The following is a 144179-nucleotide window of genomic DNA, read 5'->3' as shown; positions in this document are numbered from 1 at the left end:
TTTTGGAGAAAATTCAAAACATTCATTATTCAATATGGCCCAAACTATCAAAAACCAGCGGTTTCAATGAACACACATTTCTTGGTAGAATCATGCAGGACTGAAATTTTTGATGTTTTTCTACTCCTCTCATGAGACCAAACAAGTCTCTAAAAGCATGAGTTTGCAACTACTTTACTTTTGGAGAAAATTCAAAACATTCATTATTCAATAGAGCCCAATAGCAAAAATCAGGTTTTGAATGAAGAATCACATTTCTTGGTAGAATCATGCAGGATTGAAATTTTTGATGGTTTTTTACTCCTCTCAACAGCCCAAACAAGTTTCTAAAAGGATGAGTTTGCAAATACTTTACTTTTGGAGAAAATTCAAAACATTCATTATTCAATAGGGCCCAAACTATCAAAAACCAGCGGTTTCAATGAACACACATTTCTTGGTAGAATCATGCAGGACTGAAATTTTTGATGTTTTTCTACTCCTCTCATGAGACCAAACAAGTCTCTAAAAGCATGAGTTTGCAACTACTTTACTTTTGGAGAAAATTCAAAACATTCATTATTCAATAGAGCCCAATAGCAAAAATCAGGTTTTGAATGAAGAATCACATTTCTTGGTAAAATCATGCAGGATTGAAACTTTTGATGGTTTTTTACTCCTCTCAACAGCCCAAACAAGTTTCTAAAAGGATGAGTTTGCAACTACTTTACTTTTGGAGAAAATTCAAAACATTCATTATTCAATAGGGCCCAAACTATCAAAAACCAGCGGTTTCAATGAACACACATTTCTTGGTAGAATCATGCAGGACTGAAATTTTTGATGTTTTTCTACTCCTCTCATGAGCCCAAACAAGTTTCTAAAAGCATGAGTTTGCAACTACTTTACTTTTGGAGAAAATTCAAAACATTCACTATTCAATAGAGCCCAATAGCAAAAATTAGGTTTTGAATGAAGAATCACATTTCTTGGTAAAATCATGCAGGATTGAAATTTTTGATGGTTTTTTACTCCTCTCAACAGCCCAAACAAGTTTCTAAAAGGATGAGTTTGCAACTACTTTACTTTTGGAGAAAATTCAAAACATTCATTATTCAATAGGGCCCAAACTATCAAAAACCAGCGGTTTCAATGAACACACATTTCTTGGTAGAATCATGCAGGACTGAAATTTTTGATGTTTTTCGACTCCTCTCATGAGCCCAAACAAGTCTCTAAAAGCATGAGTTTGCAACTACTTTACTTTTGGAGAAAATTCAAAACATTCATTATTCAATAGAGCCCAATAGCAAAAATCAGGTTTTGAATGAAGAATCACATTTCTTGGTAGAATCATGCAGGATTGAAATTTTTGATGGTTTTTTACTCCTCTCAACAGCCCAAACAAGTTTCTAAAAGGATGAGTTTGCAAATACTTTACTTTTGGAGAAAATTCAAAACATTCATTATTCAATAGGGCCCAAACTATCAAAAACCAGCGGTTTCAATGAACACACATTTCTTGGTAGAATCGTGCAGGACTGAAATTTTTGATGTTTTTCTACTCCTCTCATGAGCCCAAACAAGTCTCTAAAAGCATGAGTTTGCAACTACTTTACTTTTGGAGAAAATTCAAAACATTCATTATTCAATAGCGCCCAATAGCAAAAATCAGGTTTTGAATGAAGAATCACATTTCTTGGTAGAATCATGCAGGATTGAAATTTTTGATGGTTTTTTACTCCTCTCAACAGCCCAAACAAGTTTCTAAAAGGATGAGTTTGCAACTACTTTACTTTTGGAGAAAATTCAAAACATTCATTATTCAATAGGGCCCAAACTATCAAAAACCAGCGGTTTCAATGAACACACATTTCTTGGTAGAATCATGCAGGACTGAAATTTTTGATGTTTTTCTACTCCTCTCATAAGCCCAAACAAGTCTCTAAAAGCATGAGTTTGCAACTACTTTACTTTTGGAGAAAATTCAAAACATTCATTATTCAATAGAGCCCAATAGCAAAAATCAGGTTTTGAATGAGGAATCACATTTCTTGGTAGAATCATGCAGGATTGAAATTTTTGATGGTTTTTTACTCCTCTCAACAGCCCAAACAAGTTTCTAAAAGGATGAGTTTGCAACTACTTTACTTTTGGAGAAAATTCAAAACATTAGGGCCCAAAATATCAAAAACCAGCGGTTTGAATGAACACACATTTCTTGGTAGAATCGTGCAGGACTGAAATTTTTGATGTTTTTCTACTCCTCTCATGAGCCCAAACAAGTCTCTAAAAGGATGAGTTTGCAACTACTTTACTTTTGGAGAAAATTCAAAACATTCATTATTCAATAGAGCCCAATAGCAAAAACCAGCGTTTTGAATGAAGAATCACATTTCTTGGTAGAATCATGCAGGATTGAAATTTTTGATGGTTTTTTACTCCTCTCAACAGCCCAAACAAGTTTCTAAAAGGATGAGTTTGCAACTACTTTACTTTTGGAGAAAATTCAAAACATTCATTATTCTATAAGGCCCAAAATATCAAAAACCAGCGGTTTGAATGGACACACATTTCTTGGTAGAATCGTGCAGGACTGAAATTTTTGATGTTTTTCTACTCCTCTCATGAGCCCAAACAAGTCTCTAAAAGGATGAGTTTGCAACTACTTTACTTTTGGAGAAAATTCAAAACATTCATTATTCAATAGAGCCCAATAGCAAAAACCAGCGTTTTGAATGAAGAATCACATTTCTTGGTAGAATCATGCAGGATTGAAATTTTTGATGGTTTTTTACTCCTCTCAACAGCCCAAACAAGTTTCTAAAAGGATGAGTTTGCAAATACTTTACTTTTGGAGAAAATTCAAAACATTCATTATTCAATAGGGCCCAAACTATCAAAAACCACCGGTTTCAATGAACACAAATTTCTTGGTAGAATCGTGCAGGACTGAAATTTTTGATGTTTTTCTACTCCTCTCATGAGCCCAAACAAGTCTCTAAAAGCATGAGTTTGCAACTACTTTACTTTTGGAGAAAATTCAAAACATTCATTATTCAATAGCGCCCAATAGCAAAAATCAGGTTTTGAATGAAGAATCACATTTCTTGGTAGAATCATGCAGGATTGAAATTTTTGATGGTTTTTTACTCCTCTCAACAGCCCAAACAAGTTTCTAAAAGGATGAGTTTGCAACTACTTTACTTTTGGAGAAAATTCAAAACATTCATTATTCAATAGGGCCCAAAATATCAAAAACCAGCGGTTTCAATGAACACACATTTCTTGGTAGAATCATGCAGGACTGAAATTTTTGATGTTTTTCTACTCCTCTAATGAGCCCAAACAAGTCTCTAAAAGCATGAGTTTGCAACTACTTTACTTTTGGAGAAAATTCAAAACATTCTTTATTCAATAGGGCACAAACTATCAAAAACCAGCGGTTTGAATGAACACACATTTCTTGGTAGAATCATGCAGGACTGAAATTTTTTATGTTTTTCTACTCCTCTCATGAGCCCAAACAAGTCTCTAAAAGCATGAGTTTGCAACTACTTTACTTTTGGAGAAAATTCAAAACATTCATTATTCAATAGAGCCCAATAGCAAAAATCAGGTTTTGAATGAAGAATCACATTTCTTGGTGAATCATGCAGGATTGAAATTTTTGATGGTTTTTTACTCCTCTCAACAGCCCAAACAAGTTTCTAAAAGGATGAGTTTGCAACTGCTTTACTTTTGGAGAAAATTCAAAACATTCATTATTCAATAGGGCCCAAACTATCAAAAACCAGCGGTTTGAACGAACACACATTTCTTGGTAGAATCATGCAGGACTGAAATTTTTGATGTTTTTCTACTCCTCTCATGAGCCCAAACAAGTCTCTAAAAGCATGAGTTTGCAACTACTTTACTTTTGGAGAAAATTCAAAACATTCATTATTCAATAGAGCCCAATAGGAAAAATCAGGTTTTGAATGAAGAATCACATTTCTTGGTAGAATCATGCAGGATTGAAATTTTTGATGGTTTTTTACTCCTCTCAACAGCCCAAACAAGTTTCTAAAAGGATGAGTTTGCAACTACTTTACTTTTGGAGAAAATTCAAACATTCATTATTCAATAGTGCCCAAAATATCAAAAACCAGCGGTTTGAATGAACACACATTTCTTGGTAGAATCGTGCAGGACTGACATTTTTGATGTTTTTCTACTCCTCTCATGAGCCCAAACAAGTCTCTAAAAGGATGAGTTTGCAACTACTTTACTTTTGGAGAAAATTCAAAACATTCATTATTCAATAGAGCCCAATAGCAAAAACCAGCGTTTTGAATGAAGAATCACATTTCTTGGTAGAATCATGCAGGATTGAAATTTTTGATGGTTTTTTACTCCTCTCAACAGCCCAAACAAGTTTCTAAAAGGATGAGTTTGCAACTACTTTACTTTTGGAGAAAATTCAAAACATTCATTATTCAATAGGGCCCAAACTATCAAAAAACAGCGGTTTCAATGAACACACATTTCTTGGTAGAATCATGCAGGACTGAAATTTTTGATGTTTTTCTACTCCTCTCATGAGACCAAACAAGTCTCTAAAAGCATGAGTTTGCAACTACTTTACTTTTGGAGAAAATTCAAAACATTCATTATTCAATAGAGCCCAATAGCAAAAATCAGGTTTTGAATGAAGAATCACATTTCTTGGTAAAATCATGCAGGATTGAAATTTTTGATGGTTTTTTACTCCTCTCAACAGCCCAAACAAGTTTCTAAAAGGATGAGTTTGCAACTACTTTACTTTTGGAGAAAATTCAAAACATTCATTATTCAATAGGGCCCAAACTATCAAAAACCAGCGGTTTGAATGAACACACATTTCTTGGTAGAATCATGCAGGACTGAAATTTTTGATGTTTTTCTACTCCTCTCATGAGCCCAAACAAGTCTCTAAAAGCATGAGTTTGCAACTACTTTACTTTTGGAGAAAATTCAAAACATTCACTTTTCACTAGAGCCCAATAGCAAAAATCAGGTTTTGAATGAAGAATCACATTTCTTGGTAGAATCATGCTGCATTGAAATTTTTGATGGTTTTTTACTCCTCTCAACAGCCCAAACAAGTTTCTAAAAGGATGAGTTTGCAACTACTTTACTTTTGGAGAAAATTCAAAACATTCATTATTCAATAGGGCCCAAACTATCAAAAACCAGCGGTTTCAATGAACACACATTTCTTGGTAGAATCATGCAGGACTGAAATTTTTGATGTTTTTCTACTCCTCTCATGAGCCCAAACAAGTCTCTAAAAGCATGAGTTTGCAACTACTTTACTTTTGGAGAAAATTCAAAACATTCATTATTCAATAGAGCCCAATAGCAAAAATCAGGTTTTGAATGAAGAATCACATTTCTTGGTGAATCATGCAGGATTGAAATTTTTGATGGTTTTTTACTCCTCTCAACAGCCCAAACAAGTTTCTAAAAGGATGAGTTTGCAACTACTTTACTTTTGGAGAAAATTCAAAACATTCATTATTCAATAGGGCCCAAAATATCAAAAACCAGCGGTTTGAATGAACACACATTTCTTGGTAGAATCGTGCAGGACTGAAATTTTTGATGTTTTTCTACTCCTCTCATGAGCCCAAACAAGTCTCTAAAAGGATGAGTTTGCAACTACTTTACTTTTGGAGAAAATTCAAAACATTCATTATTCAATAGAGCCCAATAGCAAAAACCAGCGTTTTGAATGAAGAATCACATTTCTTGGTAGAATCATGCAGGATTGAAATTTTTGATGGTTTTTTACTCCTCTCAACAGCCCAAACAAGTTTCTAAAAGGATGAGTTTGCAACTACTTTACTTTTGGAGAAAATTCAAAACATTCATTATTCTATAAGGCCCAAAATATCAAAAACCAGCGGTTTGAATGAACACACATTTCTTGGTAGAATCGTGCAGGACTGAAATTTTTGATGTTTTTCTACTCCTCTCATGAGCCCAAACAAGTCTCTAAAAGGATGAGTTTGCAACTACTTTACTTTTGGAGAAAATTCAAAACATTCATTATTCAATAGAGCCCAATAGCAAAAACCAGCGTTTTGAATGAAGAATCACATTTCTTGGTAGAATCATGCAGGATTGAAATTTTTGATGGTTTTTTACTCCTCTCAACAGCCCAAACAAGTTTCTAAAAGGATGAGTTTGCAAATACTTTACTTTTGGAGAAAATTCAAAACATTCATTATTCAATAGGGCCCAAACTATCAAAAACCACCGTTTTCAATGAACACACATTTCTTGGTAGAATCGTGCAGGACTGAAATTTTTGATGTTTTTCTACTCCTCTCATGAGCCCAAACAAGTCTTTAAAAGCATGAGTTTGCAACTACTTTACTTTTGGAGAAAATTCAAAACATTCATTATTCAATAGCGCCCAATAGCAAAAATCAGGTTTTAAATGAAGAATCACATTTCTTGGTAGAATCATGCAGGATTGAAATTTTTGATGGTTTTTTACTCCTCTCAACAGCCCAAACAAGTTTCTAAAAGGATGAGTTTGCAACTACTTTACTTTTGGAGAAAATTCAAAACATTCATTATTCAATAGGGCCCAAAATATCAAAAACCAGCGGTTTCAATGAACACACATTTCTTGGTAGAATCATGCAGGACTGAAATTTTTGATGTTTTTCTACTCCTCTCATGAGCCCAAACAAGTCTCTAAAAGTATGAGTTTGCAACTACTTTACTTTTGGAGAAAATTCAAAACATTCATTATTCAATAGAGCCCAATAGCAAAAATCAGGTTTTGAATGAAGAATCACATTTCTTGGTAGAATCATGCAGGATTGAAATTTTTGATGGTTTTTTACTCCTCTCAACAGCCCAAACAAGTTTCTAAAAGGATGAGTTTGCAACTACTTTACTTTTGGAGAAAATTCAAAACATTCATTATTCAATAGGGCCCAAAATATCAAAAACCAGCGGTTTGAATGAACACACATTTCTTGGTAGAATCGTGCAGGACTGAAATTTTTGATGTTTTTCTACTCCTCTCATGAGCCCAAACAAGTCTCTAAAAGGATGAGTTTGCAACTACTTTACTTTTGGAGAAAATTCAAAACATTCATTATTCAATAGAGCCCAATAGCAAAAACCAGCGTTTTGAATGAAGAATCACATTTCTTGGTAGAATCATGCAGGATTGAAATTTTTGATGGTTTTTTACTCCTCTCAACAGCCCAAACAAGTTTCTAAAAGGATGAGTTTGCCACTACTTTACTTTTGGAGAAAATTCAAAACATTCATTATTCAATAGGGCCCAAACTATCAAAAACCAGCGGTTTCAATGAACACACATTTCTTGGTAGAATCATGCAGGACTGAAATTTTTGATGTTTTTCTACTCCTCTCATGAGCCCAAAAAAGTCTCTAAAAGCATGAGTTTGCAACTACTTTACTTTTGGAGAAAATTCAAAACATTCATTATTCAATAGAGCCCAATAGCAAAAATCAGGTTTTGAATGAAGAATCACATTTCTTGGTAAAATCATGCAGGATTGAAATTTTTGATGGTTTTTTACTCCTCTCAACAGCCCAAACAAGTTTCTAAAAGGATGAGTTTGCAACTACTTTACTTTTGGAGAAAATTCAAAACATTCATTATTCAATAGGGCCCAAACTATCAAAAACCAGCGGTTTCAATGAACACACATTTCTTGGTAGAATCATGCAGGACTGAAATTTTTGATGTTTTTCTACTCCTCTCATGAGCCCAAAAAAGTCTCTAAAAGCATGAGTTTGCAACTACTTTACTTTGGGAGAAAATTCAAAACATTCATTATTCAATAGACCCCAATAGCAAAAATCAGGTTTTGAATGAAGAATCACATTTCTTGGTAGAATCATGCAGGATTGAAATTTTTGATGGTTTTTTACTCCTCTCACCAGCCCAAACAAGTTTCTAAAAGGATGAGTTTGCAACTACTTTACTTTTGGAGAAAATTCAAACATTCATTATTCAATAGGGCCCAAACTATCAAAAACCAGCGGTTTGAATGAACACACATTTCTTGGTAGAATCGTGCAGGACTGAAATTTTTGATGTTTTTCTACTCCTCTCATGAGCCCAAACAAGTCTCTAAAAGGATGAGTTTGCAACTACTTTACTTTTGGAGAAAATTCAAAACATTCATTATTCAATAGAGCCCAATAGCAAAAACCAGCGTTTTGAATGAAGAATCACATTTCTTGGTAGAATCATGCAGGATTGAAATTTTTGATGGTTTTTTACTCCTCTCAACAGCCCAAACAAGTTTCTAAAAGGATGAGTTTGCAACTACTTTACTTTTGGAGAAAATTCAAAACATTCATTATTCAATAGGGCCCAAACTATCAAAAAACAGCGGTTTCAATGAACACACATTTCTTGGTAGAATCATGCAGGACTGAAATTTTTGATGTTTTTCTACTCCTCTCATGAGACCAAACAAGTCTCTAAAAGCATGAGTTTGCAACTACTTTACTTTTGGAGAAAATTCAAAACATTCATTATTCAATAGAGCCCAATAGCAAAAATCAGGTTTTGAATGAAGAATCACATTTCTTGGTAAAATCATGCAGGATTGAAATTTTTGATGGTTTTTTACTCCTCTCAACAGCCCAAACAAGTTTCTAAAAGGATGAGTTTGCAACTACTTTACTTTTGGAGAAAATTCAAAACATTCATTATTCAATAGGGCCCAAACTATCAAAAACCAGCGGTTTGAATGAACACACATTTCTTGGTAGAATCATGCAGGACTGAAATTTTTGATGTTTTTCTACTCCTCTCATGAGCCCAAACAAGTCTCTAAAAGCATGAGTTTGCAACTACTTTACTTTTGGAGAAAATTCAAAACATTCACTTTTCACTAGAGCCCAATAGCAAAAATCAGGTTTTGAATGAAGAATCACATTTCTTGGTAGAATCATGCTGCATTGAAATTTTTGATGGTTTTTTACTCCTCTCAACAGCCCAAACAAGTTTCTAAAAGGATGAGTTTGCAACTACTTTACTTTTGGAGAAAATTCAAAACATTCATTATTCAATAGGGCCCAAACTATCAAAAACCAGCGGTTTCAATGAACACACATTTCTTGGTAGAATCATGCAGGACTGAAATTTTTGATGTTTTTCTACTCCTCTCATGAGCCCAAACAAGTCTCTAAAAGCATGAGTTTGCAACTACTTTACTTTTGGAGAAAATTCAAAACATTCATTATTCAATAGAGCCCAATAGCAAAAATCAGGTTTTGAATGAAGAATCACATTTCTTGGTAGAATCATGCAGGATTGAAATTTTTGATGGTTTTTTACTCCTCTCAACAGCCCAAACAAGTTTCTAAAAGGATGAGTTTGCAACTACTTTACTTTTGGAGAAAATTCAAAACATTCATTATTCAATAGGGCCCAAACTATCAAAAACCAGCGGTTTGAATGAACACACATTTCTTGGTAGAATCATGCAGGACTGAAATTTTTGATGTTTTTCTACTCCTCTCATGAGCCCAAACAAGTCTCTAAAAGCATGAGTTTGCAACTACTTTACTTTTGGAGAAAATTCAAAACATTCATTATTCAATAGAGCCCAATAGCAAAAATCAGGTTTTGAATGAAGAATCACATTTCTTGGTGAATCATGCAGGATTGAAATTTTTGATGGTTTTTTACTCCTCTCAACAGCCCAAACAAGTTTCTAAAAGGATGAGTTTGCAACTACTTTACTTTTGGAGAAAATTCAAAACATTCATTATTCAATAGGGCCCAAAATATCAAAAACCAGCGGTTTGAATGAACACACATTTCTTGGTAGAATCGTGCAGGACTGAAATTTTTGATGTTTTTCTACTCCTCTCATGAGCCCAAACAAGTCTCTAAAAGGATGAGTTTGCAACTACTTTACTTTTGGAGAAAATTCAAAACATTCATTATTCAATAGAGCCCAATAGCAAAAACCAGCGTTTTGAATGAAGAATCACATTTCTTGGTAGAATCATGCAGGATTGAAATTTTTGATGGTTTTTTACTCCTCTCAACAGCCCAAACAAGTTTCTAAAAGGATGAGTTTGCAACTACTTTACTTTTGGAGAAAATTCAAAACATTCATTATTCTATAAGGCCCAAAATATCAAAAACCAGCGGTTTGAATGAACACACATTTCTTGGTAGAATCGTGCAGGACTGAAATTTTTGATGTTTTTCTACTCCTCTCATGAGCCCAAACAAGTCTCTAAAAGGATGAGTTTGCAACTACTTTACTTTTGGAGAAAATTCAAAACATTCATTATTCAATAGAGCCCAATAGCAAAAACCAGCGTTTTGAATGAAGAATCACATTTCTTGGTAGAATCATGCAGGATTGAAATTTTTGATGGTTTTTTACTCCTCTCAACAGCCCAAACAAGTTTCTAAAAGGATGAGTTTGCAAATACTTTACTTTTGGAGAAAATTCAAAACATTCATTATTCAATAGGGCCCAAACTATCAAAAACCACCGTTTTCAATGAACACACATTTCTTGGTAGAATCGTGCAGGACTGAAATTTTTGATGTTTTTCTACTCCTCTCATGAGCCCAAACAAGTCTTTAAAAGCATGAGTTTGCAACTACTTTACTTTTGGAGAAAATTCAAAACATTCATTATTCAATAGCGCCCAATAGCAAAAATCAGGTTTTAAATGAAGAATCACATTTCTTGGTAGAATCATGCAGGATTGAAATTTTTGATGGTTTTTTACTCCTCTCAACAGCCCAAACAAGTTTCTAAAAGGATGAGTTTGCAACTACTTTACTTTTGGAGAAAATTCAAAACATTCATTATTCAATAGGGCCCAAAATATCAAAAACCAGCGGTTTCAATGAACACACATTTCTTGGTAGAATCATGCAGGACTCAAATTTTTGATGTTTTTCTACTCCTCTCATGAGCCCAAACAAGTCTCTAAAAGTATGAGTTTGCAACTACTTTACTTTTGGAGAAAATTCAAAACATTCATTATTCAATAGAGCCCAATAGCAAAAATCAGGTTTTGAATGAAGAATCACATTTCTTGGTAGAATCATGCAGGATTGAAATTTTTGATGGTTTTTTACTCCTCTCAACAGCCCAAACAAGTTTCTAAAAGGATGAGTTTGCAACTACTTTACTTTTGGAGAAAATTCAAAACATTCATTATTCAATAGGGCCCAAAATATCAAAAACCAGCGGTTTGAATGAACACACATTTCTTGGTAGAATCGTGTAGGACTGAAATTTTTGATGTTTTTCTACTCCTCTCATGAGCCCAAACAAGTCTCTAAAAGGATGAGTTTGCAACTACTTTACTTTTGGAGAAAATTCAAAACATTCATTATTCAATAGAGCCCAATAGCAAAAACCAGCGTTTTGAATGAAGAATCACATTTCTTGGTAGAATCATGCAGGATTGAAATTTTTGATGGTTTTTTACTCCTCTCAACAGCCCAAACAAGTTTCTAAAAGGATGAGTTTGCCACTACTTTACTTTTGGAGAAAATTCAAAACATTCATTATTCAATAGGGCCCAAACTATCAAAAACCAGCGGTTTCAATGAACACACATTTCTTGGTAGAATCATGCAGGACTGAAATTTTTGATGTTTTTCTACTCCTCTCATGAGCCCAAACAAGTCTCTAAAAGCATGAGTTTGCAACTACTTTACTTTTGGAGAAAATTCAAAACATTCATTATTCAATAGAGCCCAATAGCAAAAATCAGGTTTTGAATGAAGAATCACATTTCTTGGTAAAATCATGCAGGATTGAAATTTTTGATGGTTTTTTACTCCTCTCAACAGCCCAAACAAGTTTCTAAAAGGATGAGTTTGCAATTACTTTACTTTTGGAGAAAATTCAAAACATTCATTATTCAATAGGGCCCAAACTATCAAAAACCAGCGGTTTCAATGAACACACATTTCTTGGTAGAATCATGCAGGACTGAAATTTTTGATGTTTTTCTACTCCTCTCATGAGCCCAAAAAAGTCTCTAAAAGCATGAGTTTGCAACTACTTTACTTTTGGAGAAAATTCAAAACATTCATTATTCAATAGACCCCAATAGCAAAAATCAGGTTTTGAATGAAGAATCACATTTCTTGGTAGAATCATGCAGGATTGAAATTTTTGATGGTTTTTTACTCCTCTCACCAGCCCAAACAAGTTTCTAAAAGGATGAGTTTGCAACTACTTTACTTTTGGAGAAAATTCAAACATTCATTATTCAATAGGGCCCAAACTATCAAAAACCAGCGGTTTGAATGAACACACATTTCTTGGTAGAATCGTGCAGGACTGAAATTTTTGATGTTTTTCTACTCCTCTCATGAGCCCAAACAAGTCTCTAAAAGGATGAGTTTGCAACTACTTTACTTTTGGAGAAAATTCAAAACATTCATTATTCAATAGAGCCCAATAGCAAAAACCAGCGTTTTGAATGAAGAATCACATTTCTTGGTAGAATCATGCAGGATTGAAATTTTCGATGGTTTTTTACTCCTCTCAACAGCCCAAACAAGTTTCTAAAAGGATGAGTTTGCAACTACTTTACTTTTGGAGAAAATTCAAAACATTCATTATTCAATAGGGCCCAAATTATCAAAAACCAGCGGTTTCAATGAACACACATTTCTTGGTAGAATCATGCAGGACTGAAATTTTTGATGTTTCTCTACTCCTCTCATGAGACCAAACAAGTTTCTAAAAGCATGAGTTTGCAACTACTTTACTTTTGGAGAAAATTCAAAACATTCACTATTCAATAGAGCCCAATAGCAAAAATTAGGTTTTGAATGAAGAATCACATTTCTTGGTAAAATCATGCAGGATTGAAATTTTTGATGGTTTTTTACTCCTCTCAACAGCCCAAACAAGTTTCTAAAAGGATGAGTTTGCAACTACTTTACTTTTGGAGAAAATTCAAAACATTCATTATTCAATAGGGCCCAAACTATCAAAAACCAGCGGTTTCAATGAACACACATTTCTTGGTAGAATCATGCAGGACTGAAATTTTTGATGTTTTTCGACTCTTCTCATGAGCCCAAACAAGTCTCTAAAAGCATGAGTTTGCAACTACTTTACTTTTGGAGAAAATTCAAAACATTCATTATTCAATAGAGCCCAATAGCAAAAATCAGGTTTTGAATGAAGAATCACATTTCTTGGTAGAATCATGCAGGATTGAAATTTTTGATGGTTTTTTACTCCTCTCAACAGCCCAAACAAGTTTCTAAAAGGATGAGTTTGCAACTACTTTACTTTTGGAGAAAATTCAAAACATTCATTATTCAATAGGGCCCAAACTATCAAAAACCAGCGGTTTCAATGAACACACATTTCTTGGTAGAATCATGCAGGACTGAAATTTTTGATGTTTCTCTACTCCTCTCATGAGACCAAACAAGTTTCTAAAAGCATGAGTTTGCAACTACTTTACTTTTGGAGAAAATTCAAAACATTCACTATTCAATAGAGCCCAATAGCAAAAATTAGGTTTTGAATGAAGAATCACATTTCTTGGTAAAATCATGCAGGATTGAAATTTTTGATGGTTTTTTACTCCTCTCAACAGCCCAAACAAGTTTCTAAAAGGATGAGTTTGCAACTACTTTACTTTTGGAGAAAATTCAAAACATTCATTATTCAATAGGGCCCAAACTATCAAAAACCAGCGGTTTCAATGAACACACATTTCTTGGTAGAATCATGCAGGACTGAAATTTTTGATGTTTTTCGACTCCTCTCATGAGCCCAAACAAGTCTCTAAAAGCATGAGTTTGCAACTACTTTACTTTTGGAGAAAATTCAAAACATTCATTATTCAATAGAGCCCAATAGCAAAAATCAGGTTTTGAATGAAGAATCACATTTCTTGGTAGAATCATGCAGGATTGAAATTTTTGATGGTTTTTTACTCCTCTCAACAGCCCAAACAAGTTTCTAAAAGGATGAGTTTGCAACTACTTTACTTTTGGAGAAAATTCAAAACATTCATTATTCAATAGGGCCCAAAATATCAAAAACCAGCCGTTTCAATGAACACACATTTCTTGGTAGAATCATGCAGGACTGAAATTTTTGATGTTTTTCTACTCCTCTCCTGAGCCCAAACAAGTCTCTAAAAGCATGAGTTTGCAACTACTTTACTTTTGGAGAAAATTCAAAACATTCATTATTCAATAGAGCCCAATAGCAAAAATCAGGTTTTGAATGAAGAATCACATTTCTTGGTAGAATCATGCAGGATTGAAATTTTTGATGGTTTTTTACTCCTCTCAACAGCCCAAACAAGTTTCTAAAAGGATGAGTTTGCAACTACTTTACTTTTGGAGAAAATTCAAAACATTCATTATTCAATAGGGCCCAAACTATCAAAAACCAGCGGTTTGAATGAACTCACATTTCTTGGTAGAATCATGCAGGACTGAAATTTTTGATGTTTTTCTACTCCTCTCATGAGCCCAAACAAGTCTCTAAAAGCATGAGTTTGCAACTACTTTACTTTTGGAGAAAATTCAAAACATTCACTTTTCACTAGAGCCCAATAGCAAAAATCAGGTTTTGAATGAAGAATCACATTTCTTGGTAGAATCATGCTGCATTGAAATTTTTGATGGTTTTTTACTCCTCTCAACAGCCCAAACAAGTTTCTAAAAGGATGAGTTTGCAACTAATTTACTTTTGGAGAAAATTCAAAACATTCATTATTCAATAGGGCCCAAACTATCAAAAACCAGCGGTTTCAATGAACACACATTTCTTGGTAGAATCATGCAAGACTGAAATTTTTGATGTTTTTCTACTCCTCTCATGAGCCCAAACAAGTCTCTAAAAGCATGAGTTTGCAACTACTTTACTTTTGGAGAAAATTCAAAACATTCATTATTCAATAGAGCCCAGTAGCAAAAATCAGGTTTTGAATGAAGATTCACATTTCTTGGTAGAATCATGCAGGATTGAAATTTTTGATGGTTTTTTACTCCTCTCAACAGCCCAAACAAGTTTCTAAAAGGATGAGTTTGCAACTAATTTACTTTTGGAGAAAATTCAAAACATTCATTATTCAATAGGGCCCAAACTATCAAAAACCAGCGGTTTCAATGAACACACTTTTCTTGGTAGAATCATGCAGGACTGAAATTTTTGATGTTTTTCTACTCCTCTCATGAGCCCAAACAAGTCTTTAAAAGCATGAGTTTGCAACTACTTTACTTTTGGAGAAAATTCAAAACATTCATTATTCAATAGAGCCCAATAGCAAAAATCAGGTTTTGAATGAAGAATCACATTTCTTGGTAAAATCATGCAGGATTGAAATTTTTGATGGTTTTTTACTCCTCTCAACAGCCCAAACAAGTTTCTAAAAGGATGAGTTTGCAACTACTTTACTTTTGGAGAAAATTCAAAACATTCATTATTCAATAGGGCCCAAACTATCAAAAACCAGCGGTTTCAATGAACACACATTTCTTGGTAGAATCATGCAGGATTGAAATTTTTGATGTTTTTCTACTCCTCTCATGAGCCCAAACAAGTCTCTAAAAGCATGAGTTTGCAACTACTTTACTTTTGGAGAAAATTCAAAACATTCATTATTCAATAGACCCCAATAGCAAAAATCAGGTTTTGAATGAAGAATCACATTTCTTGGTAGAATCATGCAGGATTGAAATTTTTGATGGTTTTTTACTCCTCTCAACAGCCCAAACAAGTTTCTAAAAGGATGAGTTTGCAACTACTTTACTTTTGGAGAAAATTCAAAACATTTATTATTCAATAGGGCCCAAACTATCAAAAACCAGCGGTTTCAATGAACACACATTTCTTGGTAGAATCATGCTGGACTGAAATTTTTGATGTTTTTCTACTCCTCTCATGAGCCCAAACAAGTCTCTAAAAGCATGAGTTTGCAACTACTTTACTTTTGGAGAAAATTCAAAACATTCATTATTCAATAGAGCCCAATAGCAAAAATCAGGTTTTGAATGAAGATTCACATTTCTTGGTAGAATCATGCAGGATTGAAATTTTTGATGGTTTTTTACTCCTCTCAACAGCCCAAACAAGTTTCTAAAAGGATGAGTTTGCAACTACTTTACTTTTGGAGAAAATTCAAAACATTCATTATTCAATAGGGCCCAAACTATCAAAAACCAGCGGTTTCAATGAACACACATTTCTTGGTAGAATCATGCAGGACTGAAATTTTTGATGTTTTTCTACTCCTCTCATGAGCCCAAACAAGTCTCTAAAAGCATGAGTTTGCAACTACTTTACTTTTGGAGAAAATTCAAAACATTCATTATTCAATAGAGCCCAATAGCAAAAATCAGGATTTGAATGAAGAATCACATTTCTTGGTAGAATCATGCAGGATTGAAATTTTTGATGGTTTTTTACTCCTCTCAACAGCCCAAATAAGTTTCTAAAAGGATGAGTTTGCAACTACTTTACTTTTGGAGAAAATTCAAAACATTCATTATTCAATAGGGCCCAAAATATCAAAAAACAGCGGTTTGAATGAACACACATTTCTTGGTAGAATCGTGCAGGACTGAAATTTTTGATTTTTTTCTACTCCTCTCATGAGCCCAAACAAGTCTCTAAAAGGATGAGTTTGCAACTACTTTACTTTTGGAGAAAATTCAAAACATTCATTATTCAATAGAGCCCAATAGGAAAAATCAGGTTTTGAATGGAGAATCACATTTCTTGGTAGAATCATGCAGGATTGAAATTTTTGATGGTTTTTTACTCCTCTCAACAGCCCAAACAAGTTTCTAAAAGGATGAGTTTGCAACTACTTTACTTTTGGAGAAAATTCAAAACATTCATTATTCAATAGGGCCCAAAATATCAAAAACCAGCGGTTTGAATGAACACACATTTCTTGGTAGAATCGTGCAGGACTGAAATTTTTGATGTTTTTCTACTCCTCTCATGAGCCCAAACAAGTCTCTAAAAGGATGAGTTTGCAACTACTTTACTTTTGGAGAAAATTCAAAACATTCATTATTCAATAGAGCCCAATAGCAAAAACCAGCGTTTTGAATGAAGAATCACATTTCTTGGTAGAATCATGCAGGATTGAAATTTTTGATGGTTTTTTACTCCTCTCAACAGCCCAAACAAGTTTCTAAAAGGATGAGTTTGCAACTACTTTACTTTTGGAGAAAATTCAAAACATTCATTATTCAATAGGGCCCAAACTATCAAAAACCAGCGGTTTCAATGAACACACATTTCTTGGTAGAATCATGCAGGACTGAAATTTTTGATGTTTCTCTACTCCTCTCATGAGACCAAACAAGTTTCTAAAAGCATGAGTTTGCAACTACTTTACTTTTGGAGAAAATTCAAAACATTCACTATTCAATAGAGCCCAATAGCAAAAATTAGGTTTTGAATGAAGAATCACATTTCTTGGTAAAATCATGCAGGATTGAAATTTTTGATGGTTTTTTACTCCTCTCAACAGCCCAAACAAGTTTCTAAAAGGATGAGTTTGCAAATACTTTACTTTTGGAGAAAATTCAAAACATTCATTATTCAATAGGGCCCAAACTATCAAAAACCAGCGGTTTCAATGAACACACATTTCTTGGTAGAATCGTGCAGGACTGAAATTTTTGATGTTTTTCTACTCCTCTCATGAGCCCAAACAAGTCTCTAAAAGCATGAGTTTGCAACTACTTTACTTTTGGAGAAAATTCAAAACATTCATTATTCAATAGCGCCCAATAGCAAAAATCAGGTTTTGAATGAAGAATCACATTTCTTGGTAGAATCATGCAGGATTGAAATTTTTGATGTTTTTTTACTCCTCTCAACAGCCCAAACAAGTTTCTAAAAGGATGAGTTTGCAACTACTTTACTTTTGGAGAAAATTCAAAACATTCATTATTCAATAGGGCCCAAAATATCAAAAACCAGCCGTTTCAATGAACACACATTTCTTGGTAGAATCATGCAGGACTGAAATTTTTGATGTTTTTCTACTCCTCTCCTGAGCCCAAACAAGTCTCTAAAAGCATGAGTTTGCAACTACTTTACTTTTGGAGAAAATTCAAAACATTCATTATTCAATAGAGCCCAATAGCAAAAATCAGGTTTTGAATGAAGAATCACATTTCTTGGTAGAATCATGCAGGATTGAAATTTTTGATGGTTTTTTACTCCTCTCAACAGCCCAAACAAGTTTCTAAAAGGATGAGTTTGCAACTACTTTACTTTTGGAGAAAATTCAAAACATTCATTATTCAATAGGGCCCAAACTATCAAAAACCAGCGGTTTGAATGAACTCACATTTCTTGGTAGAATCATGCAGGACTGAAATTTTTGATGTTTTTCTACTCCTCTCATGAGCCCAAACAAGTCTCTAAAAGCATGAGTTTGCAACTACTTTACTTTTGGAGAAAATTCAAAACATTCACTTTTCACTAGAGCCCAATAGCAAAAATCAGGTTTTGAATGAAGAATCACATTTCTTGGTAGAATCATGCTGCATTGAAATTTTTGATGGTTTTTTACTCCTCTCAACAGCCCAAACAAGTTTCTAAAAGGATGAGTTTGCAACTAATTTACTTTTGGAGAAAATTCAAAACATTCATTATTCAATAGGGCCCAAACTATCAAAAACCAGCGGTTTCAATGAACACACATTTCTTGGTAGAATCATGCAAGACTGAAATTTTTGATGTTTTTCTACTCCTCTCATGAGCCCAAACAAGTCTCTAAAAGCATGAGTTTGCAACTACTTTACTTTTGGAGAAAATTCAAAACATTCATTATTCAATAGAGCCCAATAGCAAAAATCAGGTTTTGAATGAAGATTCACATTTCTTGGTAGAATCATGCAGGATTGAAATTTTTGATGGTTTTTTACTCCTCTCAACAGCCCAAACAAGTTTCTAAAAGGATGAGTTTGCAACTAATTTACTTTTGGAGAAAATTCAAAACATTCATTATTCAATAGGGCCCAAACTATCAAAAACCAGCGGTTTCAATGAACACACTTTTCTTGGTAGAATCATGCAGGACTGAAATTTTTGATGTTTTTCTACTCCTCTCATGAGCCCAAACAAGTCTTTAAAAGCATGAGTTTGCAACTACTTTACTTTTGGAGAAAATTCAAAACATTCATTATTCAATAGAGCCCAATAGCAAAAATCAGGTTTTGAATGAAGAATCACATTTCTTGGTAAAATCATGCAGGATTGAAATTTTTGATGGTTTTTTACTCCTCTCAACAGCCCAAACAAGTTTCTAAAAGGATGAGTTTGCAACTACTTTACTTTTGGAGAAAATTCAAAACATTCATTATTCAATAGGGCCCAAACTATCAAAAACCAGCGGTTTCAATGAACACACATTTCTTGGTAGAATCATGCAGGATTGAAATTTTTGATGTTTTTCTACTCCTCTCATGAGCCCAAACAAGTCTCTAAAAGCATGAGTTTGCAACTACTTTACTTTTGGAGAAAATTCAAAACATTCATTATTCAATAGACCCCAATAGCAAAAATCAGGTTTTGAATGAAGAATCACATTTCTTGGTAGAATCATGCAGGATTGAAATTTTTGATGGTTTTTTACTCCTCTCAACAGCCCAAACAAGTTTCTAAAAGGATGAGTTTGCAACTACTTTACTTTTGGAGAAAATTCAAAACATTCATTATTCAATAGGGCCCAAACTATCAAAAACCAGCGGTTTCAATGAACACACATTTCTTGGTAGAATCATGCAGGACTGAAATTTTTGATGTTTTTCTACTCCTCTCATGAGCCCAAACAAGTCTCTAAAAGCATGAGTTTGCAACTACTTTACTTTTGGAGAAAATTCAAAACATTCATTATTCAATAGAGCCCAATAGCAAAAATCAGGTTTTGAATGAAGATTCACATTTCTTGGTAGAATCATGCAGGATTGAAATTTTTGATGGTTTTTTACTCCTCTCAACAGCCCAAACAAGTTTCTAAAAGGATGAGTTTGCAACTACTTTACTTTTGGAGAAAATTCAAAACATTCATTATTCAATAGGGCCCAAACTATCAAAAAACAGCGGTTTCAATGAACACACATTTCTTGGTAGAATCATGCAGGACTGAAATTTTTGATGTTTTTCTACTCCTCTCATGAGCCCAAACAAGTCTCTAAAAGCATGAGTTTGCAACTACTTTACTTTTGGAGAAAATTCAAAACATTCATTATTCAATAGAGCCCAATAGCAAAAATCAGGATTTGAATGAAGAATCACATTTCTTGGTAGAATCATGCAGGATTGAAATTTTTGATGGTTTTTTACTCCTCTCAACAGCCCAAATAAGTTTCTAAAAGGATGAGTTTGCAACTACTTTACTTTTGGAGAAAATTCAAAACATTCATTATTCAATAGGGCCCAAAATATCAAAAAACAGCGGTTTGAATGAACACACATTTCTTGGTAGAATCGTGCAGGACTGAAATTTTTGATTTTTTTCTACTCCTCTCATGAGCCCAAACAAGTCTCTAAAAGGATGAGTTTGCAACTACTTTACTTTTGGAGAAAATTCAAAACATTCATTATTCAATAGAGCCCAATAGGAAAAATCAGGTTTTGAATGGAGAATCACATTTCTTGGTAGAATCATGCAGGATTGAAATTTTTGATGGTTTTTTACTCCTCTCAACAGCCCAAACAAGTTTCTAAAAGGATGAGTTTGCAACTACTTTACTTTTGGAGAAAATTCAAAACATTCATTATTCAATAGGGCCCAAAATATCAAAAACCAGCGGTTTGAATGAACACACATTTCTTGGTAGAATCGTGCAGGACTGAAATTTTTGATGTTTTTCTACTCCTCTCATGAGCCCAAACAAGTCTCTAAAAGGATGAGTTTGCAACTACTTTACTTTTGGAGAAAATTCAAAACATTCATTATTCAATAGAGCCCAATAGCAAAAACCAGCGTTTTGAATGAAGAATCACATTTCTTGGTAGAATCATGCAGGATTGAAATTTTTGATGGTTTTTTACTCCTCTCAACAGCCCAAACAAGTTTCTAAAAGGATGAGTTTGCAACTACTTTACTTTTGGAGAAAATTCAAAACATTCATTATTCAATAGGGCCCAAACTATCAAAAACCAGCGGTTTCAATGAACACACATTTCTTGGTAGAATCATGCAGGACTGAAATTTTTGATGTTTCTCTACTCCTCTCATGAGACCAAACAAGTTTCTAAAAGCATGAGTTTGCAACTACTTTACTTTTGGAGAAAATTCAAAACATTCACTATTCAATAGAGCCCAATAGCAAAAATTAGGTTTTGAATGAAGAATCACATTTCTTGGTAAAATCATGCAGGATTGAAATTTTTGATGGTTTTTTACTCCTCTCAACAGCCCAAACAAGTTTCTAAAAGGATGAGTTTGCAAATACTTTACTTTTGGAGAAAATTCAAAACATTCATTATTCAATAGGGCCCAAACTATCAAAAACCAGCGGTTTCAATGAACACACATTTCTTGGTAGAATCGTGCAGGACTGAAATTTTTGATGTTTTTCTACTCCTCTCATGAGCCCAAACAAGTCTCTAAAAGCATGAGTTTGCAACTACTTTACTTTTGGAGAAAATTCAAAACATTCATTATTCAATAGAGCCCAATAGCAAAAATCAGGTTTTGAATGAAGAATCACATTTCTTGGTAGAATCATGCTGCATTGAAATTTTTGATGGTTTTTTACTCCTCTCAACAGCCCAAACAAGTTTCTAAAAGGATGAGTTTGCAACTACTTTACTTTTGGAGAAAATTCAAAACATTCATTATTCAATAGGGCCCAAACTATCAAAAACCAGCGGTTTGAATGAACTCACATTTCTTGGTAGAATCATGCAGGACTGAAATTTTTGATGTTTTTCTACTCCTCTCATGAGCCCAAACAAGTCTCTAAAAGCATGAGTTTGCAACTACTTTACTTTTGGAGAAAATTCAAAACATTCACTTTTCACTAGAGCCCAATAGCAAAAATCAGGTTTTGAATGAAGAATCACATTTCTTGGTAGAATCATGCTGCATTGAAATTTTTGATGGTTTTTTACTCCTCTCAACAGCCCAAACAAGTTTCTAAAAGGATGAGTTTGCAACTAATTTACTTTTGGAGAAAATTCAAAACATTCATTATTCAATAGGGCCCAAACTATCAAAAACCAGCGGTTTCAATGAACACACATTTCTTGGTAGAATCATGCAAGACTGAAATTTTTGATGTTTTTCTACTCCTCTCATGAGCCCAAACAAGTCTCTAAAAGCATGAGTTTGCAACTACTTTACTTTTGGAGAAAATTCAAAACATTCATTATTCAATAGAGCCCAATAGCAAAAATCAGGTTTTGAATGAAGATTCACATTTCTTGGTAGAATCATGCAGGATTGAAATTTTTGATGGTTTTTTACTCCTCTCAACAGCCCAAACAAGTTTCTAAAAGGATGAGTTTGCAACTACTTTACTTTTGGAGAAAATTCAAAACATTCATTATTCAATAGGGCCCAAACTATCAAAAACCAGCGGTTTCAATGAACACACATTTCTTGGTAGAATCATGCAGGACTGAAATTTTTGATGTTTTTCTACTCCTCTCATGAGCCCAAACAAGTCTTTAAAAGCATGAGTTTGCAACTACTTTACTTTTGGAGAAAATTCAAAACATTCATTATTCAATAGAGCCCAATAGCAAAAATCAGGTTTTGAATGAAGAATCACATTTCTTGGTAAAATCATGCAGGATTGAAATTTTTGATGGTTTTTTACTCCTCTCAACAGCCCAAACAAGTTTCTAAAAGGATGAGTTTGCAACTACTTTACTTTTGGAGAAAATTCAAAACATTCATTATTCAATAGGGCCCAAACTATCAAAAACCAGCGGTTTCAATGAACACACATTTCTTGGTAGAATCATGCAGGACTGAAATTTTTTATGTTTTTCTACTCCTCTCATGAGCCCAAACAAGTCTCTAAAAGCATGAGTTTGCAACTACTTTACTTTTGGAGAAAATTCAAAACATTCATTATTCAATAGACCCCAATAGCAAAAATCAGGTTTTGAATGAAGAATCACATTTCTTGGTAGAATCATGCAGGATTGAAATTTTTGATGGTTTTTTACTCCTCTCAACAGCCCAAACAAGTTTATAAAAGGATGAGTTTGCAACTACTTTACTTTTGGAGAAAATTCAAAACATTCATTATTCAATAGGGCCCAAACTATCAAAAACCAGCGGTTTCAATGAACACACATTTCTTGGTAGAATCATGCAGGACTGAAATTTTTGATGTTTTTCTACTCCTCTCATGAGCCCAAACAAGTCTCTAAAAGCATGAGTTTGCAACTACTTTACTTTTGGAGAAAATTCAAAACATTCATTATTCAATAGAGCCCAATAGCAAAAATCAGGTTTTGAATGAAGAATCACATTTCTTGGTAGAATCATGCAGGATTGAAATTTTTGATGGTTTTTTACTCCTCTCTACAGCCCAAACAAGTTTCTAAAAGGATGAGTTTGCAACTGCTTTACTTTTGGAGAAAATTCAAAACATTCATTATTCAATAGGGCCCAAACTGTCAAAAACCAGCGGTTTCAATGAACACACATTTCTTGGTAGAATCATGCAGGACTGAAATTTTTGATGTTTTTCTACTCCTCTCATGAGCCCAAACAAGTCTCTAAAAGGATGAGTTTGCAACTACTTTACTTTTGGAGAAAATTCAAAACATTCATTATTCAATAGAGCCCAATAGCAAAAATCAGGTTTTGAATGAAGAATCACATTTCTTGGTAGAATCATGCAGGATTGAAATTTTTGATGGTTTTTTACTCCTCTCAACAGCCCAAACAAGTTTCTAAAAGGATGAGTTTGCAACTACTTTACTTTTGGAGAAAATTCAAAACATTCATTATTCAATAGGGCCCAAACTATCAAAAACCAGCGGTTTCAATGAACACACATTTCTTGGTAGAATCATGCAGGACTGAAATTTTTGATGTTTTTCTACTCTCATGAGCCCAAACAAGTCTCTAAAAGCATGAGTTTGCAACTACTTTACTTTTGGAGAAAATTCAAAACATTCATTATTCAATAGAGCCCAATAGCAAAAATCAGGTTTTGAATGAAGAATCACATTTCTTGGTAGAATCATGCAGGATTGAAATTTTTGATGGTTTTTTACTCCTCTCAACAGCCCAAACAAGTTTCTAAAAGGATGAGTTTGTAACTGCTTTACTTTTGGAGAAAATTCAAAACATTCATTATTCAATAGGGCCCAAACTATCAAAAACCAGCGGTTTGAATGAACACACATTTCTTGGTAGAATCATGCAGGACTGAAATTTTTGATGTTTTTCTACTCCTCTCATGAGCCCAAACAAGTCTCTAAAAGCATGAGTTTGCAACTACTTTACTTTTGGAGAAAATTCAAAACATTCATTATTCAATAGAGCCCAATAGGAAAAATCAGGTTTTGAATGAAGAATCACATTTCTTGGTAGAATCATGCAGGATTGAAATTTTTGATGGTTTTTTACTCCTCTCAACAGCCCAAACAAGTTTCTAAAAGGATGAGTTTGCAACTACTTTACTTTTGGAGAAAATTCAAAACATTCATTATTCAATAGTGCCCAAAATATCAAAAACCAGCGGTTTGAATGAACACACATTTCTTGGTAGAATCGTGCAGGACTGAAATTTTTGATGTTTTTCTACTCCTCTCATGAGCCCAAACAAGTCTCTAAAAGGATGAGTTTGCAACTACTTTACTTTTGGAGAAAATTCAAAACATTCATTATTCAATAGAGCCCAATAGCAAAAACCAGCGTTTTGAATGAAGAATCACATTTCTTGGTAGAATCATGCAGGATTGAAATTTTTGATGGTTTTTTACTCCTCTCAACAGCCCAAACAAGTTTCTAAAAGGATGAGTTTGCAACTACTTTACTTTTGGAGAAAATTCAAAACATTCATTATTCAATAGGGCCCAAACTATCAAAAAACAGCGGTTTCAATGAACACACATTTCTTGGTAGAATCATGCAGGACTGAAATTTTTGATGTTTTTCTACTCCTCTCATGAGACCAAACAAGTCTCTAAAAGCATGAGTTTGCAACTACTTTACTTTTGGAGAAAATTCAAAACATTCATTATTCAATAGAGCCCAATAGCAAAAATCAGGTTTTGAATGAAGAATCACATTTCTTGGTAAAATCATGCAGGATTGAAATTTTTGATGGTTTTTTATTCCTCTCAACAGCCCAAACAAGTTTCTAAAAGGATGAGTTTGCAACTACTTTACTTTTGGAGAAAATTCAAAACATTCATTATTCAATAGGGCCCAAACTATCAAAAACCAGCGGTTTCAATGAACACACATTTCTTGGTAGAATCATGCAGGACTGAACTTTTTGATGTTTTTCTACTCCTTTCATGAGCCCAAACAAGTCTTTAAAAGCATGAGTTTGCAACTACTTTACATTTGGAGAAAATTCAAAACATTCATTATTCAATAGAGCCCAATAGCAAAAATCAGGTTTTGAATGAAGAATCACATTTCTTGGTAAAATCATGCAGGATTGAAATTTTTGATGGTTTTTTACTCCTCTCAACAGCCCAAACAAGTTTCTAAAAGGATGAGTTTGCAACTACTTTACTTTTGGAGAAAATTCAAAACATTCATTATTCTATAAGGCCCAAAATATCAAAAACCAGCGGTTTGAATGAACACACATTTCTTGGTAGAATCGTGCAGGACTGAAATTTTTGATGTTTTTCTACTCCTCTCATGAGCCCAAACAAGTCTCTAAAAGGATGAGTTTGCAACTACTTTACTTTTGGAGAAAATTCAAAACATTCATTATTCAATAGAGCCCAATAGCAAAAACCAGCGTTTTGAATGAAGAATCACATTTCTTGGTAGAATCATGCAGGATTGAAATTTTTGATGGTTTTTTACTCCTCTCAACAGCCCAAACAAGTTTCTAAAAGGATGAGTTTGCAAATACTTTACTTTTGGAGAAAATTCAAAACATTCATTATTCAATAGGGCCCAAACTATCAAAAACCAGCGGTTTCAATGAACACACATTTCTTGGTAGAATCGTGCAGGACTGAAATTTTTGATGTTTTTCTACTCCTCTCATGAGCCCAAACAAGTCTCTAAAAGCATGAGTTTGCAACTACTTTACTTTTGGAGAAAATTCAAAACATTCATTATTCAATAGCGCCCAATAGCAAAAATCAGGTTTTGAATGAAGAATCACATTTCTTGGTAGAATCATGCAGGATTGAAATTTTTGATGGTTTTTTACTCCTCTCAACAGCCCAAACAAGTTTCTAAAAGGATGAGTTTGCAACTACTTTACTTTTGGAGAAAATTCAAAACATTCATTATTCAATAGGGCCCAAACTATCAAAAACCAGCGGTTTCAATGAACACACATTTCTTGGTAGAATCATGCAGGACTGAAATTTTTGATGTTTTTCTACTCCACTCATGAGCCCAAACAAGTCTCTAAAAGCATGAGTTTGCAACTACTTTACTTTTGGAGAAAATTCAAAACATTCACTTTTCACTAGAGCCCAATAGCAAAAATCAGGTTTTGAATGAAGAATCACATTTCTTGGTAGAATCATGCTGCATTGAAATTTTTGATGGTTTTTTACTCCTCTCAACAGCCCAAACAAGTTTCTAAAAGGATGAGTTTGCAACTAATTTACTTTTGGAGAAAATTCAAAACATTCATTATTCAATAGGGCCCAAACTATCAAAAACCAGCGGTTTCAATGAACACACATTTCTTGGTAGAATCATGCAAGACTGAAATTTTTGATCTTTTTCTACTCCTCTCATGAGCCCAAACAAGTCTCTAAAAGCATGAGTTTGCAACTACTTTACTTTTGGAGAAAATTCAAAACATTCATTATTCAATAGAGCCCAATAGCAAAAATCAGGTTTTGAATGAAGATTCACATTTCTTGGTAGAATCATGCAGGATTGAAATTTTTGATGGTTTTTTACTCCTCTCAACAGCCCAAACAAGTTTCTAAAAGGATGAGTTTGCAACTACTTTACTTTTGGAGAAAATTCAAAACATTCATTATTCAATAGGGCCCAAACTATCAAAAACCAGCGGTTTCAATGAACACACATTTCTTGGTAGAATCATGCAGGACTGAAATTTTTGATGTTTTTCTACTCCTCTCATGAGCCCAAACAAGTCTTTAAAAGCATGAGTTTGCAACTACTTTACATTTGGAGAAAATTCAAAACATTCATTATTCAATAGAGCCCAATAGCAAAAATCAGGTTTTGAATGAAGAATCACATTTCTTGGTAAAATCATGCAGGATTGAAATTTTTGATGGTTTTTTACTCCTCTCAACAGCCCAAACAAGTTTCTAAAAGGATGAGTTTGCAACTACTTTACTTTTGGAGAAAATTCAAAACATTCATTATTCAATAGGGCCCAAACTATCAAAAACCAGCGGTTTCAATGAACACACATTTCTTGGTAGAATCATGCAGGACTGAAATTTTTGATGTTTTTCTACTCCTCTCATGAGCCCAAACAAGTCTCTAAAAGCATGAGTTTGCAACTACTTTACTTTTGGAGAAAATTCAAAACATTCATTATTCAATAGAGCCCAATAGCAAAAATCAGGATTTGAATGAAGAATCACATTTCTTGGTAGAATCATGCAGGATTGAAATTTTTGATGGTTTTTTACTCCTCTCAACAGCCCAAATAAGTTTCTAAAAGGATGAGTTTGCAACTACTTTACTTTTGGAGAAAATTCAAAACATTCATTATTCAATAGGGCCCAAAATATCAAAAAACAGCGGTTTGAATGAACACACATTTCTTGGTAGAATCGTGCAGGACTGAAATTTTTGATGTTTTTCTACTCCTCTCATGAGCCCAAACAAGTCTCTAAAAGGATGAGTTTGCAACTACTTTACTTTTGGAGAAAATTCAAAACATTCATTATTCAATAGAGCCCAATAGCAAAAACCAGCGTTTTGAATGAAGAATCACATTTCTTGGTAGAATCATGCAGGATTGAAATTTTTGATGGTTTTTTACTCCTCTCAACAGCCCAAACAAGTTTCTAAAAGGATGAGTTTGCAACTAGTTTACTTTTGGAGAAAATTCAAAACATTCATTATTCAATAGGGCCCAAACTATCAAAAACCAGCGGTTTCAATGAACACACATTTCTTGGTAGAATCATGCAGGACTGAAATTTTTGATGTTTTTCTTCTCCTCTCATGAGCCCAAACAAGTCTCTAAAAGCATGAGTTTGCAACTACTTTACTTTTGGAGAAAATTCAAAACATTCATTATTCAATAGAGCCCAATAGCAAAAATCAGGTTTTGAATGAAGAATCACATTTCTTGGTAGAATCATGCAGGATTGAAATTTTTGATGGTTTTTTACTCCTCTCTACAGCCCAAACAAGTTTCTAAAAGGATGAGTTTGCAACTACTTTACTTTTGGAGAAAATTCAAAACATTCATTATTCAATAGGGCCCAAAATATCAAAAAACAGCGGTTTGAATGAACACACATTTCTTGGTAGAATCGTGCAGGACTGAAATTTTTGATGTTTTTCTACTCCTCTCATGAGCCCAAACAAGTCTCTAAAAGGATGAGTTTGCAACTACTTTACTTTTGGAGAAAATTCAAAACATTCATTATTCAATAGAGCCCAATAGCAAAAACCAGCGTTTTGAATGGAGAATCACATTTCTTGGTAGAATCATGCAGGATTGAAATTTTTGATGGTTTTTTACTCCTCTCAACAGCCCAAACAAGTTTCTAAAAGGATGAGTTTGCAACTACTTTACTTTTGGAGAAAATTCAAAACATTCATTATTCAATAGGGCCCAAACTATCAAAAACCAGCGGTTTCAATGAACACACATTTCTTGGTAGAATGATGCAGGACTGAAATTTTTGATGTTTTTCTACTCCTCTCATGAGCCCAAACAAGTCTCTAAAAGCATGAGTTTGCAACTACTTTACTTTTGGAGAAAATTCAAAACATTCATTATTCAATAGAGCCCAATAGCAAAAATCAGGTTTTGAATGAAGAATCACATTTCTTGGTAGAATCATGCAGGATTGAAATTTTTGATGGTTTTTTACTCCTCTCTACAGCCCAAACAAGTTTCTAAAAGGATGAGTTTGCAACTGCTTTACTTTTGGAGAAAATTCAAAACATTCATTATTCAATAGGGCCCAAACTGTCAAAAACCAGCGGTTTCAATGAACACACATTTCTTGGTAGAATCATGCAGGACTGAAATTTTTGATGTTTTTCTACTCCTCTCATGAGCCCAAACAAGTCTCTAAAAGGATGAGTTTGCAACTACTTTACTTTTGGAGAAAATTCAAAACATTCATTATTCAATAGAGCCCAATAGCAAAAATCAGGTTTTGAATGAAGAATCACATTTCTTGGTAGAATCATGCAGGATTGAAATTTTTGATGGTTTTTTACTCCTCTCAACAGCCCAAACAAGTTTCTAAAAGGATGAGTTTGCAACTACTTTACTTTTGGAGAAAATTCAAAACATTCATTATTCAATAGGGCCCAAACTATCAAAAACCAGCGGTTTCAATGAACACACATTTCTTGGTAGAATCATGCAGGACTGAAATTTTTGATGTTTTTCTACTCTCATGAGCCCAAACAAGTCTCTAAAAGCATGAGTTTGCAACTACTTTACTTTTGGAGAAAATTCAAAACATTCATTATTCAATAGAGCCCAATAGGAAAAATCAGGTTTTGAATGAAGAATCACATTTCTTGGTAGAATCATGCAGGATTGAAATTTTTGATGGTTTTTTACTCCTCTCAACAGCCCAAACAAGTTTCTAAAAGGATGAGTTTGCAACTACTTTACTTTTGGAGAAAATTCAAAACATTCATTATTCAATAGTGCCCAAAATATCAAAAACCAGCGGTTTGAATGAACACACATTTCTTGGTAGAATCGTGCAGGACTGAAATTTTTGATGTTTTTCTACTCCTCTCATGAGCCCAAACAAGTCTCTAAAAGGATGAGTTTGCAACTACTTTACTTTTGGAGAAAATTCAAAACATTCATTATTCAATAGAGCCCAATAGCAAAAACCAGCGTTTTGAATGAAGAATCACATTTCTTGGTAGAATCATGCAGGATTGAAATTTTTGATGGTTTTTTACTCCTCTCAACAGCCCAAACAAGTTTCTAAAAGGATGAGTTTGCAACTACTTTACTTTTGGAGAAAATTCAAAACATTCATTATTCAATAGGGCCCAAACTATCAAAAAACAGCGGTTTCAATGAACACACATTTCTTGGTAGAATCATGCAGGACTGAAATTTTTGATGTTTTTCTACTCCTCTCATGAGACCAAACAAGTCTCTAAAAGCATGAGTTTGCAACTACTTTACTTTTGGAGAAAATTCAAAACATTCATTATTCAATAGAGCCCAATAGCAAAAATCAGGTTTTGAATGAAGAATCACATTTCTTGGTAAAATCATGCAGGATTGAAATTTTTGATGGTTTTTTATTCCTCTCAACAGCCCAAACAAGTTTCTAAAAGGATGAGTTTGCAACTACTTTACTTTTGGAGAAAATTCAAAACATTCATTATTCAATAGGGCCCAAACTATCAAAAACCAGCGGTTTGAATGAACACACATTTCTTGGTAGAATCATGCAGGACTGAAATTTTTGATGTTTTTCTACTCCTCTCATGAGCCCAAACAAGTCTCTAAAAGCATGAGTTTGCAACTACTTTACTTTTGGAGAAAATTCAAAACATTCATTATTCAATAGCGCCCAATAGCAAAAATCAGGTTTTGAATGAAGAATCACATTTCTTGGTAGAATCATGCAGGATTGAAATTTTTGATGGTTTTTTACTCCTCTCAACAGCCCAAACAAGTTTCTAAAAGGATGAGTTTGCAACTACTTTACTTTTGGAGAAAATTCAAAACATTCATTATTCAATAGGGCCCAAACTATCAAAAACCAGCGGTTTCAATGAACACACATTTCTTGGTAGAATCATGCAGGACTGAAATTTTTGATGTTTTTCTACTCCTCTCATAAGCCCAAACAAGTCTCTAAAAGCATGAGTTTGCAACTACTTTACTTTTGGAGAAAATTCAAAACATTCATTATTCAATAGAGCCCAATAGCAAAAATCAGGTTTTGAATGAGGAATCACATTTCTTGGTAGAATCATGCAGGATTGAAATTTTTGATGGTTTTTTACTCCTCTCAACAGCCCAAACAAGTTTCTAAAAGGATGAGTTTGCAACTACTTTACTTTTGGAGAAAATTCAAAACATTAGGGCCCAAAATATCAAAAACCAGCGGTTTGAATGAACACACATTTCTTGGTAGAATCGTGCAGGACTGAAATTTTTGATGTTTTTCTACTCCTCTCATGAGCCCAAACAAGTCTCTAAAAGGATGAGTTTGCAACTACTTTACTTTTGGAGAAAATTCAAAACATTCATTATTCAATAGAGCCCAATAGCAAAAACCAGCGTTTTGAATGAAGAATCACATTTCTTGGTAGAATCATGCAGGATTGAAATTTTTGATGGTTTTTTACTCCTCTCAACAGCCCAAACAAGTTTCTAAAAGGATGAGTTTGCAACTACTTTACTTTTGGAGAAAATTCAAAACATTCATTATTCAATAGGGCCCAAACTATCAAAAACCAGCGGTTTGAATGAACACACATTTCTTGGTAGAATCATGCAGGACTGAAATTTTTGATGTTTTTCTACTCCTCTCATGAGCCCAAACAAGTCTCTAAAAGCATGAGTTTGCAACTACTTTACTTTTGGAGAAAATTCAAAACATTCACTTTTCACTAGAGCCCAATAGCAAAAATCAGGTTTTGAATGAAGAATCACATTTCTTGGTAGAATCATGCTGCATTGAAATTTTTGATGGTTTTTTACTCCTCTCAACAGCCCAAACAAGTTTCTAAAAGGATGAGTTTGCAACTACTTTACTTTTGGAGAAAATTCAAAACATTCATTATTCAATAGGGCCCAAACTATCAAAAACCAGCGGTTTCAATGAACACACATTTCTTGGTAGAATCATGCAGGACTGAAATTTTTGATGTTTTTCTACTCCTCTCATGAGCCCAAACAAGTCTCTAAAAGCATGAGTTTGCAACTACTTTACTTTTGGAGAAAATTCAAAACATTCATTATTCAATAGAGCCCAATAGCAAAAATCAGGTTTTGAATGAAGAATCACATTTCTTGGTAGAATCATGCAGGATTGAAATTTTTGATGGTTTTTTACTCCTCTCAACAGCCCAAACAAGTTTCTAAAAGGATGAGTTTGCAACTACTTTACTTTTGGAGAAAATTCAAAACATTCATTATTCAATAGGGCCCAAACTATCAAAAACCAGCGGTTTGAATGAACACACATTTCTTGGTAGAATCATGCAGGACTGAAATTTTTGATGTTTTTCTACTCCTCTCATGAGCCCAAACAAGTCTCTAAAAGCATGAGTTTGCAACTACTTTACTTTTGGAGAAAATTCAAAACATTCATTATTCAATAGAGCCCAATAGCAAAAATCAGGTTTTGAATGAAGAATCACATTTCTTGGTGAATCATGCAGGATTGAAATTTTTGATGGTTTTTTACTCCTCTCAACAGCCCAAACAAGTTTCTAAAAGGATGAGTTTGCAACTACTTTACTTTTGGAGAAAATTCAAAACATTCATTATTCAATAGGGCCCAAAATATCAAAAACCAGCGGTTTGAATGAACACACATTTCTTGGTAGAATCGTGCAGGACTGAAATTTTTGATGTTTTTCTACTCCTCTCATGAGCCCAAACAAGTCTCTAAAAGGATGAGTTTGCAACTACTTTACTTTTGGAGAAAATTCAAAACATTCATTATTCAATAGAGCCCAATAGCAAAAACCAGCGTTTTGAATGAAGAATCACATTTCTTGGTAGAATCATGCAGGATTGAAATTTTTGATGGTTTTTTACTCCTCTCAACAGCCCAAACAAGTTTCTAAAAGGATGAGTTTGCAACTACTTTACTTTTGGAGAAAATTCAAAACATTCATTATTCTATAAGGCCCAAAATATCAAAAACCAGCGGTTTGAATGAACACACATTTCTTGGTAGAATCGTGCAGGACTGAAATTTTTGATGTTTTTCTACTCCTCTCATGAGCCCAAACAAGTCTCTAAAAGGATGAGTTTGCAACTACTTTACTTTTGGAGAAAATTCAAAACATTCATTATTCAATAGAGCCCAATAGCAAAAACCAGCGTTTTGAATGAAGAATCACATTTCTTGGTAGAATCATGCAGGATTGAAATTTTTGATGGTTTTTTACTCCTCTCAACAGCCCAAACAAGTTTCTAAAAGGATGAGTTTGCAAATACTTTACTTTTGGAGAAAATTCAAAACATTCATTATTCAATATGGCCCAAACTATCAAAAACCACCGTTTTCAATGAACACACATTTCTTGGTAGAATCGTGCAGGACTGAAATTTTTGATGTTTTTCTACTCCTCTCATGAGCCCAAACAAGTCTTTAAAAGCATGAGTTTGCAACTACTTTACTTTTGGAGAAAATTCAAAACATTCATTATTCAATAGCGCCCAATAGCAAAAATCAGGTTTTAAATGAAGAATCACATTTCTTGGTAGAATCATGCAGGATTGAAATTTTTGATGGTTTTTTACTCCTCTCAACAGCCCAAACAAGTTTTTAAAAGGATGAGTTTGCAACTACTTTACTTTTGGAGAAAATTCAAAACATTCATTATTCAATAGGGCCCAAAATATCAAAAACCAGCGGTTTCAATGAACACACATTTCTTGGTAGAATCATGCAGGACTGAAATTTTTGATGTTTTTCTACTCCTCTCATGAGCCCAAACAAGTCTCTAAAAGTATGAGTTTGCAACTACTTTACTTTTGGAGAAAATTCAAAACATTCATTATTCAATAGAGCCCAATAGCAAAAATCAGGTTTTGAATGAAGAATCACATTTCTTGGTAGAATCATGCAGGATTGAAATTTTTGATGGTTTTTTACTCCTCTCAACAGCCCAAACAAGTTTCTAAAAGGATGAGTTTGCAACTACTTTACTTTTGGAGAAAATTCAAAACATTCATTATTCAATAGGGCCCAAAATATCAAAAACCAGCGGTTTGAATGAACACACATTTCTTGGTAGAATCGTGCAGGACTGAAATTTTTGATGTTTTTCTACTCCTCTCATGAGCCCAAACAAGTCTCTAAAAGGATGAGTTTGCAACTACTTTACTTTTGGAGAAAATTCAAAACATTCATTATTCAATAGAGCCCAATAGCAAAAACCAGCGTTTTGAATGAAGAATCACATTTCTTGGTAGAATCATGCAGGATTGAAATTTTTGATGGTTTTTTACTCCTCTCAACAGCCCAAACAAGTTTCTAAAAGGATGAGTTTGCCACTACTTTACTTTTGGAGAAAATTCAAAACATTCATTATTCAATAGGGCCCAAACTATCAAAAACCAGCGGTTTCAATGAACACACATTTCTTGGTAGAATCATGCAGGACTGAAATTTTTGATGTTTTTCTACTCCTCTCATGAGCCCAAACAAGTCTCTAAAAGCATGAGTTTGCAACTACTTTACTTTTGGAGAAAATTCAAAACATTCATTATTCAATAGAGCCCAATAGCAAAAATCAGGTTTTGAATGAAGAATCACATTTCTTGGTAAAATCATGCAGGATTGAAATTTTTGATGGTTTTTTACTCCTCTCAACAGCCCAAACAAGTTTCTAAAAGGATGAGTTTGCAACTACTTTACTTTTGGAGAAAATTCAAAACATTCATTATTCAATAGGGCCCAAACTATCAAAAACCAGCGGTTTCAATGAACACACATTTCTTGGTAGAATCATGCAGGACTGAAATTTTTGATGTTTTTCTACTCCTCTCATGAGCCCAAAAAAGTCTCTAAAAGCATGAGTTTGCAACTACTTTACTTTTGGAGAAAATTCAAAACATTCATTATTCAATAGACCCCAATAGCAAAAATCAGGTTTTGAATGAAGAATCACATTTCTTGGTAGAATCATGCAGGATTGAAATTTTTGATGGTTTTTTACTCCTCTCACCAGCCCAAACAAGTTTCTAAAAGGATGAGTTTGCAACTACTTTACTTTTGGAGAAAATTCAAACATTCATTATTCAATAGGGCCCAAACTATCAAAAACCAGCGGTTTGAATGAACACACATTTCTTGGTAGAATCGTGCAGGACTGAAATTTTTGATGTTTTTCTACTCCTCTCATGAGCCCAAACAAGTCTCTAAAAGGATGAGTTTGCAACTACTTTACTTTTGGAGAAAATTCAAAACATTCATTATTCAATAGAGCCCAATAGCAAAAACCAGCGTTTTGAATGAAGAATCACATTTCTTGGTAGAATCATGCAGGATTGAAATTTTTGATGGTTTTTTACTCCTCTCAACAGCCCAAACAAGTTTCTAAAAGGATGAGTTTGCAACTACTTTACTTTTGGAGAAAATTCAAAACATTCATTATTCAATAGGGCCCAAATTATCAAAAACCAGCGGTTTCAATGAACACACATTTCTTGGTAGAATCATGCAGGACTGAAATTTTTGATGTTTCTCTACTCCTCTCATGAGACCAAACAAGTTTCTAAAAGCATGAGTTTGCAACTACTTTACTTTTGGAGAAAATTCAAAACATTCACTATTCAATAGAGCCCAATAGCAAAAATTAGGTTTTGAATGAAGAATCACATTTCTTGGTAAAATCATGCAGGATTGAAATTTTTGATGGTTTTTTACTCCTCTCAACAGCCCAAACAAGTTTCTAAAAGGATGAGTTTGCAACTACTTTACTTTTGGAGAAAATTCAAAACATTCATTATTCAATAGGGCCCAAACTATCAAAAACCAGCGGTTTCAATGAACACACATTTCTTGGTAGAATCATGCAGGACTGAAATTTTTGATGTTTTTCGACTCCTCTCATGAGCCCAAACAAGTCTCTAAAAGCATGAGTTTGCAACTACTTTACTTTTGGAGAAAATTCAAAACATTCATTATTCAATAGAGCCCAATAGCAAAAATCAGGTTTTGAATGAAGAATCACATTTCTTGGTAGAATCATGCAGGATTGAAATTTTTGATGGTTTTTTACTCCTCTCAACAGCCCAAACAAGTTTCTAAAAGGATGAGTTTGCAACTACTTTACTTTTGGAGAAAATTCAAAACATTCATTATTCAATAGGGCCCAAACTATCAAAAACCAGCGGTTTCAATGAACACACATTTCTTGGTAGAATCATGCAGGACTGAAATTTTTGATGTTTCTCTACTCCTCTCATGAGACCAAACAAGTTTCTAAAAGCATGAGTTTGCAACTACTTTACTTTTGGAGAAAATTCAAAACATTCACTATTCAATAGAGCCCAATAGCAAAAATTAGGTTTTGAATGAAGAATCACATTTCTTGGTAAAATCATGCAGGATTGAAATTTTTGATGGTTTTTTACTCCTCTCAACAGCCCAAACAAGTTTCTAAAAGGATGAGTTTGCAACTACTTTACTTTTGGAGAAAATTCAAAACATTCATTATTCAATAGGGCCCAAACTATCAAAAACCAGCGGTTTCAATGAACACACATTTCTTGGTAGAATCATGCAGGACTGAAATTTTTGATGTTTTTCGACTCCTCTCATGAGCCCAAACAAGTCTCTAAAAGCATGAGTTTGCAACTACTTTACTTTTGGAGAAAATTCAAAACATTCATTATTCAATAGAGCCCAATAGCAAAAATCAGGTTTTGAATGAAGAATCACATTTCTTGGTAGAATCATGCAGGATTGAAATTTTTGATGGTTTTTTACTCCTCTCAACAGCCCAAACAAGTTTCTAAAAGGATGAGTTTGCAACTACTTTACTTTTGGAGAAAATTCAAAACATTCATTATTCAATAGGGCCCAAAATATCAAAAACCAGCCGTTTCAATGAACACACATTTCTTGGTAGAATCATGCAGGACTGAAATTTTTGATGTTTTTCTACTCCTCTCCTGAGCCCAAACAAGTCTCTAAAAGCATGAGTTTGCAACTACTTTACTTTTGGAGAAAATTCAAAACATTCATTATTCAATAGAGCCCAATAGCAAAAATCAGGTTTTGAATGAAGAATCACATTTCTTGGTAGAATCATGCAGGATTGAAATTTTTGATGGTTTTTTACTCCTCTCAACAGCCCAAACAAGTTTCTAAAAGGATGAGTTTGCAACTACTTTACTTTTGGAGAAAATTCAAAACATTCATTATTCAATAGGGCCCAAACTATCAAAAACCAGCGGTTTGAATGAACTCACATTTCTTGGTAGAATCATGCAGGACTGAAATTTTTGATGTTTTTCTACTCCTCTCATGAGCCCAAACAAGTCTCTAAAAGCATGAGTTTGCAACTACTTTACTTTTGGAGAAAATTCAAAACATTCACTTTTCACTAGAGCCCAATAGCAAAAATCAGGTTTTGAATGAAGAATCACATTTCTTGGTAGAATCATGCTGCATTGAAATTTTTGATGGTTTTTTACTCCTCTCAACAGCCCAAACAAGTTTCTAAAAGGATGAGTTTGCAACTAATTTACTTTTGGAGAAAATTCAAAACATTCATTATTCAATAGGGCCCAAACTATCAAAAACCAGCGGTTTCAATGAACACACATTTCTTGGTAGAATCATGCAAGACTGAAATTTTTGATGTTTTTCTACTCCTCTCATGAGCCCAAACAAGTCTCTAAAAGCATGAGTTTGCAACTACTTTACTTTTGGAGAAAATTCAAAACATTCATTATTCAATAGAGCCCAATAGCAAAAATCAGGTTTTGAATGAAGATTCACATTTCTTGGTAGAATCATGCAGGATTGAAATTTTTGATGGTTTTTTACTCCTCTCAACAGCCCAAACAAGTTTCTAAAAGGATGAGTTTGCAACTAATTTACTTTTGGAGAAAATTCAAAACATTCATTATTCAATAGGGCCCAAACTATCAAAAACCAGCGGTTTCAATGAACACACTTTTCTTGGTAGAATCATGCAGGACTGAAATTTTTGATGTTTTTCTACTCCTCTCATGAGCCCAAACAAGTCTTTAAAAGCATGAGTTTGCAACTACTTTACTTTTGGAGAAAATTCAAAACATTCATTATTCAATAGAGCCCAATAGCAAAAATCAGGTTTTGAATGAAGAATCACATTTCTTGGTAAAATCATGCAGGATTGAAATTTTTGATGGTTTTTTACTCCTCTCAACAGCCCAAACAAGTTTCTAAAAGGATGAGTTTGCAACTACTTTACTTTTGGAGAAAATTCAAAACATTCATTATTCAATAGGGCCCAAACTATCAAAAACCAGCGGTTTCAATGAACACACATTTCTTGGTAGAATCATGCAGGATTGAAATTTTTGATGTTTTTCTACTCCTCTCATGAGCCCAAACAAGTCTCTAAAAGCATGAGTTTGCAACTACTTTACTTTTGGAGAAAATTCAAAACATTCATTATTCAATAGACCCCAATAGCAAAAATCAGGTTTTGAATGAAGAATCACATTTCTTGGTAGAATCATGCAGGATTGAAATTTTTGATGGTTTTTTACTCCTCTCAACAGCCCAAACAAGTTTCTAAAAGGATGAGTTTGCAACTACTTTACTTTTGGAGAAAATTCAAAACATTCATTATTCAATAGGGCCCAAACTATCAAAAACCAGCGGTTTCAAAGAACACACATTTCTTGGTAGAATCATGCAGGACTGAAATTTTTGATGTTTTTCTACTCCTCTCATGAGCCCAAACAAGTCTCTAAAAGCATGAGTTTGCAACTACTTTACTTTTGGAGAAGATTCAAAACATTCATTATTCAATAGAGCCCAATAGCAAAAATCAGGTTTTGAATGAAGATTCACATTTCTTGGTAGAATCATGCAGGATTGAAATTTTTGATGGTTTTTTACTCCTCTCAACAGCCCAAACAAGTTTCTAAAAGGATGAGTTTGCAACTACTTTACTTTTGGAGAAAATTCAAAACATTCATTATTCAATAGGGCCCAAACTATCAAAAACCAGCGGTTTCAATGAACACACATTTCTTGGTAGAATCATGCAGGACTGAAATTTTTGATGTTTTTCTACTCCTCTCATGAGCCCAAACAAGTCTCTAAAAGCATGAGTTTGCAACTACTTTACTTTTGGAGAAAATTCAAAACATTCATTATTCAATAGAGCCCAATAGCAAAAATCAGGATTTGAATGAAGAATCACATTTCTTGGTAGAATCATGCAGGATTGAAATTTTTGATGGTTTTTTACTCCTCTCAACAGCCCAAATAAGTTTCTAAAAGGATGAGTTTGCAACTACTTTACTTTTGGAGAAAATTCAAAACATTCATTATTCAATAGGGCCCAAAATATCAAAAAACAGCGGTTTGAATGAACACACATTTCTTGGTAGAATCGTGCAGGACTGAAATTTTTGATTTTTTTCTACTCCTCTCATGAGCCCAAACAAGTCTCTAAAAGGATGAGTTTGCAACTACTTTACTTTTGGAGAAAATTCAAAACATTCATTATTCAATAGAGCCCAATAGGAAAAATCAGGTTTTGAATGGAGAATCACATTTCTTGGTAGAATCATGCAGGATTGAAATTTTTGATGGTTTTTAACTCCTCTCAACAGCCCAAACAAGTTTCTAAAAGGATGAGTTTGCAACTACTTTACTTTTGGAGAAAATTCAAAACATTCATTATTCAATAGGGCCCAAATTATCAAAAACCAGCGGTTTCAATGAACACACATTTCTTGGTAGAATCATGCAGGACTGAAATTTTTGATGTTTCTCTACTCCTCTCATGAGACCAAACAAGTTTCTAAAAGCATGAGTTTGCAACTACTTTACTTTTGGAGAAAATTCAAAACATTCACTATTCAATAGAGCCCAATAGCAAAAATTAGGTTTTGAATGAAGAATCACATTTCTTGGTAAAATCATGCAGGATTGAAATTTTTGATGGTTTTTTACTCCTCTCAACAGCCCAAACAAGTTTCTAAAAGGATGAGTTTGCAACTACTTTACTTTTGGAGAAAATTCAAAACATTCATTATTCAATAGGGCCCAAACTATCAAAAACCAGCGGTTTCAATGAACACACATTTCTTGGTAGAATCATGCAGGACTGAAATTTTTGATGTTTTTCGACTCCTCTCATGAGCCCAAACAAGTCTCTAAAAGCATGAGTTTGCAACTACTTTACTTTTGGAGAAAATTCAAAACATTCATTATTCAATAGAGCCCAATAGCAAAAATCAGGTTTTGAATGAAGAATCACATTTCTTGGTAGAATCATGCAGGATTGAAATTTTTGATGGTTTTTTACTCCTCTCAACAGCCCAAACAAGTTTCTAAAAGGATGAGTTTGCAACTACTTTACTTTTGGAGAAAATTCAAAACATTCATTATTCAATAGGGCCCAAAATATCAAAAACCAGCCGTTTCAATGAACACACATTTCTTGGTAGAATCATGCAGGACTGAAATTTTTGATGTTTTTCTACTCCTCTCCTGAGCCCAAACAAGTCTCTAAAAGCATGAGTTTGCAACTACTTTACTTTTGGAGAAAATTCAAAACATTCATTATTCAATAGAGCCCAATAGCAAAAATCAGGTTTTGAATGAAGAATCACATTTCTTGGTAGAATCATGCAGGATTGAAATTTTTGATGGTTTTTTACTCCTCTCAACAGCCCAAACAAGTTTCTAAAAGGATGAGTTTGCAACTACTTTACTTTTGGAGAAAATTCAAAACATTCATTATTCAATAGGGCCCAAACTATCAAAAACCAGCGGTTTGAATGAACTCACATTTCTTGGTAGAATCATGCAGGACTGAAATTTTTGATGTTTTTCTACTCCTCTCATGAGCCCAAACAAGTCTCTAAAAGCATGAGTTTGCAACTACTTTACTTTTGGAGAAAATTCAAAACATTCACTTTTCACTAGAGCCCAATAGCAAAAATCAGGTTTTGAATGAAGAATCACATTTCTTGGTAGAATCATGCTGCATTGAAATTTTTGATGGTTTTTTACTCCTCTCAACAGCCCAAACAAGTTTCTAAAAGGATGAGTTTGCAACTAATTTACTTTTGGAGAAAATTCAAAACATTCATTATTCAATAGGGCCCAAACTATCAAAAACCAGCGGTTTCAATGAACACACATTTCTTGGTAGAATCATGCAAGACTGAAATTTTTGATGTTTTTCTACTCCTCTCATGAGCCCAAACAAGTCTCTAAAAGCATGAGTTTGCAACTACTTTACTTTTGGAGAAAATTCAAAACATTCATTATTCAATAGAGCCCAATAGCAAAAATCAGGTTTTGAATGAAGATTCACATTTCTTGGTAGAATCATGCAGGATTGAAATTTTTGATGGTTTTTTACTCCTCTCAACAGCCCAAACAAGTTTCTAAAAGGATGAGTTTGCAACTAATTTACTTTTGGAGAAAATTCAAAACATTCATTATTCAATAGGGCCCAAACTATCAAAAACCAGCGGTTTCAATGAACACACTTTTCTTGGTAGAATCATGCAGGACTGAAATTTTTGATGTTTTTCTACTCCTCTCATGAGCCCAAACAAGTCTTTAAAAGCATGAGTTTGCAACTACTTTACTTTTGGAGAAAATTCAAAACATTCATTATTCAATAGAGCCCAATAGCAAAAATCAGGTTTTGAATGAAGAATCACATTTCTTGGTAAAATCATGCAGGATTGAAATTTTTGATGGTTTTTTACTCCTCTCAACAGCCCAAACAAGTTTCTAAAAGGATGAGTTTGCAACTACTTTACTTTTGGAGAAAATTCAAAACATTCATTATTCAATAGGGCCCAAACTATCAAAAACCAGCGGTTTCAATGAACACACATTTCTTGGTAGAATCATGCAGGATTGAAATTTTTGATGTTTTTCTACTCCTCTCATGAGCCCAAACAAGTCTCTAAAAGCATGAGTTTGCAACTACTTTACTTTTGGAGAAAATTCAAAACATTCATTATTCAATAGACCCCAATAGCAAAAATCAGGTTTTGAATGAAGAATCACATTTCTTGGTAGAATCATGCAGGATTGAAATTTTTGATGGTTTTTTACTCCTCTCAACAGCCCAAACAAGTTTCTAAAAGGATGAGTTTGCAACTACTTTACTTTTGGAGAAAATTCAAAACATTCATTATTCAATAGGGCCCAAACTATCAAAAACCAGCGGTTTCAAAGAACACACATTTCTTGGTAGAATCATGCAGGACTGAAATTTTTGATGTTTTTCTACTCCTCTCATGAGCCCAAACAAGTCTCTAAAAGCATGAGTTTGCAACTACTTTACTTTTGGAGAAGATTCAAAACATTCATTATTCAATAGAGCCCAATAGCAAAAATCAGGTTTTGAATGAAGATTCACATTTCTTGGTAGAATCATGCAGGATTGAAATTTTTGATGGTTTTTTACTCCTCTCAACAGCCCAAACAAGTTTCTAAAAGGATGAGTTTGCAACTACTTTACTTTTGGAGAAAATTCAAAACATTCATTATTCAATAGGGCCCAAACTATCAAAAACCAGCGGTTTCAATGAACACACATTTCTTGGTAGAATCATGCAGGACTGAAATTTTTGATGTTTTTCTACTCCTCTCATGAGCCCAAACAAGTCTCTAAAAGCATGAGTTTGCAACTACTTTACTTTTGGAGAAAATTCAAAACATTCATTATTCAATAGAGCCCAATAGCAAAAATCAGGATTTGAATGAAGAATCACATTTCTTGGTAGAATCATGCAGGATTGAAATTTTTGATGGTTTTTTACTCCTCTCAACAGCCCAAATAAGTTTCTAAAAGGATGAGTTTGCAACTACTTTACTTTTGGAGAAAATTCAAAACATTCATTATTCAATAGGGCCCAAAATATCAAAAAACAGCGGTTTGAATGAACACACATTTCTTGGTAGAATCGTGCAGGACTGAAATTTTTGATTTTTTTCTACTCCTCTCATGAGCCCAAACAAGTCTCTAAAAGGATGAGTTTGCAACTACTTTACTTTTGGAGAAAATTCAAAACATTCATTATTCAATAGAGCCCAATAGGAAAAATCAGGTTTTGAATGGAGAATCACATTTCTTGGTAGAATCATGCAGGATTGAAATTTTTGATGGTTTTTAACTCCTCTCAACAGCCCAAACAAGTTTCTAAAAGGATGAGTTTGCAACTACTTTACTTTTGGAGAAAATTCAAAACATTCATTATTCAATAGGGCCCAAAATATCAAAAACCAGCGGTTTGAATGAACACACATTTCTTGGTAGAATCGTGCAGGACTGAAATTTTTGATGTTTTTCTACTCCTCTCATGAGCCCAAACAAGTCTCTAAAAGGATGAGTTTGCAACTACTTTACTTTTGGAGAAAATTCAAAACATTCATTATTCAATAGAGCCCAATAGCAAAAACCAGCGTTTTGAATGAAGAATCACATTTCTTGGTAGAATCATGCAGGATTGAAATTTTTGATGGTTTTTTACTCCTCTCAACAGCCCAAACAAGTTTCTAAAAGGATGAGTTTGCAACTACTTTACTTTTGGAGAAAATTCAAAACATTCATTATTCAATAGGGCCCAAACTATCAAAAACCAGCGGTTTCAATGAACACACATTTCTTGGTAGAATCATGCAGGACTGAAATTTTTGATGTTTCTCTACTCCTCTCATGAGACCAAACAAGTTTCTAAAAGCATGAGTTTGCAACTACTTTACTTTTGGAGAAAATTCAAAACATTCACTATTCAATAGAGCCCAATAGCAAAAATTAGGTTTTGAATGAAGAATCACATTTCTTGGTAAAATCATGCAGGATTGAAATTTTTGATGTTTTTTTACTCCTCTCAACAGCCCAAACAAGTTTCTAAAAGGATGAGTTTGCAACTACTTTACTTTTGGAGAAAATTCAAAACATTCATTATTCAATAGGGCCCAAAATATCAAAAACCAGCCGTTTCAATGAACACACATTTCTTGGTAGAATCATGCAGGACTGAAATTTTTGATGTTTTTCTACTCCTCTCCTGAGCCCAAACAAGTCTCTAAAAGCATGAGTTTGCAACTACTTTACTTTTGGAGAAAATTCAAAACATTCATTATTCAATAGAGCCCAGTAGCAAAAATCAGGTTTTGAATGAAGAATCACATTTCTTGGTAGAATCATGCAGGATTGAAATTTTTGATGGTTTTTTACTCCTCTCAACAGCCCAAACAAGTTTCTAAAAGGATGAGTTTGCAACTACTTTACTTTTGGAGAAAATTCAAAACATTCATTATTCAATAGGGCCCAAACTATCAAAAACCAGCGGTTTGAATGAACTCACATTTCTTGGTAGAATCATGCAGGACTGAAATTTTTGATGTTTTTCTACTCCTCTCATGAGCCCAAACAAGTCTCTAAAAGCATGAGTTTGCAACTACTTTACTTTTGGAGAAAATTCAAAACATTCACTTTTCACTAGAGCCCAATAGCAAAAATCAGGTTTTGAATGAAGAATCACATTTCTTGGTAGAATCATGCTGCATTGAAATTTTTGATGGTTTTTTACTCCTCTCAACAGCCCAAACAAGTTTCTAAAAGGATGAGTTTGCAACTACTTTACTTTTGGAGAAAATTCAAAACATTCATTATTCAATAGGGCCCAAACTATCAAAAACCAGCGGTTTGAATGAACTCACATTTCTTGGTAGAATCATGCAGGACTGAAATTTTTGATGTTTTTCTACTCCTCTCATGAGCCCAAACAAGTCTCTAAAAGCATGAGTTTGCAACTACTTTACTTTTGGAGAAAATTCAAAACATTCACTTTTCACTAGAGCCCAATAGCAAAAATCAGGTTTTGAATGAAGAATCACATTTCTTGGTAGAATCATGCTGCATTGAAATTTTTGATGGTTTTTTACTCCTCTCAACAGCCCAAACAAGTTTCTAAAAGGATGAGTTTGCAACTAATTTACTTTTGGAGAAAATTCAAAACATTCATTATTCAATAGGGCCCAAACTATCAAAAACCAGCGGTTTCAATGAACACACATTTCTTGGTAGAATCATGCAAGACTGAAATTTTTGATGTTTTTCTACTCCTCTCATGAGCCCAAACAAGTCTCTAAAAGCATGAGTTTGCAACTACTTTACTTTTGGAGAAAATTCAAAACATTCATTATTCAATAGAGCCCAATAGCAAAAATCAGGTTTTGAATGAAGATTCACATTTCTTGGTAGAATCATGCAGGATTGAAATTTTTGATGGTTTTTTACTCCTCTCAACAGCCCAAACAAGTTTCTAAAAGGATGAGTTTGCAACTACTTTACTTTTGGAGAAAATTCAAAACATTCATTATTCAATAGGGCCCAAACTATCAAAAACCAGCGGTTTCAATGAACACACATTTCTTGGTAGAATCATGCAGGACTGAAATTTTTTATGTTTTTCTACTCCTCTCATGAGCCCAAACAAGTCTCTAAAAGCATGAGTTTGCAACTACTTTACTTTTGGAGAAAATTCAAAACATTCATTATTCAATAGACCCCAATAGAAAAAAAATCAGGTTTTGAATGAAGAATCACATTTCTTGGTAGAATCATGCAGGATTGAAATTTTTGATGGTTTTTTACTCCTCTCAACAGCCCAAACAAGTTTCTAAAAGGATGAGTTTGCAACTACTTTACTTTTGGAGAAAATTCAAAACATTCATTATTCAATAGGGCCCAAACTATCAAAAACCAGCGGTTTCAATGAACACACATTTCTTGGTAGAATCATGCAGGACTGAAATTTTTGATGTTTTTCTACTCCTCTCATGAGCCCAAACAAGTCTCTAAAAGCATGAGTTTGCAACTACTTTACTTTTGGAGAAAATTCAAAACATTCATTATTCAATAGAGCCCAATAGCAAAAATCAGGTTTTGAATGAAGAATCACATTTCTTGGTAGAATCATGCAGGATTGAAATTTTTGATGGTTTTTTACTCCTCTCAACAGCCCAAACAAGTTTCTAAAAGGATGAGTTTGCAACTACTTTACTTTTGGAGAAAATTCAAAACATTCATTATTCAATAGGGCCCAAACTATCAAAAACCAGCGGTTTCAATGAACACACATTTCTTGGTAGAATCATGCAGGACTGAAATTTTTGATGTTTTTCTACTCTCATGAGCCCAAACAAGTCTCTAAAAGCATGAGTTTGCAACTACTTTACTTTTGGAGAAAATTCAAAACATTCATTATTCAATAGAGCCCAATAGCAAAAATCAGGTTTTGAATGAAGAATCACATTTCTTGGTAGAATCATGCAGGATTGAAATTTTTGATGGTTTTTTACTCCTCTCAACAGCCCAAACAAGTTTCTAAAAGGATGAGTTTGTAACTGCTTTACTTTTGGAGAAAATTCAAAACATTCATTATTCAATAGGGCCCAAACTATCAAAAACCAGCGGTTTGAATGAACACACATTTCTTGGTAGAATCATGCAGGACTGAAATTTTTGATGTTTTTCTACTCCTCTCATGAGCCCAAACAAGTCTCTAAAAGCATGAGTTTGCAACTACTTTACTTTTGGAGAAAATTCAAAACATTCATTATTCAATAGAGCCCAATAGGAAAAATCAGGTTTTGAATGAAGAATCACATTTCTTGGTAGAATCATGCAGGATTGAAATTTTTGATGGTTTTTTACTCCTCTCAACAGCCCAAACAAGTTTCTAAAAGGATGAGTTTGCAACTACTTTACTTTTGGAGAAAATTCAAAACATTCATTATTCAATAGTGCAAAAAATATCAAAAACCAGCGGTTTGAATGAACACACATTTCTTGGTAGAATCGTGCAGGACTGAAATTTTTGATGTTTTTCTACTCCTCTCATGAGCCCAAACAAGTCTCTAAAAGGATGAGTTTGCAACTACTTTACTTTTGGAGAAAATTCAAAACATTCATTATTCAATAGAGCCCAATAGCAAAAACCAGCGTTTTGAATGAAGAATCACATTTCTTGGTAGAATCATGCAGGATTGAAATTTTTGATGGTTTTTTACTCCTCTCAACAGCCCAAACAAGTTTCTAAAAGGATGAGTTTGCAACTACTTTACTTTTGGAGAAAATTCAAAACATTCATTATTCAATAGGGCCCAAACTATCAAAAAACAGCGGTTTCAATGAACACACATTTCTTGGTAGAATCGTGCAGGACTGAAATTTTTGATGTTTTTCTACTCCTCTCATGAGCCCAAACAAGTCTCTAAAAGCATGAGTTTGCAACTACTTTACTTTTGGAGAAAATTCAAAACATTCATTATTCAATAGCGCCCAATAGCAAAAATCAGGTTTTGAATGAAGAATCACATTTCTTGGTAGAATCATGCAGGATTGAAATTTTTGATGGTTTTTTACTCCTCTCAACAGCCCAAACAAGTTTCTAAAAGGATGAGTTTGCAACTACTTTACTTTTGGAGAAAATTCAAAACATTCATTATTCAATAGGGCCCAAACTATCAAAAACCAGCGGTTTCAATGAACACACATTTCTTGGTAGAATCATGCAGGACTGAAATTTTTGATGTTTTTCTACTCCTCTCATGAGCCCAAACAAGTCTCTAAAAGCATGAGTTTGCAACTACTTTACTTTTGGAGAAAATTCAAAACATTCACTTTTCACTAGAGCCCAATAGCAAAAATCAGGTTTTGAATGAAGAATCACATTTCTTGGTAGAATCATGCTGCATTGAAATTTTTGATGGTTTTTTACTCCTCTCAACAGCCCAAACAAGTTTCTAAAAGGATGAGTTTGCAACTAATTTACTTTTGGAGAAAATTCAAAACATTCATTATTCAATAGGGCCCAAACTATCAAAAACCAGCGGTTTCAATGAACACACATTTCTTGGTAGAATCATGCAAGACTGAAATTTTTGATCTTTTTCTACTCCTCTCATGAGCCCAAACAAGTCTCTAAAAGCATGAGTTTGCAACTACTTTACTTTTGGAGAAAATTCAAAACATTCATTATTCAATAGAGCCCAATAGCAAAAATCAGGTTTTGAATGAAGATTCACATTTCTTGGTAGAATCATGCAGGATTGAAATTTTTGATGGTTTTTTACTCCTCTCAACAGCCCAAACAAGTTTCTAAAAGGATGAGTTTGCAACTACTTTACTTTTGGAGAAAATTCAAAACATTCATTATTCAATAGGGCCCAAACTATCAAAAACCAGCGGTTTCAATGAACACACATTTCTTGGTAGAATCATGCAGGACTGAAATTTTTGATGTTTTTCTACTCCTCTCATGAGCCCAAACAAGTCTTTAAAAGCATGAGTTTGCAACTACTTTACATTTGGAGAAAATTCAAAACATTCATTATTCAATAGAGCCCAATAGCAAAAATCAGGTTTTGAATGAAGAATCACATTTCTTGGTAAAATCATGCAGGATTGAAATTTTTGATGGTTTTTTACTCCTCTCAACAGCCCAAACAAGTTTCTAAAAGGATGAGTTTGCAACTACTTTACTTTTGGAGAAAATTCAAAACATTCATTATTCAATAGGGCCCAAACTATCAAAAACCAGCGGTTTCAATGAACACACATTTCTTGGTAGAATCATGCAGGACTGAAATTTTTGATGTTTTTCTACTCCTCTCATGAGCCCAAACAAGTCTCTAAAAGCATGAGTTTGCAACTACTTTACTTTTGGAGAAAATTCAAAACATTCATTATTCAATAGAGCCCAATAGCAAAAATCAGGATTTGAATGAAGAATCACATTTCTTGGTAGAATCATGCAGGATTGAAATTTTTGATGGTTTTTTACTCCTCTCAACAGCCCAAATAAGTTTCTAAAAGGATGAGTTTGCAACTACTTTACTTTTGGAGAAAATTCAAAACATTCATTATTCAATAGGGCCCAAAATATCAAAAAACAGCGGTTTGAATGAACACACATTTCTTGGTAGAATCGTGCAGGACTGAAATTTTTGATGTTTTTCTACTCCTCTCATGAGCCCAAACAAGTCTCTAAAAGGATGAGTTTGCAACTACTTTACTTTTGGAGAAAATTCAAAACATTCATTATTCAATAGAGCCCAATAGCAAAAACCAGCGTTTTGAATGAAGAATCACATTTCTTGGTAGAATCATGCAGGATTGAAATTTTTGATGGTTTTTTACTCCTCTCAACAGCCCAAACAAGTTTCTAAAAGGATGAGTTTGCAACTAGTTTACTTTTGGAGAAAATTCAAAACATTCATTATTCAATAGGGCCCAAACTATCAAAAACCAGCGGTTTCAATGAACACACATTTCTTGGTAGAATCATGCAGGACTGAAATTTTTGATGTTTTTCTTCTCCTCTCATGAGCCCAAACAAGTCTCTAAAAGCATGAGTTTGCAACTACTTTACTTTTGGAGAAAATTCAAAACATTCATTATTCAATAGAGCCCAATAGCAAAAATCAGGTTTTGAATGAAGAATCACATTTCTTGGTAGAATCATGCAGGATTGAAATTTTTGATGGTTTTTTACTCCTCTCTACAGCCCAAACAAGTTTCTAAAAGGATGAGTTTGCAACTACTTTACTTTTGGAGAAAATTCAAAACATTCATTATTCAATAGGGCCCAAAATATCAAAAAACAGCGGTTTGAATGAACACACATTTCTTGGTAGAATCGTGCAGGACTGAAATTTTTGATGTTTTTCTACTCCTCTCATGAGCCCAAACAAGTCTCTAAAAGGATGAGTTTGCAACTACTTTACTTTTGGAGAAAATTCAAAACATTCATTATTCAATAGAGCCCAATAGCAAAAACCAGCGTTTTGAATGGAGAATCACATTTCTTGGTAGAATCATGCAGGATTGAAATTTTTGATGGTTTTTTACTCCTCTCAACAGCCCAAACAAGTTTCTAAAAGGATGAGTTTGCAACTACTTTACTTTTGGAGAAAATTCAAAACATTCATTATTCAATAGGGCCCAAACTATCAAAAACCAGCGGTTTCAATGAACACACATTTCTTGGTAGAATGATGCAGGACTGAAATTTTTGATGTTTTTCTACTCCTCTCATGAGCCCAAACAAGTCTCTAAAAGCATGAGTTTGCAACTACTTTACTTTTGGAGAAAATTCAAAACATTCATTATTCAATAGAGCCCAATAGCAAAAATCAGGTTTTGAATGAAGAATCACATTTCTTGGTAGAATCATGCAGGATTGAAATTTTTGATGGTTTTTTACTCCTCTCTACAGCCCAAACAAGTTTCTAAAAGGATGAGTTTGCAACTGCTTTACTTTTGGAGAAAATTCAAAACATTCATTATTCAATAGGGCCCAAACTGTCAAAAACCAGCGGTTTCAATGAACACACATTTCTTGGTAGAATCATGCAGGACTGAAATTTTTGATGTTTTTCTACTCCTCTCATGAGCCCAAACAAGTCTCTAAAAGGATGAGTTTGCAACTACTTTACTTTTGGAGAAAATTCAAAACATTCATTATTCAATAGAGCCCAATAGCAAAAATCAGGTTTTGAATGAAGAATCACATTTCTTGGTAGAATCATGCAGGATTGAAATTTTTGATGGTTTTTTACTCCTCTCAACAGCCCAAACAAGTTTCTAAAAGGATGAGTTTGCAACTACTTTACTTTTGGAGAAAATTCAAAACATTCATTATTCAATAGGGCCCAAACTATCAAAAACCAGCGGTTTCAATGAACACACATTTCTTGGTAGAATCATGCAGGACTGAAATTTTTGATGTTTTTCTACTCTCATGAGCCCAAACAAGTCTCTAAAAGCATGAGTTTGCAACTACTTTACTTTTGGAGAAAATTCAAAACATTCATTATTCAATAGAGCCCAATAGCAAAAATCAGGTTTTGAATGAAGAATCACATTTCTTGGTAGAATCATGCAGGATTGAAATTTTTGATGGTTTTTTACTCCTCTCAACAGCCCAAACAAGTTTCTAAAAGCATGAGTTTGTAACTGCTTTACTTTTGGAGAAAATTCAAAACATTCATTATTCAATAGGGCCCAAACTATCAAAAACCAGCGGTTTGAATGAACACACATTTCTTGGTAGAATCATGCAGGACTGAAATTTTTGATGTTTTTCTACTCCTCTCATGAGCCCAAACAAGTCTCTAAAAGCATGAGTTTGCAACTACTTTACTTTTGGAGAAAATTCAAAACATTCATTATTCAATAGAGCCCAATAGGAAAAATCAGGTTTTGAATGAAGAATCACATTTCTTGGTAGAATCATGCAGGATTGAAATTTTTGATGGTTTTTTACTCCTCTCAACAGCCCAAACAAGTTTCTAAAAGGATGAGTTTGCAACTACTTTACTTTTGGAGAAAATTCAAAACATTCATTATTCAATAGTGCCCAAAATATCAAAAACCAGCGGTTTGAATGAACACACATTTCTTGGTAGAATCGTGCAGGACTGAAATTTTTGATGTTTTTCTACTCCTCTCATGAGCCCAAACAAGTCTCTAAAAGGATGAGTTTGCAACTACTTTACTTTTGGAGAAAATTCAAAACATTCATTATTCAATAGAGCCCAATAGCAAAAACCAGCGTTTTGAATGAAGAATCACATTTCTTGGTAGAATCATGCAGGATTGAAATTTTTGATGGTTTTTTACTCCTCTCAACAGCCCAAACAAGTTTCTAAAAGGATGAGTTTGCAACTACTTTACTTTTGGAGAAAATTCAAAACATTCATTATTCAATAGGGCCCAAACTATCAAAAAACAGCGGTTTCAATGAACACACATTTCTTGGTAGAATCATGCAGGACTGAAATTTTTGATGTTTTTCTACTCCTCTCATGAGACCAAACAAGTCTCTAAAAGCATGAGTTTGCAACTACTTTACTTTTGGAGAAAATTCAAAACATTCATTATTCAATAGAGCCCAATAGCAAAAATCAGGTTTTGAATGAAGAATCACATTTCTTGGTAAAATCATGCAGGATTGAAATTTTTGATGGTTTTTTATTCCTCTCAACAGCCCAAACAAGTTTCTAAAAGGATGAGTTTGCAACTACTTTACTTTTGGAGAAAATTCAAAACATTCATTATTCAATAGGGCCCAAACTATCAAAAACCAGCGGTTTGAATGAACACACATTTCTTGGTAGAATCATGCAGGACTGAAATTTTTGATGTTTTTCTACTCCTCTCATGAGCCCAAACAAGTCTCTAAAAGCATGAGTTTGCAACTACTTTACTTTTGGAGAAAATTCAAAACATTCATTATTCAATAGCGCCCAATAGCAAAAATCAGGTTTTGAATGAAGAATCACATTTCTTGGTAGAATCATGCAGGATTGAAATTTTTGATGGTTTTTTACTCCTCTCAACAGCCCAAACAAGTTTCTAAAAGGATGAGTTTGCAACTACTTTACTTTTGGAGAAAATTCAAAACATTCATTATTCAATAGGGCCCAAACTATCAAAAACCAGCGGTTTCAATGAACACACATTTCTTGGTAGAATCATGCAGGACTGAAATTTTTGATGTTTTTCTACTCCTCTCATAAGCCCAAACAAGTCTCTAAAAGCATGAGTTTGCAACTACTTTACTTTTGGAGAAAATTCAAAACATTCATTATTCAATAGAGCCCAATAGCAAAAATCAGGTTTTGAATGAGGAATCACATTTCTTGGTAGAATCATGCAGGATTGAAATTTTTGATGGTTTTTTACTCCTCTCAACAGCCCAAACAAGTTTCTAAAAGGATGAGTTTGCAACTACTTTACTTTTGGAGAAAATTCAAAACATTAGGGCCCAAAATATCAAAAACCAGCGGTTTGAATGAACACACATTTCTTGGTAGAATCGTGCAGGACTGAAATTTTTGATGTTTTTCTACTCCTCTCATGAGCCCAAACAAGTCTCTAAAAGGATGAGTTTGCAACTACTTTACTTTTGGAGAAAATTCAAAACATTCATTATTCAATAGAGCCCAATAGCAAAAACCAGCGTTTTGAATGAAGAATCACATTTCTTGGTAGAATCATGCAGGATTGAAATTTTTGATGGTTTTTTACTCCTCTCAACAGCCCAAACAAGTTTCTAAAAGGATGAGTTTGCAACTACTTTACTTTTGGAGAAAATTCAAAACATTCATTATTCTATAAGGCCCAAAATATCAAAAACCAGCGGTTTGAATGGACACACATTTCTTGGTAGAATCGTGCAGGACTGAAATTTTTGATGTTTTTCTACTCCTCTCATGAGCCCAAACAAGTCTCTAAAAGGATGAGTTTGCAACTACTTTACTTTTGGAGAAAATTCAAAACATTCATTATTCAATAGAGCCCAATAGCAAAAACCAGCGTTTTGAATGAAGAATCACATTTCTTGGTAGAATCATGCAGGATTGAAATTTTTGATGGTTTTTTACTCCTCTCAACAGCCCAAACAAGTTTCTAAAAGGATGAGTTTGCAAATACTTTACTTTTGGAGAAAATTCAAAACATTCATTATTCAATAGGGCCCAAACTATCAAAAACCACCGGTTTCAATGAACACAAATTTCTTGGTAGAATCGTGCAGGACTGAAATTTTTGATGTTTTTCTACTCCTCTCATGAGCCCAAACAAGTCTCTAAAAGCATGAGTTTGCAACTACTTTACTTTTGGAGAAAATTCAAAACATTCATTTTTCAATAGCGCCCAATAGCAAAAATCAGGTTTTGAATGAAGAATCACATTTCTTGGTAGAATCATGCAGGATTGAAATTTTTGATGGTTTTTTACTCCTCTCAACAGCCCAAACAAGTTTCTAAAAGGATGAGTTTGCAACTACTTTACTTTTGGAGAAAATTCAAAACATTCATTATTCAATAGGGCCCAAAATATCAAAAACCAGCGGTTTCAATGAACACACATTTCTTGGTAGAATCATGCAGGACTGAAATTTTTGATGTTTTTCTACTCCTCTAATGAGCCCAAACAAGTCTCTAAAAGCATGAGTTTGCAACTACTTTACTTTTGGAGAAAATTCAAAACATTCTTTATTCAATAGGGCACAAACTATCAAAAACCAGCGGTTTGAATGAACACACATTTCTTGGTAGAATCATGCAGGACTGAAATTTTTTATGTTTTTCTACTCCTCTCATGAGCCCAAACAAGTCTCTAAAAGCATGAGTTTGCAACTACTTTACTTTTGGAGAAAATTCAAAACATTCATTATTCAATAGAGCCCAATAGCAAAAATCAGGTTTTGAATGAAGAATCACATTTCTTGGTGAATCATGCAGGATTGAAATTTTTGATGGTTTTTTACTCCTCTCAACAGCCCAAACAAGTTTCTAAAAGGATGAGTTTGCAACTGCTTTACTTTTGGAGAAAATTCAAAACATTCATTATTCAATAGGGCCCAAACTATCAAAAACCAGCGGTTTGAACGAACACACATTTCTTGGTAGAATCATGCAGGACTGAAATTTTTGATGTTTTTCTACTCCTCTCATGAGCCCAAACAAGTCTCTAAAAGCATGAGTTTGCAACTACTTTACTTTTGGAGAAAATTCAAAACATTCATTATTCAATAGAGCCCAATAGGAAAAATCAGGTTTTGAATGAAGAATCACATTTCTTGGTAGAATCATGCAGGATTGAAATTTTTGATGGTTTTTTACTCCTCTCAACAGCCCAAACAAGTTTCTAAAAGGATGAGTTTGCAACTACTTTACTTTTGGAGAAAATTCAAACATTCATTATTCAATAGTGCCCAAAATATCAAAAACCAGCGGTTTGAATGAACACACATTTCTTGGTAGAATCGTGCAGGACTGACATTTTTGATGTTTTTCTACTCCTCTCATGAGCCCAAACAAGTCTCTAAAAGGATGAGTTTGCAACTACTTTACTTTTGGAGAAAATTCAAAACATTCATTATTCAATAGAGCCCAATAGCAAAAACCAGCGTTTTGAATGAAGAATCACATTTCTTGGTAGAATCATGCAGGATTGAAATTTTTGATGGTTTTTTACTCCTCTCAACAGCCCAAACAAGTTTCTAAAAGGATGAGTTTGCAACTACTTTACTTTTGGAGAAAATTCAAAACATTCATTATTCAATAGGGCCCAAACTATCAAAAAACAGCGGTTTCAATGAACACACATTTCTTGGTAGAATCATGCAGGACTGAAATTTTTGATGTTTTTCTACTCCTCTCATGAGACCAAACAAGTCTCTAAAAGCATGAGTTTGCAACTACTTTACTTTTGGAGAAAATTCAAAACATTCATTATTCAATAGAGCCCAATAGCAAAAATCAGGTTTTGAATGAAGAATCACATTTCTTGGTAAAATCATGCAGGATTGAAATTTTTGATGGTTTTTTACTCCTCTCAACAGCCCAAACAAGTTTCTAAAAGGATGAGTTTGCAACTACTTTACTTTTGGAGAAAATTCAAAACATTCATTATTCAATAGGGCCCAAACTATCAAAAACCAGCGGTTTGAATGAACACACATTTCTTGGTAGAATCATGCAGGACTGAAATTTTTGATGTTTTTCTACTCCTCTCATGAGCCCAAACAAGTCTCTAAAAGCATGAGTTTGCAACTACTTTACTTTTGGAGAAAATTCAAAACATTCACTTTTCACTAGAGCCCAATAGCAAAAATCAGGTTTTGAATGAAGAATCACATTTCTTGGTAGAATCATGCTGCATTGAAATTTTTGATGGTTTTTTACTCCTCTCAACAGCCCAAACAAGTTTCTAAAAGGATGAGTTTGCAACTACTTTACTTTTGGAGAAAATTCAAAACATTCATTATTCAATAGGGCCCAAACTATCAAAAACCAGCGGTTTCAATGAACACACATTTCTTGGTAGAATCATGCAGGACTGAAATTTTTGATGTTTTTCTACTCCTCTCATGAGCCCAAACAAGTCTCTAAAAGCATGAGTTTGCAACTACTTTACTTTTGGAGAAAATTCAAAACATTCATTATTCAATAGAGCCCAATAGCAAAAATCAGGTTTTGAATGAAGAATCACATTTCTTGGTAGAATCATGCAGGATTGAAATTTTTGATGGTTTTTTACTCCTCTCAACAGCCCAAACAAGTTTCTAAAAGGATGAGTTTGCAACTACTTTACTTTTGGAGAAAATTCAAAACATTCATTATTCAATAGGGCCCAAACTATCAAAAACCAGCGGTTTGAATGAACACACATTTCTTGGTAGAATCATGCAGGACTGAAATTTTTGATGTTTTTCTACTCCTCTCATGAGCCCAAACAAGTCTCTAAAAGCATGAGTTTGCAACTACTTTACTTTTGGAGAAAATTCAAAACATTCATTATTCAATAGAGCCCAATAGCAAAAATCAGGTTTTGAATGAAGAATCACATTTCTTGGTGAATCATGCAGGATTGAAATTTTTGATGGTTTTTTACTCCTCTCAACAGCCCAAACAAGTTTCTAAAAGGATGAGTTTGCAACTACTTTACTTTTGGAGAAAATTCAAAACATTCATTATTCAATAGGGCCCAAAATATCAAAAACCAGCGGTTTGAATGAACACACATTTCTTGGTAGAATCGTGCAGGACTGAAATTTTTGATGTTTTTCTACTCCTCTCATGAGCCCAAACAAGTCTCTAAAAGGATGAGTTTGCAACTACTTTACTTTTGGAGAAAATTCAAAACATTCATTATTCAATAGAGCCCAATAGCAAAAACCAGCGTTTTGAATGAAGAATCACATTTCTTGGTAGAATCATGCAGGATTGAAATTTTTGATGGTTTTTTACTCCTCTCAACAGCCCAAACAAGTTTCTAAAAGGATGAGTTTGCAACTACTTTACTTTTGGAGAAAATTCAAAACATTCATTATTCTATAAGGCCCAAAATATCAAAAACCAGCGGTTTGAATGAACACACATTTCTTGGTAGAATCGTGCAGGACTGAAATTTTTGATGTTTTTCTACTCCTCTCATGAGCCCAAACAAGTCTCTAAAAGGATGAGTTTGCAACTACTTTACTTTTGGAGAAAATTCAAAACATTCATTATTCAATAGAGCCCAATAGCAAAAACCAGCGTTTTGAATGAAGAATCACATTTCTTGGTAGAATCATGCAGGATTGAAATTTTTGATGGTTTTTTACTCCTCTCAACAGCCCAAACAAGTTTCTAAAAGGATGAGTTTGCAAATACTTTACTTTTGGAGAAAATTCAAAACATTCATTATTCAATAGGGCCCAAACTATCAAAAACCACCGTTTTCAATGAACACACATTTCTTGGTAGAATCGTGCAGGACTGAAATTTTTGATGTTTTTCTACTCCTCTCATGAGCCCAAACAAGTCTTTAAAAGCATGAGTTTGCAACTACTTTACTTTTGGAGAAAATTCAAAACATTCATTATTCAATAGCGCCCAATAGCAAAAATCAGGTTTTAAATGAAGAATCACATTTCTTGGTAGAATCATGCAGGATTGAAATTTTTGATGGTTTTTTACTCCTCTCAACAGCCCAAACAAGTTTCTAAAAGGATGAGTTTGCAACTACTTTACTTTTGGAGAAAATTCAAAACATTCATTATTCAATAGGGCCCAAAATATCAAAAACCAGCGGTTTCAATGAACACACATTTCTTGGTAGAATCATGCAGGACTGAAATTTTTGATGTTTTTCTACTCCTCTCATGAGCCCAAACAAGTCTCTAAAAGTATGAGTTTGCAACTACTTTACTTTTGGAGAAAATTCAAAACATTCATTATTCAATAGAGCCCAATAGCAAAAATCAGGTTTTGAATGAAGAATCACATTTCTTGGTAGAATCATGCAGGATTGAAATTTTTGATGGTTTTTTACTCCTCTCAACAGCCCAAACAAGTTTCTAAAAGGATGAGTTTGCAACTACTTTACTTTTGGAGAAAATTCAAAACATTCATTATTCAATAGGGCCCAAAATATCAAAAACCAGCGGTTTGAATGAACACACATTTCTTGGTAGAATCGTGCAGGACTGAAATTTTTGATGTTTTTCTACTCCTCTCATGAGCCCAAACAAGTCTCTAAAAGGATGAGTTTGCAACTACTTTACTTTTGGAGAAAATTCAAAACATTCATTATTCAATAGAGCCCAATAGCAAAAACCAGCGTTTTGAATGAAGAATCACATTTCTTGGTAGAATCATGCAGGATTGAAATTTTTGATGGTTTTTTACTCCTCTCAACAGCCCAAACAAGTTTCTAAAAGGATGAGTTTGCCACTACTTTACTTTTGGAGAAAATTCAAAACATTCATTATTCAATAGGGCCCAAACTATCAAAAACCAGCGGTTTGAATGAACACACATTTCTTGGTAGAATCATGCAGGACTGAAATTTTTGATGTTTTTCTACTCCTCTCATGAGCCCAAACAAGTCTCTAAAAGCATGAGTTTGCAACTACTTTACTTTTGGAGAAAATTCAAAACATTCATTATTCAATAGAGCCCAATAGCAAAAATCAGGTTTTGAATGAAGAATCACATTTCTTGGTAAAATCATGCAGGATTGAAATTTTTGATGGTTTTTTACTCCTCTCAACAGCCCAAACAAGTTTCTAAAAGGATGAGTTTGCAACTACTTTACTTTTGGAGAAAATTCAAAACATTCATTATTCAATAGGGCCCAAACTATCAAAAACCAGCGGTTTCAATGAACACACATTTCTTGGTAGAATCATGCAGGACTGAAATTTTTGATGTTTTTCTACTCCTCTCATGAGCCCAAAAAAGTCTCTAAAAGCATGAGTTTGCAACTACTTTACTTTTGGAGAAAATTCAAAACATTCATTATTCAATAGACCCCAATAGCAAAAATCAGGTTTTGAATGAAGAATCACATTTCTTGGTAGAATCATGCAGGATTGAAATTTTTGATGGTTTTTTACTCCTCTCACCAGCCCAAACAAGTTTCTAAAAGGATGAGTTTGCAACTACTTTACTTTTGGAGAAAATTCAAACATTCATTATTCAATAGGGCCCAAACTATCAAAAACCAGCGGTTTGAATGAACACACATTTCTTGGTAGAATCGTGCAGGACTGAAATTTTTGATGTTTTTCTACTCCTCTCATGAGCCCAAACAAGTCTCTAAAAGGATGAGTTTGCAACTACTTTACTTTTGGAGAAAATTCAAAACATTCATTATTCAATAGAGCCCAATAGCAAAAACCAGCGTTTTGAATGAAGAATCACATTTCTTGGTAGAATCATGCAGGATTGAAATTTTTGATGGTTTTTTACTCCTCTCAACAGCCCAAACAAGTTTCTAAAAGGATGAGTTTGCAACTACTTTACTTTTGGAGAAAATTCAAAACATTCATTATTCAATAGGGCCCAAACTATCAAAAAACAGCGGTTTCAATGAACACACATTTCTTGGTAGAATCATGCAGGACTGAAATTTTTGATGTTTTTCTACTCCTCTCATGAGACCAAACAAGTCTCTAAAAGCATGAGTTTGCAACTACTTTACTTTTGGAGAAAATTCAAAACATTCATTATTCAATAGAGCCCAATAGCAAAAATCAGGTTTTGAATGAAGAATCACATTTCTTGGTAAAATCATGCAGGATTGAAATTTTTGATGGTTTTTTACTCCTCTCAACAGCCCAAACAAGTTTCTAAAAGGATGAGTTTGCAACTACTTTACTTTTGGAGAAAATTCAAAACATTCATTATTCAATAGGGCCCAAACTATCAAAAACCAGCGGTTTGAATGAACACACATTTCTTGGTAGAATCATGCAGGACTGAAATTTTTGATGTTTTTCTACTCCTCTCATGAGCCCAAACAAGTCTCTAAAAGCATGAGTTTGCAACTACTTTACTTTTGGAGAAAATTCAAAACATTCACTTTTCACTAGAGCCCAATAGCAAAAATCAGGTTTTGAATGAAGAATCACATTTCTTGGTAGAATCATGCTGCATTGAAATTTTTGATGGTTTTTTACTCCTCTCAACAGCCCAAACAAGTTTCTAAAAGGATGAGTTTGCAACTACTTTACTATTGGAGAAAATTCAAAACATTCATTATTCAATAGGGCCCAAACTATCAAAAACCAGCGGTTTCAATGAACACACATTTCTTGGTAGAATCATGCAGGACTGAAATTTTTGATGTTTTTCTACTCCTCTCATGAGCCCAAACAAGTCTCTAAAAGCATGAGTTTGCAACTACTTTACTTTTGGAGAAAATTCAAAACATTCATTATTCAATAGAGCCCAATAGCAAAAATCAGGTTTTGAATGAAGAATCACATTTCTTGGTAGAATCATGCAGGATTGAAATTTTTGATGGTTTTTTACTCCTCTCAACAGCCCAAACAAGTTTCTAAAAGGATGAGTTTGCAACTACTTTACTTTTGGAGAAAATTCAAAACATTCATTATTCAATAGGGCCCAAACTATCAAAAACCAGCGGTTTGAATGAACACACATTTCTTGGTAGAATCATGCAGGACTGAAATTTTTGATGTTTTTCTACTCCTCTCATGAGCCCAAACAAGTCTCTAAAAGCATGAGTTTGCAACTACTTTACTTTTGGAGAAAATTCAAAACATTCATTATTCAATAGAGCCCAATAGCAAAAATCAGGTTTTGAATGAAGAATCACATTTCTTGGTGAATCATGCAGGATTGAAATTTTTGATGGTTTTTTACTCCTCTCAACAGCCCAAACAAGTTTCTAAAAGGATGAGTTTGCAACTACTTTACTTTTGGAGAAAATTCAAAACATTCATTATTCTATAAGGCCCAAAATATCAAAAACCAGCGGTTTGAATGAACACACATTTCTTGGTAGAATCGTGCAGGACTGAAATTTTTGATGTTTTTCTACTCCTCTCATGAGCCCAAACAAGTCTCTAAAAGGATGAGTTTGCAACTACTTTACTTTTGGAGAAAATTCAAAACATTCATTATTCAATAGAGCCCAATAGCAAAAACCAGCGTTTTGAATGAAGAATCACATTTCTTGGTAGAATCATGCAGGATTGAAATTTTTGATGGTTTTTTACTCCTCTCAACAGCCCAAACAAGTTTCTAAAAGGATGAGTTTGCAAATACTTTACTTTTGGAGAAAATTCAAAACATTCATTATTCAATAGGGCCCAAACTATCAAAAACCACCGTTTTCAATGAACACACATTTCTTGGTAGAATCGTGCAGGACTGAAATTTTTGATGTTTTTCTACTCCTCTCATGAGCCCAAACAAGTCTTTAAAAGCATGAGTTTGCAACTACTTTACTTTTGGAGAAAATTCAAAACATTCATTATTCAATAGCGCCCAATAGCAAAAATCAGGTTTTAAATGAAGAATCACATTTCTTGGTAGAATCATGCAGGATTGAAATTTTTGATGGTTTTTTACTCCTCTCAACAGCCCAAACAAGTTTCTAAAAGGATGAGTTTGCAACTACTTTACTTTTGGAGAAAATTCAAAACATTCATTATTCAATAGGGCCCAAAATATCAAAAACCAGCGGTTTCAATGAACACACATTTCTTGGTAGAATCATGCAGGACTGAAATTTTTGATGTTTTTCTACTCCTCTCATGAGCCCAAACAAGTCTCTAAAAGTATGAGTTTGCAACTACTTTACTTTTGGAGAAAATTCAAAACATTCATTATTCAATAGAGCCCAATAGCAAAAATCAGGTTTTGAATGAAGAATCACATTTCTTGGTAGAATCATGCAGGATTGAAATTTTTGATGGTTTTTTACTCCTCTCAACAGCCCAAACAAGTTTCTAAAAGGATGAGTTTGCAACTACTTTACTTTTGGAGAAAATTCAAAACATTCATTATTCAATAGGGCCCAAAATATCAAAAACCAGCGGTTTGAATGAACACACATTTCTTGGTAGAATCGTGCAGGACTGAAATTTTTGATGTTTTTCTACTCCTCTCATGAGCCCAAACAAGTCTCTAAAAGGATGAGTTTGCAACTACTTTACTTTTGGAGAAAATTCAAAACATTCATTATTCAATAGAGCCCAATAGCAAAAACCAGCGTTTTGAATGAAGAATCACATTTCTTGGTAGAATCATGCAGGATTGAAATTTTTGATGGTTTTTTACTCCTCTCAACAGCCCAAACAAGTTTCTAAAAGGATGAGTTTGCCACTACTTTACTTTTGGAGAAAATTCAAAACATTCATTATTCAATAGGGCCCAAACTATCAAAAACCAGCGGTTTCAATGAACACACATTTCTTGGTAGAATCATGCAGGACTGAAATTTTTGATGTTTTTCTACTCCTCTCATGAGCCCAAACAAGTCTCTAAAAGCATGAGTTTGCAACTACTTTACTTTTGGAGAAAATTCAAAACATTCATTATTCAATAGAGCCCAATAGCAAAAATCAGGTTTTGAATGAAGAATCACATTTCTTGGTAAAATCATGCAGGATTGAAATTTTTGATGGTTTTTTACTCCTCTCAACAGCCCAAACAAGTTTCTAAAAGGATGAGTTTGCAACTACTTTACTTTTGGAGAAAATTCAAAACATTCATTATTCAATAGGGCCCAAACTATCAAAAACCAGCGGTTTCAATGAACACACATTTCTTGGTAGAATCATGCAGGACTGAAATTTTTGATGTTTTTCTACTCCTCTCATGAGCCCAAAAAAGTCTCTAAAAGCATGAGTTTGCAACTACTTTACTTTTGGAGAAAATTCAAAACATTCATTATTCAATAGACCCCAATAGCAAAAATCAGGTTTTGAATGAAGAATCACATTTCTTGGTAGAATCATGCAGGATTGAAATTTTTGATGGTTTTTTACTCCTCTCACCAGCCCAAACAAGTTTCTAAAAGGATGAGTTTGCAACTACTTTACTTTTGGAGAAAATTCAAACATTCATTATTCAATAGGGCCCAAACTATCAAAAACCAGCGGTTTGAATGAACACACATTTCTTGGTAGAATCGTGCAGGACTGAAATTTTTGATGTTTTTCTACTCCTCTCATGAGCCCAAACAAGTCTCTAAAAGGATGAGTTTGCAACTACTTTACTTTTGGAGAAAATTCAAAACATTCATTATTCAATAGAGCCCAATAGCAAAAACCAGCGTTTTGAATGAAGAATCACATTTCTTGGTAGAATCATGCAGGATTGAAATTTTTGATGGTTTTTTACTCCTCTCAACAGCCCAAACAAGTTTCTAAAAGGATGAGTTTGCAACTACTTTACTTTTGGAGAAAATTCAAAACATTCATTATTCAATAGGGCCCAAATTATCAAAAACCAGCGGTTTCAATGAACACACATTTCTTGGTAGAATCATGCAGGACTGAAATTTTTGATGTTTCTCTACTCCTCTCATGAGACCAAACAAGTTTCTAAAAGCATGAGTTTGCAACTACTTTACTTTTGGAGAAAATTCAAAACATTCACTATTCAATAGAGCCCAATAGCAAAAATTAGGTTTTGAATGAAGAATCACATTTCTTGGTAAAATCATGCAGGATTGAAATTTTTGATGGTTTTTTACTCCTCTCAACAGCCCAAACAAGTTTCTAAAAGGATGAGTTTGCAACTACTTTACTTTTGGAGAAAATTCAAAACATTCATTATTCAATAGGGCCCAAACTATCAAAAACCAGCGGTTTCAATGAACACACATTTCTTGGTAGAATCATGCAGGACTGAAATTTTTGATGTTTTTCGACTCCTCTCATGAGCCCAAACAAGTCTCTAAAAGCATGAGTTTGCAACTACTTTACTTTTGGAGAAAATTCAAAACATTCATTATTCAATAGAGCCCAATAGCAAAAATCAGGTTTTGAATGAAGAATCACATTTCTTGGTAGAATCATGCAGGATTGAAATTTTTGATGGTTTTTTACTCCTCTCAACAGCCCAAACAAGTTTCTAAAAGGATGAGTTTGCAACTACTTTACTTTTGGAGAAAATTCAAAACATTCATTATTCAATAGGGCCCAAACTATCAAAAACCAGCGGTTTCAATGAACACACATTTCTTGGTAGAATCATGCAGGACTGAAATTTTTGATGTTTCTCTACTCCTCTCATGAGACCAAACAAGTTTCTAAAAGCATGAGTTTGCAACTACTTTACTTTTGGAGAAAATTCAAAACATTCACTATTCAATAGAGCCCAATAGCAAAAATTAGGTTTTGAATGAAGAATCACATTTCTTGGTAAAATCATGCAGGATTGAAATTTTTGATGGTTTTTTACTCCTCTCAACAGCCCAAACAAGTTTCTAAAAGGATGAGTTTGCAACTACTTTACTTTTGGAGAAAATTCAAAACATTCATTATTCAATAGGGCCCAAACTATCAAAAACCAGCGGTTTCAATGAACACACATTTCTTGGTAGAATCATGCAGGACTGAAATTTTTGATGTTTTTCGACTCCTCTCATGAGCCCAAACAAGTCTCTAAAAGCATGAGTTTGCAACTACTTTACTTTTGGAGAAAATTCAAAACATTCATTATTCAATAGAGCCCAATAGCAAAAATCAGGTTTTGAATGAAGAATCACATTTCTTGGTAGAATCATGCAGGATTGAAATTTTTGATGGTTTTTTACTCCTCTCAACAGCCCAAACAAGTTTCTAAAAGGATGAGTTTGCAACTACTTTACTTTTGGAGAAAATTCAAAACATTCATTATTCAATAGGGCCCAAAATATCAAAAACCAGCCGTTTCAATAAACACACATTTCTTGGTAGAATCATGCAGGACTGAAATTTTTGATGTTTTTCTACTCCTCTCCTGAGCCCAAACAAGTCTCTAAAAGCATGAGTTTGCAACTACTTTACTTTTGGAGAAAATTCAAAACATTCATTATTCAATAGAGCCCAATAGCAAAAATCAGGTTTTGAATGAAGAATCACATTTCTTGGTAGAATCATGCAGGATTGAAATTTTTGATGGTTTTTTACTCCTCTCAACAGCCCAAACAAGTTTCTAAAAGGATGAGTTTGCAACTACTTTACTTTTGGAGAAAATTCAAAACATTCATTATTCAATAGGGCCCAAACTATCAAAAACCAGCGGTTTGAATGAACTCACATTTCTTGGTAGAATCATGCAGGACTGAAATTTTTGATGTTTTTCTACTCCTCTCATGAGCCCAAACAAGTCTCTAAAAGCATGAGTTTGCAACTACTTTACTTTTGGAGAAAATTCAAAACATTCACTTTTCACTAGAGCCCAATAGCAAAAATCAGGTTTTGAATGAAGAATCACATTTCTTGGTAGAATCATGCTGCATTGAAATTTTTGATGGTTTTTTACTCCTCTCAACAGCCCAAACAAGTTTCTAAAAGGATGAGTTTGCAACTAATTTACTTTTGGAGAAAATTCAAAACATTCATTATTCAATAGGGCCCAAACTATCAAAAACCAGCGGTTTCAATGAACACACATTTCTTGGTAGAATCATGCAAGACTGAAATTTTTGATGTTTTTCTACTCCTCTCATGAGCCCAAACAAGTCTCTAAAAGCATGAGTTTGCAACTACTTTACTTTTGGAGAAAATTCAAAACATTCATTATTCAATAGAGCCCAATAGCAAAAATCAGGTTTTGAATGAAGATTCACATTTCTTGGTAGAATCATGCAGGATTGAAATTTTTGATGGTTTTTTACTCCTCTCAACAGCCCAAACAAGTTTCTAAAAGGATGAGTTTGCAACTAATTTACTTTTGGAGAAAATTCAAAACATTCATTATTCAATAGGGCCCAAACTATCAAAAACCAGCGGTTTCAATGAACACACTTTTCTTGGTAGAATCATGCAGGACTGAAATTTTTGATGTTTTTCTACTCCTCTCATGAGCCCAAACAAGTCTTTAAAAGCATGAGTTTGCAACTACTTTACTTTTGGAGAAAATTCAAAACATTCATTATTCAATAGAGCCCAATAGCAAAAATCAGGTTTTGAATGAAGAATCACATTTCTTGGTAAAATCATGCAGGATTGAAATTTTTGATGGTTTTTTACTCCTCTCAACAGCCCAAACAAGTTTCTAAAAGGATGAGTTTGCAACTACTTTACTTTTGGAGAAAATTCAAAACATTCATTATTCAATAGGGCCCAAACTATCAAAAACCAGCGGTTTGAATGAACACACATTTCTTGGTAGAATCATGCAGGACTGAAATTTTTGATGTTTTTCTACTCCTCTCATGAGCCCAAACAAGTCTCTAAAAGCATGAGTTTGCAACTACTTTACTTTTGGAGAAAATTCAAAACATTCACTTTTCACTAGAGCCCAATAGCAAAAATCAGGTTTTGAATGAAGAATCACATTTCTTGGTAGAATCATGCTGCATTGAAATTTTTGATGGTTTTTTACTCCTCTCAACAGCCCAAACAAGTTTCTAAAAGGATGAGTTTGCAACTACTTTACTATTGGAGAAAATTCAAAACATTCATTATTCAATAGGGCCCAAACTATCAAAAACCAGCGGTTTCAATGAACACACATTTCTTGGTAGAATCATGCAGGACTGAAATTTTTGATGTTTTTCTACTCCTCTCATGAGCCCAAACAAGTCTCTAAAAGCATGAGTTTGCAACTACTTTACTTTTGGAGAAAATTCAAAACATTCATTATTCAATAGAGCCCAATAGCAAAAATCAGGTTTTGAATGAAGAATCACATTTCTTGGTAGAATCATGCAGGATTGAAATTTTTGATGGTTTTTTACTCCTCTCAACAGCCCAAACAAGTTTCTAAAAGGATGAGTTTGCAACTACTTTACTTTTGGAGAAAATTCAAAACATTCATTATTCAATAGGGCCCAAACTATCAAAAACCAGCGGTTTGAATGAACACACATTTCTTGGTAGAATCATGCAGGACTGAAATTTTTGATGTTTTTCTACTCCTCTCATGAGCCCAAACAAGTCTCTAAAAGCATGAGTTTGCAACTACTTTACTTTTGGAGAAAATTCAAAACATTCATTATTCAATAGAGCCCAATAGCAAAAATCAGGTTTTGAATGAAGAATCACATTTCTTGGTGAATCATGCAGGATTGAAATTTTTGATGGTTTTTTACTCCTCTCAACAGCCCAAACAAGTTTCTAAAAGGATGAGTTTGCAACTACTTTACTTTTGGAGAAAATTCAAAACATTCATTATTCAATAGGGCCCAAAATATCAAAAACCAGCGGTTTGAATGAACACACATTTCTTGGTAGAATCGTGCAGGACTGAAATTTTTGATGTTTTTCTACTCCTCTCATGAGCCCAAACAAGTCTCTAAAAGGATGAGTTTGCAACTACTTTACTTTTGGAGAAAATTCAAAACATTCATTATTCAATAGAGCCCAATAGCAAAAACCAGCGTTTTGAATGAAGAATCACATTTCTTGGTAGAATCATGCAGGATTGAAATTTTTGATGGTTTTTTACTCCTCTCAACAGCCCAAACAAGTTTCTAAAAGGATGAGTTTGCAACTACTTTACTTTTGGAGAAAATTCAAAACATTCATTATTCTATAAGGCCCAAAATATCAAAAACCAGCGGTTTGAATGAACACACATTTCTTGGTAGAATCGTGCAGGACTGAAATTTTTGATGTTTTTCTACTCCTCTCATGAGCCCAAACAAGTCTCTAAAAGGATGAGTTTGCAACTACTTTACTTTTGGAGAAAATTCAAAACATTCATTATTCAATAGAGCCCAATAGCAAAAACCAGCGTTTTGAATGAAGAATCACATTTCTTGGTAGAATCATGCAGGATTGAAATTTTTGATGGTTTTTTACTCCTCTCAACAGCCCAAACAAGTTTCTAAAAGGATGAGTTTGCAAATACTTTACTTTTGGAGAAAATTCAAAACATTCATTATTCAATAGGGCCCAAACTATCAAAAACCACCGTTTTCAATGAACACACATTTCTTGGTAGAATCGTGCAGGACTGAAATTTTTGATGTTTTTCTACTCCTCTCATGAGCCCAAACAAGTCTTTAAAAGCATGAGTTTGCAACTACTTTACTTTTGGAGAAAATTCAAAACATTCATTATTCAATAGCGCCCAATAGCAAAAATCAGGTTTTAAATGAAGAATCACATTTCTTGGTAGAATCATGCAGGATTGAAATTTTTGATGGTTTTTTACTCCTCTCAACAGCCCAAACAAGTTTCTAAAAGGATGAGTTTGCAACTACTTTACTTTTGGAGAAAATTCAAAACATTCATTATTCAATAGGGCCCAAAATATCAAAAACCAGCGGTTTCAATGAACACACATTTCTTGGTAGAATCATGCAGGACTGAAATTTTTGATGTTTTTCTACTCCTCTCATGAGCCCAAACAAGTCTCTAAAAGTATGAGTTTGCAACTACTTTACTTTTGGAGAAAATTCAAAACATTCATTATTCAATAGAGCCCAATAGCAAAAATCAGGTTTTGAATGAAGAATCACATTTCTTGGTAGAATCATGCAGGATTGAAATTTTTGATGGTTTTTTACTCCTCTCAACAGCCCAAACAAGTTTCTAAAAGGATGAGTTTGCAACTACTTTACTTTTGGAGAAAATTCAAAACATTCATTATTCAATAGGGCCCAAAATATCAAAAACCAGCGGTTTGAATGAACACACATTTCTTGGTAGAATCGTGCAGGACTGAAATTTTTGATGTTTTTCTACTCCTCTCATGAGCCCAAACAAGTCTCTAAAAGGATGAGTTTGCAACTACTTTACTTTTGGAGAAAATTCAAAACATTCATTATTCAATAGAGCCCAATAGCAAAAACCAGCGTTTTGAATGAAGAATCACATTTCTTGGTAGAATCATGCAGGATTGAAATTTTTGATGGTTTTTTACTCCTCTCAACAGCCCAAACAAGTTTCTAAAAGGATGAGTTTGCCACTACTTTACTTTTGGAGAAAATTCAAAACATTCATTATTCAATAGGGCCCAAACTATCAAAAACCAGCGGTTTCAATGAACACACATTTCTTGGTAGAATCATGCAGGACTGAAATTTTTGATGTTTTTCTACTCCTCTCATGAGCCCAAACAAGTCTCTAAAAGCATGAGTTTGCAACTACTTTACTTTTGGAGAAAATTCAAAACATTCATTATTCAATAGAGCCCAATAGCAAAAATCAGGTTTTGAATGAAGAATCACATTTCTTGGTAAAATCATGCAGGATTGAAATTTTTGATGGTTTTTTACTCCTCTCAACAGCCCAAACAAGTTTCTAAAAGGATGAGTTTGCAACTACTTTACTTTTGGAGAAAATTCAAAACATTCATTATTCAATAGGGCCCAAACTATCAAAAACCAGCGGTTTCAATGAACACACATTTCTTGGTAGAATCATGCAGGACTGAAATTTTTGATGTTTTTCTACTCCTCTCATGAGCCCAAAAAAGTCTCTAAAAGCATGAGTTTGCAACTACTTTACTTTTGGAGAAAATTCAAAACATTCATTATTCAATAGACCCCAATAGCAAAAATCAGGTTTTGAATGAAGAATCACATTTCTTGGTAGAATCATGCAGGATTGAAATTTTTGATGGTTTTTTACTCCTCTCACCAGCCCAAACAAGTTTCTAAAAGGATGAGTTTGCAACTACTTTACTTTTGGAGAAAATTCAAACATTCATTATTCAATAGGGCCCAAACTATCAAAAACCAGCGGTTTGAATGAACACACATTTCTTGGTAGAATCGTGCAGGACTGAAATTTTTGATGTTTTTCTACTCCTCTCATGAGCCCAAACAAGTCTCTAAAAGGATGAGTTTGCAACTACTTTACTTTTGGAGAAAATTCAAAACATTCATTATTCAATAGAGCCCAATAGCAAAAACCAGCGTTTTGAATGAAGAATCACATTTCTTGGTAGAATCATGCAGGATTGAAATTTTTGATGGTTTTTTACTCCTCTCAACAGCCCAAACAAGTTTCTAAAAGGATGAGTTTGCAACTACTTTACTTTTGGAGAAAATTCAAAACATTCATTATTCAATAGGGCCCAAATTATCAAAAACCAGCGGTTTCAATGAACACACATTTCTTGGTAGAATCATGCAGGACTGAAATTTTTGATGTTTCTCTACTCCTCTCATGAGACCAAACAAGTTTCTAAAAGCATGAGTTTGCAACTACTTTACTTTTGGAGAAAATTCAAAACATTCACTATTCAATAGAGCCCAATAGCAAAAATTAGGTTTTGAATGAAGAATCACATTTCTTGGTAAAATCATGCAGGATTGAAATTTTTGATGGTTTTTTACTCCTCTCAACAGCCCAAACAAGTTTCTAAAAGGATGAGTTTGCAACTACTTTACTTTTGGAGAAAATTCAAAACATTCATTATTCAATAGGGCCCAAACTATCAAAAACCAGCGGTTTCAATGAACACACATTTCTTGGTAGAATCATGCAGGACTGAAATTTTTGATGTTTTTCGACTCCTCTCATGAGCCCAAACAAGTCTCTAAAAGCATGAGTTTGCAACTACTTTACTTTTGGAGAAAATTCAAAACATTCATTATTCAATAGAGCCCAATAGCAAAAATCAGGTTTTGAATGAAGAATCACATTTCTTGGTAGAATCATGCAGGATTGAAATTTTTGATGGTTTTTTACTCCTCTCAACAGCCCAAACAAGTTTCTAAAAGGATGAGTTTGCAACTACTTTACTTTTGGAGAAAATTCAAAACATTCATTATTCAATAGGGCCCAAACTATCAAAAACCAGCGGTTTCAATGAACACACATTTCTTGGTAGAATCATGCAGGACTGAAATTTTTGATGTTTCTCTACTCCTCTCATGAGACCAAACAAGTTTCTAAAAGCATGAGTTTGCAACTACTTTACTTTTGGAGAAAATTCAAAACATTCACTATTCAATAGAGCCCAATAGCAAAAATTAGGTTTTGAATGAAGAATCACATTTCTTGGTAAAATCATGCAGGATTGAAATTTTTGATGGTTTTTTACTCCTCTCAACAGCCCAAACAAGTTTCTAAAAGGATGAGTTTGCAACTACTTTACTTTTGGAGAAAATTCAAAACATTCATTATTCAATAGGGCCCAAACTATCAAAAACCAGCGGTTTCAATGAACACACATTTCTTGGTAGAATCATGCAGGACTGAAATTTTTGATGTTTTTCGACTCCTCTCATGAGCCCAAACAAGTCTCTAAAAGCATGAGTTTGCAACTACTTTACTTTTGGAGAAAATTCAAAACATTCATTATTCAATAGAGCCCAATAGCAAAAATCAGGTTTTGAATGAAGAATCACATTTCTTGGTAGAATCATGCAGGATTGAAATTTTTGATGGTTTTTTACTCCTCTCAACAGCCCAAACAAGTTTCTAAAAGGATGAGTTTGCAACTACTTTACTTTTGGAGAAAATTCAAAACATTCATTATTCAATAGGGCCCAAAATATCAAAAACCAGCCGTTTCAATAAACACACATTTCTTGGTAGAATCATGCAGGACTGAAATTTTTGATGTTTTTCTACTCCTCTCCTGAGCCCAAACAAGTCTCTAAAAGCATGAGTTTGCAACTACTTTACTTTTGGAGAAAATTCAAAACATTCATTATTCAATAGAGCCCAATAGCAAAAATCAGGTTTTGAATGAAGAATCACATTTCTTGGTAGAATCATGCAGGATTGAAATTTTTGATGGTTTTTTACTCCTCTCAACAGCCCAAACAAGTTTCTAAAAGGATGAGTTTGCAACTACTTTACTTTTGGAGAAAATTCAAAACATTCATTATTCAATAGGGCCCAAACTATCAAAAACCAGCGGTTTGAATGAACTCACATTTCTTGGTAGAATCATGCAGGACTGAAATTTTTGATGTTTTTCTACTCCTCTCATGAGCCCAAACAAGTCTCTAAAAGCATGAGTTTGCAACTACTTTACTTTTGGAGAAAATTCAAAACATTCACTTTTCACTAGAGCCCAATAGCAAAAATCAGGTTTTGAATGAAGAATCACATTTCTTGGTAGAATCATGCTGCATTGAAATTTTTGATGGTTTTTTACTCCTCTCAACAGCCCAAACAAGTTTCTAAAAGGATGAGTTTGCAACTAATTTACTTTTGGAGAAAATTCAAAACATTCATTATTCAATAGGGCCCAAACTATCAAAAACCAGCGGTTTCAATGAACACACATTTCTTGGTAGAATCATGCAAGACTGAAATTTTTGATGTTTTTCTACTCCTCTCATGAGCCCAAACAAGTCTCTAAAAGCATGAGTTTGCAACTACTTTACTTTTGGAGAAAATTCAAAACATTCATTATTCAATAGAGCCCAATAGCAAAAATCAGGTTTTGAATGAAGATTCACATTTCTTGGTAGAATCATGCAGGATTGAAATTTTTGATGGTTTTTTACTCCTCTCAACAGCCCAAACAAGTTTCTAAAAGGATGAGTTTGCAACTAATTTACTTTTGGAGAAAATTCAAAACATTCATTATTCAATAGGGCCCAAACTATCAAAAACCAGCGGTTTCAATGAACACACTTTTCTTGGTAGAATCATGCAGGACTGAAATTTTTGATGTTTTTCTACTCCTCTCATGAGCCCAAACAAGTCTTTAAAAGCATGAGTTTGCAACTACTTTACTTTTGGAGAAAATTCAAAACATTCATTATTCAATAGAGCCCAATAGCAAAAATCAGGTTTTGAATGAAGAATCACATTTCTTGGTAAAATCATGCAGGATTGAAATTTTTGATGGTTTTTTACTCCTCTCAACAGCCCAAACAAGTTTCTAAAAGGATGAGTTTGCAACTACTTTACTTTTGGAGAAAATTCAAAACATTCATTATTCAATAGGGCCCAAACTATCAAAAACCAGCGGTTTCAATGAACACACATTTCTTGGTAGAATCATGCAGGATTGAAATTTTTGATGTTTTTCTACTCCTCTCATGAGCCCAAACAAGTCTCTAAAAGCATGAGTTTGCAACTACTTTACTTTTGGAGAAAATTCAAAACATTCATTATTCAATAGACCCCAATAGCAAAAATCAGGTTTTGAATGAAGAATCACATTTCTTGGTAGAATCATGCAGGATTGAAATTTTTGATGGTTTTTTACTCCTCTCAACAGCCCAAACAAGTTTCTAAAAGGATGAGTTTGCAACTACTTTACTTTTGGAGAAAATTCAAAACATTCATTATTCAATAGGGCCCAAACTATCAAAAACCAGCGGTTTCAATGAACACACATTTCTTGGTAGAATCATGTAGGACTGAAATTTTTGATGTTTTTCTACTCCTCTCATGAGCCCAAACAAGTCTCTAAAAGCATGAGTTTGCAACTACTTTACTTTTGGAGAAAATTCAAAACATTCATTATTCAATAGAGCCCAATAGCAAAAATCAGGTTTTGAATGAAGATTCACATTTCTTGGTAGAATCATGCAGGATTGAAATTTTTGATGGTTTTTTACTCCTCTCAACAGCCCAAACAAGTTTCTAAAAGGATGAGTTTGCAACTACTTTACTTTTGGAGAAAATTCAAAACATTCATTATTCAATAGGGCCCAAACTATCAAAAACCAGCGGTTTCAATGAACACACATTTCTTGGTAGAATCATGCAGGACTGAAATTTTTGATGTTTTTCTACTCCTCTCATGAGCCCAAACAAGTCTCTAAAAGCATGAGTTTGCAACTACTTTACTTTTGGAGAAAATTCAAAACATTCATTATTCAATAGAGCCCAATAGCAAAAATCAGGATTTGAATGAAGAATCACATTTCTTGGTAGAATCATGCAGGATTGAAATTTTTGATGGTTTTTTACTCCTCTCAACAGCCCAAATAAGTTTCTAAAAGGATGAGTTTGCAACTACTTTACTTTTGGAGAAAATTCAAAACATTCATTATTCAATAGGGCCCAAAATATCAAAAAACAGCGGTTTGAATGAACACACATTTCTTGGTAGAATCGTGCAGGACTGAAATTTTTGATTTTTTTCTACTCCTCTCATGAGCCCAAACAAGTCTCTAAAAGGATGAGTTTGCAACTACTTTACTTTTGGAGAAAATTCAAAACATTCATTATTCAATAGAGCCCAATAGGAAAAATCAGGTTTTGAATGGAGAATCACATTTCTTGGTAGAATCATGCAGGATTGAAATTTTTGATGGTTTTTTACTCCTCTCAACAGCCCAAACAAGTTTCTAAAAGGATGAGTTTGCAACTACTTTACTTTTGGAGAAAATTCAAAACATTCATTATTCAATAGGGCCCAAAATATCAAAAACCAGCGGTTTGAATGAACACACATTTCTTGGTAGAATCGTGCAGGACTGAAATTTTTGATGTTTTTCTACTCCTCTCATGAGCCCAAACAAGTCTCTAAAAGGATGAGTTTGCAACTACTTTACTTTTGGAGAAAATTCAAAACATTCATTATTCAATAGAGCCCAATAGCAAAAACCAGCGTTTTGAATGAAGAATCACATTTCTTGGTAGAATCATGCAGGATTGAAATTTTTGATGGTTTTTTACTCCTCTCAACAGCCCAAACAAGTTTCTAAAAGGATGAGTTTGCAACTACTTTACTTTTGGAGAAAATTCAAAACATTCATTATTCAATAGGGCCCAAACTATCAAAAACCAGCGGTTTCAATGAACACACATTTCTTGGTAGAATCATGCAGGACTGAAATTTTTGATGTTTCTCTACTCCTCTCATGAGACCAAACAAGTTTCTAAAAGCATGAGTTTGCAACTACTTTACTTTTGGAGAAAATTCAAAACATTCACTATTCAATAGAGCCCAATAGCAAAAATTAGGTTTTGAATGAAGAATCACATTTCTTGGTAAAATCATGCAGGATTGAAATTTTTGATGGTTTTTTACTCCTCTCAACAGCCCAAACAAGTTTCTAAAAGGATGAGTTTGCAAATACTTTACTTTTGGAGAAAATTCAAAACATTCATTATTCAATAGGGCCCAAACTATCAAAAACCAGCGGTTTCAATGAACACACATTTCTTGGTAGAATCGTGCAGGACTGAAATTTTTGATGTTTTTCTACTCCTCTCATGAGCCCAAACAAGTCTCTAAAAGCATGAGTTTGCAACTACTTTACTTTTGGAGAAAATTCAAAACATTCACTTTTCACTAGAGCCCAATAGCAAAAATCAGGTTTTGAATGAAGAATCACATTTCTTGGTAGAATCATGCTGCATTGAAATTTTTGATGGTTTTTTACTCCTCTCAACAGCCCAAACAAGTTTCTAAAAGGATGAGTTTGCAACTACTTTACTTTTGGAGAAAATTCAAAACATTCATTATTCAATAGGGCCCAAACTATCAAAAACCAGCGGTTTGAATGAACTCACATTTCTTGGTAGAATCATGCAGGACTGAAATTTTTGATGTTTTTCTACTCCTCTCATGAGCCCAAACAAGTCTCTAAAAGCATGAGTTTGCAACTACTTTACTTTTGGAGAAAATTCAAAACATTCACTTTTCACTAGAGCCCAATAGCAAAAATCAGGTTTTGAATGAAGAATCACATTTCTTGGTAGAATCATGCAGGATTGAAATTTTTGATGGTTTTTTACTCCTCTCAACAGCCCAAACAAGTTTCTAAAAGGATGAGTTTGCAACTACTTTACTTTTGGAGAAAATTCAAAACATTCATTATTCAATAGGGCCCAAAATATCAAAAACCAGCCGTTTCAATAAACACACATTTCTTGGTAGAATCATGCAGGACTGAAATTTTTGATGTTTTTCTACTCCTCTCCTGAGCCCAAACAAGTCTCTAAAAGCATGAGTTTGCAACTACTTTACTTTTGGAGAAAATTCAAAACATTCATTATTCAATAGAGCCCAATAGCAAAAATCAGGTTTTGAATGAAGAATCACATTTCTTGGTAGAATCATGCAGGATTGAAATTTTTGATGGTTTTTTACTCCTCTCAACAGCCCAAACAAGTTTCTAAAAGGATGAGTTTGCAACTACTTTACTTTTGGAGAAAATTCAAAACATTCATTATTCAATAGGGCCCAAACTATCAAAAACCAGCGGTTTGAATGAACTCACATTTCTTGGTAGAATCATGCAGGACTGAAATTTTTGATGTTTTTCTACTCCTCTCATGAGCCCAAACAAGTCTCTAAAAGCATGAGTTTGCAACTACTTTACTTTTGGAGAAAATTCAAAACATTCACTTTTCACTAGAGCCCAATAGCAAAAATCAGGTTTTGAATGAAGAATCACATTTCTTGGTAGAATCATGCTGCATTGAAATTTTTGATGGTTTTTTACTCCTCTCAACAGCCCAAACAAGTTTCTAAAAGGATGAGTTTGCAACTAATTTACTTTTGGAGAAAATTCAAAACATTCATTATTCAATAGGGCCCAAACTATCAAAAACCAGCGGTTTCAATGAACACACATTTCTTGGTAGAATCATGCAAGACTGAAATTTTTGATGTTTTTCTACTCCTCTCATGAGCCCAAACAAGTCTCTAAAAGCATGAGTTTGCAACTACTTTACTTTTGGAGAAAATTCAAAACATTCATTATTCAATAGAGCCCAATAGCAAAAATCAGGTTTTGAATGAAGATTCACATTTCTTGGTAGAATCATGCAGGATTGAAATTTTTGATGGTTTTTTACTCCTCTCAACAGCCCAAACAAGTTTCTAAAAGGATGAGTTTGCAACTAATTTACTTTTGGAGAAAATTCAAAACATTCATTATTCAATAGGGCCCAAACTATCAAAAACCAGCGGTTTCAATGAACACACTTTTCTTGGTAGAATCATGCAGGACTGAAATTTTTGATGTTTTTCTACTCCTCTCATGAGCCCAAACAAGTCTTTAAAAGCATGAGTTTGCAACTACTTTACTTTTGGAGAAAATTCAAAACATTCATTATTCAATAGAGCCCAATAGCAAAAATCAGGTTTTGAATGAAGAATCACATTTCTTGGTAAAATCATGCAGGATTGAAATTTTTGATGGTTTTTTACTCCTCTCAACAGCCCAAACAAGTTTCTAAAAGGATGAGTTTGCAACTACTTTACTTTTGGAGAAAATTCAAAACATTCATTATTCAATAGGGCCCAAACTATCAAAAACCAGCGGTTTCAATGAACACACATTTCTTGGTAGAATCATGCAGGATTGAAATTTTTGATGTTTTTCTACTCCTCTCATGAGCCCAAACAAGTCTCTAAAAGCATGAGTTTGCAACTACTTTACTTTTGGAGAAAATTCAAAACATTCATTATTCAATAGACCCCAATAGCAAAAATCAGGTTTTGAATGAAGAATCACATTTCTTGGTAGAATCATGCAGGATTGAAATTTTTGATGGTTTTTTACTCCTCTCAACAGCCCAAACAAGTTTCTAAAAGGATGAGTTTGCAACTACTTTACTTTTGGAGAAAATTCAAAACATTCATTATTCAATAGGGCCCAAACTATCAAAAACCAGCGGTTTCAATGAACACACATTTCTTGGTAGAATCATGCAGGACTGAAATTTTTGATGTTTTTCTACTCCTCTCATGAGCCCAAACAAGTCTCTAAAAGCATGAGTTTGCAACTACTTTACTTTTGGAGAAAATTCAAAACATTCATTATTCAATAGAGCCCAATAGCAAAAATCAGGTTTTGAATGAAGATTCACATTTCTTGGTAGAATCATGCAGGATTGAAATTTTTGATGGTTTTTTACTCCTCTCAACAGCCCAAACAAGTTTCTAAAAGGATGAGTTTGCAACTACTTTACTTTTGGAGAAAATTCAAAACATTCATTATTCAATAGGGCCCAAACTATCAAAAACCAGCGGTTTCAATGAACACACATTTCTTGGTAGAATCATGCAGGACTGAAATTTTTGATGTTTTTCTACTCCTCTCATGAGCCCAAACAAGTCTCTAAAAGCATGAGTTTGCAACTACTTTACTTTTGGAGAAAATTCAAAACATTCATTATTCAATAGAGCCCAATAGCAAAAATCAGGATTTGAATGAAGAATCACATTTCTTGGTAGAATCATGCAGGATTGAAATTTTTGATGGTTTTTTACTCCTCTCAACAGCCCAAATAAGTTTCTAAAAGGATGAGTTTGCAACTACTTTACTTTTGGAGAAAATTCAAAACATTCATTATTCAATAGGGCCCAAAATATCAAAAAACAGCGGTTTGAATGAACACACATTTCTTGGTAGAATCGTGCAGGACTGAAATTTTTGATTTTTTTCTACTCCTCTCATGAGCCCAAACAAGTCTCTAAAAGGATGAGTTTGCAACTACTTTACTTTTGGAGAAAATTCAAAACATTCATTATTCAATAGAGCCCAATAGCAAAAATCAGGTTTTGAATGGAGAATCACATTTCTTGGTAGAATCATGCAGGATTGAAATTTTTGATGGTTTTTTACTCCTCTCAACAGCCCAAACAAGTTTCTAAAAGGATGAGTTTGCAACTACTTTACTTTTGGAGAAAATTCAAAACATTCATTATTCAATAGGGCCCAAAATATCAAAAACCAGCGGTTTGAATGAACACACATTTCTTGGTAGAATCGTGCAGGACTGAAATTTTTGATGTTTTTCTACTCCTCTCATGAGCCCAAACAAGTCTCTAAAAGGATGAGTTTGCAACTACTTTACTTTTGGAGAAAATTCAAAACATTCATTATTCAATAGAGCCCAATAGCAAAAACCAGCGTTTTGAATGAAGAATCACATTTCTTGGTAGAATCATGCAGGATTGAAATTTTTGATGGTTTTTTACTCCTCTCAACAGCCCAAACAAGTTTCTAAAAGGATGAGTTTGCAACTACTTTACTTTTGGAGAAAATTCAAAACATTCATTATTCAATAGGGCCCAAACTATCAAAAACCAGCGGTTTCAATGAACACACATTTCTTGGTAGAATCATGCAGGACTGAAATTTTTGATGTTTCTCTACTCCTCTCATGAGACCAAACAAGTTTCTAAAAGCATGAGTTTGCAACTACTTTACTTTTGGAGAAAATTCAAAACATTCACTATTCAATAGAGCCCAATAGCAAAAATTAGGTTTTGAATGAAGAATCACATTTCTTGGTAAAATCATGCAGGATTGAAATTTTTGATGGTTTTTTACTCCTCTCAACAGCCCAAACAAGTTTCTAAAAGGATGAGTTTGCAAATACTTTACTTTTGGAGAAAATTCAAAACATTCATTATTCAATAGGGCCCAAACTATCAAAAACCAGCGGTTTCAATGAACACACATTTCTTGGTAGAATCGTGCAGGACTGAAATTTTTGATGTTTTTCTACTCCTCTCATGAGCCCAAACAAGTCTCTAAAAGCATGAGTTTGCAACTACTTTACTTTTGGAGAAAATTCAAAACATTCACTTTTCACTAGAGCCCAATAGCAAAAATCAGGTTTTGAATGAAGAATCACATTTCTTGGTAGAATCATGCTGCATTGAAATTTTTGATGGTTTTTTACTCCTCTCAACAGCCCAAACAAGTTTCTAAAAGGATGAGTTTGCAACTACTTTACTTTTGGAGAAAATTCAAAACATTCATTATTCAATAGGGCCCAAACTATCAAAAACCAGCGGTTTGAATGAACTCACATTTCTTGGTAGAATCATGCAGGACTGAAATTTTTGATGTTTTTCTACTCCTCTCATGAGCCCAAACAAGTCTCTAAAAGCATGAGTTTGCAACTACTTTACTTTTGGAGAAAATTCAAAACATTCACTTTTCACTAGAGCCCAATAGCAAAAATCAGGTTTTGAATGAAGAATCACATTTCTTGGTAGAATCATGCTGCATTGAAATTTTTGATGGTTTTTTACTCCTCTCAACAGCCCAAACAAGTTTCTAAAAGGATGAGTTTGCAACTAATTTACTTTTGGAGAAAATTCAAAACATTCATTATTCAATAGGGCCCAAACTATCAAAAACCAGCGGTTTCAATGAACACACATTTCTTGGTAGAATCATGCAAGACTGAAATTTTTGATGTTTTTCTACTCCTCTCATGAGCCCAAACAAGTCTCTAAAAGCATGAGTTTGCAACTACTTTACTTTTGGAGAAAATTCAAAACATTCATTATTCAATAGAGCCCAATAGCAAAAATCAGGTTTTGAATGAAGATTCACATTTCTTGGTAGAATCATGCAGGATTGAAATTTTTGATGGTTTTTTACTCCTCTCAACAGCCCAAACAAGTTTCTAAAAGGATGAGTTTGCAACTACTTTACTTTTGGAGAAAATTCAAAACATTCATTATTCAATAGGGCCCAAACTATCAAAAACCAGCGGTTTCAATGAACACACATTTCTTGGTAGAATCATGCAGGACTGAAATTTTTGATGTTTTTCTACTCCTCTCATGAGCCCAAACAAGTCTTTAAAAGCATGAGTTTGCAACTACTTTACTTTTGGAGAAAATTCAAAACATTCATTATTCAATAGAGCCCAATAGCAAAAATCAGGTTTTGAATGAAGAATCACATTTCTTGGTAAAATCATGCAGGATTGAAATTTTTGATGGTTTTTTACTCCTCTCAACAGCCCAAACAAGTTTCTAAAAGGATGAGTTTGCAACTACTTTACTTTTGGAGAAAATTCAAAACATTCATTATTCAATAGGGCCCAAACTATCAAAAACCAGCGGTTTCAATGAACACACATTTCTTGGTAGAATCATGCAGGACTGAAATTTTTTATGTTTTTCTACTCCTCTCATGAGCCCAAACAAGTCTCTAAAAGCATGAGTTTGCAACTACTTTACTTTTGGAGAAAATTCAAAACATTCATTATTCAATAGACCCCAATAGCAAAAATCAGGTTTTGAATGAAGAATCACATTTCTTGGTAGAATCATGCAGGATTGAAATTTTTGATGGTTTTTTACTCCTCTCAACAGCCCAAACAAGTTTCTAAAAGGATGAGTTTGCAACTACTTTACTTTTGGAGAAAATTCAAAACATTCATTATTCAATAGGGCCCAAACTATCAAAAACCAGCGGTTTCAATGAACACACATTTCTTGGTAGAATCATGCAGGACTGAAATTTTTGATGTTTTTCTACTCCTCTCATGAGCCCAAACAAGTCTCTAAAAGCATGAGTTTGCAACTACTTTACTTTTGGAGAAAATTCAAAACATTCATTATTCAATAGAGCCCAATAGCAAAAATCAGGTTTTGAATGAAGAATCACATTTCTTGGTAGAATCATGCAGGATTGAAATTTTTGATGGTTTTTTACTCCTCTCTACAGCCCAAACAAGTTTCTAAAAGGATGAGTTTGCAACTGCTTTACTTTTGGAGAAAATTCAAAACATTCATTATTCAATAGGGCCCAAACTGTCAAAAACCAGCGGTTTCAATGAACACACATTTCTTGGTAGAATCATGCAGGACTGAAATTTTTTATGTTTTTCTACTCCTCTCATGAGCCCAAACAAGTCTCTAAAAGCATGAGTTTGCAACTACTTTACTTTTGGAGAAAATTCAAAACATTCATTATTCAATAGACCCCAATAGCAAAAATCAGGTTTTGAATGAAGAATCACATTTCTTGGTAGAATCATGCAGGATTGAAATTTTTGATGGTTTTTTACTCCTCTCAACAGCCCAAACAAGTTTCTAAAAGGATGAGTTTGCAACTACTTTACTTTTGGAGAAAATTCAAAACATTCATTATTCAATAGGGCCCAAACTATCAAAAACCAGCGGTTTCAATGAACACACATTTCTTGGTAGAATCATGCAGGACTGAAATTTTTGATGTTTTTCTACTCCTCTCATGAGCCCAAACAAGTCTCTAAAAGCATGAGTTTGCAACTACTTTACTTTTGGAGAAAATTCAAAACATTCATTATTCAATAGAGCCCAATAGCAAAAATCAGGTTTTGAATGAAGAATCACATTTCTTGGTAGAATCATGCAGGATTGAAATTTTTGATGGTTTTTTACTCCTCTCTACAGCCCAAACAAGTTTCTAAAAGGATGAGTTTGCAACTGCTTTACTTTTGGAGAAAATTCAAAACATTCATTATTCAATAGGGCCCAAACTGTCAAAAACCAGCGGTTTCAATGAACACACATTTCTTGGTAGAATCATGCAGGACTGAAATTTTTGATGTTTTTCTACTCCTCTCATGAGCCCAAACAAGTCTCTAAAAGGATGAGTTTGCAACTACTTTACTTTTGGAGAAAATTCAAAACATTCATTATTCAATAGAGCCCAATAGCAAAAATCAGGTTTTGAATGAAGAATCACATTTCTTGGTAGAATCATGCAGGATTGAAATTTTTGATGGTTTTTTACTCCTCTCAACAGCCCAAACAAGTTTCTAAAAGGATGAGTTTGCAACTACTTTACTTTTGGAGAAAATTCAAAACATTCATTATTCAATAGGGCCCAAACTATCAAAAACCAGCGGTTTCAATGAACACACATTTCTTGGTAGAATCATGCAGGACTGAAATTTTTGATGTTTTTCTACTCTCATGAGCCCAAACAAGTCTCTAAAAGCATGAGTTTGCAACTACTTTACTTTTGGAGAAAATTCAAAACATTCATTATTCAATAGAGCCCAATAGCAAAAATCAGGTTTTGAATGAAGAATCACATTTCTTGGTAGAATCATGCAGGATTGAAATTTTTGATGGTTTTTTACTCCTCTCAACAGCCCAAACAAGTTTCTAAAAGGATGAGTTTGTAACTGCTTTACTTTTGGAGAAAATTCAAAACATTCATTATTCAATAGGGCCCAAACTATCAAAAACCAGCGGTTTGAATGAACACACATTTCTTGGTAGAATCATGCAGGACTGAAATTTTTGATGTTTTTCTACTCCTCTCATGAGCCCAAACAAGTCTCTAAAAGCATGAGTTTGCAACTACTTTACTTTTGGAGAAAATTCAAAACATTCATTATTCAATAGAGCCCAATAGGAAAAATCAGGTTTTGAATGAAGAATCACATTTCTTGGTAGAATCATGCAGGATTGAAATTTTTGATGGTTTTTTACTCCTCTCAACAGCCCAAACAAGTTTCTAAAAGGATGAGTTTGCAACTACTTTACTTTTGGAGAAAATTCAAAACATTCATTATTCAATAGTGCCCAAAATATCAAAAACCAGCGGTTTGAATGAACACACATTTCTTGGTAGAATCGTGCAGGACTGAAATTTTTGATGTTTTTCTACTCCTCTCATGAGCCCAAACAAGTCTCTAAAAGGATGAGTTTGCAACTACTTTACTTTTGGAGAAAATTCAAAACATTCATTATTCAATAGAGCCCAATAGCAAAAACCAGCGTTTTGAATGAAGAATCACATTTCTTGGTAGAATCATGCAGGATTGAAATTTTTGATGGTTTTTTACTCCTCTCTACAGCCCAAACAAGTTTCTAAAAGGATGAGTTTGCAACTACTTTACTTTTGGAGAAAATTCAAAACATTCATTATTCAATAGGGCCCAAACTATCAAAAAACAGCGGTTTCAATGAACACACATTTCTTGGTAGAATCATGCAGGACTGAAATTTTTGATGTTTTTCTACTCCTCTCATGAGACCAAACAAGTCTCTAAAAGCATGAGTTTGCAACTACTTTACTTTTGGAGAAAATTCAAAACATTCATTATTCAATAGAGCCCAATAGCAAAAATCAGGTTTTGAATGAAGAATCACATTTCTTGGTAAAATCATGCAGGATTGAAATTTTTGATGGTTTTTTATTCCTCTCAACAGCCCAAACAAGTTTCTAAAAGGATGAGTTTGCAACTACTTTACTTTTGGAGAAAATTCAAAACATTCATTATTCAATAGGGCCCAAACTATCAAAAACCAGCGGTTTGAATGAACACACATTTCTTGGTAGAATCATGCAGGACTGAAATTTTTGATGTTTTTCTACTCCTCTCATGAGCCCAAACAAGTCTCTAAAAGCATGAGTTTGCAACTACTTTACTTTTGGAGAAAATTCAAAACATTCATTATTCAATAGAGCCCAATAGCAAAAATCAGGTTTTGAATGAAGAATCACATTTCTTGGTAGAATCATGCTGCATTGAAATTTTTGATGTTTTTTTACTCCTCTCAACAGCCCAAACAAGTTTCTAAAAGGATGAGTTTGCAACTACTTTACTTTTGGAGAAAATTCAAAACATTCATTATTCAATAGGGCCCAAACTATCAAAAACCAGCGGTTTCAATGAACACACATTTCTTGGTAGAATCATGCAGGACTGAACTTTTTGATGTTTTTCTACTCCTTTCATGAGCCCAAACAAGTCTTTAAAAGCATGAGTTTGCAACTACTTTACATTTGGAGAAAATTCAAAACATTCATTATTCAATAGAGCCCAATAGCAAAAATCAGGTTTTGAATGAAGAATCACATTTCTTGGTAAAATCATGCAGGATTGAAATTTTTGATGGTTTTTTACTCCTCTCAACAGCCCAAACAAGTTTCTAAAAGGATGAGTTTGCAACTACTTTACTTTTGGAGAAAATTCAAAACATTCATTATTCTATAAGGCCCAAAATATCAAAAACCAGCGGTTTGAATGAACACACATTTCTTGGTAGAATCGTGCAGGACTGAAATTTTTGATGTTTTTCTACTCCTCTCATGAGCCCAAACAAGTCTCTAAAAGGATGAGTTTGCAACTGCTTTACTTTTGGAGAAAATTCAAAACATTCATTATTCAATAGAGCCCAATAGCAAAAACCAGCGTTTTGAATGAAGAATCACATTTCTTGGTAGAATCATGCAGGATTGAAATTTTTGATGGTTTTTTACTCCTCTCAACAGCCCAAACAAGTTTCTAAAAGGATGAGTTTGCAAATACTTTACTTTTGGAGAAAATTCAAAACATTCATTATTCAATAGGGCCCAAACTATCAAAAACCAGCGGTTTCAATGAACACACATTTCTTGGTAGAATCGTGCAGGACTGAAATTTTTGATGTTTTTCTACTCCTCTCATGAGCCCAAACAAGTCTCTAAAAGCATGAGTTTGCAACTACTTTACTTTTGGAGAAAATTCAAAACATTCATTATTCAATAGCGCCCAATAGCAAAAATCAGGTTTTGAATGAAGAATCACATTTCTTGGTAGAATCATGCAGGATTGAAATTTTTGATGGTTTTTTACTCCTCTCAACAGCCCAAACAAGTTTCTAAAAGGATGAGTTTGCAAATACTTTACTTTTGGAGAAAATTCAAAACATTCATTATTCAATAGGGCCCAAACTATCAAAAACCAGCGGTTTCAATGAACACACATTTCTTGGTAGAATCGTGCAGGACTGAAATTTTTGATGTTTTTCTACTCCTCTCATGAGCCCAAACAAGTCTCTAAAAGCATGAGTTTGCAACTACTTTACTTTTGGAGAAAATTCAAAACATTCATTATTCAATAGCGCCCAATAGCAAAAATCAGGTTTTGAATGAAGAATCACATTTCTTGGTAGAATCATGCAGGATTGAAATTTTTGATGGTTTTTTACTCCGCTCAACAGCCCAAACAAGTTTCTAAAAGGATGAGTTTGCAACTACTTTACTTTTGGAGAAAATTCAAAACATTCATTATTCTATAAGGCCCAAAATATCAAAAACCAGCGGTTTGAATGAACACACATTTCTTGGTAGAATCGTGCAGGACTGAAATTTTTGATGTTTTTCTACTCCTCTCATGAGCCCAAACAAGTCTCTAAAAGGATGAGTTTGCAACTGCTTTACTTTTGGAGAAAATTCAAAACATTCATTATTCAATAGAGCCCAATAGCAAAAACCAGCGTTTTGAATGAAGAATCACATTTCTTGGTAGAATCATGCAGGATTGAAATTTTTGATGGTTTTTTACTCCTCTCAACAGCCCAAACAAGTTTCTAAAAGGATGAGTTTGCAAATACTTTACTTTTGGAGAAAATTCAAAACATTCATTATTCAATAGGGCCCAAACTATCAAAAACCAGCGGTTTCAATGAACACACATTTCTTGGTAGAATCGTGCAGGACTGAAATTTTTGATGTTTTTCTACTCCTCTCATGAGCCCAAACAAGTCTCTAAAAGCATGAGTTTGCAACTACTTTACTTTTGGAGAAAATTCAAAACATTCATTATTCAATAGCGCCCAATAGCAAAAATCAGGTTTTGAATGAAGAATCACATTTCTTGGTAGAATCATGCAGGATTGAAATTTTTGATGGTTTTTTACTCCGCTCAACAGCCCAAACAAGTTTCTAAAAGGATGAGTTTGCAACTACTTTACTTTTGGAGAAAATTCAAAACATTCATTATTCAATAGGGCCCAAACTATCAAAAACCAGCGGTTTCAATGAACACACATTTCTTGGTAGAATCATGCAGGACTGAAATTTTTGATGTTTTTCTACTCCTCTCATGAGCCCAAACAAGTCTCTAAAAGCATGAGTTTGCAACTACTTTACTTTTGGAGAAAATTCAAAACATTCACTTTTCACTAGAGCCCAATAGCAAAAATCAGGTTTTGAATGAAGAATCACATTTCTTGGTAGAATCATGCTGCATTGAAATTTTTGATGGTTTTTTACTCCTCTCAACAGCCCAAACAAGTTTCTAAAAGGATGAGTTTGCAACTAATTTACTTTTGGAGAAAATTCAAAACATTCATTATTCAATAGGGCCCAAACTATCAAAAACCAGCGGTTTCAATGAACACACATTTCTTGGTAGAATCATGCAAGACTGAAATTTTTGATCTTTTTCTACTCCTCTCATGAGCCCAAACAAGTCTCTAAAAGCATGAGTTTGCAACTACTTTACTTTTGGAGAAAATTCAAAACATTCATTATTCAATAGAGCCCAATAGCAAAAATCAGGTTTTGAATGAAGATTCACATTTCTTGGTAGAATCATGCAGGATTGAAATTTTTGATGGTTTTTTACTCCTCTCAACAGCCCAAACAAGTTTCTAAAAGGATGAGTTTGCAACTACTTTACTTTTGGAGAAAATTCAAAACATTCATTATTCAATAGGGCCCAAACTATCAAAAACCAGCGGTTTCAATGAACACACATTTCTTGGTAGAATCATGCAGGACTGAAATTTTTGATGTTTTTCTACTCCTCTCATGAGCCCAAACAAGTCTTTAAAAGCATGAGTTTGCAACTACTTTACATTTGGAGAAAATTCAAAACATTGATTATTCAATAGAGCCCAATAGCAAAAATCAGGTTTTGAATGAAGAATCACATTTCTTGGTAAAATCATGCAGGATTGAAATTTTTGATGGTTTTTTACTCCTCTCAACAGCCCAAACAAGTTTCTAAAAGGATGAGTTTGCAACTACTTTACTTTTGGAGAAAATTCAAAACATTCATTATTTAATAGGGCCCAAACTATCAAAAACCAGCGGTTTCAATGAACACACATTTCTTGGTAGAATCATGCAGGACTGAAATTTTTGATGTTTTTCTACTCCTCTCATGAGCCCAAACAAGTCTCTAAAAGCATGAGTTTGCAACTACTTTACTTTTGGAGAAAATTCAAAACATTCATTATTCAATAGAGCCCAATAGCAAAAATCAGGATTTGAATGAAGAATCACATTTCTTGGTAGAATCATGCAGGATTGAAATTTTTGATGGTTTTTTACTCCTCTCAACAGCCCAAATAAGTTTCTAAAAGGATGAGTTTGCAACTACTTTACTTTTGGAGAAAATTCAAAACATTCATTATTCAATAGGGCCCAAAATATCAAAAAACAGCGGTTTGAATGAACACACATTTCTTGGTAGAATCGTGCAGGACTGAAATTTTTGATGTTTTTCTACTCCTCTCATGAGCCCAAACAAGTCTCTAAAAGGATGAGTTTGCAACTACTTTACTTTTGGAGAAAATTCAAAACATTCATTATTCAATAGAGCCCAATAGCAAAAACCAGCGTTTTGAATGAAGAATCACATTTCTTGGTAGAATCATGCAGGATTGAAATTTTTGATGGTTTTTTACTCCTCTCAACAGCCCAAACAAGTTTCTAAAAGGATGAGTTTGCAACTAGTTTACTTTTGGAGAAAATTCAAAACATTCATTATTCAATAGGGCCCAAACTATCAAAAACCAGCGGTTTCAATGAACACACATTTCTTGGTAGAATCATGCAGGACTGAAATTTTTGATGTTTTTCTTCTCCTCTCATGAGCCCAAACAAGTCTCTAAAAGCATGAGTTTGCAACTACTTTACTTTTGGAGAAAATTCAAAACATTCATTATTCAATAGAGCCCAATAGCAAAAATCAGGTTTTGAATGAAGAATCACATTTCTTGGTAGAATCATGCAGGATTGAAATTTTTGATGGTTTTTTACTCCTCTCTACAGCCCAAACAAGTTTCTAAAAGGATGAGTTTGCAACTACTTTACTTTTGGAGAAAATTCAAAACATTCATTATTCAATAGGGCCCAAAATATCAAAAAACAGCGGTTTGAATGAACACACATTTCTTGGTAGAATCGTGCAGGACTGAAATTTTTGATGTTTTTCTACTCCTCTCATGAGCCCAAACAAGTCTCTAAAAGGATGAGTTTGCAACTACTTTACTTTTGGAGAAAATTCAAAACATTCATTATTCAATAGAGCCCAATAGCAAAAACCAGCGTTTTGAATGGAGAATCACATTTCTTGGTAGAATCATGCAGGATTGAAATTTTTGATGGTTTTTTACTCCTCTCAACAGCCCAAACAAGTTTCTAAAAGGATGAGTTTGCAACTACTTTACTTTTGGAGAAAATTCAAAACATTCATTATTCAATAGGGCCCAAACTATCAAAAACCAGCGGTTTCAATGAACACACATTTCTTGGTAGAATGATGCAGGACTGAAATTTTTGATGTTTTTCTACTCCTCTCATGAGCCCAAACAAGTCTCTAAAAGCATGAGTTTGCAACTACTTTACTTTTGGAGAAAATTCAAAACATTCATTATTCAATAGAGCCCAATAGCAAAAATCAGGTTTTGAATGAAGAATCACATTTCTTGGTAGAATCATGCAGGATTGAAATTTTTGATGGTTTTTTACTCCTCTCTACAGCCCAAACAAGTTTCTAAAAGGATGAGTTTGCAACTGCTTTACTTTTGGAGAAAATTCAAAACATTCATTATTCAATAGGGCCCAAACTGTCAAAAACCAGCGGTTTCAATGAACACACATTTCTTGGTAGAATCATGCAGGACTGAAATTTTTGATGTTTTTCTACTCCTCTCATGAGCCCAAACAAGTCTCTAAAAGGATGAGTTTGCAACTACTTTACTTTTGGAGAAAATTCAAAACATTCATTATTCAATAGAGCCCAATAGCAAAAATCAGGTTTTGAATGAAGAATCACATTTCTTGGTAGAATCATGCAGGATTGAAATTTTTGATGGTTTTTTACTCCTCTCAACAGCCCAAACAAGTTTCTAAAAGGATGAGTTTGCAACTACTTTACTTTTGGAGAAAATTCAAAACATTCATTATTCAATAGGGCCCAAACTATCAAAAACCAGCGGTTTCAATGAACACACATTTCTTGGTAGAATCATGCAGGACTGAAATTTTTGATGTTTTTCTACTCTCATGAGCCCAAACAAGTCTCTAAAAGCATGAGTTTGCAACTACTTTACTTTTGGAGAAAATTCAAAACATTCATTATTCAATAGAGCCCAATAGCAAAAATCAGGTTTTGAATGAAGAATCACATTTCTTGGTAGAATCATGCAGGATTGAAATTTTTGATGGTTTTTTACTCCTCTCAACAGCCCAAACAAGTTTCTAAAAGGATGAGTTTGTAACTGCTTTACTTTTGGAGAAAATTCAAAACATTCATTATTCAATAGGGCCCAAACTATCAAAAACCAGCGGTTTGAATGAACACACATTTCTTGGTAGAATCATGCAGGACTGAAATTTTTGATGTTTTTCTACTCCTCTCATGAGCCCAAACAAGTCTCTAAAAGCATGAGTTTGCAACTACTTTACTTTTGGAGAAAATTCAAAACATTCATTATTCAATAGAGCCCAATAGGAAAAATCAGGTTTTGAATGAAGAATCACATTTCTTGGTAGAATCATGCAGGATTGAAATTTTTGATGGTTTTTTACTCCTCTCAACAGCCCAAACAAGTTTCTAAAAGGATGAGTTTGCAACTACTTTACTTTTGGAGAAAATTCAAAACATTCATTATTCAATAGTGCCCAAAATATCAAAAACCAGCGGTTTGAATGAACACACATTTCTTGGTAGAATCGTGCAGGACTGAAATTTTTGATGTTTTTCTACTCCTCTCATGAGCCCAAACAAGTCTCTAAAAGGATGAGTTTGCAACTACTTTACTTTTGGAGAAAATTCAAAACATTCATTATTCAATAGAGCCCAATAGCAAAAACCAGCGTTTTGAATGAAGAATCACATTTCTTGGTAGAATCATGCAGGATTGAAATTTTTGATGGTTTTTTACTCCTCTCAACAGCCCAAACAAGTTTCTAAAAGGATGAGTTTGCAACTACTTTACTTTTGGAGAAAATTCAAAACATTCATTATTCAATAGGGCCCAAACTATCAAAAAACAGCGGTTTCAATGAACACACATTTCTTGGTAGAATCATGCAGGACTGAAATTTTTGATGTTTTTCTACTCCTCTCATGAGACCAAACAAGTCTCTAAAAGCATGAGTTTGCAACTACTTTACTTTTGGAGAAAATTCAAAACATTCATTATTCAATAGAGCCCAATAGCAAAAATCAGGTTTTGAATGAAGAATCACATTTCTTGGTAAAATCATGCAGGATTGAAATTTTTGATGGTTTTTTATTCCTCTCAACAGCCCAAACAAGTTTCTAAAAGGATGAGTTTGCAACTACTTTACTTTTGGAGAAAATTCAAAACATTCATTATTCAATAGGGCCCAAACTATCAAAAACCAGCGGTTTGAATGAACACACATTTCTTGGTAGAATCATGCAGGACTGAAATTTTTGATGTTTTTCTACTCCTCTCATGAGCCCAAACAAGTCTCTAAAAGCATGAGTTTGCAACTACTTTACTTTTGGAGAAAATTCAAAACATTCATTATTCAATAGAGCCCAATAGCAAAAATCAGGTTTTGAATGAAGAATCACATTTCTTGGTAGAATCATGCAGGATTGAAATTTTTGATGTTTTTTTACTCCTCTCAACAGCCCAAACAAGTTTCTAAAAGGATGAGTTTGCAACTACTTTACTTTTGGAGAAAATTCAAAACATTCATTATTCTATAAGGCCCAAAATATCAAAAACCAGCGGTTTGAATGAACACACATTTCTTGGTAGAATCGTGCAGGACTGAAATTTTTGATGTTTTTCTACTCCTCTCATGAGCCCAAACAAGTCTCTAAAAGGATGAGTTTGCAACTACTTTACTTTTGGAGAAAATTCAAAACATTCATTATTCAATAGAGCCCAATAGCAAAAACCAGCGTTTTGAATGAAGAATCACATTTCTTGGTAGAATCATGCAGGATTGAAATTTTTGATGGTTTTTTACTCCTCTCAACAGCCCAAACAAGTTTCTAAAAGGATGAGTTTGCAAATACTTTACTTTTGGAGAAAATTCAAAACATTCATTATTCAATAGGGCCCAAACTATCAAAAACCAGCGGTTTCAATGAACACACATTTCTTGGTAGAATCGTGCAGGACTGAAATTTTTGATGTTTTTCTACTCCTCTCATGAGCCCAAACAAGTCTCTAAAAGCATGAGTTTGCAACTACTTTACTTTTGGAGAAAATTCAAAACATTCATTATTCAATAGCGCCCAATAGCAAAAATCAGGTTTTGAATGAAGAATCACATTTCTTGGTAGAATCATGCAGGATTGAAATTTTTGATGGTTTTTTACTCCTCTCAACAGCCCAAACAAGTTTCTAAAAGGATGAGTTTGCAACTACTTTACTTTTGGAGAAAATTCAAAACATTCATTATTCAATAGGGCCCAAAATATCAAAAACCAGCCGTTTCAATGAACACACATTTCTTGGTAGAATCATGCAGGGCTGAAATTTTTGATGTTTTTCTACTCCTCTCCTGAGCCCAAACAAGTCTCTAAAAGCATGAGTTTGCAACTACTTTACTTTTGGAGAAAATTCAAAACATTCATTATTCAATAGAGCCCAATAGCAAAAATCAGGTTTTGAATGAAGAATCACATTTCTTGGTAGAATCATGCAGGATTGAAATTTTTGATGGTTTTTTACTCCTCTCAACAGCCCACACAAGTTTCTAAAAGGATGAGTTTGCAACTACTTTACTTTTGGAGAAAATTCAAAACATTCATTATTCAATAGGGCCCAAACTATCAAAAACCAGCGGTTTGAATGAACTCACATTTCTTGGTAGAATCATGCAGGACTGAAATTTTTGATGTTTTTCTACTCCTCTCATGAGCCCAAACAAGTCTCTAAAAGCATGAGTTTGCAACTACTTTACTTTTGGAGAAAATTCAAAACATTCACTTTTCTCTAGAGCCCAATAGCAAAAATCAGGTTTTGAATGAAGAATCACATTTCTTGGAAGAATCATGCTGCATTGAAATTTTTGATGGTTTTTTACTCCTCTCAACAGCCCAAACAAGTTTCTAAATCCTGCATGATTTTACCAAGAAATGTGATTCTTCATTCAAAACCTGATTTTTGCTATTGGGCTCTATTGAATAGTGAATGTTTTGAATTTTCTCCAAAAGTAAAGTAGTTGCAAACTCATGCTTTTAGAAACTTGTTTGGGCTCATGAGAGGAGTAGAAAAACATCAAAAATTTCAGTCCTGCATGATTCTACCAAGAAATGTGTGTTCATTGAAACCGCTGGTTTTTGATAGTTTGGGCCCTATTGAATAATGAATGTTTTGAATTTTCTCCAAAAGTAAAGTAGTTGCAAACTCATCCTTTTAGAAACTTGTTTGGGCTGTTGAGAGGAGTAAAAAACCATCAAAAATTTCAATCCTGCATGATTTTACCAAGAAATGTGATTCTTCATTCAAAACCTGATTTTTGCTATTGGGCTCTATTGAATAATGAATGTTTTGAATTTTCTCCAAATGTAAAGTAGTTGCAAACTCATGCTTTTAAAGACTTGTTTGGGCTCATGAAAGGAGTAGAAAAACATCAAAAATTTCAGTCCTGCATGATTCTACCAAGAAATGTGTGTTCATTGAAACCGCTGGTTTTTGATAGTTTGGGCCCTATTGAATAATGAATGTTTTGAATTTTCTCCAAAAGTAAAGTAGTTGCAAACTCATCCTTTTAGAAACTTGTTTGGGCTGTTGAGAGGAGTAAAAAACCATCAAAAATTTCAATGCAGCATGATTCTACCAAGAAATGTGATTCTTCATTCAAAACCTGATTTTTGCTATTGGGCTCTATTGAATAATGAATGTTTTGAATTTTCTCCAAAAGTAAAGTAGTTGCAAACTCATGCTTTTAGAGACTTGTTTGGGCTCATGAGAGGAGTAGAAAAACATCAAAAATTTCAGTCCTGCATGATTCTACCAAGAAATGTGTGTTCATTCAAACCGCTGGTTTTTGATAGTTTGGGCCCTATTGAATAATGAATGTTTTGAATTTTCTCCAAAAGTAAAGTAGTTGCAAACTCATCCTTTTAGAAACTTGTTTGGGCTGTTGAGAGGAATAAAAAACCATCAAAAATTTCAATCCTGCATGATTTTACCAAGAAATGTGATTCTTCATTCAAAACCTGATTTTTGCTATTGGGCTCTATTGAATAATGAATGTTTTGAATTTTCTCCAAAAGTAAAGTAGTTGCAAACTCATGCTTTTAGAGACTTGTTTGGTCTCATGAGAGGAGTAGAAAAACATCAAAAATTTCAGTCCTGCATGATTCTACCAAGAAATGTGTGTTCATTGAAACCGCTGTTTTTTGATAGTTTGGGCCCTATTGAATAATGAATGTTTTGAATTTTCTCCAAAAGTAAAGTAGTTGCAAACTCATCCTTTTAGAAACTTGTTTGGGCTGTTGAGAGGAGTAAAAAACCATCAAAAATTTCAATCCTGCATGATTCTACCAAGAAATGTGATTCTTCATTCAAAACGCTGGTTTTTGCTATTGGGCTCTATTGAATAATGAATGTTTTGAATTTTCTCCAAAAGTAAAGTAGTTGCAAACTCATCCTTTTAGAGACTTGTTTGGGCTCATGAGAGGAGTAGAAAAACATCAAAAATTTCAGTCCTGCACGATTCTACCAAGAAATGTGTGTTCATTCAAACCGCTGGTTTTTGATATTTTGGGCACTATTGAATAATGAATGTTTTGAATTTTCTCCAAAAGTAAAGTAGTTGCAAACTCATCCTTTTAGAAACTTGTTTGGGCTGTTGAGAGGAGTAAAAAACCATCAAAAATTTCAATCCTGCATGATTCTACCAAGAAATGTGATTCTTCATTCAAAACCTGATTTTTCCTATTGGGCTCTATTGAATAATGAATGTTTTGAATTTTCTCCAAAAGTAAAGTAGTTGCAAACTCATGCTTTTAGAGACTTGTTTGGGCTCATGAGAGGAGTAGAAAAACATCAAAAATTTCAGTCCTGCATGATTCTACCAAGAAATGTGTGTTCATTCAAACCGCTGGTTTTTGATAGTTTGGGCCCTATTGAATAATGAATGTTTTGAATTTTCTCCAAAAGTAAAGCAGTTACAAACTCATCCTTTTAGAAACTTGTTTGGGCTGTTGAGAGGAGTAAAAAACCATCAAAAATTTCAATCCTGCATGATTCTACCAAGAAATGTGATTCTTCATTCAAAACCTGATTTTTGCTATTGGGCTCTATTGAATAATGAATGTTTTGAATTTTCTCCAAAAGTAAAGTAGTTGCAAACTCATGCTTTTAGAGACTTGTTTGGGCTCATGAGAGTAGAAAAACATCAAAAATTTCAGTCCTGCATGATTCTACCAAGAAATGTGTGTTCATTGAAACCGCTGGTTTTTGATAGTTTGGGCCCTATTGAATAATGAATGTTTTGAATTTTCTCCAAAAGTAAAGTAGTTGCAAACTCATCCTTTTAGAAACTTGTTTGGGCTGTTGAGAGGAGTAAAAAACCATCAAAAATTTCAATCCTGCATGATTCTACCAAGAAATGTGATTCTTCATTCAAAACCTGATTTTTGCTATTGGGCTCTATTGAATAATGAATGTTTTGAATTTTCTCCAAAAGTAAAGTAGTTGCAAACTCATCCTTTTAGAGACTTGTTTGGGCTCATGAGAGGAGTAGAAAAACATCAAAAATTTCAGTCCTGCATGATTCTACCAAGAAATGTGTGTTCATTGAAACCGCTGGTTTTTGACAGTTTGGGCCCTATTGAATAATGAATGTTTTGAATTTTCTCCAAAAGTAAAGCAGTTGCAAACTCATCCTTTTAGAAACTTGTTTGGGCTGTAGAGAGGAGTAAAAAACCATCAAAAATTTCAATCCTGCATGATTCTACCAAGAAATGTGATTCTTCATTCAAAACCTGATTTTTGCTATTGGGCTCTATTGAATAATGAATGTTTTGAATTTTCTCCAAAAGTAAAGTAGTTGCAAACTCATGCTTTTAGAGACTTGTTTGGGCTCATGAGAGGAGTAGAAAAACATCAAAAATTTCAGTCCTGCATGATTCTACCAAGAAATGTGTGTTCATTGAAACCGCTGGTTTTTGATAGTTTGGGCCCTATTGAATAATGAATGTTTTGAATTTTCTCCAAAAGTAAAGTAGTTGCAAACTCATCCTTTTAGAAACTTGTTTGGGCTGTTGAGAGGAGTAAAAAACCATCAAAAATTTCAATCCTGCATGATTCTACCAAGAAATGTGATTCTTCATTCAAAACCTGATTTTTGCTATTGGGGTCTATTGAATAATGAATGTTTTGAATTTTCTCCAAAAGTAAAGTAGTTGCAAACTCATGCTTTTAGAGACTTGTTTGGGCTCATGAGAGGAGTAGAAAAACATAAAAAATTTCAGTCCTGCATGATTCTACCAAGAAATGTGTGTTCATTGAAACCGCTGGTTTTTGATAGTTTGGGCCCTATTGAATAATGAATGTTTTGAATTTTCTCCAAAAGTAAAGTAGTTGCAAACTCATCCTTTTAGAAACTTGTTTGGGCTGTTGAGAGGAGTAAAAAACCATCAAAAATTTCAATCCTGCATGATTTTACCAAGAAATGTGATTCTTCATTCAAAACCTGATTTTTGCTATTGGGCTCTATTGAATAATGAATGTTTTGAATTTTCTCCAAAAGTAAAGTAGTTGCAAACTCATGCTTTTAAAGACTTGTTTGGGCTCATGAGAGGAGTAGAAAAACATCAAAAATTTCAGTCCTGCATGATTCTACCAAGAAATGTGTGTTCATTGAAACCGCTGGTTTTTGATAGTTTGGGCCCTATTGAATAATGAATGTTTTGAATTTTCTCCAAAAGTAAAGTAGTTGCAAACTCATCCTTTTAGAAACTTGTTTGGGCTGTTGAGAGGAGTAAAAAACCATCAAAAATTTCAATCCTGCATGATTCTACCAAGAAATGTGAATCTTCATTCAAAACCTGATTTTTGCTATTGGGCTCTATTGAATAATGAATGTTTTGAATTTTCTCCAAAAGTAAAGTAGTTGCAAACTCATGCTTTTAGAGACTTGTTTGGGCTCATGAGAGGAGTAGAAAAACATCAAAAATTTCAGTCTTGCATGATTCTACCAAGAAATGTGTGTTCATTGAAACCGCTGGTTTTTGATAGTTTGGGCCCTATTGAATAATGAATGTTTTGAATTTTCTCCAAAAGTAAATTAGTTGCAAACTCATCCTTTTAGAAACTTGTTTGGGCTGTTGAGAGGAGTAAAAAACCATCAAAAATTTCAATGCAGCATGATTCTACCAAGAAATGTGATTCTTCATTCAAAACCTGATTTTTGCTATTGGGCTCTAGTGAAAAGTGAATGTTTTGAATTTTCTCCAAAAGTAAAGTAGTTGCAAACTCATGCTTTTAGAGACTTGTTTGGGCTCATGAGAGGAGTAGAAAAACATCAAAAATTTCAGTCCTGCATGATTCTACCAAGAAATGTGAGTTCATTCAAACCGCTGGTTTTTGATAGTTTGGGCCCTATTGAATAATGAATGTTTTGAATTTTCTCCAAAAGTAAAGTAGTTGCAAACTCATCCTTTTAGAAACTTGTTTGGGCTGTTGAGAGGAGTAAAAAACCATCAAAAATTTCAATCCTGCATGATTCTACCAAGAAATGTGATTCTTCATTCAAAACCTGATTTTTGCTATTGGGCTCTATTGAATAATGAATGTTTTGAATTTTCTCCAAAAGTAAAGTAGTTGCAAACTCATGCTTTTAGAGACTTGTTTGGGCTCAGGAGAGGAGTAGAAAAACATCAAAAATTTCAGTCCTGCATGATTCTACCAAGAAATGTGTGTTCATTGAAACGGCTGGTTTTTGATATTTTGGGCCCTATTGAATAATGAATGTTTTGAATTTTCTCCAAAAGTAAAGTAGTTGCAAACTCATCCTTTTAGAAACTTGTTTGGGCTGTTGAGAGGAGTAAAAAAACATCAAAAATTTCAATCCTGCATGATTCTACCAAGAAATGTGATTCTTCATTCAAAACCTGATTTTTGCTATTGGGCGCTATTGAATAATGAATGTTTTGAATTTTCTCCAAAAGTAAAGTAGTTGCAAACTCATGCTTTTAGAGACTTGTTTGGGCTCATGAGAGGAGTAGAAAAACATCAAAAATTTCAGTCCTGCACGATTCTACCAAGAAATGTGTGTTCATTGAAACCGCTGGTTTTTGATAGTTTGGGCCCTATTGAATAATGAATGTTTTGAATTTTCTCCAAGAGTAAAGTATTTGCAAACTCATCCTTTTAGAAACTTGTTTGGGCTGTTGAGAGGAGTAAAAAACCATCAAAAATTTCAATCCTGCATGATTTTACCAAGAAATGTGATTCTTCATTCAAAACCTAATTTTTGCTATTGGGCTCTATTGAATAGTGAATGTTTTGAATTTTCTCCAAAAGTAAAGTAGTTGCAAACTCATGCTTTTAGAAACTTGTTTGGTCTCATGAGAGGAGTAGAGAAACATCAAAAATTTCAGTCCTGCATGATTCTACCAAGAAATGTGTGTTCATTGAAACCGCTGGTTTTTGATAGTTTGGGCCCTATTGAATAATGAATGTTTTGAATTTTCTCCAAAAGTAAAGTAGTTGCAAACTCATCCTTTTAGAAACTTGTTTGGGCTGTTGAGAGGAGTAAAAAACCATCAAAAATTTCAATCCTGCATGATTCTACCAAGAAATGTGATTCTTCATTCAAAACGCTGGTTTTTGCTATTGGGCTCTATTGAATAATGAATGTTTTGAATTTTCTCCAAAAGTAAAGTAGTTGCAAACTCATCCTTTTAGAGACTTGTTTGGGCTCATGAGAGGAGTAGAAAAACATCAAAAATTTCAGTCCTGCACGATTCTACCAAGAAATGTGTGTTCATTCAAACCGCTGGTTTTTGATATTTTGGGCCCTATTGAATAATGAATGTTTTGAATTTTCTCCAAAAGTAAAGTAGTTGCAAACTCATCCTTTTAGAAACTTATTTGGGCTGTTGAGAGGAGTAAAAAACCATCAAAAATTTCAATCCTGCATGATTCTACCAAGAAATGTGATTCTTCATTCAAATCCTGATTTTTGCTATTGGGCTCTATTGAATAATGAATGTTTTGAATTTTCTCCAAAAGTAAAGTAGTTGCAAACTCATGCTTTTAGAGACTTGTTTGGGCTCATGAGAGGAGTAGAAAAACATCAAAAATTTCAGTCCTGCATGATTCTACCAAGAAATGTGTGTTCATTGAAACCGCTGGTTTTTGATAGTTTGGGCCCTATTGAATAATGAATGTTTTGAATTTTCTCCAAAAGTAAAGTAGTTGCAAACTCATCCTTTAAGAAACTTGTTTGGGCTGTTGAGAGGAGTAAAAAACCATCAAAAATTTCAATCCTGCATGATTCTACCAAGAAATGTGAATCTTCATTCAAAACCTGATTTTTGCTATTGGGCTCTATTGAATAATGAATGTTTTGAATTTTCTCCAAAAGTAAAGTAGTTGCAAACTCATGCTTTTAGAGACTTGTTTGGGCTCATGAGAGGAGTAGAAAAACATCAAAAATTTCAGTCCTGCATGATTCTACCAAGAAATGTGTGTTCATTGAAACCGCTGGTTTTTGATAGTTTGGGCCCTATTGAATAATAAATGTTTTGAATTTTCTCCAAAAGTAAAGTAGTTGCAAACTCATCCTTTTAGAAACTTGTTTGGGCTGTTGAGAGGAGTAAAAAACCATCAAAAATTTCAATCCTGCATGATTCTACCAAGAAATGTGATTCTTCATTCAAAACCTGATTTTTCCTATTGGGCTCTATTGAATAATGAATGTTTTGAATTTTCTCCAAAAGTAAAGTAGTTGCAAACTCATGCTTTTAGAGACTTGTTTGGGCTCATGAGAGGAGTAGAAAAACATCAAAAATTTCAATCCTGCATGAATCTACCAAGAAATGTGTGTTCATTGAAACCGCTGGTTTTTGATAGTTTGGGCCCTATTGAATAATGAATGTTTTGAATTTTCTCCAAGAGTAAAGTATTTGCAAACTCATCCTTTTAGAAACTTGTTTGGGCTGTTGAGAGGAGTAAAAAACCATCAAAAATTTCAATCCTGCATGATTTTACCAAGAAATGTGATTCTTCATTCAAAACCTAATTTTTGCTATTGGGCTCTATTGAATAGTGAATGTTTTGAATTTTCTCCAAAAGTAAAGTAGTTGCAAACTCATGCTTTTAGAAACTTGTTTGGTCTCATGAGAGGAGTAGAGAAACATCAAAAATTTCAGTCCTGCATGATTCTACCAAGAAATGTGTGTTCATTGAAACCGCTGGTTTTTGATAGTTTGGGCCCTATTGAATAATGAATGTTTTGAATTTTCTCCAAAAGTAAAGTAGTTGCAAACTCATCCTTTTAGAAACTTGTTTGGGCTGTTGAGAGGAGTAAAAAACCATCAAAAATTTCAATCCTGCATGATTCTACCAAGAAATGTGATTCTTCATTCAAAACGCTGGTTTTTGCTATTGGGCTCTATTGAATAATGAATGTTTTGAATTTTCTCCAAAAGTAAAGTAGTTGCAAACTCATCCTTTTAGAGACTTGTTTGGGCTCATGAGAGGAGTAGAAAAACATCAAAAATTTCAGTCCTGCACGATTCTACCAAGAAATGTGTGTTCATTCAAACCGCTGGTTTTTGATATTTTGGGCCCTATTGAATAATGAATGTTTTGAATTTTCTCCAAAAGTAAAGTAGTTGCAAACTCATCCTTTTAGAAACTTATTTGGGCTGTTGAGAGGAGTAAAAAACCATCAAAAATTTCAATCCTGCATGATTCTACCAAGAAATGTGATTCTTCATTCAAATCCTGATTTTTGCTATTGGGCTCTATTGAATAATGAATGTTTTGAATTTTCTCCAAAAGTAAAGTAGTTGCAAACTCATGCTTTTAGAGACTTGTTTGGGCTCATGAGAGGAGTAGAAAAACATCAAAAATTTCAGTCCTGCATGATTCTACCAAGAAATGTGTGTTCATTGAAACCGCTGGTTTTTGATAGTTTGGGCCCTATTGAATAATGAATGTTTTGAATTTTCTCCAAAAGTAAAGTAGTTGCAAACTCATCCTTTTAGAAACTTGTTTGGGCTGTTGAGAGGAGTAAAAAACCATCAAAAATTTCAATCCTGCATGATTCTACCAAGAAATGTGAATCTTCATTCAAAACCTGATTTTTGCTATTGGGCTCTATTGAATAATGAATGTTTTGAATTTTCTCCAAAAGTAAAGTAGTTGCAAACTCATGCTTTTAGAGACTTGTTTGGGCTCATGAGAGGAGTAGAAAAACATCAAAAATTTCAGTCCTGCATGATTCTACCAAGAAATGTGTGTTCATTGAAACCGCTGGTTTTTGATAGTTTGGGCCCTATTGAATAATAAATGTTTTGAATTTTCTCCAAAAGTAAAGTAGTTGCAAACTCATCCTTTTAGAAACTTGTTTGGGCTGTTGAGAGGAGTAAAAAACCATCAAAAATTTCAATCCTGCATGATTCTACCAAGAAATGTGATTCTTCATTCAAAACCTGATTTTTCCTATTGGGCTCTATTGAATAATGAATGTTTTGAATTTTCTCCAAAAGTAAAGTAGTTGCAAACTCATGCTTTTAGAGACTTGTTTGGGCTCATGAGAGGAGTAGAAAAACATCAAAAATTTCAATCCTGCATGAATCTACCAAGAAATGTGTGTTCATTGAAACCGCTGGTTTTTGATAGTTTGGGCCCTATTGAATAATGAATGTTTTGAATTTTCTCCAAAAGTAAAGTAGTTGCAAACTCATCCTTTTAGAAACTTGTTTGGGCTGTTGAGAGGAGTAAAAAACCATCAAAAATTTCAATCCTGCATGATTTTACCAAGAAATGTGATTCTTCATTCAAAACCTGATTTTTGCTATTGGGCTCTATTGAATAATGAATGTTTTGAATTTTCTCCAAAAGTAAAGTAGTTGCAAACTCATGCTTTTAAAGACTTGTTTGGGCTCATGAGAGGAGTAGAAAAACATCAAAAATTTCAGTCCTGCATGATTCTACCAAGAAAAGTGTGTTCATTGAAACCGCTGGTTTTTGATAGTTTGGGCCCTATTGAATAATGAATGTTTTGAATTTTCTCCAAAAGTAAATTAGTTGCAAACTCATCCTTTTAGAAACTTGTTTGGGCTGTTGAGAGGAGTAAAAAACCATCAAAAATTTCAATCCTGCATGATTCTACCAAGAAATGTGAATCTTCATTCAAAACCTGATTTTTGCTATTGGGCTCTATTGAATAATGAATGTTTTGAATTTTCTCCAAAAGTAAAGTAGTTGCAAACTCATGCTTTTAGAGACTTGTTTGGGCTCATGAGAGGAGTAGAAAAACATCAAAAATTTCAGTCTTGCATGATTCTACCAAGAAATGTGTGTTCATTGAAACCGCTGGTTTTTGATAGTTTGGGCCCTATTGAATAATGAATGTTTTGAATTTTCTCCAAAAGTAAATTAGTTGCAAACTCATCCTTTTAGAAACTTGTTTGGGCTGTTGAGAGGAGTAAAAAACCATCAAAAATTTCAATGCAGCATGATTCTACCAAGAAATGTGATTCTTCATTCAAAACCTGATTTTTGCTATTGGGCTCTAGTGAAAAGTGAATGTTTTGAATTTTCTCCAAAAGTAAAGTAGTTGCAAACTCATGCTTTTAGAGACTTGTTTGGGCTCATGAGAGGAGTAGAAAAACATCAAAAATTTCAGTCCTGCATGATTCTACCAAGAAATGTGAGTTCATTCAAACCGCTGGTTTTTGATAGTTTGGGCCCTATTGAATAATGAATGTTTTGAATTTTCTCCAAAAGTAAAGTAGTTGCAAACTCATCCTTTTAGAAACTTGTTTGGGCTGTTGAGAGGAGTAAAAAACCATCAAAAATTTCAATCCTGCATGATTCTACCAAGAAATGTGATTCTTCATTCAAAACCTGATTTTTGCTATTGGGCTCTATTGAATAATGAATGTTTTGAATTTTCTCCAAAAGTAAAGTAGTTGCAAACTCATGCTTTTAGAGACTTGTTTGGGCTCAGGAGAGGAGTAGAAAAACATCAAAAATTTCAGTCCTGCATGATTCTACCAAGAAATGTGTGTTCATTGAAACGGCTGGTTTTTGATATTTTGGGCCCTATTGAATAATGAATGTTTTGAATTTTCTCCAAAAGTAAAGTAGTTGCAAACTCATCCTTTTAGAAACTTGTTTGGGCTGTTGAGAGGAGTAAAAAACCATCAAAAATTTCAATCCTGCATGATTCTACCAAGAAATGTGATTCTTCATTCAAAACCTGATTTTTGCTATTGGGCTCTATTGAATAATGAATGTTTTGAATTTTCTCCAAAAGTAAAGTAGTTGCAAACTCATGCTTTTAGAGACTTGTTTGGGCTCATGAGAGGAGTCGAAAAACATCAAAAATTTCAGTCCTGCATGATTCTACCAAGAAATGTGTGTTCATTGAAACCGCTGGTTTTTGATAGTTTGGGCCCTATTGAATAATGAATGTTTTGAATTTTCTCCAAAAGTAAAGTAGTTGCAAACTCATCCTTTTAGAAACTTGTTTGGGCTGTTGAGAGGAGTAAAAAACCATCAAAAATTTCAATCCTGCATGATTTTACCAAGAAATGTGATTCTTCATTCAAAACCTAATTTTTGCTATTGGGCTCTATTGAATAGTGAATGTTTTGAATTTTCTCCAAAAGTAAAGTAGTTGCAAACTCATGCTTTTAGAAACTTGTTTGGTCTCATGAGAGGAGTAGAGAAACATCAAAAATTTCAGTCCTGCATGATTCTACCAAGAAATGTGTGTTCATTGAAACCGCTGGTTTTTGATAGTTTGGGCCCTATTGAATAATGAATGTTTTGAATTTTCTCCAAAAGTAAAGTAGTTGCAAACTCATCCTTTTAGAAACTTGTTTGGGCTGTTGAGAGGAGTAAAAAACCATCAAAAATTTCAATCCTGCATGATTCTACCAAGAAATGTGATTCTTCATTCAAAACGCTGGTTTTTGCTATTGGGCTCTATTGAATAATGAATGTTTTGAATTTTCTCCAAAAGTAAAGTAGTTGCAAACTCATCCTTTTAGAGACTTGTTTGGGCTCATGAGAGGAGTAGAAAAACATCAAAAATTTCAGTCCTGCACGATTCTACCAAGAAATGTGTGTTCATTCAAACCGCTGGTTTTTGATAGTTTGGGCCCTATTGAATAATGAATGTTTGAATTTTCTCCAAAAGTAAAGTAGTTGCAAACTCATCCTTTTAGAAACTTGTTTGGGCTGGTGAGAGGAGTAAAAAACCATCAAAAATTTCAATCCTGCATGATTCTACCAAGAAATGTGATTCTTCATTCAAAACCTGATTTTTGCTATTGGGGTCTATTGAATAATGAATGTTTTGAATTTTCTCCAAAAGTAAAGTAGTTGCAAACTCATGCTTTTAGAGACTTGTTTGGGCTCATGAGAGGAGTAGAAAAACATCAAAAATTTCAGTCCTGCATGATTCTACCAAGAAATGTGTGTTCATTGAAACCGCTGGTTTTTGATAGTTTGGGCCCTATTGAATAATGAATGTTTTGAATTTTCTCCAAAAGTAAAGTAGTGGCAAACTCATCCTTTTAGAAACTTGTTTGGGCTGTTGAGAGGAGTAAAAAACCATCAAAAATTTCAATCCTGCATGATTCTACCAAGAAATGTGATTCTTCATTCAAAACGCTGGTTTTTGCTATTGGGCTCTATTGAATAATGAATGTTTTGAATTTTCTCCAAAAGTAAAGTAGTTGCAAACTCATCCTTTTAGAGACTTGTTTGGGCTCATGAGAGGAGTAGAAAAACATCAAAAATTTCAGTCCTGCACGATTCTACCAAGAAATGTGTGTTCATTCAAACCGCTGGTTTTTGATATTTTGGGCCCTATTGAATAATGAATGTTTTGAATTTTCTCCAAAAGTAAAGTAGTTGCAAACTCATCCTTTTAGAAACTTGTTTGGGCTGTTGAGAGGAGTAAAAAACCATCAAAAATTTCAATCCTGCATGATTCTACCAAGAAATGTGATTCTTCATTCAAAACCTGATTTTTGCTATTGGGCTCTATTGAATAATGAATGTTTTGAATTTTCTCCAAAAGTAAAGTAGTTGCAAACTCATACTTTTAGAGACTTGTTTGGGCTCATGAGAGGAGTAGAAAAACATCAAAAATTTCAGTCCTGCATGATTCTACCAAGAAATGTGTGTTCATTGAAACCGCTGGTTTTTGATATTTTGGGCCCTATTGAATAATGAATGTTTTGAATTTTCTCCAAAAGTAAAGTAGTTGCAAACTCATCCTTTTAGAAACTTGTTTGGGCTGTTGAGAGGAGTAAAAAACCATCAAAAATTTCAATCCTGCATGATTCTACCAAGAAATGTGATTCTTCATTCAAAACCTGATTTTTGCTATTGGGCGCTATTGAATAATGAATGTTTTGAATTTTCTCCAAAAGTAAAGTAGTTGCAAACTCATGCTTTTAAAGACTTGTTTGGGCTCATGAGAGGAGTAGAAAAACATCAAAAATTTCAGTCCTGCACGATTCTACCAAGAAATGTGTGTTCATTGAAAACGGTGGTTTTTGATAGTTTGGGCCCTATTGAATAATGAATGTTTTGAATTTTCTCCAAAAGTAAAGTATTTGCAAACTCATCCTTTTAGAAACTTGTTTGGGCTGTTGAGAGGAGTAAAAAACCATCAAAAATTTCAATCCTGCATGATTCTACCAAGAAATGTGATTCTTCATTCAAAACGCTGGTTTTTGCTATTGGTCTCTATTGAATAATGAATGTTTTGAATTTTCTCCAAAAGTAAAGTAGTTGTAAACTCATCCTTTTAGAGACTTGTTTGGGCTCATGAGAGGAGTAGAAAAACATCAAAAATTTCAGTCCTGCACGATTCTACCAAGAAATGTGTGTTCATTCAAACCGCTGGTTTTTGATATTTTGGGCCTTATAGAATAATGAATGTTTTGAATTTTCTCCAAAAGTAAAGTAGTTGCAAACTCATCCTTTTAGAAACTTGTTTGGGCTGTTGAGAGGAGTAAAAAACCATCAAAAATTTCAATCCTGCATGATTCTACCAAGAAATGTGATTCTTCATTCAAAACGCTGGTTTTTGCTATTGGGCTCTATAGAATAATGAATGTTTTGAATTTTCTCCAAAAGTAGAGTAGTTGCAAACTCATCCTTTTAGAGACTTGTTTGGGCTCATGAGAGGAGTAGAAAAACATCAAAAATTTCAGTCCTGCACGATTCTACCAAGAAATGTGTGTTCATTCAAACCGCTGGTTTTTGATATTTTGGGCCCTATTGAATAATGAATGTTTTGAATTTTCTCCAAAAGTAAAGTAGTTGCAAACTCATCCTTTTAGAAACTTGTTTGGGCTGTTGAGAGGAGTAAAAAACCATCAAAAATTTCAATCCTGCATGATTCACCAAGAAATGTGATTCTTCATTCAAAACCTGATTTTTGCTATTGGGCTCTATTGAATAATGAATGTTTTGAATTTTCTCCAAAAGTAAAGTAGTTGCAAACTCATGCTTTTAGAGACTTGTTTGGGCTCATGAGAGGAGTAGAAAAACATCAAAAATTTCAGTCCTGCATGATTCTACCAAGAAATGTGTGTTCATTCAAACCACTGGTTTTTGATAGTTTGGGCCCTATTGAATAATGAATGTTTTGAATTTTCTCCAAAAGTAAAGTAGTTGCAAACTCATCCTTTTAGAAACTTGTTTGGGCTGTTGAGAGGAGTAAAAAACCATCAAAAATTTCAATCCTGCATGATTCTACCAAGAAATGTGATTCTTCATTCAAAACCTGATTTTTGCTATTGGGCTCTATTGAATAATGAATGTTTTGAATTTTCTCCAAAAGTAAAGTAGTTGCAAACTCATGCTTTTAGAGACTTGTTTGGGCTCATGAGAGGAGTAGAAAAACATCAAAAATTTCAGTCCTGCATGATTCTACCAAGAAATGTGTGTTCATTGAAACCGCTGGTTTTTGATAGTTTGGGCCCTATTGAATAATGAATGTTTTGAATTTTCTCCAAAAGTAAAGTAGTTGCAAACTCATCCTTTTAGAAACTTGTTTGGGCTGTTGAGAGGAGTAAAAAACCATCAAAAATTTCAATGCAGCATGATTCTACCAAGAAATGTGATTCTTCATTCAAAACCTGATTTTTGCTATTGGGCTCTAGTGAAAAGTGAATGTTTTGAATTTTCTCCAAAAGTAAAGTAGTTGCAAACTCATGCTTTTAGAGATTTGTTTGGGCTCATGAGAGGAGTAGAAAAACATCAAAAATTTCAGTCCTGCATGATTCTACCAAGAAATGTGTGTTCATTCAAACCACTGGTTTTTGATAGTTTGGGCCCTATTGAATAATGAATGTTTTGAATTTTCTCCAAAAGTAAAGTAGTTGCAAACTCATCCTTTTAGAAACTTGTTTGGGCTGTTGAGAGGAGTAAAAAACCATCAAAAATTTCAATCCTGCATGATTCTACCAAGAAATGTGATTCTTCATTCAAAACCTGATTTTTGCTATTGGGCTCTATTGAATAATGAATGTTTTGAATTTTCTCCAAAAGTAAAGTAGTTGCAAACTCATGCTTTTAGAGACTTGTTTGGGCTCAGGAGAGGAGTAGAAAAACATCAAAAATTTCAGTCCTGCATGATTCTACCAAGAAATGTGTGTTCATTGAAACGGCTGGTTTTTGATATTTTGGGCCCTATTGAATAATGAATGTTTTGAATTTTCTCCAAAAGTAAAGTAGTTGCAAACTCATCCTTTTAGAAACTTGTTTGGGCTGTTGAGAGGAGTAAAAAAACATCAAAAATTTCAATCCTGCATGATTCTACCAAGAAATGTGATTCTTCATTCAAAACCTGATTTTTGCTATTGGGCGCTATTGAATAATGAATGTTTTGAATTTTCTCCAAAAGTAAAGTAGTTGCAAACTCATGCTTTTAGAGACTTGTTTGGGCTCATGAGAGGAGTAGAAAAACATCAAAAATTTCAGTCCTGCACGATTCTACCAAGAAATGTGTGTTCATTGAAACCGCTGGTTTTTGATAGTTTGGGCCCTATTGAATAATGAATGTTTTGAATTTTCTCCAAGAGTAAAGTATTTGCAAACTCATCCTTTTAGAAACTTGTTTGGGCTGTTGAGAGGAGTAAAAAACCATCAAAAATTTCAATCCTGCATGATTTTACCAAGAAATGTGATTCTTCATTCAAAACCTAATTTTTGCTATTGGGCTCTATTGAATAGTGAATGTTTTGAATTTTCTCCAAAAGTAAAGTAGTTGCAAACTCATGCTTTTAGAAACTTGTTTGGTCTCATGAGAGGAGTAGAGAAACATCAAAAATTTCAGTCCTGCATGATTCTACCAAGAAATGTGTGTTCATTGAAACCGCTGGTTTTTGATAGTTTGGGCCCTATTGAATAATGAATGTTTTGAATTTTCTCCAAAAGTAAAGTAGTTGCAAACTCATCCTTTTAGAAACTTGTTTGGGCTGTTGAGAGGAGTAAAAAACCATCAAAAATTTCAATCCTGCATGATTCTACCAAGAAATGTGATTCTTCATTCAAAACGCTGGTTTTTGCTATTGGGCTCTATTGAATAATGAATGTTTTGAATTTTCTCCAAAAGTAAAGTAGTTGCAAACTCATCCTTTTAGAGACTTGTTTGGGCTCATGAGAGGAGTAGAAAAACATCAAAAATTTCAGTCCTGCACGATTCTACCAAGAAATGTGTGTTCATTCAAACCGCTGGTTTTTGATATTTTGGGCCCTATTGAATAATGAATGTTTTGAATTTTCTCCAAAAGTAAAGTAGTTGCAAACTCATCCTTTTAGAAACTTGTTTGGGCTGTTGAGAGGAGTAAAAAACCATCAAAAATTTCAATCCTGCATGATTCTACCAAGAAATGTGATTCTCCATTCAAAACCTGATTTTTCCTATTGGGCTCTATTGAATAATGAATGTTTTGAATTTTCTCCAAAAGTAAAGTAGTTGCAAACTCATCCTTTTAGAGACTTGTTTGGGCTCATGAGAGGAGTAGAAAAAAATCAAAAATTTCAGTCCTGCACGATTCTACCAAGAAATGTGTGTTCATTCAAACGGCTGTTTTTTGATATTTTGGGCCCTATTGAATAATGAATGTTTTGAATTTTCTCCAAAAGTAAAGTAGTTGCAAACTCATCCTTTTAGAAACTTATTTGGGCTGTTGAGAGGAGTAAAAAACCATCAAAAATTTCAATCCTGCATGATTCTACCAAGAAATGTGATTCTTCATTCAAATCCTGATTTTTGCTATTGGGCTCTATTGAATAATGAATGTTTTGAATTTTCTCCAAAAGTAAAGTAGTTGCAAACTCATGCTTTTAGAGACTTGTTTGGGCTCATGAGAGGAGTAGAAAAACATCAAAAATTTCAGTCCTGCATGATTCTACCAAGAAATGTGTGTTCATTGAAACCGCTGGTTTTTGATAGTTTGGGCCCTATTGAATAATGAATGTTTTGAATTTTCTCCAAAAGTAAAGTAGTTGCAAACTCATCCTTTTAGAAACTTGTTTGGGCTGTTGAGAGGAGTAAAAAACCATCAAAAATTTCAATCCTGCATGATTCTACCAAGAAATGTGAATCTTCATTCAAAACCTGATTTTTGCTATTGGGCTCTATTGAATAATGAATGTTTTGAATTTTCTCCAAAAGTAAAGTAGTTGCAAACTCATGCTTTTAGAGACTTGTTTGGGCTCATGAGAGGAGTAGAAAAACATCAAAAATTTCAGTCCTGCATGATTCTACCAAGAAATGTGTGTTCATTGAAACCGCTGGTTTTTGATAGTTTGGGCCCTATTGAATAATGAATGTTTTGAATTTTCTCCAAAAGTAAAGTAGTTGCAAACTCATCCTTTTAGAAACTTGTTTGGGCTGTTGAGAGGAGTAAAAAACCATCAAAAATTTCAATCCTGCATGATTCTACCAAGAAATGTGATTCTTCATTCAAAACCTGATTTTTCCTATTGGGCTCTATTGAATAATGAATGTTTTGAATTTTCTCCAAAAGTAAAGTAGTTGCAAACTCATGCTTTTAGAGACTTGTTTGGGCTCATGAGAGGAGTAGAAAAACATCAAAAATTTCAATCCTGCATGATTCTACCAAGAAATGTGTGTTCATTGAAACCGCTGGTTTTTGATAGTTTGGGCCCTATTGAATAATGAATGTTTTGAATTTTCTCCAAAAGTAAAGTAGTTGCAAACTCATCCTTTTAGAAACTTGTTTGGGCTGTTGAGAGGAGTAAAAAACCATCAAAAATTTCAATCCTGCATGATTTTACCAAGAAATGTGATTCTTCATTCAAAACCTGATTTTTGCTATTGGGCTCTATTGAATAATGAATGTTTTGAATTTTCTCCAAAAGTAAAGTAGTTGCAAACTCATGCTTTTAAAGACTTGTTTGGGCTCATGAGAGGAGTAGAAAAACATCAAAAATTTCAGTCCTGCATGATTCTACCAAGAAAAGTGTGTTCATTGAAACCGCTGGTTTTTGATAGTTTGGGCCCTATTGAATAATGAATGTTTTGAATTTTCTCCAAAAGTAAATTAGTTGCAAACTCATCCTTTTAGAAACTTGTTTGGGCTGTTGAGAGGAGTAAAAAACCATCAAAAATTTCAATCCTGCATGATTCTACCAAGAAATGTGAATCTTCATTCAAAACCTGATTTTTGCTATTGGGCTCTATTGAATAATGAATGTTTTGAATTTTCTCCAAAAGTAAAGTAGTTGCAAACTCATGCTTTTAGAGACTTGTTTGGGCTCATGAGAGGAGTAGAAAAACATCAAAAATTTCAGTCTTGCATGATTCTACCAAGAAATGTGTGTTCATTGAAACCGCTGGTTTTTGATAGTTTGGGCCCTATTGAATAATGAATGTTTTGAATTTTCTCCAAAAGTAAATTAGTTGCAAACTCATCCTTTTAGAAACTTGTTTGGGCTGTTGAGAGGAGTAAAAAACCATCAAAAATTTCAATGCAGCATGATTCTACCAAGAAATGTGATTCTTCATTCAAAACCTGATTTTTGCTATTGGGCTCTAATGAAAAGTGAATGTTTTGAATTTTCTCCAAAAGTAAAGTAGTTGCAAACTCATGCTTTTAGAGACTTGTTTGGGCTCATGAGAGGAGTAGAAAAACATCAAAAATTTCAGTCCTGCATGATTCTACCAAGAAATGTGAGTTCATTCAAACCGCTGGTTTTTGATAGTTTGGGCCCTATTGAATAATGAATGTTTTGAATTTTCTCCAAAAGTAAAGTAGTTGCAAACTCATCCTTTTAGAAACTTGTTTGGGCTGTTGAGAGGAGTAAAAAACCATCAAAAATTTCAATCCTGCATGATTCTACCAAGAAATGTGATTCTTCATTCAAAACCTGATTTTTGCTATTGGGCTCTATTGAATAATGAATGTTTTGAATTTTCTCCAAAAGTAAAGTAGTTGCAAACTCATGCTTTTAGAGACTTGTTTGGGCTCAGGAGAGGAGTAGAAAAACATCAAAAATTTCAGTCCTGCATGATTCTACCAAGAAATGTGTGTTCATTGAAACGGCTGGTTTTTGATATTTTGGGCCCTATTGAATAATGAATGTTTTGAATTTTCTCCAAAAGTAAAGTAGTTGCAAACTCATCCTTTTAGAAACTTGTTTGGGCTGTTGAGAGGAGTAAAAAACCATCAAAAATTTCAATCCTGCATGATTCTACCAAGAAATGTGATTCTTCATTCAAAACCTGATTTTTGCTATTGGGCTCTATTGAATAATGAATGTTTTGAATTTTCTCCAAAAGTAAAGTAGTTGCAAACTCATGCTTTTAGAGACTTGTTTGGGCTCATGAGAGGAGTCGAAAAACATCAAAAATTTCAGTCCTGCATGATTCTACCAAGAAATGTGTGTTCATTGAAACCGCTGGTTTTTGATAGTTTGGGCCCTATTGAATAATGAATGTTTTGAATTTTCTCCAAAAGTAAAGTAGTTGCAAACTCATCCTTTTAGAAACTTGTTTGGGCTGTTGAGAGGAGTAAAAAACCATCAAAAATTTCAATCCTGCATGATTTTACCAAGAAATGTGATTCTTCATTCAAAACCTAATTTTTGCTATTGGGCTCTATTGAATAGTGAATGTTTTGAATTTTCTCCAAAAGTAAAGTAGTTGCAAACTCATGCTTTTAGAAACTTGTTTGGTCTCATGAGAGGAGTAGAGAAACATCAAAAATTTCAGTCCTGCATGATTCTACCAAGAAATGTGTGCTCATTGAAACCGCTGGTTTTTGATAGTTTGGGCCCTATTGAATAATGAATGTTTTGAATTTTCTCCAAAAGTAAAGTAGTTGCAAACTCATCCTTTTAGAAACTTGTTTGGGCTGTTGAGAGGAGTAAAAAACCATCAAAAATTTCAATCCTGCATGATTCTACCAAGAAATGTGATTCTTCATTCAAAACGCTGGTTTTTGCTATTGGGCTCTATTGAATAATGAATGTTTTGAATTTTCTCCAAAAGTAAAGTAGTTGCAAACTCATCCTTTTAGAGACTTGTTTGGGCTCATGAGAGGAGTAGAAAAACATCAAAAATTTCAGTCCTGCACGATTCTACCAAGAAATGTGTGTTCATTCAAACCGCTGGTTTTTGATAGTTTGGGCCCTATTGAATAATGAATGTTTGAATTTTCTCCAAAAGTAAAGTAGTTGCAAACTCATCCTTTTAGAAACTTGTTTGGGCTGGTGAGAGGAGTAAAAAACCATCAAAAATTTCAATCCTGCATGATTCTACCAAGAAATGTGATTCTTCATTCAAAACCTGATTTTTGCTATTGGGGTCTATTGAATAATGAATGTTTTGAATTTTCTCCAAAAGTAAAGTAGTTGCAAACTCATGCTTTTAGAGACTTTTTTGGGCTCATGAGAGGAGTAGAAAAACATCAAAAATTTCAGTCCTGCATGATTCTACCAAGAAATGTGTGTTCATTGAAACCGCTGGTTTTTGATAGTTTGGGCCCTATTGAATAATGAATGTTTTGAATTTTCTCCAAAAGTAAAGTAGTTGCAAACTCATCCTTTTAGAAACTTGTTTGGGCTGTTGAGAGGAGTAAAAAACCATCAAAAATTTCAATCCTGCATGATTTTACCAAGAAATGTGATTCTTCATTCAAAACCTGATTTTTGCTATTGGGCTCTATTGAATAATGAATGTTTTGAATTTTCTCCAAAAGTAAAGTAGTTGCAAACTCATGCTTTTAGAGACTTGTTTGGGCTCATGAGAGGAGTAGAAAAACATCAAAAATTTCAGTCCTGCATGATTCTACCAAGAAATGTGTGTTCATTGAAACCGCTGGTTTTTGATAGTTTGGGCCCTATTGAATAATGAATGTTTTGAATTTTCTCCAAAAGTAAAGTAGTGGCAAACTCATCCTTTTAGAAACTTGTTTGGGCTGTTGAGAGGAGTAAAAAACCATCAAAAATTTCAATCCTGCATGATTCTACCAAGAAATGTGATTCTTCATTCAAAACGCTGGTTTTTGCTATTGGGCTCTATTGAATAATGAATGTTTTGAATTTTCTCCAAAAGTAAAGTAGTTGCAAACTCATCCTTTTAGAGACTTGTTTGGGCTCATGAGAGGAGTAGAAAAACATCAAAAATTTCAGTCCTGCACGATTCTACCAAGAAATGTGTGTTCATTCAAACCGCTGGTTTTTGATATTTTGGGCCCTATTGAATAATGAATGTTTTGAATTTTCTCCAAAAGTAAAGTAGTTGCAAACTCATCCTTTTAGAAACTTGTTTGGGCTGTTGAGAGGAGTAAAAAACCATCAAAAATTTCAATCCTGCATGATTCTACCAAGAAATGTGATTCTTCATTCAAAACCTGATTTTTGCTATTGGGCTCTATTGAATAATGAATGTTTTGAATTTTCTCCAAAAGTAAAGTAGTTGCAAACTCATACTTTTAGAGACTTGTTTGGGCTCATGAGAGGAGTAGAAAAACATCAAAAATTTCAGTCCTGCATGATTCTACCAAGAAATGTGTGTTCATTGAAACCGCTGGTTTTTGATATTTTGGGCCCTATTGAATAATGAATGTTTTGAATTTTCTCCAAAAGTAAAGTAGTTGCAAACTCATCCTTTTAGAAACTTGTTTGGGCTGTTGAGAGGAGTAAAAAACCATCAAAAATTTCAATCCTGCATGATTCTACCAAGAAATGTGATTCTTCATTCAAAACCTGATTTTTGCTATTGGGCGCTATTGAATAATGAATGTTTTGAATTTTCTCCAAAAGTAAAGTAGTTGCAAACTCATGCTTTTAAAGACTTGTTTGGGCTCATGAGAGGAGTAGAAAAACATCAAAAATTTCAGTCCTGCACGATTCTACCAAGAAATGTGTGTTCATTGAAAACGGTGGTTTTTGATAGTTTGGGCCCTATTGAATAATGAATGTTTTGAATTTTCTCCAAAAGTAAAGTATTTGCAAACTCATCCTTTTAGAAACTTGTTTGGGCTGTTGAGAGGAGTAAAAAACCATCAAAAATTTCAATCCTGCATGATTCTACCAAGAAATGTGATTCTTCATTCAAAACGCTGGTTTTTGCTATTGGTCTCTATTGAATAATGAATGTTTTGAATTTTCTCCAAAAGTAAAGTAGTTGCAAACTCATCCTTTTAGAGACTTGTTTGGGCTCATGAGAGGAGTAGAAAAACATCAAAAATTTCAGTCCTGCACGATTCTACCAAGAAATGTGTGTTCATTCAAACCGCTGGTTTTTGATATTTTGGGCCTTATAGAATAATGAATGTTTTGAATTTTCTCCAAAAGTAAAGTAGTTGCAAACTCATCCTTTTAGAAACTTGTTTGGGCTGTTGAGAGGAGTAAAAAACCATCAAAAATTTCAATCCTGCATGATTCTACCAAGAAATGTGATTCTTCATTCAAAACGCTGGTTTTTGCTATTGGGCTCTATTGAATAATGAATGTTTTGAATTTTCTCCAAAAGTAAAGTAGTTGCAAACTCATCCTTTTAGAGACTTGTTTGGGCTCATGAGAGGAGTAGAAAAACATCAAAAATTTCAGTCCTGCACGATTCTACCAAGAAATGTGTGTTCATTCAAACCGCTGGTTTTTGATATTTTGGGCCCTATTGAATAATGAATGTTTTGAATTTTCTCCAAAAGTAAAGTAGTTGCAAACTCATCCTTTTAGAAACTTGTTTGGGCTGTTGAGAGGAGTAAAAAACCATCAAAAATTTCAATCCTGCATGATTCACCAAGAAATGTGATTCTTCATTCAAAACCTGATTTTTGCTATTGGGCTCTATTGAATAATGAATGTTTTGAATTTTCTCCAAAAGTAAAGTAGTTGCAAACTCATGCTTTTAGAGACTTGTTTGGGCTCATGAGAGGAGTAGAAAAACATCAAAAATTTCAGTCCTGCATGATTCTACCAAGAAATGTGTGTTCATTCAAACCACTGGTTTTTGATAGTTTGGGCCCTATTGAATAATGAATGTTTTGAATTTTCTCCAAAAGTAAAGTAGTTGCAAACTCATCCTTTTAGAAACTTGTTTGGGCTGTTGAGAGGAGTAAAAAACCATCAAAAATTTCAATCCTGCATGATTCTACCAAGAAATGTGATTCTTCATTCAAAACCTGATTTTTGCTATTGGGCTCTATTGAATAATGAATGTTTTGAATTTTCTCCAAAAGTAAAGTAGTTGCAAACTCATGCTTTTAGAGACTTGTTTGGGCTCATGAGAGGAGTAGAAAAACATCAAAAATTTCAGTCCTGCATGATTCTACCAAGAAATGTGTGTTCATTGAAACCGCTGGTTTTTGATAGTTTGGGCCCTATTGAATAATGAATGTTTTGAATTTTCTCCAAAAGTAAAGTAGTTGCAAACTCATCCTTTTAGAAACTTGTTTGGGCTGTTGAGAGGAGTAAAAAACCATCAAAAATTTCAATGCAGCATGATTCTACCAAGAAATGTGATTCTTCATTCAAAACCTGATTTTTGCTATTGGGCTCTAGTGAAAAGTGAATGTTTTGAATTTTCTCCAAAAGTAAAGTAGTTGCAAACTCATGCTTTTAGAGATTTGTTTGGGCTCATGAGAGGAGTAGAAAAACATCAAAAATTTCAGTCCTGCATGATTCTACCAAGAAATGTGTGTTCATTCAAACCGCTGGTTTTTGATAGTTTGGGCCCTATTGAATAATGAATGTTTTGAATTTTCTCCAAAAGTAAAGTAGTTGCAAACTCATCCTTTTAGAAACTTGTTTGGGCTGTTGAGAGGAGTAAAAAACCATCAAAAATTTCAATCCTGCATGATTTTACCAAGAAATGTGATTCTTCATTCAAAACCTGATTTTTGCTATTGGGCTCTATTGAATAATGAATGTTTTGAATTTTCAACAAAAGTAAAGTAGTTGCAAACTCATGCTTTTAGAGACTTGTTTGGTCTCATGAGAGGAGTAGAAAAACATCAAAAATTTCAGTCCTGCATGATTCTACCAAGAAATGTGTGTTCATTGAAACCGCTGTTTTTTGATAGTTTGGGCCCTATTGAATAATGAATGTTTTGAATTTTCTCCAAAAGTAAAGTAGTTGCAAACTCATCCTTTTAGAAACTTGTTTGGGCTGTTGAGAGGAGTAAAAAACCATCAAAAATTTCAATCCTGCATGATTCTACCAAGAAATGTGATTCTTCATTCAAAACGCTGGTTTTTGCTATTGGGCTCTATTGAATAATGAATGTTTTGAATTTTCTCCAAAAGTAAAGTAGTTGCAAACTCATCCTTTTAGAGACTTGTTTGGGCTCATGAGAGGAGTAGAAAAACATCAAAAATGTCAGTCCTGCACGATTCTACCAAGAAATGTGTGTTCATTCAAACCGCTGGTTTTTGATATTTTGGGCACTATTGAATAATGAATGTTTGAATTTTCTCCAAAAGTAAAGTAGTTGCAAACTCATCCTTTTAGAAACTTGTTTGGGCTGTTGAGAGGAGTAAAAAACCATCAAAAATTTCAATCCTGCATGATTCTACCAAGAAATGTGATTCTTCATTCAAAACCTGATTTTTCCTATTGGGCTCTATTGAATAATGAATGTTTTGAATTTTCTCCAAAAGTAAAGTAGTTGCAAACTCATGCTTTTAGAGACTTGTTTGGGCTCATGAGAGGAGTAGAAAAACATCAAAAATTTCAGTCCTGCATGATTCTACCAAGAAATGTGTGTTCGTTCAAACCGCTGGTTTTTGATAGTTTGGGCCCTATTGAATAATGAATGTTTTGAATTTTCTCCAAAAGTAAAGCAGTTGCAAACTCATCCTTTTAGAAACTTGTTTGGGCTGTTGAGAGGAGTAAAAAACCATCAAAAATTTCAATCCTGCATGATTCACCAAGAAATGTGATTCTTCATTCAAAACCTGATTTTTGCTATTGGGCTCTATTGAATAATGAATGTTTTGAATTTTCTCCAAAAGTAAAGTAGTTGCAAACTCATGCTTTTAGAGACTTGTTTGGGCTCATGAGAGGAGTAGAAAAACATAAAAAATTTCAGTCCTGCATGATTCTACCAAGAAATGTGTGTTCATTCAAACCGCTGGTTTTTGATAGTTTGTGCCCTATTGAATAAAGAATGTTTTGAATTTTCTCCAAAAGTAAAGTAGTTGCAAACTCATGCTTTTAGAGACTTGTTTGGGCTCATTAGAGGAGTAGAAAAACATCAAAAATTTCAGTCCTGCATGATTCTACCAAGAAATGTGTGTTCATTGAAACCGCTGGTTTTTGATATTTTGGGCCCTATTGAATAATGAATGTTTTGAATTTTCTCCAAAAGTAAAGTAGTTGCAAACTCATCCTTTTAGAAACTTGTTTGGGCTGTTGAGAGGAGTAAAAAACCATCAAAAATTTCAATCCTGCATGATTCTACCAAGAAATGTGATTCTTCATTCAAAACCTGATTTTTGCTATTGGGCGCTATTGAATAATGAATGTTTTGAATTTTCTCCAAAAGTAAAGTAGTTGCAAACTCATGCTTTTAGAGACTTGTTTGGGCTCATGAGAGGAGTAGAAAAACATCAAAAATTTCAGTCCTGCACGATTCTACCAAGAAATTTGTGTTCATTGAAACCGGTGGTTTTTGATAGTTTGGGCCCTATTGAATAATGAATGTTTTGAATTTTCTCCAAAAGTAAAGTATTTGCAAACTCATCCTTTTAGAAACTTGTTTGGGCTGTTGAGAGGAGTAAAAAACCATCAAAAATTTCAATCCTGCATGATTCTACCAAGAAATGTGATTCTTCATTCAAAACGCTGGTTTTTGCTATTGGGCTCTATTGAATAATGAATGTTTTGAATTTTCTCCAAAAGTAAAGTAGTTGCAAACTCATCCTTTTAGAGACTTGTTTGGGCTCATGAGAGGAGTAGAAAAACATCAAAAATTTCAGTCCTGCACGATTCTACCAAGAAATGTGTGTCCATTCAAACCGCTGGTTTTTGATATTTTGGGCCTTATAGAATAATGAATGTTTTGAATTTTCTCCAAAAGTAAAGTAGTTGCAAACTCATCCTTTTAGAAACTTGTTTGGGCTGTTGAGAGGAGTAAAAAACCATCAAAAATTTCAATCCTGCATGATTCTACCAAGAAATGTGATTCTTCATTCAAAACGCTGGTTTTTGCTATTGGGCTCTATTGAATAATGAATGTTTTGAATTTTCTCCAAAAGTAAAGTAGTTGCAAACTCATCCTTTTAGAGACTTGTTTGGGCTCATGAGAGGAGTAGAAAAACATCAAAAATTTCAGTCCTGCACGATTCTACCAAGAAATGTGTGTTCATTCAAACCGCTGGTTTTTGATATTTTGGGCCCTAATGTTTTGAATTTTCTCCAAAAGTAAAGTAGTTGCAAACTCATCCTTTTAGAAACTTGTTTGGGCTGTTGAGAGGAGTAAAAAACCATCAAAAATTTCAATCCTGCATGATTCACCAAGAAATGTGATTCTTCATTCAAAACCTGATTTTTGCTATTGGGCTCTATTGAATAATGAATGTTTTGAATTTTCTCCAAAAGTAAAGTAGTTGCAAACTCATGCTTTTAGAGACTTGTTTGGGCTCATGAGAGGAGTAGAAAAACATCAAAAATTTCAGTCCTGCATGATTCTACCAAGAAATGTGTGTTCATTGAAACCGCTGTTTTTTGATAGTTTGGGCCCTATTGAATAATGAATGTTTTGAATTTTCTCCAAAAGTAAAGTAGTTGCAAACTCATCCTTTTAGAAACTTGTTTGGGCTGTTGAGAGGAGTAAAAAACCATCAAAAATTTCAATCCTGCATGATTCTACCAAGAAATGTGATTCTTCATTCAAAACGCTGGTTTTTGCTATTGGGCTCTATTGAATAATGAATGTTTTGAATTTTCTCCAAAAGTAAAGTAGTTGCAAACTCATCCTTTTAGAGACTTGTTTGGGCTCATGAGAGGAGTAGAAAAACATCAAAAATGTCAGTCCTGCATGATTCTACCAAGAAATGTGTGTTCATTCAAACCGCTGGTTTTTGATAGTTTGTGCCCTATTGAATAAAGAATGTTTTGAATTTTCTCCAAAAGTAAAGTAGTTGCAAACTCATGCTTTTAGAGACTTGTTTGGGCTCATTAGAGGAGTAGAAAAACATCAAAAATTTCAGTCCTGCATGATTCTACCAAGAAATGTGTGTTCATTGAAACCGCTGGTTTTTGATATTTTGGGCCCTATTGAATAATGAATGTTTTGAATTTTCTCCAAAAGTAAAGTAGTTGCAAACTCATCCTTTTAGAAACTTGTTTGGGCTGTTGAGAGGAGTAAAAAACCATCAAAAATTTCAATCCTGCATGATTCTACCAAGAAATGTGATTCTTCATTCAAAACCTGATTTTTGCTATTGGGCGCTATTGAATAATGAATGTTTTGAATTTTCTCCAAAAGTAAAGTAGTTGCAAACTCATGCTTTTAGAGACTTGTTTGGGCTCATGAGAGGAGTAGAAAAACATCAAAAATTTCAGTCCTGCACGATTCTACCAAGAAATTTGTGTTCATTGAAACCGGTGGTTTTTGATAGTTTGGGCCCTATTGAATAATGAATGTTTTGAATTTTCTCCAAAAGTAAAGTATTTGCAAACTCATCCTTTTAGAAACTTGTTTGGGCTGTTGAGAGGAGTAAAAAACCATCAAAAATTTCAATCCTGCATGATTCTACCAAGAAATGTGATTCTTCATTCAAAACGCTGGTTTTTGCTATTGGGCTCTATTGAATAATGAATGTTTTGAATTTTCTCCAAAAGTAAAGTAGTTGCAAACTCATCCTTTTAGAGACTTGTTTGGGCTCATGAGAGGAGTAGAAAAACATCAAAAATTTCAGTCCTGCACGATTCTACCAAGAAATGTGTGTCCATTCAAACCGCTGGTTTTTGATATTTTGGGCCTTATAGAATAATGAATGTTTTGAATTTTCTCCAAAAGTAAAGTAGTTGCAAACTCATCCTTTTAGAAACTTGTTTGGGCTGTTGAGAGGAGTAAAAAATCATCAAAAATTTCAATCCTGCATGATTCTACCAAGAAATGTGATTCTTCATTCAAAACGCTGGTTTTTGCTATTGGGCTCTATTGAATAATGAATGTTTTGAATTTTCTCCAAAAGTAAAGTAGTTGCAAACTCATCCTTTTAGAGACTTGTTTGGGCTCATGAGAGGAGTAGAAAAACATCAAAAATTTCAGTCCTGCACGATTCTACCAAGAAATGTGTGTTCATTCAAACCGCTGGTTTTTGATATTTTGGGCCCTAATGTTTTGAATTTTCTCCAAAAGTAAAGTAGTTGCAAACTCATCCTTTTAGAAACTTGTTTGGGCTGTTGAGAGGAGTAAAAAACCATCAAAAATTTCAATCCTGCATGATTCACCAAGAAATGTGATTCTTCATTCAAAACCTGATTTTTGCTATTGGGCTCTATTGAATAATGAATGTTTTGAATTTTCTCCAAAAGTAAAGTAGTTGCAAACTCATGCTTTTAGAGACTTGTTTGGGCTCATGAGAGGAGTAGAAAAACATCAAAAATTTCAGTCCTGCATGATTCTACCAAGAAATGTGTGTTCATTGAAACCGCTGGTTTTTGATATTTTGGGCCCTATTGAATAATGAATGTTTTGAATTTTCTCCAAAAGTAAAGTAGTTGCAAACTCATCCTTTTAGAAACTTGTTTGGGCTGTTGAGAGGAGTAAAAAACCATCAAAAATTTCAATCCTGCATGATTCTACCAAGAAATGTGATTCTTCATTCAAAACCTGATTTTTGCTATTGGGCGCTATTGAATAATGAATGTTTTGAATTTTCTCCAAAAGTAAAGTAGTTGCAAACTCATGCTTTTAGAGACTTGTTTGGGCTCATGAGAGGAGTAGAAAAACATCAAAAATTTCAGTCCTGCACGATTCTACCAAGAAATGTGTGTTCATTGAAACCGCTGGTTTTTGATAGTTTGGGCCCTATTGAATAATGAATGTTTTGAATTTTCTCCAAAAGTAAAGTATTTGCAAACTCATCCTTTTAGAAACTTGTTTGGGCTGTTGAGAGGAGTAAAAAACCATCAAAAATTTCAATCCTGCATGATTCTACCAAGAAATGTGATTCTTCATTCAAAACCTGATTTTTGCTATTGGGCTCTATTGAATAATGAATGTTTTGAATTTTCTCCAAAAGTAAAGTAGTTGCAAACTTATGCTTTTAGAGACTTGTTTGGGCTCATGAGTGGAGTCGAAAAACATCAAAAATTTCAGTCCTGCATGATTCTACCAAGAAATGTGTGTTCATTGAAACCGCTGGTTTTTGATAGTTTGGGCCCTATTGAATAATGAATGTTTTGAATTTTCTCCAAAAGTAAAGTAGTTGCAAACTCATCCTTTTAGAAACTTGTTTGGGCTGTTGAGAGGAGTAAAAAACCATCAAAAATTTCAATCCTGCATGATTTTACCAAGAAATGTGATTCTTCATTCAAAACCTAATTTTTGCTATTGGGCTCTATTGAATAGTGAATGTTTTGAATTTTCTCCAAAAGTAAAGTAGTTGCAAACTCATGCTTTTAGAAACTTGTTTGGGCTCATGAGAGGAGTAGAAAAACATCAAAAATTTCAGTCCTGCATGATTCTACCAAGAAATGTGTGTTCATTGAAACCGCTGGTTTTTGATAGTTTGGGCCCTATTGAATAATGAATGTTTTGAATTTTCTCCAAAAGTAAAGTAGTTGCAAACTCATCCTTTTAGAAACTTGTTTGGGCTGTTGAGAGGAGTAAAAAACCATCAAAAATTTCAATCCTGCATGATTTTACCAAGAAATGTGATTCTTCATTCAAAACCTGATTTTTGCTATTGGGCTCTATTGAATAATGAATGTTTTGAATTTTCTCCAAAAGTAAAGTAGTTGCAAACTCATGCTTTTAGAGACTTGTTTGGTCTCATGAGAGGAGTAGAAAAACATCAAAAATTTCAGTCCTGCATGATTCTACCAAGAAATGTGTGTTCATTGAAACCGCTGGTTTTTGATAGTTTGGGCCCTATTGAATAATGAATGTTTTGAATTTTCTCCAAAAGTTAAGTATTTGCAAACTCATCCTTTTAGAAACTTGTTTGGGCTGTTGAGAGGAGTAAAAAACCATCAAAAATTTCAATCCTGCATGATTCTACCAAGAAATGTGATTCTTCATTCAAAACCTGATTTTTGCTATTGGGCTCTATTGAATAATGAATGTTTTGAATTTTCTCCAAAAGTAAAGTAGTTGCAAACTCATGCTTTTAGAGACTTGTTTGGGCTCATGAGAGGAGTCGAAAAACATCAAAAATTTCAGTCCTGCATGATTCTACCAAGAAATGTGTGTTCATTGAAACCGCTGGTTTTTGATAGTTTGGGCCCTATTGAATAATGAATGTTTTGAATTTTCTCCAAAAGTAAAGTAGTTGCAAACTCATCCTTTTAGAAACTTGTTTGGGCTGTTGAGAGGAGTAAAAAACCATCAAAAATTTCAATCCTGCATGATTTTACCAAGAAATGTGATTCTTCATTCAAAACCTGATTTTTGCTATTGGGCTCTATTGAATAATGAATGTTTTGAATTTTCTCCAAAAGTAAAGTAGTTGCAAACTCATGCTTTTAGAGACTTGTTTGGTCTCATGAGAGGAGTAGAAAAACATCAAAAATTTCAGTCCTGCATGATTCTACCAAGAAATGTGTGTTCATTGAAACCGCTGGTTTTTGATAGTTTGGGCCCTATTGAATAATGAATGTTTTGAATTTTCTCCAAAAGTAAAGTATTTGCAAACTCATCCTTTTAGAAACTTGTTTGGGCTGTTGAGAGGAGTAAAAAACCATCAAAAATTTCAATCCTGCATGATTCTACCAAGAAATGTGATTCTTCATTCAAAACCTGATTTTTGCTATTGGGCGCTATTGAATAATGAATGTTTTGAATTTTCTCCAAAAGTAAAGTAGTTGCAAACTCATGCTTTTAGAGACTTGTTTGGGCTCATGAGAGGAGTAGAAAAACATCAAAAATTTCAGTCCTGCACGATTCTACCAAGAAATGTGTGTTCATTGAAACCGCTGGTTTTTGATAGTTTGGGCCCTATTAAATAATGAATGTTTTGAATTTTCTCCAAAAGTAAAGTATTTGCAAACTCATCCTTTTAGAAACTTGTTTGGGCTGTTGAGAGGAGTAAAAAACCATCAAAAATTTCAATCCTGCATGATTTTACCAAGAAATGTGATTCTTCATTCAAACCTGATTTTTGCTATTGGGCTCTATTGAATAATGAATGTTTTGAATTTTCTCCAAAAGTAAAGTAGTTGCAAACTCATGCTTTTAGAGACTTGTTTGGTCTCATGAGAGGAGTCGAAAAACATCAAAAATTTCAGTCCTGCATGATTCTACCAAGAAATGTGTGTTCATTGAAACCGCTGGTTTTTGATAGTTTGGGCCCTATTGAATAATGAATGTTTTGAATTTTCTCCAAAAGTAAAGTAGTTGCAAACTCATCCTTTTAGAAACTTGTTTGGGCTGTTGAGAGGAGTAAAAAACCATCAAAAATTTCAATGCAGCATGATTCTACCAAGAAATGTGATTCTTCATTCAAAACCTGATTTTTGCTATTGGGCTCTATTGAATAATGAATGTTTTGAATTTTCTCCAAAAGTAAAGTAGTTGCAAACTCATCCTTTTAGAGACTTGTTTGGGCTCATGAGAGGAGTAGAAAAACATCAAAAATTTCAGTCCTGCATGATTCTACCAAGAAATGTGTGTTCATTCAAACCGCTGGTTTTTGATAGTTTGGGCCCTATTGAATAATGAATGTTTTGAATTTTCTCCAAAAGTAAAGTAGTTGCAAACTCATCCTTTTAGAAACTTGTTTGGGCTGTTGAGAGGAGTAAAAAACCATCAAAAATTTCAATGCAGCATGATTCTACCAAGAAATGTGATTCTTCATTCAAAACGCTGGTTTTTGCTATTGGGCTCTATTGAATAATGAATGTTTTGAATTTTCTCCAAAAGTAAAGTAGTTGCAAACTCATCCTTTTAGACACTTGTTTGGGCTCATGAGAGGAGTAGAAAAACATCAAAAATTTCAGTCCTGCATGATTCTACCAAGAAATGTGTGTTCATTCAAACCGCTGGTTTTTGATAGTTTGGGCCCTATTGAATAATGAATGTTTTGAATTTTCTCCAAAAGTAAAGTAGTTGCAAACTCATCCTTTTAGAAACTTGTTTGGGCTGTTGAGAGGAGTAAAAAACCATCAAAAATTTCAATCCTGCATGATTTTACCAAGAAATGTGATTCTTCATTCAAAACCTGATTTTTGCTATTGGGCTCTATTGAATAATGAATGTTTTGAATTTTCTCCAAAAGTAAAGTAGTTGCAAACTCATGCTTTTAGAGACTTGTTTGGTCTCATGAGAGGAGTAGAAAAACATCAAAAATTTCAGTCCTGCATGATTCTACCAAGAAATGTGTGTTCATTGAAACCGCTGGTTTTTGTTAGTTTGGGCCCTATTGAATAATGAATGTTTTGAATTTTCTCCAAAAGTAAAGTAGTTGCAAACTCATCCTTTTAGAAACTTGTTTGGGCTGTTGAGAGGAGTAAAAAACCATCAAAAATTTCAATGCAGCATGATTCTACCAAGAAATGTGATTCTTCATTCAAAACCTGATTTTTGCTATTGGGCTCTATTGAATAATGAATGTTTTGAATTTTCTCCAAAAGTAAAGTAGTTGCAAACTCATCCTTTTAGAGACTTGTTTGGGCTCATGAGAGGAGTAGAAAAACATCAAAAATTTCAGTCCTGCATGATTCTACCAAGAAATGTGTGTTCATTGAAACCGCTGGTTTTTGTTAGTTTGGGCCCTATTGAATAATGAATGTTTTGAATTTTCTCCAAAAGTAAAGTAGTTGCAAACTCATCCTTTTAGAAACTTGTTTGGGCTGTTGAGAGGAGTAAAAAACCATCAAAAATTTCAATCCTGCATGATTCTACCAAGAAATGTGATTCTTCATTCAAAACCTGATTTTTGCTATTGGGCTCTATTGAATAATGAATGTTTTGAATTTTCTCCAAAAGTAAAGTAGTTGCAAGCTCATGCTTTTAGAGACTTGTTTGGGCTCATGAGAGGAGTAGAAAAACATCAAAAATTTCAGTCCTGCATGATTCTACCAAGAAATGTGTGTTCATTGAAACCGCTGGTTTTTGATAGTTTGGGCCCTATTGAATAATGAATGTTTTGAATTTTCTCCAAAAGTAAAGTAGTGGCAAACTCATCCTTTTAGAAACTTGTTTGGGCTGTTGAGAGGAGTAAAAAACCATCAAAAATTTCAATCCTGCATGATTCTACCAAGAAATGTGATTCTTCATTCAAAACGCTGGTTTTTGCTATTGGGCTCTATTGAATAATGAATGTTTTGAATTTTCTCCAAAAGTAAAGTAGTTGCAAACTCATCCTTTTAGAGACTTGTTTGGGCTCATGAGAGGAGTAGAAAAACATCAAAAATTTCAGTCCTGCACGATTCTACCAAGAAATGTGTGTTCATTCAAACCGCTGGTTTTTGATATTTTGGGCCCTATTGAATAATGAATGTTTTGAATTTTCTCCAAAAGTAAAGTAGTTGCAAACTCATCCTTTTAGAAACTTGTTTGGGCTGTTGAGAGGAGTACAAAACCATCAAAAATTTCAATCCTGCATGATTCTACCAAGAAATGTGATTCTTCATTCAAAACCTGATTTTTGCTATTGGGCTCTATTGAATAATGAATGTTTTGAATTTTCTCCAAAAGTAAAGTAGTTGCAAACTCATGCTTTTAGAGACTTGTTTGGGCTCATGAAAGGAGTAGAAAAACATCAAAAATTTCAGTCCTGCATGATTCTACCAAGAAATGTGTGTTCATTGAAACCGCTGGTTTTTGATAGTTTGGGCCCTATTGAATAATGAATGTTTTGAATTTTCTCCAAAAGTAAAGTATTTGCAAACTCATCCTTTTAGAAACTTGTTTGGGCTGTTGAGAGGAGTAAAAAACCATCAAAAATTTCAATCCTGCATGATTCTACCAAGAAATGTGATTCTTCATTCAAAACGCTGGTTTTTGCTATTGGGCTCTATTGAATAATGAATGTTTTGAATTTTCTCCAAAAGTAAAGTAGTTGCAAACTCATCCTTTTAGAGACTTGTTTGGGCTCATGAGAGGAGTAGAAAAACATCAAAAATTTCAGTCCTGCATGATTCTACCAAGAAATGTGTGTTCATTCAAACCGCTGGTTTTTGATAGTTTGGGCCCTATTGAATAATGAATGTTTTGAATTTTCTCCAAAAGTAAAGTAGTTGCAAACTCATCCTTTTAGAAACTTGTTTGGGCTGTTGAGAGGAGTAAAAAACCATCAAAAATTTCAATGCAGCATGATTCTACCAAGAAATGTGATTCTTCATTCAAAACGCTGGTTTTTGCTATTGGGCTCTATTGAATAATGAATGTTTTGAATTTTCTCCAAAAGTAAAGTAGTTGCAAACTCATCCTTTTAGACACTTGTTTGGGCTCATGAGAGGAGTAGAAAAACATCAAAAATTTCAGTCCTGCATGATTCTACCAAGAAATGTGTGTTCATTCAAACCGCTGGTTTTTGATAGTTTGGGCCCTATTGAATAATGAATGTTTTGAATTTTCTCCAAAAGTAAAGTAGTTGCAAACTCATCCTTTTAGAAACTTGTTTGGGCTGTTGAGAGGAGTAAAAAACCATCAAAAATTTCAATCCTGCATGATTTTACCAAGAAATGTGATTCTTCATTCAAAACCTGATTTTTGCTATTGGGCTCTATTGAATAATGAATGTTTTGAATTTTCTCCAAAAGTAAAGTAGTTGCAAACTCATCCTTTTAGACACTTGTTTGGGCTCATGAGAGGAGTAGAAAAACATCAAAAATTTCAGTCCTGCATGATTCTACCAAGAAATGTGTGTTCATTCAAACCGCTGGTTTTTGATAGTTTGGGCCCTATTGAATAATGAATGTTTTGAATTTTCTCCAAAAGTAAAGTAGTTGCAAACTCATCCTTTTAGAAACTTGTTTGGGCTGTTGAGAGGAGTAAAAAACCATCAAAAATTTCAATGCAGCATGATTCTACCAAGAAATGTGATTCTTCATTCAAAACGCTGGTTTTTGCTATTGGGCTCTATTGAATAATGAATGTTTTGAATTTTCTCCAAAAGTAAAGTAGTTGCAAACTCATCCTTTTAGACACTTGTTTGGGCTCATGAGAGGAGTAGAAAAACATAAAAAATTTCAGTCCTGCATGATTCTACCAAGAAATGTGTGTTCATTCAAACCGCTGGTTTTTGATAGTTTGGGCCCTATTGAATAATGAATGTTTTGAATTTTCTCCAAAAGTAAAGTAGTTGCAAACTCATCCTTTTAGAAACTTGTTTGGGCTGTTGAGAGGAGTACAAAACCATCAAAAATTTCAATCCTGCATGATTCTACCAAGAAATGTGATTCTTCATTCAAAACCTGATTTTTGCTATTGGGCTCTATTGAATAATGAATGTTTTGAATTTTCTCCAAAAGTAAAGTAGTTGCAAACTCATGCTTTTAGAGACTTGTTTGGGCTCATGAAAGGAGTAGAAAAACATCAAAAATTTCAGTCCTGCATGATTCTACCAAGAAATGTGTGTTCATTGAAACCGCTGGTTTTTGATAGTTTGGGCCCTATTGAATAATGAATGTTTTGAATTTTCTCCAAAAGTAAAGTATTTGCAAACTCATCCTTTTAGAAACTTGTTTGGGCTGTTGAGAGGAGTAAAAAACCATCAAAAATTTCAATCCTGCATGATTCTACCAAGAAATGTGATTCTTCATTCAAAACGCTGGTTTTTGCTATTGGGCTCTATTGAATAATGAATGTTTTGAATTTTCTCCAAAAGTAAAGTAGTTGCAAACTCATCCTTTTAGAGACTTGTTTGGGCTCATGAGAGGAGTAGAAAAACATCAAAAATTTCAGTCCTGCATGATTCTACCAAGAAATGTGTGTTCATTCAAACCGCTGGTTTTTGATAGTTTGGGCCCTATTGAATAATGAATGTTTTGAATTTTCTCCAAAAGTAAAGTAGTTGCAAACTCATCCTTTTAGAAACTTGTTTGGGCTGTTGAGAGGAGTAAAAAACCATCAAAAATTTCAATGCAGCATGATTCTACCAAGAAATGTGATTCTTCATTCAAAACGCTGGTTTTTGCTATTGGGCTCTATTGAATAATGAATGTTTTGAATTTTCTCCAAAAGTAAAGTAGTTGCAAACTCATCCTTTTAGACACTTGTTTGGGCTCATGAGAGGAGTAGAAAAACATCAAAAATTTCAGTCCTGCATGATTCTACCAAGAAATGTGTGTTCATTCAAACCGCTGGTTTTTGATAGTTTGGGCCCTATTGAATAATGAATGTTTTGAATTTTCTCCAAAAGTAAAGTAGTTGCAAACTCATCCTTTTAGAAACTTGTTTGGGCTGTTGAGAGGAGTAAAAAACCATCAAAAATTTCAATCCTGCATGATTTTACCAAGAAATGTGATTCTTCATTCAAAACCTGATTTTTGCTATTGGGCTCTATTGAATAATGAATGTTTTGAATTTTCTCCAAAAGTAAAGTAGTTGCAAACTCATGCTTTTAGAGACTTGTTTGGTCTCATGAGAGGAGTAGAAAAACATCAAAAATTTCAGTCCTGCATGATTCTACCAAGAAATGTGTGTTCATTGAAACCGCTGGTTTTTGTTAGTTTGGGCCCTATTGAATAATGAATGTTTTGAATTTTCTCCAAAAGTAAAGTAGTTGCAAACTCATCCTTTTAGAAACTTGTTTGGGCTGTTGAGAGGAGTAAAAAACCATCAAAAATTTCAATGCAGCATGATTCTACCAAGAAATGTGATTCTTCATTCAAAACCTGATTTTTGCTATTGGGCTCTATTGAATAATGAATGTTTTGAATTTTCTCCAAAAGTAAAGTAGTTGCAAACTCATCCTTTTAGAGACTTGTTTGGGCTCATGAGAGGAGTAGAAAAACATCAAAAATTTCAGTCCTGCATGATTCTACCAAGAAATGTGTGTTCATTGAAACCGCTGGTTTTTGTTAGTTTGGGCCCTATTGAATAATGAATGTTTTGAATTTTCTCCAAAAGTAAAGTAGTTGCAAACTCATCCTTTTAGAAACTTGTTTGGGCTGTTGAGAGGAGTAAAAAACCATCAAAAATTTCAATCCTGCATGATTCTACCAAGAAATGTGATTCTTCATTCAAAACCTGATTTTTGCTATTGGGCTCTATTGAATAATGAATGTTTTGAATTTTCTCCAAAAGTAAAGTAGTTGCAAGCTCATGCTTTTAGAGACTTGTTTGGGCTCATGAGAGGAGTAGAAAAACATCAAAAATTTCAGTCCTGCATGATTCTACCAAGAAATGTGTGTTCATTGAAACCGCTGGTTTTTGATAGTTTGGGCCCTATTGAATAATGAATGTTTTGAATTTTCTCCAAAAGTAAAGTAGTGGCAAACTCATCCTTTTAGAAACTTGTTTGGGCTGTTGAGAGGAGTAAAAAACCATCAAAAATTTCAATCCTGCATGATTCTACCAAGAAATGTGATTCTTCATTCAAAACGCTGGTTTTTGCTATTGGGCTCTATTGAATAATGAATGTTTTGAATTTTCTCCAAAAGTAAAGTAGTTGCAAACTCATCCTTTTAGAGACTTGTTTGGGCTCATGAGAGGAGTAGAAAAACATCAAAAATTTCAGTCCTGCACGATTCTACCAAGAAATGTGTGTTCATTCAAACCGCTGGTTTTTGATATTTTGGGCCCTATTGAATAATGAATGTTTTGAATTTTCTCCAAAAGTAAAGTAGTTGCAAACTCATCCTTTTAGAAACTTGTTTGGGCTGTTGAGAGGAGTACAAAACCATCAAAAATTTCAATCCTGCATGATTCTACCAAGAAATGTGATTCTTCATTCAAAACCTGATTTTTGCTATTGGGCTCTATTGAATAATGAATGTTTTGAATTTTCTCCAAAAGTAAAGTAGTTGCAAACTCATGCTTTTAGAGACTTGTTTGGGCTCATGAAAGGAGTAGAAAAACATCAAAAATTTCAGTCCTGCATGATTCTACCAAGAAATGTGTGTTCATTGAAACCGCTGGTTTTTGATAGTTTGGGCCCTATTGAATAATGAATGTTTTGAATTTTCTCCAAAAGTAAAGTATTTGCAAACTCATCCTTTTAGAAACTTGTTTGGGCTGTTGAGAGGAGTAAAAAACCATCAAAAATTTCAATCCTGCATGATTCTACCAAGAAATGTGATTCTTCATTCAAAACGCTGGTTTTTGCTATTGGGCTCTATTGAATAATGAATGTTTTGAATTTTCTCCAAAAGTAAAGTAGTTGCAAACTCATCCTTTTAGAGACTTGTTTGGGCTCATGAGAGGAGTAGAAAAACATCAAAAATTTCAGTCCTGCATGATTCTACCAAGAAATGTGTGTTCATTCAAACCGCTGGTTTTGATAGTTTGGGCCCTATTGAATAATGAATGTTTTGAATTTTCTCCAAAAGTAAAGTAGTTGCAAACTCATCCTTTTAGAAACTTGTTTGGGCTGTTGAGAGGAGTAAAAAACCATCAAAAATTTCAATCCTGCATGATTCTACCAAGAAATGTGATTCTTCATTCAAAACCTGAATTTTGCTATTGGGCTCTATTGAATAATGAATGTTTTGAATTTTCTCCAAAAGTAAAGTAGTTGCAAACTCATGCTTTTAGAGACTTGTTTGGGCTCATGAGAGGAGTAGAAAAACATCAAAAATTTCAGTCCTGCATGATTCTACCAAGAAATGTGTGTTCATTGAAACCGCTGGTTTTTGATAGTTTGGGCCCTATTGAATAATGAATGTTTTGAATTTTCTCCAAAAGTAAAGTAGTTGCAAACTCATCCTTTTAGAAACTTGTTTGGGCTGTTGAGAGGAGTAAAAAACCATCAAAAATTTCAATGCAGCATGATTCTACCAAGAAATGTGATTCTTCATTCAAAACCTGATTTTTGCTATTGGGCTCTAGTGAAAAGTGAATGTTTTGAATTTTCTCCAAAAGTAAAGTAGTTGCAAACTCATGCTTTTAGAGACTTGTTTGGGCTCATGAGAGGAGTAGAAAAACATCAAAAATTTCAGTCCTGCATGATTCTACCAAGAAATGTGTGTTCATTGAAACCGCTGGTTTTTGATAGTTTGGGCCCTATTGAATAATGAATGTTTTGAATTTTCTCCAAAAGTAAAGTAGTTGCAAACTCATCCTTTTAGAAACTTGTTTGGGCTGTTGAGAGGAGTAAAAAACCATCAAAAATTTCAATCCTGCATGATTTTACCAAGAAATGTGATTCTTCATTCAAAACCTGATTTTTGCTATTGGGCTCTATTGAATAATGAATGTTTTGAATTTTCTCCAAAAGTAAAGTAGTTGCAAACTCATGCTTTTTTTATTTAAATGTTTTTATTAAGTTTTGTGAATTTTTTAACAGGAAAGGAAAGAAAGTGGGAAAGGATTAGGTGAGGAAAGGATACCCCCTGTAAATACAGGGAGACCCCCAGATGGGGGAATAGACAGGTATACAAACATAAAATACCATAATTACAACATTCGTACAAAGTAAAGCTGTAGTTGCATGTATTTACATCATACGTACAAAATAAAAGCGTCATACGTACAAAAATAAAAATTGTAGTTGCATGTTACCTGTCCCGTCCGTAACCACTAGATGGTCTAGGACCTGTTTGGGGGCTTTACCCCCCCGACCTCAACCACACAAGGTGGCTCTAGGACCGATTGGGGGGTAAAAAAAATTCAAATAAGCTACAAAACAAATCTGCTTCATTTACATGGATATATCTAAACAAAAGGAAAACCTAGCACTAGAAACGTAGTTTAGACCATGTAGGGGAAAGTTCGGCTTTATTCTCAAATCTGCTCGTGGAATATAAATCTCAGAACACAATTATATCTGACATATATGTGAAAAGCTTTGAAAGGTCCAAGTAGTCCAGGTTTCATGATAATAAAATCCAATCTAGACTAGATCCCAAGCCCAGGAATGATGAATCAGAGGTCTTGCACAGATGAATGTAAATTTTTGGGAAGATGATTATTAGAAATAAATCCAGCATCTCTAAGGAAATCTATACCATCCCGCGGAGACAGGATATGAATTATGTTTGAAGCATATCTCACGATTAATGTAGAATTTTGGGACCAATTATAGTCAATACTAGCCCGGCGAAGCTCAGTTGTTATTTGTAAAAATGACCTACGTTTTTCTATAGTGTTTTTGCATAGATCTTTAAAAAAAACTAAGTTTTTATAGGGAGACGAAAGAAAACTAGGATTTTTTGTTAAACCAAGAAGAGTGTTTCTGATCCAGTTAGGATAAAATGAGACAATAACATCTCTAGTTAAGTCAGACGGCAGGGAGGAAGGTCTACGAATCCTAAATATTTTTTCAATTAGATTTTTACCTTTAGTTTCCGGAAATAAGTAATACATCATTGAGGAAACATACTCCCTCAATCTAGTTGGTTGAACTGACTCGGGAATACCCCTGATTTTAACATTATTTTTCCTCTTCAAATCCTCAAAATTGGACAACGAACATCTGAATGAGGCAATCTCCTTCTGTATATCCCTCAAAGAATCCGAGATCTCATGAAATTTTGATGCTTCAATAGAGGAGGAAAATTCAGATTGTTTAAACGTAGATTTTACTGTAGAGAGGGAAATATCAGGAGTATTGTTAGGTTTTATTACATTCTCGCTGACTATAATTGAAAAAATACTCTTCATAAGTTGCTTAATCGAGTTTCCTAATATTTTAATTTTGTCTATACCCGGGTCTCCAACACTACTAATCCCCAGATCATTCAACGAAATTAAAAAGGTTTTGCATGATTTAATCAGAAAATCCTCAACGGGGAAACTCCCAGGAACCAATATATTATGTAGCGAGAGTGGATCAGTAAATACCTCTTTAACATCACACTCTGTCTTTTCTTGAGCTATATCAATTTTATCATCTTGAAAAAGCTTATTATAACCAGATTCTCCATTACTGATAGGGCTCTCAGACATGAAGGAACTTATCGAAGATGCCTCATCCGTGTCACTTATATCAACTGAATCAATCAAATCATTTTCCGAGTTCCCGAAAGAGACTACCTCCTTCCCAGAGGCCTCCGAGTCTGCATTTTCTAATTCCTCCCCACCGTCAGATGATGGTTCTGACTTATTATAATTTAGTCCTGTCTGGTGATTAGAAGAATCCTCCCTATTTGTGTATAAAGCAAGAAGGTAATTTTCAATTCGAGCAATCAAAACATTTGACTCTTTAGTCATGGACTGGATAATGTTATCCAGCCCAAAATCTTCCTTTCCAAAGGCAGCGTTAGTTGGTTTTTCATAAAAACTATTTTTTTGTAGCCCCTTATCAATACCAGAGTCTAAAAATTGCTTGTCTCCTAGATTTTTTTGAAATCCCATATTAAAATCTGTCCCACAGTATGACTGAGCTCCCCCATAGCATGATAATCCCATCTCCCCATTAAATAGTTGTTTAGGTGTGTTTACTGGTATAAATTCCGCTGCATCATATCGCAAATCACTATTAAGATGCTTAATAGAAGGTATTAATGGTACAACAGATGTGCATAATGATAAATCTATAGTAGGTTTAAATAGTGGTAATGCCGATTTTTCAACTCCGCTACAACTCTCCTGTAGCACAGCCACAACACCAGACCCATTTTCCCAACTTTTCCTTTGATTGTTATTAGTTGTGACCTGGGTTGCACTGTGCCCAGGAGACCCCGCCGCCAGCACCCCACACGAAAAGGATATATCAGATTGTTCACATTGTTGCGATGCGTCAATTATTTCCCCGTCACCTCTCCGCTTCAGAGTCTCCTCTGTCACTCCTCTTAAGGCACAGGGAACCACAATTGATGGTACTGTGTGGTTCCCCGAGTCCAACACAGGTGCAAAGGCCTCAGCACCACCGCATCTCAATGGCAGCGCAATTGCGGCATCTGCTGCCATCAGCTGATCAAAGATCTCCCCCGAAGCCAATATCGATCCGATCCTAGGAACTCCCCGCATCCACGTACGAGCAGTCAGCCGGGCTCCTGATTGTTCCTTAATGTCCCCAGATCGGCCGCAGAAGGACAACTCACCGGGACCGCATGTCGGGGAAGAAGGGGATTTCCCGCCGCTATTCCTCCTCTGCCGCACGGCCGCGGCTTTCACTGCAGTCTTCCCGCTCCGGTCCTTCAAAGCGGGGACCGCTCCAGGCGCCGAGGGCCCCATCGCCAGTGTCGCAGCAAGTCCACGTGGATCTCCCGATGCTGAAGAGCCCTCGGAAGGTGGCACAACTGATTCCAGCAGCGGCGCAGCAGCGTCTCCACCGCCGCCTCTCCCCTGCAGTCGCACGGCTCCTTTGTTCAACGCGGTCTCGTAATAACCTCCCATATCTCCATCAGCAGATGTCAGGACCGCTTGGTATTCAGGAGACCCGGTCTCTGATGTCTGTTTTGTTCTTCGGACCCCACTGGATCTCTGCCTCTTTGCTCCATCGCGCAGATCAGTCACATGGCCACTTTGTTTACATGCAGCATGGAGGCTTGGGCCTGACAGGCTCCCCAGACTTCTTGGACCCGTTGTTCGGTCTCTACTCACTGGGATCCTTCTGTTCTTCTTGCTGCACCTCTTAGGCATCTTCTTATTAATCCGTGGCCGTTTATTCCACAATTTGGCAGTCTTTCAGTAAGCTTAGAGTAGGAGAAGCAGGAGCTCCTGGAAAACACGTCCGCTCTGCTCCCCTGCAAGCCACGCCCCCCGCAAACTCATGCTTTTAGAGACTTGTTAGGTCTCATGAGAGGAGTAGAAAAACATCAAAAATTTCAGTTCTGCATGATTCTACCAAGAAATGTGTGTTCATTGAAACCGCTGTTTTTTGATAGTTTGGGCCCTATTGAATAATGAATGTTTTGAATTTTCTCCAAAAGTAAAGTAGTTGCAAACTCATCCTTTTAGAAACTTGTTTGGGCTGTTGAGAGGAGTAAAAAAACATCAAAAATTTCAATCCTGCATGATTCTACCAAGAAATGTGATTCTTCATTCAAAACGCTGGTTTTTGCTATTGGGCTCTATTGAATAATGACTGTTTTGAATTTTCTCCAAAAGTAAAGCAGTTGCAAACTCATCCTTTTAGAGACTTGTTTGGGCTCATGAGAGGAGTAGAAAAACATCAAAAATGTCAGTCCTGCACGATTCTACCAAGAAATGTGTGTTCATTCAAACCGCTGGTTTTTGATATTTTGGGCACTATTGAATAATGAATGTTTTGAATTTTCTCCAAAAGTAAAGTAGTTGCAAACTCATCCTTTTAGAAACTTGTTTGGGCTGTTGAGAGGAGTAAAAAACCATCAAAAATTTCAATCCTGCATGATTCTACCAAGAAATGTGATTCTTCATTCAAAACCTGATTTTTCCTATTGGGCTCTATTGAATAATGAATGTTTTGAATTTTCTCCAAAAGCAAAGTAGTTGCAAACTCATGCTTTTAGAGACTTGTTTGGGCTCATGAGAGGAGTAGAAAAACATAAAAAATTTCAGTCCTGCATGATTCTACCAAGAAATGTGTGTTCATTCAAACCGCTGGTTTTTGATAGTTTGGGCCCTATTGAATAATGAATGTTTTGAATTTTCTCCAAAAGTAAAGTAGTTGCAAACTCATCCTTTTAGAAACTTGTTTGGGCTGTTGAGAGGAGTAAAAAAACATAAAAAATTTCAATCCTGCATGATTCTACCAAGAAATGTGATTCTTCATTCAAAACCTGATTTTTGCTATTGGGCTCTATTGAATAATGAATGTTTTGAATTTTCTCCAAAAGTAAAGTAGTTGCAAACTCATGCTTTTAGAGACTTGTTTGGGCTCATTAGAGGAGTAGAAAAACATCAAAAATTTCAGTCCTGCATGATTCTACCAAGAAATGTGTGTTCATTGAAACCGCTGGTTTTTGATATTTTGGGCCCTATTGAATAATGAATGTTTTGAATTTTCTCCAAAAGTAAAGTAGTTGCAAACTCATCCTTTTAGAAACTTGTTTGGGCTGTTGAGAGGAGTAAAAAACCATCAAAAATTTCAATCCTGCATGATTCTACCAAGAAATGTGATTCTTCATTCAAAACCTGATTTTTGCTATTGGGCGCTATTGAAGAATGAATGTTTTGAATTTTCTCCAAAAGTAAAGTAGTTGCAAACTCATGCTTTTAGAGACTTGTTTGGGCTCATGAGAGGAGTAGAAAAACATCAAAAATTTCAGTCCTGCACGATTCTACCAAGAAATGTGTGTTCATTGAAACCGGTGGTTTTTGATAGTTTGGGCCCTATTGAATAATGAATGTTTTGAATTTTCTCCAAAAGTAAAGTAGTTGCAAACTCATCCTTTTAGAGACTTGTTTGGGCTCATGAGAGGAGTAGAAAAACATCAAAAATTTCAGTCCTGCATGATTCTACCAAGAAATGTGTGTTCATTGAAACCGCTGGTTTTTGATAGTTTGGGCCCTATTGAATAATGAATGTTTTGAATTTTCTCCAAAAGTAAAGTAGTTGCAAACTCATCCTTTTAGAAACTTGTTTGGGCTGTTGAGAGGAGTAAAAAACCATCAAAAATTTCAATGCAGCATGATTCTACCAAGAAATGTGATTCTTCATTCAAAACCTGATTTTTGCTATTGGGCTCTAGTGAAAAGTGAATGTTTTGAATTTTCTCCAAAAGTAAAGTAGTTGCAAACTCATGCTTTTAGAGACTTGTTTGGGCTCATGAGAGGAGTAGAAAAACATCAAAAATTTCAGTCCTGCATGATTCTACCAAGAAATGTGTGTTCATTCAAACCGCTGGTTTTTGATAGTTTGGGCCCTATTGAATAATGAATGTTTTGAATTTTCTCCAAAAGTAAAGTAGTTGCAAACTCATCCTTTTAGAAACTTGTTTGGGCTGTTGAGAGGAGTAAAAAACCATCAAAAATTTCAATCCTGCATGATTCTACCAAGAAATGTGATTCTTCATTCAAAACGCTGGTTTTTGCTATTGGGCTCTATTGAATAATGAATGTTTTGAATTTTCTCCAAAAGTAAAGTAGTTGCAAACTCATCCTTTTAGAGACTTGTTTGGGCTCATGAGAGGAGTAGAAAAACATCAAAAATGTCAGTCCTGCACGATTCTACCAAGAAATGTGTGTTCATTCAAACCGCTGGTTTTTGATATTTTGGGCACTATTGAATAATGAATGTTTTGAATTTTCTCCAAAAGTAAAGTAGTTGCAAACTCATCCTTTTAGAAACTTGTTTGGGCTGTTGAGAGGAGTAAAAAACCATCAAAAATTTCAATCCTGCATGATTCACCAAGAAATGTGATTCTTCATTCAAAACCTGATTTTTGCTATTGGGCTCTATTGAATAATGAATGTTTTGAATTTTCTCCAAAAGTAAAGTAGTTGCAAACTCATGCTTTTAGAGACTTGTTTGGTCTCATGAGAGGAGTAGAAAAACATCAAAAATTTCAGTCCTGCATGATTCTACCAAGAAATGTGTGTTCATTGAAACCGCTGGTTTTTGATGGTTTGGGCCCTATTGAATAATGAATGTTTTGAATTTTCTCCAAAAGTAAAGTAGTTGCAAACTCATCCTTTTAGAAACTTGTTTGGGCTGTTGAGAGGAGTAAAAAACCATCAAAAATTTCAATGCAGCATGATTCTACCAAGAAATGTGATTCTTCATTCAAAACCTGATTTTTGCTATTGGGCTCTAGTGAAAAGTGAATGTTTTGAATTTTCTCCAAAAGTAAAGTAGTTGCAAACTCATGCTTTTAGAGACTTGTTTGGGCTCATGAGAGGAGTAGAAAAACATCAAAAATTTCAGTCCTGCATGATTCTACCAAGAAATGTGTGTTCATTCAAACCGCTGGTTTTTGATAGTTTGGGCCCTATTGAATAATGAATGTTTTGAATTTTCTCCAAAAGTAAAGTAGTTGCAAACTCATCCTTTTAGAAACTTGTTTGGGCTGTTGAGAGGAGTAAAAAACCATCAAAAATTTCAATCCTGCATGATTCTACCAAGAAATGTGATTCTTCATTCAAAACGCTGGTTTTTGCTATTGGGCTCTATTGAATAATGAATGTTTTGAATTTTCTCCAAAAGTAAAGTAGTTGCAAACTCATCCTTTTAGAGACTTGTTTGGGCTCATGAGAGGAGTAGAAAAACATCAAAAATGTCAGTCCTGCACGATTCTACCAAGAAATGTGTGTTCATTCAAACCGCTGGTTTTTGATATTTTGGGCACTATTGAATAATGAATGTTTTGAATTTTCTCCAAAAGTAAAGTAGTTGCAAACTCATCCTTTTAGAAACTTGTTTGGGCTGTTGAGAGGAGTAAAAAACCATCAAAAATTTCAATCCTGCATGATTCTACCAAGAAATGTGATTCTTCATTCAAAACCTGATTTTTCCTATTGGGCTCTATTGAATAATGAATGTTTTGAATTTTCTCCAAAAGTAAAGTAGTTGCAAACTCATGCTTTTAGAGACTTGTTTGGGCTCATGAGAGGAGTAGAAAAACATCAAAAATTTCAGTCCTGCATGATTCTACCAAGAAATGTGTGTTCGTTCAAACCGCTGTTTTTTGATAGTTTGGGCCCTATTGAATAATGAATGTTTTGAATTTTCTCCAAAAGTAAAGCAGTTGCAAACTCATCCTTTTAGAAACTTGTTTGGGCTGTTGAGAGGAGTAAAAAACCATCAAAAATTTCAATCCTGCATGATTCTACCAAGAAATGTGATTCTTCATTCAAAACCTGATTTTTGCTATTGGGCTCTATTGAATAATGAATGTTTTGAATTTTCTCCAAATTAAAGTAGTTGCAAACTCATGCTTTTAGAGACTTGTTTGGGCTCATGAGAGGAGTAGAAAAACATCAAAAATTTCAGTCCTGCATGATTCTACCAAGAAATGTGTGTTCATTGAAACCGCTGGTTTTTGATAGTTTGGGCCCTATTGAATAATGAATGTTTTGAATTTTCTCCAAAAGTAAAGTAGTTGCAAACTCATCCTTTTAGAAACTTGTTTGGGCTGTTGAGAGGAGTAAAAAACCATCAAAAATTTCAATCCTGCATGATTCACCAAGAAATGTGATTCTTCATTCAAAACCTGATTTTTGCTATTGGGCTCTATTGAATAATGAATGTTTTGAATTTTCTCCAAAAGTAAAGTAGTTGCAAACTCATGCTTTTAGAGACTTGTTTGGTCTCATGAGAGGAGTAGAAAAACATCAAAAATGTCAGTCCTGCACGATTCTACCAAGAAATGTGTGTTCATTCAAACCGCTGGTTTTTGATATTTTGGGCACTATTGAATAATGAATGTTTTGAATTTTCTCCAAAAGTAAAGTAGTTGCAAACTCATCCTTTTAGAAACTTGTTTGGGCTGTTGAGAGGAGTAAAAAACCATCAAAAATTTCAATCCTGCATGATTCTACCAAGAAATGTGATTCTTCATTCAAAACCTGATTTTTCCTATTGGGCTCTATTGAATAATGAATGTTTTGAATTTTCTCCAAAAGTAAAGTAGTTGCAAACTCATGCTTTTAGAGACTTGTTTGGGCTCATGAGAGGAGTAGAAAAACATCAAAAATTTCAGTCCTGCATGATTCTACCAAGAAATGTGTGTTCGTTCAAACCGCTGTTTTTTGATAGTTTGGGCCCTATTGAATAATGAATGTTTTGAATTTTCTCCAAAAGTAAAGCAGTTGCAAACTCATCCTTTTAGAAACTTGTTTGGGCTGTTGAGAGGAGTAAAAAACCATCAAAAATTTCAATCCTGCATGATTCTACCAAGAAATGTGATTCTTCATTCAAAACCTGATTTTTGCTATTGGGCTCTATTGAATAATGAATGTTTTGAATTTTCTCCAAATTAAAGTAGTTGCAAACTCATGCTTTTAGAGACTTGTTTGGGCTCATGAGAGGAGTAGAAAAACATCAAAAATTTCAGTCCTGCATGATTCTACCAAGAAATGTGTGTTCATTGAAACCGCTGGTTTTTGATAGTTTGGGCCCTATTGAATAATGAATGTTTTGAATTTTCTCCAAAAGTAAAGTAGTTGCAAACTCATCCTTTTAGAAACTTGTTTGGGCTGTTGAGAGGAGTAAAAAACCATCAAAAATTTCAATCCTGCATGATTCACCAAGAAATGTGATTCTTCATTCAAAACCTGATTTTTGCTATTGGGCTCTATTGAATAATGAATGTTTTGAATTTTCTCCAAAAGTAAAGTAGTTGCAAACTCATGCTTTTAGAGACTTGTTTGGTCTCATGAGAGGAGTAGAAAAACATCAAAAATTTCAGTCCTGCATGATTCTACCAAGAAATGTGTGTTCATTGAAACCGCTGGTTTTTGATGGTTTGGGCCCTATTGAATAATGAATGTTTTGAATTTTCTCCAAAAGTAAAGTAGTTGCAAACTCATCCTTTTAGAAACTTGTTTGGGCTGTTGAGAGGAGTAAAAAACCATCAAAAATTTCAATCCTGCATGATTTTACCAAGAAATGTGATTCTTCATTCAAAACCTGATTTTTGCTATTGGGCTCTATTGAATATTGAATGTTTTGAATTTTCTCCAAAAGTAAAGTAGTTGCAAACTCATGCTTTTAGAGACTTGTTTGGGCTCATGAGAGGAGTAGAAAAACATCAAAAATTTCAGTCCTGCATGATTCTACCAAGAAATGTGTGTTCATTGAAACCGCTGGTTTTTGATAGTTTGGGCCCTATTGAATAATGAATGTTTTGAATTTTCTCCAAAAGTAAAGTAGTTGCAAACTCATCCTTTTAGAAACTTGTTTGGGCTGTTGAGAGGAGTAAAAAACCATCAAAAATTTCAATGCAGCATGATTCTACCAAGAAATGTGATTCTTCATTCAAAACCTGATTTTTGCTATTGGGCTCTAGTGAAAAGTGAATGTTTTGAATTTTCTCCAAAAGTAAAGTAGTTGCAAACTCATGCTTTTAGAGACTTGTTTGGGCTCATGAGAGGAGTAGAAAAACATCAAAAATTTCAGTCCTGCATGATTCTACCAAGAAATGTGTGTTCATTCAAACCGCTGGTTTTTGATAGTTTGGGCCCTATTGAATAATGAATGTTTTGAATTTTCTCCAAAAGTAAAGTAGTTGCAAACTCATCCTTTTAGAAACTTGTTTGGGCTGTTGAGAGGAGTAAAAAACCATCAAAAATTTCAATCCTGCATGATTCTACCAAGAAATGTGATTCTTCATTCAAAACGCTGGTTTTTGCTATTGGGCTCTATTGAATAATGAATGTTTTGAATTTTCTCCAAAAGTAAAGTAGTTGCAAACTCATCCTTTTAGAGACTTGTTTGGGCTCATGAGAGGAGTAGAAAAACATCAAAAATGTCAGTCCTGCACGATTCTACCAAGAAATGTGTGTTCATTCAAACCGCTGGTTTTTGATATTTTGGGCACTATTGAATAATGAATGTTTTGAATTTTCTCCAAAAGTAAAGTAGTTGCAAACTCATCCTTTTAGAAACTTGTTTGGGCTGTTGAGAGGAGTAAAAAACCATCAAAAATTTCAATCCTGCATGATTCTACCAAGAAATGTGATTCTTCATTCAAAACCTGATTTTTCCTATTGGGCTCTATTGAATAATGAATGTTTTGAATTTTCTCCAAAAGTAAAGTAGTTGCAAACTCATGCTTTTAGAGACTTGTTTGGGCTCATGAGAGGAGTAGAAAAACATCAAAAATTTCAGTCCTGCATGATTCTACCAAGAAATGTGTGTTCGTTCAAACCGCTGTTTTTTGATAGTTTGGGCCCTATTGAATAATGAATGTTTTGAATTTTCTCCAAAAGTAAAGCAGTTGCAAACTCATCCTTTTAGAAACTTGTTTGGGCTGTTGAGAGGAGTAAAAAACCATCAAAAATTTCAATCCTGCATGATTCTACCAAGAAATGTGATTCTTCATTCAAAACCTGATTTTTGCTATTGGGCTCTATTGAATAATGAATGTTTTGAATTTTCTCCAAATTAAAGTAGTTGCAAACTCATGCTTTTAGAGACTTGTTTGGGCTCATGAGAGGAGTAGAAAAACATCAAAAATTTCAGTCCTGCATGATTCTACCAAGAAATGTGTGTTCATTGAAACCGCTGGTTTTTGATAGTTTGGGCCCTATTGAATAATGAATGTTTTGAATTTTCTCCAAAAGTAAAGTAGTGGCAAACTCATCCTTTTAGAAACTTGTTTGGGCTGTTGAGAGGAGTAAAAAACCATCAAAAATTTCAATCCTGCATGATTCTACCAAGAAATGTGATTCTTCATTCAAAACGCTGGTTTTTGCTATTGGGCTCTATTGAATAATGAATGTTTTGAATTTTCTCCAAAAGTAAAGTAGTTGCAAACTCATGCTTTTAGAGACTTGTTTGGGCTCATGAGAGGAGTAGAAAAACATCAAAAATTTCAGTCCTGCACGATTCTACCAAGAAATGTGTGTTCATTCAAACCGCTGGTTTTTGATATTTTGGGCCCTATTGAATAATGAATGTTTTGAATTTTCTCCAAAAGTAAAGTAGTTGCAAACTCATCCTTTTAGAAACTTGTTTGGGCTGTTGAGAGGAGTACAAAACCATCAAAAATTTCAATCCTGCATGATTCTACCAAGAAATGTGACTCTTCATTCAAAACCTGATTTTTGCTATTGGGCTCTATTGAATAATGAATGTTTTGAATTTTCTCCAAAAGTAAAGTAGTTGCAAACTCATGCTTTTAGAGACTTGTTTGGGCTCATGAAAGGAGTAGAAAAACATCAAAAATTTCAGTCCTGCATGATTCTACCAAGAAATGTGTGTTCATTGAAACCGCTGGTTTTTGATAGTTTGGGCCCTATTGAATAATGAATGTTTTGAATTTTCTCCAAAAGTAAAGTATTTGCAAACTCATCCTTTTAGAAACTTGTTTGGGCTGTTGAGAGGAGTAAAAAACCATCAAAAATTTCAATCCTGCATGATTCTACCAAGAAATGTGATTCTTCATTCAAAACGCTGGTTTTTGCTATTGGGCTCTATTGAATAATGAATGTTTTGAATTTTCTCCAAAAGTAAAGTAGTTGCAAACTCATGCTTTTAGAGACTTGTTTGGGCTCATGAGAGGAGTAGAAAAACATCAAAAATTTCAGTCCTGCATGATTCTACCAAGAAATGTGTGTTCATTCAAACCGCTGGTTTTTGATAGTTTGGGCCCTATTGAATAATGAATGTTTTGAATTTTCTCCAAAAGTAAAGTAGTTGCAAACTCATCCTTTTAGAAACTTGTTTGGGCTGTTGAGAGGAGTAAAAAACCATCAAAAATTTCAATCCTGCATGATTCTACCAAGAAATGTGATTCTTCATTCAAAACCT

This window comes from Dendrobates tinctorius, unplaced genomic scaffold (genome assembly GCF_039654945.1).
Source record: "Dendrobates tinctorius isolate UK_male_01 unplaced genomic scaffold, ASM3965494v1 ptg000076l, whole genome shotgun sequence".
NCBI lineage: Eukaryota > Metazoa > Chordata > Amphibia > Anura > Dendrobatidae > Dendrobates > Dendrobates tinctorius.
Note: the sequence above shows the minus strand (reverse complement) of the source record.